This window comes from Natator depressus, chromosome 2 (genome assembly GCF_965152275.1).
Source record: "Natator depressus isolate rNatDep1 chromosome 2, rNatDep2.hap1, whole genome shotgun sequence".
Classification (NCBI taxonomy): Eukaryota; Metazoa; Chordata; order Testudines; family Cheloniidae; genus Natator; species Natator depressus.
Window position 1 is genome coordinate 45272961 of NC_134235.1, and position 110790 is coordinate 45383750.

Here is a 110790-nt window from a genome sequence, read left to right on the forward strand (position 1 = left end):
ATACAATATGCAAGCAAATGTGCGATGTAAGATGAGTAGTTATAATATTTTGGAGTTTAAATATATACATTTTACAAAATATGCTGTTACAATGGAGAACTCACCACACTATCTGCTACTAAATCGACTGAGAAGACCATTGTCTATGTGCATTTTAAAGTGTATAGTTTAGTGAAGTGTAAAACAGCAAAGTTCTATTGTACTTTAGAAAAAAAAGTTGTCTTCATTACCTTTATGGCTGACACTTCAATTATGTGCATTATAAATAAATTCCTTACTTACTGAATTGATCTAACTAATTAAAGCTAGGCAGTGCCAAAACACTCCTCAACCTTGGCCTACAACACATGATATTCACAACATGAGGTCCGTCAGGAATCTCCTAAACAGAAATTGTTAACAATGCACAATTGACATCTGTGACAAAGGACCACTACCCAGAGTAAAGAAAATCAAAGCTTTTCACGGGCAACCTAATAAGGATTTGAACATAGAGCTTGAAGTGAGAGATTTATGCATTCATTCACTGTTGCACATAGGCCTGACATGTTCTGTTTTGAGAGACAAGTTGGTTGAGGTAATATCTTTTATTGGATCAACTTCTGTTGGTGAGAAAGACAACTTTCAAGTTTACAACAGAGCTCTTCTGCAGGTGGAATAGATTGTTTAGCAGAAGTAGTTAACACATATTTCAAGGGCCCATTCAAGGTGAAGAGATCCATTAACACCTATCCAGTCAGAGAGGGAGAAAAAGGGCATCTGGGCAGGGAGGGGTTGTTAGTGGGTTATAGATTGTTGTAATAAGTAATAAAGCCAGTGTCTCCATTCACTGGATGATTTTTAGTGTCTAGCAAAGTTATGAATTTATGCTTTCAGGCCTAGGTGGTGGAATTAAGGGTGCTGGTGATGGGGCCACACCCCCGGCATGGGTGGCAGGTATCATAAGCCTCCCCTGACACAGGCCATGGCCCTGCCCATGTTGCACCCCGAGGCCCAGCCCTCACTCTTCACCTGAAGGCCACTGAAAATTTAAAAAATGTTTATAGCAGCAACTCTCACACTGTGCAAAGGTCAAATATAGATCAGTACGCTGTTTGCCAATGCTGCTTTCTTAGTAAGATGTGCTTAATATAACAAGACAAGTTTTTTCAAGATCCAATTTAACTGACAAAAACTTAAATAGTTTTTGTCAGTTAAAGGGTTGATTTCATTAGGCAAAACTAACTTTGTGTGATGAGAACTTATGCACTGCATTGTTACTAGAAATCAGTACATCTTCCATCCTAAGCATTTTTTAGTGATACACACTGAAATAACATTCTTCTTAGGTGCCTAAAAGGCGGCTCAGAAATACATAGTTAAGCATCTAAATATAAGTGGCCTGATTTTCAAAAGTGCTGAGCTCCTTCAAATCCTCCTGAAATCAACAATTGCTCTACACCTTGAAAATCAGGCCAATGTATTAAAACATCAAGAATGATTTTATTTTACTGGATTATGGTAGCACGGTAGTATTTTATTTAAGACAGTTTAACAGCATAAAAGCAGGGATACGAGTTACAGCACGTTGTTCAGCAAAACAGATACATGACCCAATTCTACAGGAAAGAGAAAACTCAATTCAGAATTAGAAACCATCTGTATGCAAAAATGCTAGTTAATACCAGCATGAGATGCAACCCGGGGTTAAAAAATCAGTTTACAAATTACCTTCCACTTCAACCTTTGTATTTATTAAAGTGCTGTCAGTGCGTATCGGGATGTAAAGAAGAAAGAGGAAGACAATCTCTGTCCAAAGAGTTTAGAATCTAAAATGAACAGACAGACCTCAAAAATAGAAATATCATACTAAAGCAAGGCAGATTCTCAGACTGGTACACCACCACCAATGGTCTTAGCAGAACTTGTGTTGTTCTAAAGGAGAGAATTCCTATATGCAACAAAAGGTAAACAGCAACTGTAATATCACAGTGAGGAACACTCCAGGTCAGCTCTATTCCATCTTCAATAGTAACTGCAAAATTATTCTGCACTCCCTGTTTCTCCACATAAAATATCTGAAATGGGTTTAATATATTGTATAGTCTTATTTATGTGCACGCTGAACAATGCAATACAATACATTTCACTTTTACAGAGCATCCTTAATGCACAGAATTATAAAAGGTTCATCAAGACAGCAAATCACCTACTAAACCAAAAAGGAAAAACTTCATGATACAGTTGAGGAGACCAGATTTAATTCTGGCTTGAAGAGGGATGATGAGTAGTCATTTGCATGGTCTCTCCAGGTTGAGGATGAGTTCATCCTGAGTTCACAGGATTGATCATACTATTCACTGATGTGATAGCTACTGTCCCCTAGAAATGTGATTTTACTTCAAGAAGTAGCTGTAACTGTAACTTCACATCCAAGGGAGCTTGTCCATCTCTGCAGCTCCCACTAGCTCCTTTCCTCTTCTCGAGTACTCCCAATGCTCGTTACCTTCCTTTCTTGCTTGTTTGCAGGGCTGGTTCAAGGAAATCTGGGGCCCCTAACAAAGTCGTTCAATTAGGTCCCCAGCTAAAAGGCCCAAGGTCTAGCATGTGACCTGATCAAAATTCCTATGCCATACTAGACATGGAGGGAGGGCTTCATCAGTCCCAGAGGAAGCAGGGAATAGGCACTGTATCCAGAACTGATGTGTACACTTGTGGAGAGAGTTAAAAACACAGCGGATAGAGATTTCTTGTTAAACAGGAAAAAAAAGTCTGGGGGCCTGTGATGTGCCTGAGCTCTAATATTGGAGAAAGCATCCTGCTTTTATGGGCATAAGCACTAGTTACAATCCCACAGAACACTTGGCAATAAGCGATTTGTGTTCCACACCATGTGGCACTGGAACATTGGCAGTAGATATCACACAAGCAGTGGTGCCCTCTCACTATACCCTCATCCCTTCACACCCCCTGAGGCTGTAGATTTGGCAGCACTGCCTGTATTAACCCTGCTTCCCTCCCACATACCACTGATCTTTCCTACCCCAGAACCCTCCATTACAGACTACTCAACATAGACCAGAAGAGCACCGGTTTGTGAAGGCAAGTGCTGTGCAAGCTTTCCAAAAAGCTTTGCCAATGCAGTCCTCAGTCCTGACTTACAAGTCTCCTTTTCTAGTTTTAATAAAGTTTCTCCTAAGCAGACATGCCTAGTCATGCAGAAAATGTGTCACTAGTACTCACAACAGCCCTTCCCTGGAGACTGCACCTTGATGCAGTGAGAAGGCTTGTATGTGCCAATGAGAACTCTAGCAGCATGAGTTTGGACTCCTCGTAGAGCCACCCAAGCCAGACAGGTGAAAGGCAGAGATCAGACAAAAAGCAATCCACTGAGCCTTCAGGTTGAGTGAAAGGCCAACAACCTATTCTCATAAAAAAGTTATAGAAATACAAGGTAGCCATTCCATCAAATAGCACGATAGACAGGAATGGCGGAGCCTTGTTCCTGCCCGAAGTGATATCAGACAATGAGTAAAGGATTCAGAATCACAATTGCACCGAAGGAGCTACTAGTCTCTCTCTTTTCAAGAGCATTTACTCAAAACTTTTGAGGGAGCAAAAATATATATAAAGAAAATATGTATGTATTCAGGAAGGCAAACCCAGTCTTCAATGCAATTTTTAACATCAATTACAACAGATGCAACACAGACTGAAAAATGTCAGCAAAATCAAGATTGTAACTAGTATTCAGTCTTTAACTTCTGTGTGAGATGTACCTTAGTACTCCCTACTCATTTACACTCTTCCTCCCAACAACAGTATTAGGCCCCAATTCTGCAAAGACTTATGTATGTTCCATTGACTCCTCAAGGTAGTAAAGCAAAGCACGTGTAAGTGTTTGCAGGATCAGGAACTAATACTGGAGTGCAAAGCTTACATCTTAATTTTGTAGTTTTCATCAGTTTATCTTCTATCTTTTCAATAAAATATTCCAGAAACATTATTGGAATTGAAATGATAATTAAAAAATATGCAAATATCTGAACTGAGAAAAAACGTTGAAATACAGGTTTGTCTACATGATGTTTTAATGTGTGCCAGCTGGGATGTAAATTCTAGCACACATCAGTATGTCATGTACTAACTGGCCTATATGGATCCTGCTAGCACCCACTAAAGCGGTGGCCCCCAACCTTTCTGTTGCAATAGCATATTCATGTTCCCAGAAGAGTGCTGCGGGTGCTGGTCAACCAGGCGCCGAAATGCCGCCGAGAAGCAGCGGCATTTCGGCGGCGACGCTTCTTGGCGTTGCCACTTTCAGCGGCATTTTGGCAGCTGGTTGTCCGGCGGCCGTGCTCCTCGGCAGCGGTTTGTACAGCGGAAGCGCTCCCTTATCAATAGGTGGGTGCACATAAATGCCCCGGCGGGCGCCATGGAGCCCGCAGGCACCGCGTTGGGGACCACTGCACTAAAGGCTCCCTACTCCCTGTAAACATAGTACTGTTTGAAATGGGACTATGTTAATGGAGACTGGGGAACTTTTAGTATGCGCCAGCCGGGTTCCACGTGGACCAGTTAGTGCTGGTGCACTCTGGACATGCTGGTGCACACTAGAATTTAAACCCCAACTGGTGCATGCTATCACATCATGTAAACCAGCCCACATTAAAACAAGAAGAGAAGTGGAACTAATTCTACAGCATGGCATAGATATTTTTACTCAAAGCTGTAGAATATTTTACGTACCTAATCAAAAGACTTCATTTGCCTATGGGAACAAAACAGTCAAATTAAGGGGTAAGTATAAATGACTCATTCAAAACATATTCCAATTTAAAAATATTTTATTAGAATTGCCAATAAAATGTTTAACAAGATTATTTCTTAATATGTGTGTGATTTACAGCTAACGGTACTTTTCCAGTGATACTTTCTGTAAGGAAGATAAGACGAGTATTTTAAGAGCCTTTTGTTTTCCTGATTAATGCTTCCATTATATCCCACTGCTCATTGGTAACCTACATAATATAAGAAGAAATAGCATTTCACTTATATACATTTTTAAGTATGTTTGTATGTAAATAGTATGCATGTAACTTATTACCTTTTTCAGGTCATTGAACTCTCCAGCCATAGAAACATATTCTCCACCATCCATTCTAATAACCTAGGGGAAAAGGAAGCAATACACTTAAGATTGGTGCTTTTTTATTCTCCTGTATCATTAGCATTCTCATATATCAGGGTTTGGAAACATCAACCTCAACTTGTACAAATTCAGACTAAACAATACACTCAGAATAAATGAATGCAACACTTCTTATAAGAAGCTCTGTGCTTTAAAACCATTAGCTAGAGTGAAGTATAATTAAGGCTAAGAGTTTGTCACGGATATTTAGGGTAACCAGATGTCCCGATTTTATAGGGACAGTCCTGATTTTTTGGGACTTTGTCTTATATAGGTACCTATTACCCTCCACCCCTGTCCCGATTTTTCATATTTGCTGGCTGGTCACCCTATGGATATTTTTAGTAAAAGTCACGGAGAGGTCACGAGCAATAAAAAAAATTCATGGAAGCTGTGACCTGTCCGTGACTTTTACTTAAAATATCCCTGACAAAATGGTGATCTGTGGGTCCCCACACCACTTGCAACAGGGCAGCTGCGCAGTGGCTAGGAGCTCCGGGGGCCCCCACTGCAGGTTGGGTGTTGGAGCTCCAGGATCCCCCGCACCCCACAGCTGGGAGCTGTGGGGCCCGAGCCGCCTGCAGCTTCGGGGGTCCCCTGCCATCTGCGGGGGCTGGGAGCTCTGGGGTACCCCCACAGCCCTGAGGGCCCGCTGCAGCTAGAAGCTTGGGGGTTCCCCTGCTACTCCTGGGGACCGGGAGCTGCAGGGTGTTCCCACTGCCAGCAGTTCCAGAGACCTCCACCGCCCGCCACGGCTTGGAGCTCAGGAGTTCTTCCACCGCCCGCCACGGCTTAGAGCTTGGGGGTGCCCCTGCCACCCACAGCTCCAGGGGCCCACACCGCAGCCAGGAGCTCGGGGTTCCCCCGCCGCCAGGGGTGGCTGGGAGTTGCAGGGTACCCCCGCCACCTGGGACGTCTTTTCTGGGGGCTGCCAGGGGCGGCAGGTGTGCACCGCTGCTCCCGGCCCCCATGGGCAGCTCCCGAGCGCCACAGGCTGAAGTCACGGAGGTCACTGGAAGTCACGGATTTGAGGCTTCGCGACCTCCACTACTAAATCGTAGCCTTAAATATAATCAACTGACTAGGTTAAAAATGAACCTAAAGTTTTCAGATTAGCAATTTCTTTTGCTAAGTTCTCAAATACGCTACAGCACCTAAAGCTTCTTTAAACACCACTCAGAACATCATCTATAAGCTTAATACTGGTGACAGCATGAACTAGAATAACGAAAACTTACTGCTCCAGTCACCCAACTTGCATATTCACTACAGAGGTATGTGGCAAGATTTGCAATTTCTTCTACAGTTCCCAGACGGCCACAGGGAATCCTCCCAATCATTTCTTTCTCAAATGTACCTGTTGGGTCAAGACGACTAAAAGCACCCTACAGAGTTAAAAAAAAAACAACAACAACATTCAGCAAAATGTTCTGAGTAACTAGAAAATAAATTCAAACTAAGATTTGATTTCTGGTATCAGACTTAATACAGAAGCTAACAGTTAGTAGGAGTGTTGTGACAATCCCATGCTTATTGGGGGCTGGGTTAAGAGAGAACAGGAGACAAAGGTCAAATTCTGGGGTAAATTCAGTCAACCAGTTACACCAGAATTTAACAAAGCAGTTCATGGTGTTCAGCAGTGACCCTTCTACACGATTAGAGAGCAGTAAAGAGAGGCTCTAGTAAACATCTTGTGCACTTTTTCTGAAAACGTGCAGGATAAAGCTTTGAGAAAAACGAAAATGCCTCAGAGCTACTAAAGAAATGTAGAGGAAACTTAAAATGAAACCAGAATCATACATAGCACAGAATAACGAAACTGAAAAGCAAGCATCCTTTAATCTGGTTGAATAGGAACAACGAACAGAATAAATCTAGATAGCCTTGGGCTTTAAAGTGCATTTGAATATCTGGGGACAGTGCAAGACATGGCTGAGCCTGGGGAGAAAAACCTCACTCAAATGGACTCTTACTAACAAGAATAAACTTTACTAAGCAAAATCAGAAACCTAAGAAAACATAATTGAAGTCAATGCAAGCACAGTGCTATTTAGTAAAACACATCAGTAAAATAGTAATATATAGTAACATAACTGCTTTATGATCTTATTTTTTAAAATACCAGGTTGTATATCTAATAACTTGGCACTGACAAAGGACTTTTCTTTTCCTCCTATGGTTACTTAAAACAGTGTTTCCCAAAGTGTGGGCCCCTTCCCCTAGGACAAGTGCGGGGAGAATAAAGATAGGCCTCTCAATTGTTCTCCAGCATATCAGCTTTCATTAAAAAAGTAAGTCTCCAGCTATTACAGCTGCAGAGAACCTTGAAAACTTGACTCACAAGCACCTGATGCAGCAATGCCTACCTTAGTTCGCAGAGAGCCTGAACAATACCCCTGAAGCATGAGCTGCCCCACTAACTCAGATACAATGATGATAGTTAATGTAAAGTATTTAATTATTCAAGGTTTATTATGAAGGTCTACACAATCTACTCTAAGTGACGACAGGGGTGGGTTTATTTCCCTTACTTCTGCTTGAGAAGCAAAGCCAAAATTGCCCATGAGAGTATCTAAGCCCACTTCAGAGGAAGCCAAGGCCAAGACCAAGACCTGTGCTTAACATAGTCAATGAGTGTGAAACCGTATTTTAGAGAAAAAAATTAATGTCAACACTTAGCACATGCAACTAGAACTAAAAACTGCTGTGAAGTGATACTGTAAACTTGACAATTAATGTTTTATTTCAGTTTTAAATAATAAAATAACTTGTATTCATTGATATAACATCCCGTATTGACTAGGGAGTTGCATGCGTTGTTGTATCTGTAGACCAAGCACACTGTATTCACCTGGGGCTCCTTGCATTGCTCCATTACCCCTACAAGCTCCCTGTTTGTCAACCTCCCATACCCCTCTAGTTCAGGGACTCCCTGCAAATCCCCCACTCCATCATTCATGCCAGGGGCTCTGTGTGCCCCCCATGTCTTCCTTCACCCATATCACTGTCTCCCATGCCAGGGGCTCTATGCCTCCCCTATTTTCTCCCTCTTCTATGCTTTCCCTTTCCCCCTTCCTTTCAATACCAGGGTTCCCCCTGTTCTCCCTGCCACCCAATCACCAGGACTTCTGTGAACCTCCCCATTTCCCCCACCACTCTTATTTCTTTTCTTTCTGTCTGGGACATAAGTCATTCAGGATGTCAACATTTTTAAACTGTACTGGGAGGATCAGCAGAGCTGAGATGGTGGGTATTATTATGCTGGAAGGCATTAAGGGTTGTCATAAACCAGTTTTTTGATATATACACAATTGTAAAGGAAGTTGAAGCTGCTGGGTCTGCTAACCAGATGCCAGGGGCCCGTGTGTCCTCCAATTTCCTCCTTCCACTTTTCCTATTTTCACCAAAATCAATAGGGTTCTACCCATTGATGCCTACAACATTCCCTGAAATTTTGGAATTGATTGGCTGTGGTATTCAAAAGAATTACAGACAAACAAATGCCAAGAATTTAATGTAAAGCCTTGCTTTCCTCAGACAAATATGTCATTTCTTAAAATAAAAAATGAAAGACCTGTTTAAAAATACCATTTAATTTCATTTAACAAAACTTCTAAAATGAGAGTAAACCTTAGACAACCCTCAGAGGAGTTGGAGAGGCATGAAGTTCCATTTTCCTTTATTGGGAGAAGGGAGGCTCAGCTTTTAAAAGTTTGGGAAAATACTATCCTGAAGAATTTACAATTACTCTCATTTCACAGATGGAGAAAATAAACTACTGAGAGTATTAGTGACTTGCTCAATGTTGCACAACACTGTTGGATCACTGGAGAAACCAAGTTTGGTCTTATCTATACCAAAAGGGTTATAGTAAGGGATATGCTATATTAAAGCATGTTTGCATGACATAACATATGTAGACTTGGAATCATTAGATTTTTATTGGTAAATGTCGATATGTGTCTGTGATGGGGTGGCCCAATCAGCTAATTAGGCTTCAAACAGGGGAGCTTTTGGCTGCAGGCAGCTAATTAGGAACAGGCTCAACTGTGTACGAACACGTGAGGCCTATAAAGCCAGGAAGCTGTCACAAGATAGGGACAGCTGCTGAGAAAGGGTAGTCACTCCCTGGGAAAAGGTTTTTTGGAGCTGGTACACCCAGAGAGAGAAAAGGGGAACCAGAGTGTAGGAAGCAGTCCAGAGATGGAACAGTAAGGACATAGAGAGGAAGCCCAGAACTGCTGAGCTGAAGGTCCCTGGACTGGAACCTGGAGTAGAGGGCAGGCCCGGTTCCCCTTCTAGCTACTGAGGGAGTGGCACCGGGGCAGTGAATGAGAACACTGCCAAGTGACCAGGAGGAGACGCTAGACTGGCGGTGAGTGGAGCACCTCATGACAATATCAATTTCACTGTACACACACAAACTGATTAAAATATATTTCCATCAAATATCAAAATTTACAGATAGGCAAAGTAAAAGAAATGCTGCTTGGTAACTCACTGGAGTTTGATTTAAGACTATTTATTTTGTATATTTTGATATGACGACAATTTGTGTTAACAGTTATAAAGCTTTAACTTTTTAAATCTCAACATCTAATGTCATTAAATAATTATTGTATGACTGCCATAAGTTCCCACAATTGTGAAAATTTGAGAAAAAAATAAGAAGCCGAAAAACCATAATTTTGTGCAACTGTGAAAATATAAATGAATACAAATATATAAACTGCTTTAAAATAAACATTAATATTTTCCATCAAAATTATAACAAAAATAAAAATCAATTTCTGCCAGGCCTAAGCACATGTAAAGTCATGTCTCACTTTTTAACAACAGAAGTGTACCTTTGTTCTTATTGGACCTGGTTGGATCACATTGAATCTCATGCCATATCTACCCCATTCAGCTGCAAGAGACCTAAAAATTCATTAATAGAATGCATAAATATTTCAAACAGCATGTTGTCTAATGTTATTCAGGACGTAATTTAGAATCAATTCTGGGAAGTATATGTGTCAAATTTATAAACACTTTTAACATTTGAATCCTGACCTAGGTTCTCAGATTTTTTTGAAATATTTTTACTTTTTTTTGTTATTGGATTTGAATCTTCTCACACATGGATCTCATGTTACATTTAATTAGCCAACTGACGAATACAGTAACACCAATTTGAAGTATATAAAGCATACATTAATGACAATCATTGGGACTTAGGTACCTATCTCACTTAGGCACTTTAGAAAATCCCACCAGTACACACTTGTGGCAGTCTTCAATATAATTCTCAAACCAAGTGTTTTAGGAAAAATAAGATAACCAAACCCCAACTTCTAATATGTTTTACAAAGCAGAGTAAGAAATGCAGTTTTCCTTTTATGAACAATATCGTCTTTGCACATGCTGTTTCTTTAAAGGTGCTAAAACATCTGTTGTGGTAAATGAATAAGGTGGCTAGTCTTTGAAATACACCCTTTTAAGTCATACTCAACTTCTATGAAAAAAGTGTAAAAGAACAAAGGAAAAAAGTGTCCCTTATTTGATTCTGGAGAAAATCATACCTGACCTACTTATATTTTCAAACATTTCCATTTGATTGTCTCTACTGAAGTGTACGGGCTGAACTGTCTGTTAGTATCATCTATTCCAGGGGTCTCAAACACGTGGCCTGTGGGCCGTATGTGGCCCACAAGGTTATTTCCTGCCGCCGCCAAGCTCCCCTCCCCCCCGCGTCCCTGCTCCTCTGTATACCTCCAGGCGCTTCCTGCTGCCAAACAGCTGTTTGGCAGCGCTTAGCACTTTCCAGGAGGGAGGGGGAGGAGCAGGGAGCCGTGCACTCAGGGGAGAAGGCGGCAGAGAAGAGGTGGGGCAGGGGTGGGGATTTGGGGTGGGGACTTTGGGGAAGGGGTGGGAAGAGGCGGGGCAGGGGGTTTGTACCTTTATATGAAAAGGTGTCAGTGATGTGACCCTCGGGCCAACGTACTAGTCCTCATGCTGATCTATTCCCATATAGCTGCTAATCACAGATGTCTTTGTTTGGGGAATAAATGTGGATATCTGTGTAATGCTATTAAAGGAATTATTGCAGATAGTCCTGATTAAAATCTAAGCAGCAGAATTCCATGGAATTGAGTAAACTTCTATTTATTGATCTTTTTGCTCTAGTAAGATGGCAAAAGTAATACAACTTAAATCTTCTTTCCATGAGAAGCTGTGATAGTAGCAACTGCTTTCTTGTTACATAAAATGGAAGCTAAGGAGTTCATTCATGATCCAGTCAAATAGCTTAATTTTGCCAGACTGACAAGATGTGGATAAAGAACCGATCAGCCCAGTCTGGGAAATGTGAAGATAAAGCACTGGTATGCTCAACTACTCACTTGCACATTGCATCTACCCCAGCTTTGGCAGAGGCACTTGGTGATACAAATCCAGACCCACTCTCCGCATAGATTGTTGTAATAGCCAAGAATGCTGCCCCTGTAAGATGCAAGAAGATAACATTTTTAAACATGTAGGATGAGCTACAAATCTTAAAATCAACATAAGTATCAGAACAGTACTGGTTTTCATCTCTGTTTTCAGGGATTTAACTTTCAGCTGTAAAAATGAACTCAAACAAGTTTGGCTCCAGCTGTTCTTTTCACTTTCGATTCTCCCTGTCCCTGAAATGAAAGAGTTTTTCCATATATAAAAATTCTTTTTCTTGGTGGTACTATAAACCCCAATACTGCATTTGGAATTGTGCAAGTAGGTCCTTGCACCCACAGAGTCCCTCTGACACTGAAATTATACCAATAAACTCCTTCTAGTGTACACAAGGCATGAGCCAGGTTACTATTCTCATGATACTTCTTGAGGCCCAGGCCTTTAGGATATTTCTATACTGCAATTAGAGCTGTAATTTCCAACTTGGGTAGATGTACACATGCTAGCTTTGCTTGTGGTAGCGTTCTACAACCAGTGATATAGCTGCGATGGCATAGGCAACTGCTTGGGCTAGCTGCCTGAGAACAATCCAATCCAAGATCCTAGAGACGTACTCTGGCGGCTAGCCCGAGCCACTGCTCGTGCTGCTGTGGCTGCACTGCTATTTTTAGCTTGATGAAAGCTAGCGTGGGTGTCTTCTCAAGATGGGAATTACACCTCCATCTGCAGTGCAGGCATACCCCCAGTTCTCAGGCAGCTATTTTTGCTCCAGCTTCCATCAGTTCCCCACACTTCCTGGCTGAAAGGGCAGGACATAAAACATCAATGTGAACAATTATTAATTTCAGCATAGTCTTAAATTATTACGAATTGCAGTAGGGGGCTTGAGGCTGAAATTGAAGTTTATTCTAGTGCTCAGAGATCTCTTTTCTTAGCAGGTTACAGTAACTCATACTACAGCAGAAAATATGCCCAAGTTAATCTTGACAATTGTACTAAATCTTGCTATTAGTGCCATAATGAGGTCTCCTAACAAAGACTGTTTTTATAAAATACATTCAGTTAGAATAGCAATTATCAACATAAATGAAGTACTTTTTGTGATGTAATATTTTTGTTTGTTCACTCACTTTCTTTTGTAATACTCAGTAACTCAAAATAGCTTGCCCAATCATTAGTGCGTACCTACTGTAGTTGGGGGAAGGGGGGGGGCGGATAAAACATTAGCTATAAGTCCCTGGTAAAGAGACCACTAGTTCCTTATGCTAGTGAATGTAAAACTAAAATATTAAAAAAAAAATACTATAGGTAGAATAATGATTTTAATTAGAACTGTTGCCCAATGGACATCACGAACATTTTATGTCTTGGGGATAGCCCACATACAAAGTCAAAGTAAAGTAACTCAATTAAACATTTATGTTGAGAAAAATTCACAGGAGAATTAAAATAAAAACAATTAGCCTTAAAGAAATCAAAGTCTCTGTATGGAGAATTTTAACAGAAAAACAGACCAAAAAAACCCCAAGCTAACTTTAAAATCTATTTTGATGTGGATATAAATTATTCGTAATTAGTAGACTTACAAGGGATAGGTTTATTAAATGCATGTTAAGTAAAACCAGGTGCCCCCAGCTTAGAAGCAGCAAAACTGATATTTACCAGGTATTGTTAAGGCTCATCAATGTTTTATTTATATGTATTTCAGTTCACTCTTACAAGGTGTATGTGTAAATGTATCAGTTCATTAAAAGGCATTATTTAATTGTTTTCACTATCTCGTGTTAAAATTTAAAATAATGTTTAAATAAAGAGGCAATGGACTGGCAGATTACTAATAGTAATTTGTATTACAGTAACACTTATATGCCCCAACAGAGATTGGGGCCCCCCACTCTGCTAGGAAGAATACAAATGCACAGTAAGACACTTCCTGTAACAAAGAGCTTAAAAGCTAAACAAACTGTGTACTATTTATAAAAATAGTTTTAATGTAGATCACATTTTGGACCTAAAATACATGTCAGTGTCTCTGTAACAACAGCTGTGATGTATGCTAGCATACTATTATTATTTGTTTATAGTAGCACTCACAATGTACTATGTGCATCCCAAACATTCAAGAAAGAATGGTCCCTGCTCCAAGGAGCTCATATCGTAAGGAGAGGCAAGTAGACATGGGTTAGGGGAAGGGAAACAACAAATAGGGAATTTTAAAAAATATAAATGAGATTCACTGAAGGCAGCATGGCAGAAGTGGGTCTCTTAAGAGGGCCTTAAATGTGAACAGGCCTTGCATGAGGGTGCCATGAAGAAGAAAGCACGACTGTGAAAGACGATAAACTGGTGGCCAAGGGTGTGGACACTATTAGAGTGGAGAGGGAAGGTAAAGGGATGCCATGAAACTTAATAAGGATATGTAGAAATGGAAAGAATTACATGGAGCTTTGAAGAAAGAGGCAAGAAGCTTAAATTTAATGGGATATGAGATGGGGAGCCAGGGAAGATAACTGAAAAGGACATTGACAAGTTCCTATTGTGAGACAAGGAAGCTGACTTTAATGGCTGCAATGTATGAGTATTGACTAAAGGGAAGCAAGGTATATGTTTGGAAGACCAGAAAAGACGCTACTGCAGTAAAATAGGCAGGACATTAAGAGGTCCCAACAAAGATTTGTCTGTTGGGATGGATCTTAGATGCTGAGTAGGAAGAAGATATTAGTACCTAAGTGTTATTGGACTGACTGTACATTTCCAGAATGCATTGCATGTGGCACATGAAAATACCATTTGACCAGAGACCATAACATACTCTAAAGTGTCTATACACAGCTTTGAAACTTTAAACTCTAGTCATCAACATACAGCAATGGCAAAGCAAATTCAAAGCATCGTGGACGCTTTTTGGAGTAAAGTTGTACTAAGTTGTCATAAAGACTGCAATCCCAATAAATATGACCATATTAGCATTTTTTGTAATTATGATAGTAACAGATTTTTGTTCAGGTAAAATATAGGAACAAGCCTATATGCATGCTATTACTTTTCATGCTCTAGATAGGACTTCTTGCACTTCTATATTTTTCCTATATCGTTCTGGAATAAATGTATGTTTTGGGTAATAGAGGAAGAGATTACATTACAGTTGCAAGATGAGATGGCTCACATATGTAAAGTGAACTACTCAATATTCATGTACAGTGAAGAGACTATGAATTTTCATTATAATTATCACAAAAACAACGGAAGATTATGTAACTCATTCTTGAATTAAGTCTATACTCTACTAGCAATTTACTATTTTAAATGTTCCCAAGGAAAAATCCCATAGAAATTAAAATACCTTATTCCCAAGGATTCCCTGAAGCACAAAGAGGCAGTTATATGCAGATTCATTAAAAAGATCATAATGAAGCTCATAATGATATACAGCAAAATATATGAAGAGATGATTTTAAAACTACAATCTAATGAGCAGTAAATATGGTTTCAGGTATGAAAGAGCCTGACACAGTGATTGTACAATAATTAAGAACATATTTGGGAAAGTTTATTATTAGAAAGGAAACACTTTTTGCTGCTTTTACATAATTGCAGACTGTGTTAAAGCAACAAAAATCTGAAACCTTAGAATGAACAAGTCCATCTGATCAGGCAGCTAGAGAAATGCAATACAAATAGGTTTTGCAGAATTCAATTTTTATTGTTTATATTTGACAGATAATATCAATGTTTATTTTCAAGCATTTTTTATTTTTATCAATTGAAATGTTCACCGTTGTGTGAAATCATGGGTTTAACGCTTTTTTTTCCAATTTTTATTTTTTAAATTTTCTCAGTTGTGGGAAATTATGGGGTGTGATCAGACAATTTTTTTAGTGACAGTACATACTGAGATTCAAAAAGTTAACACTTCATATAAGTCTTAACACAAATTGTCAACGTCACATGTCAAAATATACTAAGTAAATATAATTAAATCAAATTCTTAAGTTCTCAATCAGCATTTTTCTTACTTCGCCTATGCGTAAATTTCTGTCACCACTGATGGAACTACTTTTTGTTGTTTTGTGTGCGTACAGTGAAATCGACGTTTACCAAAATTTACCTATTAAAAAGCTAATCTTTCTAAATACAAGTCAGGACAATTCTAGGCTCTTATCTAGTGTGAGCTATTGACTCAATGTATGACCATGTGCCTTAATAAATCTGGAAAAGTAGTAATAAAAAAGGGACCATATGGAAAACCATACCCAAGAACTTGCATTGCTGCTAGCCAAAGAGCAGGAAAGGAAGATTTATCTTTTTTCATTTTATAAATTAGCAAAGCAGTGTGCCAGAATAAAAATAGAGCTTTCTACATACGTCTGCCAGTTATTATATACTGGCATATAACATTTTCCCCTAAAACAAATGAAAAAAATTGGTTACGTTGTCGCCTACTCAGGCACTATATATTTGAATGTCCACTGGAACAGAATTACCAATTAGTCCAATTTTCAGAGTTACCGTCAGACACTCTGTCAAGTACTTTAGGATCAAAATTTGAATTTAGGAAAAATGAGAAACAAAACCTAATCTTAAATATTTTCATAATTTAAAAATATTGCTTGAAGTTAAACATTAACCTCTAGTTAACATTAAACATCACAGCCTGGAACTTGAAAAATGACTGGAAACGGACTAGAAAGAAGACTGAAACCAATACGTCTACTTTTATTGGTGAAGTAGAGGGAAATTCAAAAAGTCTTCAAAAGTAGTGAAAAGCAAGTTAGATGTTTGCAGTTCTTTTACTTTAAATAAATCTAAGGTGCCGATAGTAACATTAATGGTATTTTTGGGAGGGAAAAAATAACCTAGCATGATTTTTAACCTAACTGAATCCATTTAAATGAATGCCACATAGTTCATTGCTTAATTAAAGGAAAATGGAGAAAGGACACAGGAGATGAGTTATAGCACTATTTTTAATAATTTACAGATAAGGTCCAAATCCTGCAATCAGATTTATGTAGGCAGCCTCATTCACTTTGGATCTGATTGCAGGATCAGGTCCTAAAATAAAATGATGGATTCTGCAAGGTAGTGCTGTGTTGTATAGAGGTTTGCACTATACAAAAGTTTCTTCTTTCAAACCTGTACAGCATTACAACTCATTTACCAAAATGTTCATTTAAAGCATCAAAACTTGCTATTGTACACAAGTTTTAAAGCAAGGACAGTAAATGGTAATGAGATGTCACAATCCTCAGGCACTGTTTAGCTTTAAGTGTAACTTACCTTTTTGTACTTTAATTAGTTCCTTTCCAATTTCTAGAGTTACAAAGGCAGTACCATTAAGAACAATATCAACTATTGTTTTCCACGCATTAGCAGAAAGACGTTCAGTAGGAGAAACAAAGTTTCCAGCTGCATTGTTTATCACAACCTAAAACAAGAGAAGACAAGCCTAAAAAGTTATACAGAAATTACCATATATACTCGTTCATAAGCTGAATTTTTTTGGTAAAAAAGTGACGCATCAAAGAGCGGGGGTCGGCTTATAAATGGGTCTACACCAAAATTTGCTGATTTTAAACTCCATGAAACCATTGAATTGAATATCTAATACACTGTCATTTTGTTTACCTGGAGCGCCTGTAGGCATGGAGGAACTGAGGGTTCCTCATGGCCGCGGTTTGCTGTTCCCAGCTACTTCCCGCAGCTCCCATTGGCTGGGAACGGCGAACCGTGGCCACAGGGAACTGAGGGTCTCCATGCCTGCAGGCGCTCCAGGTAAACAAAATGTCCCAACCCGCCAGCGGCTTACCTTGACAGGCCGGGAGCCAAAGTTTGCCGACCCATTTATTGATGTCAATACTGCAGCCTTTTAAAGTTGCAAAGGCTTTGTTTAGTGGACTAGATTGGCTTGAAAGGAATCCTAAAAGAGCAGTAATTTGATCTCTTCATGCATTTCTACCAAAGGACCTCATAAGTCTCGAGCCAATATGAAAATATAACATGCAGAATCGATGGAATCTCTAATAAAATTGAAACAGCCTGTTATCCCCACAGACATGCCAATCTATAGGGCTGCTTTGAAATAAAACAATAATAATAATTTGACAGTGATAAAGCAGGTGACATTCCTGTATAAAGTCCTACAAAATCTATAACTACTATAATAATAATCTATTTTCATACTAGTATTTAAAATGAACAACGGCGAAATCAAAAGAAAAAGCTCTGCTTATCACGCAGTGTTCAAACTTAAAGTTGTTGAATATGCAGAAGCAAACAATAATTGCGCCGCTGCTCGTGAATTCTGTATCAATGAGAAGTAAGAGAATGGCGAAAAAATAAAACACTAAAAGACATGCCAAGAAGCAAGAAAAAAATGTCCAAAGAGGTGCGCTTCATTTCCTGAGCTGGAGAAAGATCTCAATAATTGGGTTGTTGAATGTTGACAAAATGGGTACATTGTCACTAGAACTGGAATTCGTCTGCGTGCTCTGCAAATGTCGAAAGATGACAAATACAAGTCAAGTTTCAGAGTAGCAGCCGTGTTAGTCTGTATCCGCAAAAAGAAAAGGAGTACTTGTGGAACCTTAGAGACTAATAAATTTGTTAGTCTCTAAGGTTCCACAAGTACTCCTTTTCTTTTTGCAAATACAAGTCAGTAAAGCCATCAATGTTTGTCGCATCAGCGGGTTGGTGTACTCACTTCATGAACCACCATAGTGTCTGTCTTTGTCAGCTAACAAAGATAGCGCAAAAGCTGCTGAGAGATCTGGAAGAAAAAAAATCTAATCTTTCCAAAGGTTTATTATAAAATATCGAAAGAAATATGCATTTGAACTGTCACAAATAGGAAATATGGACGAAACACCGATGACATTCGATCTCCCGAGCAACAGAATGGTAATCGGTGTTGGTGAAAATACAGTTTTAATTAAAACCACTGGCCATGAAAAAATCCATTTTACGGTGGTTTTATTGTGTTTGGCAAATGGATCAAAGCTCCCTCCTGTTGTTTTTTAAAAAAAACCTTGCCTAAAAACATGAAATTTCCTGCTGGTGTCATTGTACGTGCACACGAAAAGGGATGGATGGATGAAAGTGGGACTATTGAATGGCTGGAAAAAAAGTGTGGAATAAGAGACCAGGAGCACTTTTCAAGAAACCTGCTATGCTCGTTTGGGACATGTTCAGGGCACACAAGACGGAGGAGGTGAAAAGTGTGGCCAAAAATATGAAAACTACTTTGGCTGTAATACCTGGAGGCTTAACTTCAACTACAACCGCTTGATGTCTGCCTGAACAAATCCTTTAAAGACAGGCCATGCAAAATATGGTCTGAATGGATGTGCTCAGGCATGGCGAAGCTGACAAAAGGCGGGACTCTTATGAAGCCCGAAATCAATCTGATCACCAAGTGGATCAAGGACGCGTGGGTGTCCATTCCCTCGGAAATGACAGAAAAATCATTTAGGAAATGCTGTATCAGCAACGCATTCAACGGGTCAGAAGATGATGCCATATTTGAAGATGACACAACAGAGGCTGATGATGAGAAGGAATCTGAGTCTGAAGATGACACTGCCGACATCTACGATGACAATGCAGGTGCAGCTGTGACTGAAGCAGAGTTTAATGAACTGTTTGGTGAATCAGAAACTGATTCAGACTTTGAAGGATTTTAAGACTTTTTAAAATCTCATTGTTCTAATTTACTTGTTACATATTTGTTCAGTTATTACATATTATTATAACAGCTTTTTCGTTGGATTACATTAAAATAATTCCAGCAAAACTTGAGTGTTTCTTGTGATGCCAGCTTTTAAAATATAGCAGGGGTTGTCAAACTTTGGCTCCCGGCCCATCAGGGTAAGCTGCTGGCGGGTCAGGACATTTTGTTTACTTGGGGCATCTGCAGGCACAGAGCTCCTCAGCATCCAGTGGCCGCAGTTTGCCGTTCCCAGCAAATTGGAGCTGCAGGAAGTGGCGCCACTGGGAGCTGAGGGCTCCATGCCTGTGAACATTTCAGGTAAACAAAACGTCCCAACCCTCCATCGGCTTACCCTGATGGGCCGGGAGCCAAAGTTTGATAACCCTTGAAATATAGGGTCTGCTTATGAAAGGGTCATACAGTTTTTACTATTTTTTACCTATCCATCTTCGGGGGTCGGCTTATAAACGAATGGGCTAATGAACAAGTATATACGGTAGTTCACCATAGCACTTAAGAGGTATAAGAAACCTTTTGGCATTGCTAGACACAGAAGTAAAAATCTTCCTATCAAATGAAGTACAGTTTAGACAGACAGGAAATAATCCATCATAAACTGCAGAGAAGGGCCACCATATAGACTCTGGCCATTAGGCTACGCAGCCCTGACTAAGGGGGGGCAGCCATATTGACCCTGGCCACTAGGCCATGCAGCCCTGCAGAAGGGGGCAGCCATTTTGACTCCAGTCATTAGGCCATACTGCTCTGAGTCTAGAGTGGTCATTTGGACTCCGCCACAGGGATATAACAGCTTTCCCCCGTCCCCAAAGTATGACGCGGTGTTCCAGCCCCACGACATTCTCCCATAGTGAATACTGGAAAGAAAGCTATTCTGGACAGGTAACTTGGTAGAATTTTAGGTGGTCAAACTCAGGGATCTTTACTAATAGTTCAAACAACCACCTACATATCTAATATTTTCTAAGTTGCTAATATCAGTGTTCAATGATCCTGACTGTTGTATCCCATTGAGGACAAGTGGGTATAAAAGAATAAATGTTTTAAACAGACTCACTGTCAAGTGGTTTTGTAACATACGGTACTGAAACAGGACACAGAACTCCAAGAAAGTGAAAAAAATGTATATATTCTCTTCACATGGCTTCTGGTGGGATTTTTTCCTGACTTCTAGCCCACGCTGTCTCCCTCCTCCACTTTATCCCATTTTTGTCCTCTGACCCCTCCTTTACATCCCCTACTCTGTTCTCTTGCCAAGTTATTTCCTTCCTTCCTTCCTTGGGCTTTTGTTATCTCTCTCCCCCAAGTTCTGCCCTCTGATGGCCCTACACACTGCATTAAGCTATACTGGCAAAAGCACAGTTTTGCCAGTTTAAGCTGTGTCCACACTTGAAGTGCTTTGATATGGAATACCACTACAGCTACACTGGCAAAGCCCTTCTAAGTGCCAGCCTGACATATGTGCCCTGTCTCCCAAAACTGAACAGGCTAGTTCTCCTACAACTCTAACCAGCTTGGGACCTGTCTACTTGAGACACTGCCCATCTCCCTCTTCCATAATGCGACAGCTGGATACCTCTGGACTTAAAAGAGAGGGACTGGGGGTAAAGAGTCCTATGTGAGAAGCCCTTCGCTTTGGAACCAGCTCCGTTAGCTTTGGTCCAAAATAGCCTTATTTGTTCACCTTCTGGGCACACGGAAAGGCTTATCTTTTTACTCTGGCTATATGGAAGTTGACATTTTGTGAGTAGAGTTCTGATTTGTTTAGCTGACAGTGAGTTGCTGAGGACTGTGTGCAGGTTATTGGAGAGTGTTTACCTGCTAGGTTTAATCGGTAATTTCTTTACATGTTAGTTTTCAAAATAGGTACCTTTTTTGTATATTTTGTGTACACCAAAAAAAAGGCAAGGAAGGAAGAGAGAGGAAGAGAGAGAGAGAGACTGTTATTTCTGCTTTTAATTTGGAAGACACTCTGATAGTAATGTGACAGTTGTCATAAATCCAGAGATAAATAAAATTCCTGTAGGGCTTCATTCTGCTCGCTTTACTCACACAAGTAATTCCACTCGAATAGCAATGGAACTTTTTGAATGGGTAAGGGGACAGGATTTGGTCCATTTGGCTACTGAATCATTCAATAGCTACACAAAACCGACTAGATACTATGGGGATAGGCACTGTAGAAAACGAAGATAAACAGATAAAACACTAGTTTTGTGCTGCACTACTGCTGTATTAGTAGCTGTCTTTTTTCTGCAGGTCTCTGTATGCAGAGCTGCTTTTCTACCATATATCACTTTTGTTCCCACATACTATTCAGGGTATTTTCACTGAAGATTGAAGTCCTTGCCTCATAACTATCATATACTTACATCAGGATGTCCTGCCACCTTGATTAATTCAGCAACAGCATTCTTAACTGAAGCTGGGTCTCTCACATCACACTGGATTGTATGAACCTATATATTAATGGAGAAAAAGGCAATTGTAAGACTTTATAAAAGTATCACTCATGAGATAAAGAATAAAAAAAATTCTTTAAAATTCATTAAAAAAATATAAAAATACAAACTTATCCATAAACTTACCTTGTTTCCTGTTTTAGAAGAAATCTCTTCTGCAGTTTGTTTCAAAACATCGATCTTCCTAGAAATAATTATAAATTTTAGCATGACTTGAGTTTCCACTAAATGCATCTATGTTATAAATCATTACACTTTGAAACATTAAAATCTTTCTATGAATGCCATTTGTGTGTTGGTGATTTTAGTGCAAAATTTACCTTTGAAATAAACATAATTTAGGGCCTTGGTATTTCAATTCAGTTTCTGAAAAAAGCTCTTTCAAGTAAAATGGAGCTTTAAAGAAATTCCAAGTTATGTCCAACAAAGTAATCTTCTCTCATATTTTCAGCTAAAAGCAACTCCGATGGGACTTAAAAAAAAAAAAGAGATACTTTTGATAGTAAAACACAGCAGGTGATATTTAACAAAAAATGCCTTCATCCTGGGCACAATGAAATTTAGCAAATGAAATTTAAGGTGCTACCCTTAGGGAAGAAAAACCAAATGCAAAAATACAGAACAGGGGATAACTGGCTTGGCAGTAGCACTGCTGAGAAGGATCTGGGAGTGGTGGTGGATCAGAGCAATGCAATGCTGCTGCAAAAAAAGCAAATGCAGTTTTAGGTTGCATTAACAGAGGCATAACATGCAAATCACGGGAGGTGATAGTAATGCTCTACTCAGCACTGGTTAGGCCTCAATTGGAGTGCTGTGTCCAATTTTGGTCATCAATGGATAGAAAGGATGTAGAGAAACTGGAAAGGATCCAGAGGCAAATGACAAAGATGATCGAAGGAATGGAATGTAAACCATATGAGCAAAGACTGAAGGAACTGGGTATGTATAGTTTGGAAAAGAGGAGATTAAGGAGGGACATGACAGTGATCTTCAAATACTCGAAAGGCTGCCATAAAAAAGATGGGAAAAGTTATTCTCTTGCCACAGAGGGCAGGACTAGAGGCAATAGGTTCAAACTACAGCAAAGCAGATTTAGATTAAATCTCAGGAAAAACTTCCTAACTGTAAGAACAGTAGGACAATGGAACAGACTGCCTAGGGAGGTTGTGGAAGCTCCTTCATTAGACTTTTCAAAAGGAGGCTGGATAGCCATCTGTCTTGGATGGTTTAGACAACACAAATCCTGCATAACACATTTGACACCTAAACAGCATATTGGCAGGGCATTAGAGTGGATGGTTCTATGATACTAAGTTTTTTATTTGGGGCTGTCAATTAACCACAGTTAACGCCGGAGATTAACTGAAAACAAAATTAACACATTAATCACATACCTTTGGGCAGGGAGGGAGGCATCAGCAGCGGCCCCAGCTCAGAGCATCGGGTGGGCTGAAGGGGAGTGGGCTCCAGTCCAGAGCTCTGAAGGGGAGGGGGCGGGTGTGGCGGTTGGGCGGGAGCCCCGTGCCCTGAGGCTGGAGCCCGGAGCCCCGACAGGGGACTCGAGCCTGGAGCCCTGCACCCAGGGGGGGGGGGGGGGGGCGAAGCCCAGAGCCCCCAAGCCTATTTTTGAAAATACAGAAAACCTAAAAAAATATTTAAATAAATGGTATTCTATTATTGTTTAGCAGTGCGATTAAAACTGCAATGAATCACAATTAATTTTTTTAATCTCACAAATAGTCACAATTTTTTTAATCGTTTGAGAGCCCTAATTTTATTACTTTTTATATATTCACTTATTTTTGGGGGGGAAAATATTAAGGAAAGGCCTACCAAGTGTTATAAGTACAGTATTTGATTTGTTATTTGGAAGAGCTTCACAGGTTATGTTAACTTGACGGATGAGATTAATTGCTCTTATGCTGGAAATCAGTAGAAATCCTGATGGTTAAAAGAAATATTGGCTATAGGAAATAATAAAAAAAACTTGATAAGAAAGATAATTCTAATGATAAAATCATAATGGCCATTGCTGTCCATTTAAAAAGAAATTTGTTGACTTATTTTGTAAGCATCTAGAGGATAATAGCCAACATGAATTTGTCAAGAACAAATCATGCCAAACCAACTACATTTCCTTTTTTGACAGGGTTATTGGCCTAATAGATAGGGGGGAAGCTGCAATGTGATATATCTTTAGTTTAATAAGAGTTTTGATAGTCCCACGTGACATTCTCCTAAACAAACTATGGAAATATAGTCAAATGAAATAAATACAAGGTAGATGCACAACTGGTTAAAAGACTATATTCAAAGCAGGGTGGATAAAAATCAATTATTTAAAAAAAAATTGTTTCTTAATTTAAATCAGATTTTTTTGATAAAATGCTTTTTGAGGAAAAACCTAAAGATAGTTTTAATTAAGATACATTATAGCTCAAAGATATCTCATCATAGAATAGGGATTATAAATTCTAATTCTATATTCATGTAATGTTTAAGAAAAGTTTGAGTTCCAATAGTTCATGGATTAAGAACCCAATCTTATGGGATTCCAGGGGCTTCTGTATAGATTATTTAGGTTAATCTTTCTATCTTCCCAATGGGATTCAGTGCTCAGTCTAGAAGATACAATCAGAGATGCTTAGTTTTGTAGTTCTCAAACTGTTGATTTGTGTCTCCAGAGATAACATGCTTGTTAACAGCAAATTTTTTTAAAATAAAGAAATCATATATAGAGGTGAGAAATAACAGACCTCAAACCTATTGTCCCTCAGCAAATTTGTGTACACTGTGTCAATTCCTTACCCCTCTCTAGAAGTGCAAAGTTTCAAAAAGTTCAATGAATTGTTGGGGGCGGAATAGATCTGGAGAAGAAGACTGGAGATAAATGGGAGAAGGGAGGGACAGGCAGTAGAAACAAAAGTGAAACTGTCTGAGCACCATATTCCAGAAGACTTGAGGTCTGAGTATAGCCTTCATTGATTTGAGATCTACCATACCATTCTCTCACTAGAAGGGAAAACCTATAATGGCAGCAGGCTGTAAGAGAGACACAGTTTGGGAATATTTTAATGAAGTTCCTCTACCAGTGGGTAAGACAGGCATGTGTGCAAAATGTGAACAGTGCAACAAAGAAATGCAAGGCCTGGTTGCCCGAATGAAACAATATCATGAGAAGTGTTCCTTCTCAGGAAGAAGCTGCGTTGAAGAGGATGCAGGAACTTCAGGTTGGTTAACTTTTTTATTTCATACTTCTTTCTTAAGGACTGCCTGTCTTCCTTCTGGACTATTCTTGAATTCTCATGTTTGAGCAAAAAAATATAGTTGTTACTCTATGGTACTATCACTTTAGATGCAGTTGTGATAAAAAAACAAATAGCTGAAATAGGCAGATCTTCCTTTTACAATTTCACCTTTAAACTAGTACTGAGTGTCAGTGAATGCAATGAGTAATACTAAATAAGCAGTATGGAAATAATAATTAAATAACTGCATTGACTTATTTTGTTTAGGAGAATCCATCCTCAACATACAGGATTCTGAAGACTATCCACCTTCAAGATCATTATCATTTCCTATCGTTTCAGAGTTATCTGCCAATGATAGCGTTTTAGTCACATCGTGTAGGTCACATAGCCACAGTATAGAGCCATAGCCTCTAGCAAAAAGAAAAAAAACATCTCCATCATCCAGCAACTACCACAGATAAATTTGTGATAAGAGCCAGCAGATTACAAAAAGAGGTAATTGATGAAAAAATTGCCCAGTCTGTTTATGCAACAAACTCTTCTTTCCGTATGATTGAGAACCCACACTTCAGTAACATGGTTCAGTCATTAAGACCAGGATACAGTCTACCCAACGGAGCAGATGTTGCAGGCAAATTGCTGGATAAAGTGTATGAAAGAGAAATTGAGAAATTCAATGCAAATGCAAAAGGTCTAGAGGGTGAAATTGTTAACCTGAGTCTTGATGGGAGCAACAATGTCCACAATGATCCTGTTGTATATGCTTGTGTGACAACTGAAGAAGGGAATGTCTTCCTTACAGAAACAATTGATACATCAGGAAATGCACACACAGCAGAATACTTACAAGAAGTAGCAGTAAAAGCTATAACAAACTGTGGGGAAAAAAATTCAAATGTCTAGTCCAGCTTGGTCACAGACAATGCTGCAAATGTGTCCAAGATGAGAAGAAATTATTCAGAAGAGAGTCCCAAGCTAATAACATACGGTTGCAGTTGTCATTTGATGCACCTCCAAGCCAAAGACGTCAGTGTTCCAGAAATAAAGGCTAATGTTGTTGAAATTGCAAAATACTTCCCTAACAACCACTTTGCAGCAGCTGCTCTGAAAAAAGTGGGAGAAACCAAGCTAACCTACCCACAAGACGTGCGATGGAACTCAGTAGTGGACTGGTTTGAGCACTATATCAAGAACTGGCCTAATCTGATGACAGTTTGTGAACAAAACTGTGAAAAAATAGATGGCACTGTCACAGCCAAAATTCTCAACATTGGGCTTAAGAGAAATGCTGAACACTTGCTGAGTATCCTGTAGCTTGTTTCTGTAGCCTTGAACAAAATGCAGGGAAATAGCTGTTTTATTGCTGATGCTGCTGAAATTTGGAAGGAACTGAGTGAGATCTTAAAAAGAGAAATACACAATGACAGAGTTAAATTACAAGCATTAAAAAAATGAATGGGACAAGCACTATCTCCAGCTCATTTTCTTTCAAATATTCTCAATACTCGGTACAAGGGTCAAACCTTAACTGCTGAAGAAGAGGAGTTGCCTATGACATGGACATCCAGCAATCATCCCTCCATAATGCCAACTATAATAAATTTCAAAGCTAAGGGTGAACCATTCAAGAAATATATGTTTGCTGATGACGTTTTAAAGAAAGTCACACAAGTGAATTGGTGGAAGTCACTTAAGCACTTGCATGCAGAGACTGTTGAAGTGATAATCTCACTTTTAACAGCAGTAGCTTCTTCTGCCGGTGCAGAAAGAGTATTTTCTTTCATTTGGACTAATTCATTCCAAATTGAGAAATCGTTTGGGACCTGAAAAAGCAGGAAAGCTTGTTTTTCTTTTCCAGATTATGAACAAACAGGACAATGAAGGTGAAGATGACTGAAATAGCTGCAGAAGCCAATATTTTAAGTTTCTCATGTTGGCCTGGCTGACATAGTCAATTTAATTTTTCTTCTTCTTCTTTTTAATATTTCATTCAACTATTTTAGTTAAAAACAATGTTAACAAAAACAAACCTGATTTTAAAGAACTTGAATGTTTAACTAAATTCAAAAATTCATATGCTTGTTTTGTTAAAATATTATGTTTTCTGTTGAAGGAAAAAAATCCAAAACGCGTAACACTGGTTTAGTTAAATAAAACAATTTAAATGTCTGTCTGGTGATGTTCTCCTCCTAATATAGCATGGCAAGAAAATCCTCCAAATATTAATGATTAACCTGTTGAATTGGAGACAGTTCACCTCCCAATGACTTCATAAATATCTGCTTCAATTACCTTTGGTAAATGAAATAACCAATCATTCATTTTCCGATATAGCTGTAAAACTAATCTGAAAAGTTTTCAAAATAAATCACTTTAAAAATGTATAGTGTGTACCTTCTAAAAATGAAACCTACATCTATCTTGGAGTTGTGAAGAATATGTATTAAGATTATAACAACCAACAAGAATGCATTTTTATGTAGAAATCCATGATTAAATCGAGTCTTCCTGACTAGTGATTTAAATCAAATACACCCTGATTCAAAGTGTAGTTATCAATAGTTTGCTGTCACACTGGGGGGACATATCGAGTGGAGGTCCTGAAAAGGTCTGTCCTGGGTCTGGTACTATTCAATATCATAGAATCATAGAATATCAGGGTTGGAAGGGACCTCAGGAGGTCATCTAGTCCAACCCCCTGCTCAAAGCAGGAGCTAACCCCGATTTTTGCCCCAGATCCCTAAATAGCCCCCTCAAGGATTGAACTCACAACCCTGGGTTTGGCAGGCTCAAACCACTGAGCTATCCCTGCCCCCATTAATTTTCATTAATGATTTGGATAATGGAGTAAAGAGTATGTTCATAAAATATGTAGATGATACCAGGTTGGGAGCATTGCTAGCAGTTTAGATGACGGGATTAGAATTCAAAATGACTGACAAATTGGAGAATTGGTCTCAAATCAACAAGAAGAAATTCAAAAGAGACAAGTGCAAAGTACTACACTTTGGAAAGACAAATCAAGTGCATAACTATAAAATGGAGAATAACTGGCTAGGCAGTAGTACAGATGTAAAAGATCTAGCATTTATAGTAGATCACAAATGTAATGATAGTTAATGTGATGCAGTTGCAAATGAGGCCAATGAGGAGAGCAACAAAACTGATAAAAGGCTTAGAAAACCTGACCTATGAAGAAAGGTTAAAAAAATTGGGCATATTTAGTCTTGAGTTAAGAAGACTGAGTAAGGACCTGATAACAGCCTTCAAGTATGCTAAGGGCTGTTTTAAAGAGGATGGTGATCAATTATTCTCCATGTCCACTGAAGGAATAGGCAAAATCTGCAGCAAGGGAGATTTATATTAGATATTAGGAAAAACTTTCTAACCATAAGGATACTTAAGCAATGGAGTAAGTTTCCAAGGGAAGATGTGGAATCCCTGTCATTGGAAAATTTTAAGAACAGGCTGGACAAACACCTGTCAGGGATGGACTAGGTATACTTGGTCCTGCCTTAGTGCAGGAGGCTGGACTAGATGACCTCTCGAGGTCCCTTCCTGTCTACATTTCTATTTTTTGCCTCTCTTCTCCCAACCCATTGAGTTTGCAATAGAGGTGAAGTATACCTGGCTTTTTTTTGTTTTACTATACTTCCTTGTTGTGGACCATCATGACTTTAACTTGTATTTCTTCTCACTGAAGGCTATGCAGCAGTCAAGCACAAGACATTACAGGTCTTACATAAATACTAACAATTTTAAATGTAATATTTATACTCTGCAATGTATTTGTGTATATTTCAGAACAGCTTTTTAAAATTTAGCACATCAGATTATAATTAAAATGGTACTGCAGGTTAAGAGCCAGATTTAAATTACATGTCTGTAGCTATGAATAAAAAAAATGTATCTTTATGTATTGTTTACGAAGGAACAGGGAAGCAGATCAATGCAGCTTTCAATACTAAATTTAAAAAGGTTTTTCAGATTTGATTATTAGTATTTACCTGCTTGATATAACACATTCGGCACCTAAACTGGACAGAGCTGTTGTCATTCCTTTGCCAAGTCCAGTACCTCCACCAGTAACAAAAGCCACTTTTCCTTGAAAGGCATTTGGTGGTAACATCATTTTTTGAAGAGGTGGAAAGAAGCTAGCTTGTGGTGCATTGTTACTTTGACTTAATATATTTGATCCATGACTGAAAAACTGAAACAAAAAAATAAAATTATTTATTACTGCTTACATACATGGATTCCCACAACAATCATAAGAAAATTAAGTTTTCAGTCTTGGAATTATAATAATAAATATTTTCACAATTGACAAAAATTCACTAAGCAATAATTGTATATTTATTGCATCACACTATACGTGAATACTTTTAAACAAATATGAATATTAAAGTAATTTTAATTGTTAGGGTAAGTTAATAGACTGCGGTAATTTCCTCTACATTTTCAAATGAAATAAATGTTTTTCAACAGTTAAGTGATTTTTGTTCTTTTGAACATTGTGCCCAGTCCTGCAATAATTACTCACGTATGCCCCAGTCCTACATTGGGATTAATTAGTGTGGACCCATCAGCTGTTTGTAGATCCCAAAGCAGGAGTGACGCTTTAGACCCTAATCCTGCTGCAAAGACTTCTGCATGTGCTTAACTATATGCGTTGTGAGTAGCTTCACTAAGTCAGCAGGACTACTCGTAGTATGTAAAGATAAGCACATGTATAAGTCTTTGCAAAATTGGGGCCTGCAGTAGTAGCTACGCAAGGCCTTGATCCTGCACCACTGAAGTAAATGGAATTTTCATTATTGGCTTCAACAGGAACAGGATCAAGCCCCATACAACTAATCCCACTGGTTAATGGAACTACTTGTATGGGTAAGGCATTTATGACTAGAACATTTATTATGGGTGAAGTAGGTATCACTGCCTATTATTAAAGTTGTCTGACACACACCATTATAACACCCTGTTTTGAGTTGCTTAAAATTTTGCCAGTTTTAACAGTTTGAGCTGAAAATTTCAATGCTGGGTGTCTGCTTCAAGCAGAAGGTTTTTGTAAAATTTCAGCCAAAACAGTTCAACCATTTCTGAGAATGAGACTAGGAGAAAATATGATTTTCAACATTAGAGCAGGGACTTGAAATTTTGCAGGGGAGTGGCCTTTGTGTCAGGGATGTGCTTTTTGCCACCCCTGTGCAAATTTGGCCAAGTTATAAGCCCACGAAAAATCACAGTTCACACGTGCTCAGTAGAGACTTGAAAGAGCTTAACTTAGGCCTGGTCTACACTCGGGGGGGAAATCGATCTAAGTTATGCAACTTCAGCTACGTGAATAACGTAGCTGAAGTCTACGTACTTAGATTGACTTACCGTGGTGTCTTCACAGCAGTGAGTCGACTGCTGCTGCTCCCCCGTCGACTCCGCCTGCGCCTCTCGCGGCAGTGGAGTACAGGAGTCGACAGGCGATTTATCGCGTCTAGACTAGATGCGATAAATCGACCTATGCTGGATTGATCGCTGGGTAGTGACCCGATCCGATGGATTGTGTAGACATACCCTAACATATCTGAAGATTCCATCCTCGCTAAGCATGCTCCCTCCCCTCACAGCTCCCACATTTGACTGGACTGTAAATGCACCAGCCCCACACAACAACTGAATATGCTCCATCCCCTCACAGATTCTGCATGTGACTGGACTGTGCATGAACCAATCCCCTGGAGTAACTGAGCATGCTTCAGCCTAGGCTGCAGGAGCAAAGCTGGACTTCCCCTGTAATGGCTGCTTCCAGCAGCTAGGGTGGGACTGCACGGCACCAAAACTGAGAGCAGGCAGCCTACTGGCACTCAAGTGGCATGGAGGAAGAAGCCATCTGATTCAAATGCAGAGGGGACAAGAACACATCTAAGGAATTATGGAGGAGAGCTGTGGGAATAGATTGAGAGAAGGAGCCTGAGTCAGGAGACTAGGACTGGAGGCTGCCCGCGGATGTAGGCTAGGACTGGTTGGGGAAGGAGGCAAGGAGCCAGGGAGAGAAATGGGGTTGGGAGAATACAGAGAACCAGTGTGTCGGGACGGAGGGGCACACGCAGAAACTGAGATCAGATGAAGAGCCAGTAGGGGGAGACTGGCAGGGAAAGGAGACAGGTGGAGACAGGGAATCGGGGGGAGGGAGAGTGGTGAGGAGGACGGGCAACCGGAGGCCATATCATAATTAAAGCTAAGATTTTGTCATGTGCATTTTTAGTGAAAGTCATGAACAGGACGCAGGCAATAAACAATAAGTCATGGAAGCCTGAGCCCCGACGCCTGGGGGCCGACAGCCTGAGCCCCGGCAGCCAAAGTTGCAGAGGTCATGTAAAATCAGAGAATCTGTGATGAACGTGACTGACTCATAGCCTTAATCATAATGCATATGCACAAGATTGCATAGGAAACCTTAATTCTGGCATTTCAAACTTTTGCAACCTTAATAATGTCCTTTTAACATATTTTTTTCAAGTAATTTGTATAACAAAGTATGTATTGTAAATACTTGTAGATTTTTAAAATTAATCATCACTAAGGCAATAAATGATGACTGACCGTCTTCTATGCGTGTAGATTTCCACAGTTTGAGCTGAAAATTAAAGAAATTAAATCCTTGTTCTTGTATAAATATCATGTTCATTATTAAATTACATTAAAACTGGTTAATTTTAATAGATGCATATTTTTTAAAACCCTCAAATACTCAGTTTTTTTAAATATAAAAATCAAAACAGTTTAAATTAGAAAATTAATTCTTGTGCTGAACCTCATGTTATCCATGGCAACGCTTAACGCTTCAGTAACCAACAAACACCAATTAAAATGGACTATGGTTATAACTGCGCTTCAGTAATATGAATCTACTTTACAGTGACACTCAGAAGTCCCAAATCAGGATTGGGGACCCTTTATGTGAGACCCTATACTATGCCCAATAATCTCCTGAATTTAAAGCCTCTGCATTGGAGTAGATAAGAGAAACATGGCCAGGGTTATGCCAGTCTTATGTAACCCAGATGGCAGGAAGACTATCAAGGGGAGGTTGAAATGGTGTAAGTTGCCTGCTATCTCCCTGTCACAGGGAGCATGAAGAACGTCAACTGGGGCTCAGGCTGCCGTCAAAATTGCATGGTGCTGGCCAGTGGGGACAGAACCACATTGGTTGCTCCTGGACCTACAAATGGAAACTAAAATTGCCCTCTCAATTGGTCCATGTCAGAGGTTAGATGACAGCTGTAACCTGCGTCAGCAGCAATGCTTTCAAGACTTTCTGTAAGACTGGTTCTGACCAGGGCGGTTAAAAATCAATTATTTTTTTTTATTTAAATCGGATTTTTGGATAAAATGCTTTTTGAGGAAAAAGCTTATCTAAAGATAGTTTTAATTAAGATACATTATAGCTCAAAGATCTCATCATGGAATAGGGATTATAAACTCTAATTCTATTCTATATTCATGTAATGTTTAAGAAAAGTTTTGTAAATGAGTTCCAATAGTTCATGGATTAGGGACCCAATCTTATGAGGTTCCAGGGGCTTCTGTGTAGATTATTTAGATTAATCTTTCTATCTACCCAATGGGACTCAGTGCTCAGTCTAGAAGATACCATCAAAGATGTTTAGTTTTGCAGTTTTCAAACTGTGGATTTGTGTCTCCAGAGATAACATGCTTGTAAACAGCAAAAATGTTTTTAAATAAATAATATATAGAGGTGAGAAATCGTTAAATAAAACAATTTAAATGTCTGTCTGGTGATGTTCTCCTCCTAATACAGCATGGCAAGAAAATCCTCCAAATATTAATATGATCAACCTGTTGAATTGGAGATAGGTTCACTCCCAATGACTTCATAAATATCTGCTTCAATTACCTTTGGTAAATGAAATAACCAAACAATCTTTCATTTTCCGATATAGCTGTAAAATTAATATGAAAAGTTTTCAAAATAAATCAATCACTTAAAAAATATATAGTGTGTACCTTCTAAAAGTGAAACCTACATCTATCTTTGAGTTGTGAAGAATATGTATGAAAGTTATAACAACCAGAAATCCATGATTAAATCGAGTCTTTTAAATCGAGGCACTTTAAATCATGATTTAAATCAAATCCACCTGGTTCTGACCAGAAGAAAAAGTGTCTTTACTTGGTTATAAGGTTGTTTTAAAGAAAAAGGAAATCTTACATTCCTGAAGTGAACCTGGTGATTGAAGTAACAAGTAAAAAAGAACATAGTGAGGCATAGAAAATAATTCAATACTATAAAGAGAGTCTGTGGCAGAAAATGTCTGCACACTTATCATGAAAATCTAGATTACATACTAAAGTAAATACTCTGGGACAGTTTGCAGTCTGCCTGGTAAATAATATCAAAATTTAGAATTCCTCCACAGCAGAGCTTGTGGAAATATTTTTGTAATTATATAAGTTAATGTTTTGCTTTTTCAGTTAGCTGTTTACTAGTTGTTTATTTTGGCATGGTATTTTTCTCTTTTCCCCCCCCCCATACACAATGAATTGACCAAACTACAATAATCTTTTCCCATATCAAAGACAGTTTTACTATCTGATTGCCATCCACCACCAGAACTTTTCATGAAGATAATAAAAGTCAAATACTTTTTTGCATAGAATGACATTTTCACCACTCACTTCTCAATCCGAAGAGTCTGCAACCTGCATCAGAGCCGAACACCAAAAAATCATCATCTTATCTCATTGGAAAGATCATGCACATTCAGGAAGCCTTCTCAAATGGCCTAGATCCACTCCACCTATCACCACCAACCCACCTGCATTCCTAGAGTTCAGTATACTTACTCATCGAGAAGTTCTGGACATTACATGAGTGTCAACCTGAAACTTGTGAATCCAACCCATGATCTTCCCGGCTTCTGAAAGAGCCAACAGCAACTAGTACCATCCCTGACTGAAATAAGCCAATGTCTCATTCAGAAAAGGAATCTTTCCTTCCTACTTCAAACACGCAACAGTCCAACCAACACTAAAGAAACCTACCCTGGACACATCAGTTCTAGCCAACTACTGCCCAGCGTTAAATCTCCCATCCCCCCAAGCAAACTCACAGAGAAGATAGCTAAAGGCCAACTACAACCTCATCTAATTGAAGCTAATATTCTAGACACAGCACAATCTGGATTCAGGCCAGGCCATGGAACTGAAATTGCTTTAGTGGCACTGATCTCCTGTCAATGGACAGGACAGAACATCTATTCTCATCCTATAGGACCTCTCTGCAGAATTCAACATTGTCGACAATAAGATACTCCTGTCTCACCTTAGAGACAGAAGGCAGAAGTCCAGGGTAATGCACTAAAACAGTTTAAATCCTTCTTGGAGGGACACATCCAATGAGTACAGATAGGAAACTGCACCTCCACTGAGCATGGCAGAGGTGATGCTAGTGGGCAAAAGAAAATATTTTCAAGAGTTTTCAGCCATGATAAAGTCTCCTTTGGTTGAAGGTACATACCCACCATTGCTCAATTCAGTCTGATGTTTAGGAGTACTTTTAGATTGCTTGCTGATACTAAATTTTCACATAGCAGCATCCACAAATAACATTTTCTTGCCGTCTCCAGTTGGTTGTGTCCCATTCTGGTGGACAATGACCTGGCCTCAGTTATTCATACTTTCATGACCTCTTGGCTGGATTACGGCAATGCATAATACCTGGGCATGAAACCTTCAGTGCTCAGGAAACTCCTGCTATAGAAAGCTGTAATACATCTGCTCAGTAATATAGGCTACTACAAATACATTAAAACCTATACTACCCTTAGAATCTCAAATCAAGTTCAAGGTTTCAGACCTTATCTTCAAGGCACTCCATGATTTGGGCCCAGGATATCTCCAAGATGAAGACTGTGGTCAACAACTTCACTCCTCTGACACAATGGAACTCTCTACAAAGAAGATAAAGCTTGTTTGTGTGAGACACATAACTTTCTTGGGGGCCAGACTGAGACTGTGGAATGAACTCCCCCCAGGAACTAAGGACCATCACAAACCTCACCACATTTCTTTGACCTTGCCTAAGCTAACATAAATACATAGCAACATGTATATTAAAAACATCCTAGTAAAATAAGACTCTCCACTGTATGCATTTCTCCCTCTGGGGAGCACACACAATACTTGGCAGATGGTAGTTACATCACTAAATGCACCACTGGAAAGTGATCAGATACTACTGTGATGAGGAGTGTGGCACACAAACCCATATATAATATAACGTTCTTGGAAAATCTTCATTTTCAGTGTATATTACAATGTAGCAAAGGGTTCATTGTAGCGGCACTCAAAGCAATATACTATGCATTACATTCGCGTTATCTCATCTGACTTTTGTGGTTTCTCAACCTCAGGAAGACCAATTACAGACCTGATTATTCTCTTGTCCATTCCACTCAACAACAAATGGTAAGCATATGCCCTCTTATTCCATAGACAAACGTACTTAATATTTATCCATTATCTCTAATATTACTCCTGGGGAATTCTGCGCGAAAAAATTAAAACTGCCCAGTCCATCACCCCCCCACCCCAATGGTGATTTACATCTCTACTGGCTGCTCTGGGGGCCCAAACTAACCTGCCTGCGCCTCCAGGGAGGGATGTGTGACCAGTCCTGTGTCTTCCCTTTGCTTCCCTGTCAGAAGTCATAATTTTCTGCGGGGAAGGAAAGAAATCTGCGGAGGACATTAATTCTGCGAACGAACTGTGACACAGAATTCCCCCAGGAGTATAATATGTAAGGGTTTTATTCACTTTTACACCAATGTTTAAAGGGAGAGGAGACAGATGGGTTTGTTTCACGATTTGTAGGTTTCATATAAAACAGGTTTTATGAAACCTAGTACTATAGGAATGTTTTAGAAATAGTGCTTAAAATATTACCAAAAATGGGTATGCTTGAATTTGAATATTCCACATTTTCCACCTACATATTTTTACAATCCAAAGAGTGCAGCATTGGGCTAATGTAAAATCATTAATAAGTGAAAATAACTGGTTTATTTCTATATTCTGAATATAGAACAAAAAAAAATCATGAATGATTAAAAGTATTTTATTTTTATAAAGACATTAATAACAATCTAAAATAATACTTTTTTGCTAATGTTACTAATTTTTTATTTGTAATAGATCCTTTTAAATATAAGCTCCCAATATGATTTTAAGAAGCCAGTTTGGGCCATTTTCACTATATAGAAGTTGTCAACTAAAATATATTAACTTTAGATACTTGGTGCTCCCACTATAAATCAGAGAGAGAAGATTATTTTTCTGGTTAATTACTGTTCTAAGTGTTTCCAGATCTCAAAGTCCTGTTTTCCAATTTCCAGAATTTGCAGGAAAAATTTCTTACTTGGTGGCATTAGCCCCAACATCTAAATATGGGTTCTAATCATCTTGTCAAAGAGTTTCATGATTGGTCTGAGAAAACATGCATGTGGAGCTCTGTATTGCATGTTTGTGCATCAGCACGGTGGAGTGAAATGGAGACCAGAAAGAAACTTTTATGTATTATAGGACACTAAGAAAAAATATATTGCCAATCCTATGTATCCTTGCCTCACAGAGCCTACATTCAGATGAAATGACTAACATCTGATGACAATCAAAGGGCCTTCTCCACAAATTTGTGAGTAACAATACATGCTATTCGTTCTTTCCCCAGGAGATATCCTATCACTCCAGTGGAGCTCTAGGCATGTAACCTAATATGGAGGAGCTCAATATTAGATTCAAACTAGATCTACTATGAAAGCAAAACAATATTTCGAAATTTACATTAAACTGCACATTTGAGATATTCCTGCTAAAACTCAGACATCTCTGTAATATACATGAAACAACACAGAACTCTTTAGAGAGGATTTTGAGAAATTCAAGAAACTCAGATCAAGATTTTGTTCAGAATCAATTGAGAATCAATAAAAATTTCCCAGACCATGTGTTTTCTGAAGCACCAAAATCCTGGTAATCAGAGCTGTAACAGAATAACCCGGTACACAGACTTATTTTTTATATTTTTTCTAATGAATACCAGATTTTCATCTGAGGCACTGTCAATTCTTAAACTTTTTCTGGAAGAAATTATTTAAAAAATAATGGTAGCAAAGGCTCTTTTTTTCTTTCCTTATGAACTCCACAGCTTTAAAACGCTCAAATTGTCTACCTCACAAACTACCTTCAATTACCACTTTTCTCATTTCCTTTTATAGATCTTGGTTACAAAAAGCTAAGTGAGATGCTCAAAACCTAACCTAATATATATACCCTAGGAATAGAACATAAGAAGTGACATTTTGACCATGAATCTTTTTCCGGGCTGAAGGAAAGAGAAATAAAACTAGACTAGTTGAATTTTAAAAAGGAATTTCAGAGAAAATGTGAAGATGGGAAAATGAAAGGCAAGTATACTGGGAGAAAACAAAACTGGGAGAGTGGGCACATTTAGAACACAGGTTTAATATACTTTGGCCACATCCAGGCTTGCCAGCCAAACAGAAAGCGTAACTGGTTTGATGGTTTCAGAATCTCAGCTCCCAACTAAATATATATGGGACTTTCAAGTCTTACTGGGCCCAATTTTTAGAACTGCTCCATGCAAGCACACATACAATTGCAGTAACTGCTTATGTCCAAACGGTCAGTTATACATCTATGTAGTTACTTATGAATGCTAGCACCAAGTGAAATCAGGAGCCCAGGATTTTTATTCCACGCCTGCTACTGACTCATTATATCACCATTAGCAAGTAACAATTTCTGTATCTCAGCTGTACAGTCTTTAAAATAGAAATAATCCACCTTGGTAAAGTGCATTGAAAGAGTAAAATTACTATTTGCTTGATAAATTGACAAATCATGTGTACACATTTGCCACAAAATAAAATAATAAATGTATTTTTCTTTCTTTACTTAAATGCAGTAATACATTTATGGTTTTAAAACTATGTGCAGAATTTTTAGGGGATACATAGACTCATAGGCACTTTTATATAACTGTTCTATAGAGATCTGATTGGTTCTTCAAGTGAGACTTGCAAGCAAGGCTGACAAAGAAAAAACAGCTAAATTAAAAAAGAGGGCAGGATGCATGAGCAGCTGTATATTTTCCTCAGCAGGCAGTGATCGATCTATCAGGGATCGATTTATCGTGTCTAGCGTAGACACAATAAATCGATCCCCGATCGCTCTGCCGTCAACTCCGGAACTCCACCATGACGAGAGGCAGAAGCGGAGTTGACCGGGGAGCGGCAGCCGTCGATCCCGCGCCGCAAGGATGTGAAGTAAGTGATTCTAAGTCGATCTAAGATACATCGACTTCAGCTACGCTATTCTCATAACTGAAGTTGCGAATCTTAGATCGATCCCCAGTGTAGACCAGGCCTTAGTCAAGAGCTGGCCTTACCTATTCTGATCTAGCAAGATACTTAGCACATTACAGAAGGGGCTGAGCAGTTACAGCAAGGACCCTCTGTGAATGGACAGCTGATCTGGACAGTCAAAGGATAACACAGCGTCCCAGGTACAACACTGGAATTCTAACTGTGGCACAGAAACAAAATTAGATTCAAAAGAGTAAAGGACTGAACACAGCAGCAAAAAATATGTATAAGTAAAAGTCAGACAAACATACAGCTGATTTCTAGGGGCAGGAGAACAGAATGGGCTCATTATAGGACAAGAGCAGCAAAGTTGTTCAGAGGAGTCACAGTAGTGGGAATTGTCACAAACCACAACGAAAAAATCTAATACTCAGTTCTATGTCGGGACACGGGTGCCAGCCACTGGCGTAGACGCGCTGCAATTGTATATACCATAATTTGCATGCAGATAGCCCATTTTCAAACTGAGGAAAACTGCACTGACACAAGTCACTTTTTACATGGGTGCATGCAATGTTGTCTACATTAAGTAGTTTCCACCAGCGTGCAACAACATCAGTACAAAAACAACCCACATGTAAACATGGGTTAGGGATCAAACTAAACTGAAAACATGCCCAGGAACAAACTAAAAATAAACTAGGTAACTGAAGGAGGAGGGGAGAGAAATCATAACATTACTCCCACTTGTAGGAATAACACAGCAAGTCTTTTCTGAACCGTAAGTGCTGTGTCTGGACAAAACTCTTCCAAAACATGGTCTGCAAAGGTACCATAAGTAAACAGACCAATTTATTTTGTTGCTCTGACTGTAAAATGTAAGCTATTTTAGTTAAACTGTATTGAACAGTACTGCTCCCAAGACCAAAGGTTGGTAAAAGGCTTGCTGTGCATCTGCAATATTTATCCAGCTAGAGAAGGGAAGGTTCCACTGAACGCCTGGGGGGAGGAGGATAGAAATTACACCATTATGTATGGTGAGGTGAAGGTGACTCTGCCTAAGGAAGTTATACTGGGTACGTAAATTTCAGAGTAGCAGCCGTGTTAGTCTGTATCCGCAAAAAGAAAAGGAGTATTTGTGGCACCTTAGAGACTAACCAATTCATTTGAGCATAAACTTTCGTGAGAAACAGCTCACTTCATTGGATGCATGGCTTTCACTGTGTTCCTGGAGGAGAGAGGGGAGAAATAGAGTGGGCTTCCAGTGTTGTTAACTCTCAAAATTTTATTACAAGTCTCATGATATCTGTTGGCATTTTTTCTAAAGCCCTAGCTACTGAAATCAAGACATTACATGAGAATCCCAACTTTAATTAAAAAGTAAATTTCTAGCCCTCAAGGTGACAGAGGAAAACTTGAAACAATTAAGCAAGTGCATCCTAAAGACTAAGAAATCAAAAGATAAATAAAAATAAACCACAACTGATTTAAAATGTCATTATTATAAGTAAATCTCATGATTATTTTAAACACTTGGTGGGGCAGGCAATGCTGAATGTCACTGTATTTTACAGGGAAAATGGAGCAAGGGTTAGCACTGCATCCAGAGAGAAGGGAGATGAGATGGGTTATGCTGGTTCCTGGGATAGTTACATTGTGAGCCCTGTGGGGAAGGAAACTGGAAGATGGGGATGGGTTACCTCATGCCTCAGCCATAATGGCAGCATGTGTGTGCCAGAAGACAGTAAGGGTACACTGTTCCCTAGCCATGGGGGTACCATGTGTGTGCCAGTGGAGGGGGTGTTACACGCTGTGCCCGGGCCAGGGGGGCAGCCTGGGGGTGCGGGAGGAGGGAGGGGGCGTTACACGCTGTGCCCGGGCCGGGGGGGCAACCTGGGGGTGCGGGAGGAAGGGAGGGACGGGACATGCTGTGCCCGGGCCGGGGGGGGCAGCCTAGGGGGTGCGGGAGGGAGGGAGGGACGGGGCGTTACACGCTGTGCCCGGGCCGGGGGGGGGGGGGCAGCCTGGGGGGTGCGGGAGGGACGGGGCGTTACACACTGTGCCCGGGCCGGGGGGGCAGCCTGGGGGGTGCGGGAGGGACGGGGCGTTACACGCTGTGCCCGGGCCGGGGGGGGGGCAGCCTGGGGGGTGCGGGCGGAGGGAGGGACGGGGCGTTACACGCTGTGCCCGGGCCGGGGGGGGGCAGCCTGGGGGGTGCGGGCGGAGGGAGGGACGGGACACGCTGTGCCCGGGCCATGGGGGCAGCCTGGGGGGTGCGGGAGGAGGAAGGGGGGACACGCTGTGCTGCGGCAGAGACGCGGGGTGATACGGGCCCGTCTGGGAGGGAGGGGCGGGACAGCGACTCCCCGGCCGGCCGGCAGCTCCGCAGGGGCTGGGGGGGGCGCCTTACCCGCGTCGTGGGAAGAAAACGCGCGGCCGCACCACCCCACAGGCCGCACCACCCCGCCCGGAGCGCCATGGCCACCGCGCTGCCGCTCCCCCGGCCTCCGCCAAACTACCAGACTTCGAACCCCCTCCTCGCTGGGACCGAGGGCGCATGTGGAAAAGGCGGGGCTTGAGCTCCGCCCTGGCCCCGCCCCCTCTGGTCTCTTGTCTCCTGTGGGGGCGGGGGCAAGGAGGGAGAGCCGCTTGCTTGCTCGCACCAGGGCGGAGCTTCCCCTTGCTGGGGCTGCGCGCGCCTCACTCACCTGAAGCCCCCGCCCCCAAGGGGCTTCGGGGTCGCGGGTACTGGCTGCGCGCGCCCGTTTTTACCCCTCACCCATAATTCTTATTCATTGGTTAAATGTCGTTATCCATTTAAGCGCCCGCGGTGCACAAGTAGCTGGCAGGAGCCTGAGCCAGTTGGATCAGCCTCGTTTTTGCCTGTCCGGCCACTCCCAACCCTGTCCACACACAGACACGATTCTCGGATATAGGCACAGGCTGAGCCTCAGCCTGCGGTGACCTGTTCTCCTTCCACCCCTGCAGCAGTGGATATTTGGTGGGGCAGCCAAAGTGGCTCCTTTTCCTCTGAATAGCTGATTTCTAGAGCCCAGTGCGGATACAAAATCAATATCCGTATCCAATCCGTGATCCGCAGCAACATGGTACTGTGCATGGATATAAAGTGGATATCCGCCGATTTGCAGGGCTCTATTGATTTCATCCAGACAGACTTAGTACCGTCTCTTGCTCCCACCCATTGTAAGGGACAGAATTTGCTGACAAGAAAGCCAATTGATTGTCCTGCAGGACTGGTGTGCAGTGTTGCAGCAGCCTTGTTGGTTCCAGGCTATGAGAGAGAGAGAGAGAAGATGAGGAAGGTAATATCTTTTATTGGACCTGTCAAGGTTCCTTCCCCACTCTGAACTCTAGGGTACAGATGTGGGGACCTGCATGAAAACCGCCTAAGCTTATTTTTACCAGTTTAGGTTAAAACTTCCCCAAGGTACAAACTCTTTTCCTTTTTCCCTTGGACTTTATTGCTGCCACCACCAAATGTCTAACAGATATATAACCGGGAAAGAGCCCGATTGGAAACATCTTTCCCCCCAAAATCCTCCCCAAACCCTACACCCCCTTTCCTGGGGAAGGCTTGATAAAAATCCTCAACAATTTGCATAGGTGAACACAGACCCAAACCCTTGGATCTTAAGAACAAAACAATCAGGAAAAAACAATCAGGTTCTTAAAGAAGAATTTTAATAGAAGAAAAAGTAAAAGAATCACCTCTGTAAATCAGGATGGTAAATACCTTACACGGTAATTAGATTCAAAACATAGAGAATCCCTCTAGGCAAAACCTTAAGTTACAAAAAGACACAAAAACAGGAATATTCATTCCATTCAGCACAGCTTATTTTCTCAGCCATTTAAACAAACAGAATCTAACGCATATCTAGCTAGAGTACTTACTAAGTTCTAAGACTCCATTCCTGTTGTGTTCCCGGCAAAAGCATCACACAGACAGAGAGAGACTTTGTTTCTCCCTCCCTCCAGCTTTTGAAAGTATCTTGTCTCCTCATTGGTCATTTTGGTCAGGTGCCAGCGAGGTTATCTTAGCTTCTTAACCCTTTACAATGAAAGGGTTTTTCCTCTGGCCAGGAGGGATTTTAAAGGTGTTTACCCTTCCCTTTATATTTATGAGAGGACCAACTTCTGTTAGTGAGAGAGAGACAACCTTTTGAGCTTACACATAGCTCATCTTCTTCCAGTAAAAAATATCTCACCTACCTTGTATCTCTCATATTAAACTTGAGTAGGCAGTAAGAAAACACTGAGTCAGTTCTCACAGGAGACTATCAGTGTCTCCCTGAGGGCATGCAAGTTGTCAGGGGTTCTCAATCTTGCCAACTTTTTACCTGTTTCACATCAGTTATTGAGAAAAATAACTGGGAAGGTTATGGCAAATCAATTTTTTTAGAATCTGGGATTCTCAAATCTCCTTGACCCTACTCAGTCTGGGTATGTTAAAGAAAGTGCATTTGCTGATCTAATCACAGAAAAAGATAAGGTATCCACACTTGTTCCTTTAAATATGTCACCTATATTTGATACCATTGACTATGATCTACACTAGAAAATTTGATCAACCCAACTACGTAACTCAGGGATGTGAAAAATACACTCCCCTGAACAATGTAGTTAAACCAACCTAAATCCCTGTGTAGATAGCACTAGATTGATAGAAGAATTCTTCCATTGACCTGGTTACCGCGCCTTGGAGAGATGGATTACCTATGCCGATGGCAGAATGTCAGCATAGGTAGTGTCTACACTGAAGTGCTACAGTGCCACTTTAGGGTTTCAAGGGTAGACAAGCCCTATATGTTGGAATAAGGGTTAATTGAATCATTCTTCAGTGGCTCTACTCCTTTCTTTCAAGTCAAATGCTGTAATTGTCCTTGCAAGAATCAAGGAGTCCCACCCTATTGTGAAGTATAGGTGAACTAGAATGCATTGCAATGGACAAAGACCTTGATATAATTAGCATTATGGAAACTTAGTGGCATGACAAAAAATAACAGGATACTGTAATACTTGGTTACAAACTATACATGAATGCCAGGCTAAGCCAAAGATGTGTGGGAGGAGTGCTCTATCTAAAGGATTCCATAAAATCTAGAGAATTAAAAAGAGAGGGCCACTCACTATGCATCCATTCTATATGGGTACAAATCCCAAGCTGTAAACATATTAGTACAGCTCTACAACTAGCCCCTAGATCAAGAAAAGGAAAAGCCTAGAGAAACAATTTCTTGACACTTCAGTGATTGTTTCTTGGAGCAGCTAGTTCTAGAGTTAATTCAAGAAGCGACAGTAGCTGAGCCACCAACAGTGATCACACAATAATTAGATCCAACATCCAAGGGGCAAATAGGGTACCCAAAAGTGACACAGTGACACCAAACTTCAGAAAGGCGATTTCAATAAAATGAAGTCAGTCAAAAAAGTCCCTGAAGTTAAAACTAAAGAAAGTAAAATACTTAAAAAACAAACAAAGAAACAAAAAATAGAGTCTCAGTACCCCAGGAGTAAACTAATATTACTAAGCGGGAAAGTTTAAGAGACTATTCAAGCCAAACAGATATCCTTCTAAATTTGGATATCTGAACCTAGTGAAGCCAATAAACAGCAGCATAAATCATAGCAAGCCACAAGTAAGAGGACAAGAAGGATTTTGAGGAGTAAACAGCTAAAGGTGTAAAAACAAACAACAAATGATTCTTTAAGTATAGCAAAAGTAGGAAGCCTCTGAAAGTGGATCACAATGGCTTAAAGGGAGCCATTGAGGAAGATAAGGACATTGCTGAGAAGCTAAATGCTTTCTTTGCATCAGTGTTCACTGAAGAGAATGTTGGAGAGCTTCCTAACCTGAACCTGCTCTTTTCTGGTAAAAGGTGAGTTACTCTCTGAGAATGATGTGTCAGAAGAGGAGGTGCTGAAATAAATGCATATTTTAAAAAGTAATAAATCATCAGGGCCAGATGAGTTACATCCAAGAGTTCTGAAAGAGTTAAGGGTGAAGTAAATGAGTTGTTAATACAAATATACATATTCTCATTTAAAACACCCACTGTTCTGGAGGATTAGAGGGTGGCAAATGCGCTAGGGGAATTGTAGACCAGTATGTCCTACATCTGTATCTGAAAAAGTGATTGAAATAATAATTAAAAATAAAAAATCACGTCTCACTAATCTATTAGAATTCTTTGACTGCGTCAAAGTAGTGGATAGAGAAGCAGTCAACATAATTTATTTACACTTACAAAAGGCCTTTGATAAGGTCCTATATGAGAGTCCACTAAAAAAGTAGTAGGAGAGGCAACATTTTAATTGATCAAAAACTGTGTAGGAGACAGAAAGCATAGAGTAGTTGGTTAATTTTCATCATGGCAAGAATATTAACCGTGGAGTGCCTCAAGGTTCTGTACTCAATCCTGTTTAATGTATTTATTAATTTCCTGGCAAGGGAAATGGGTTGTGAGGCAGCAAAAGTACTCGACTTTCATTTACTAAAGTTGCTGAGATTTCAGATAAGAACTATATTTCCTTCTTTATGTTATTTAATCCCCATATGTAATGGCTTTAAATGTGGTAAAGTGCTTTTTGGCCATGACATTTTAATTGTTTATTTAAAGCAAATACGATAATAAGAGTATAACAAAAGACTTTTCACAAGATAAAAAGCAGTAAGGACAAACAAAGACAAAAAATGAATTTTATTGCTGGTAAAATATGCTGAATGAACAATTCTGAAGTCTTCCATTTATCAACAGAAAAGATACAACACACTCTGACAAGCTGAGTGTGTTTTTGCCCTGACCTGAAGGATCTAGGGGTCAGAGGTCATACTCTACGCCTATTCAATCCTGGGTCTCTGCTGAGGCTGCCAAAAAGGTTGCAAAGTCAACGATGCACAGTATAGGCTGGTGGTGAGCAAGAGGATGAATGGGGCATGTCCCTTTCCCCAAGTTTTTTACTAAAGTGCACTCCATTTATCAGAATCACTGATATAAGAATCAACCATGTATAGTGATCAAAACCATTGGGATAAAATCATTCCAATACTAACCTATTCTCCGCTTGTAAGAATCAAATCATCTGGGACAGATGTGATTCTTATAAAAGGAGTGCACTGTACTTTGTTGATATTCCCCTGTAATGGCTGTCAGTCTGTCCTACCCCCAAGACTACATGTCTGTGCCTAGTAATGACAGTTGGCAGGATGTTCTTCCATAGGACCTCAGATCTGGGAAAACAACTTCCTCTTCAGCTCCCTGATAGTTGAGTTTGTTACTCAGAATGTGCTGCAAGGCTCATCTTTCTCCCCTGTAATGTTGCCTGTAAGGTGTTGGGTAGAGCTGGTAGAGATGGGACTCTGAGGATAGTCTCTGTGTGTGTTTGTGCACATGCAGGGTAGGTGGAGTTATTAATTTCTGTTATATTTATGTAGATATTGGGTTGATTTGGTTTGCGGAAACTGAAATGTCAGTTGTCATAAATATAAAGGGAAGGGTAAACCCCTTTAAAATCCCTCCTGGCCAGAGGAAAAATCCTCTCACCTGTAAAGGGTTAAGAAGCTAAAGGTAACCTCGCTGGCACCTGACCAAAATGACCAATGAGGAGACAAGATACTTTCAAAAGCTGGGAGGAGGGAGAAAAACAAAGGGTCTGTGTGTGTGTCTGTATGCTGCTTTTGCCGGGGATGGACCAGGAATGGAGTCTTAGAACTTTTAGAAGTAATCTAGCTAGGTATGTGTTAGATTAGGATTTCTTTAAATGGCTGAGAAAGGATCTGTGCTGAATAGAATGACTATTCCTGTCTGTGTGTCTTTTTTGTAACTTAAGGTTTTGCCTAGAGGGATTCTCTATGTTTTGAATCTAATTACCCTGTAAGGTATCTACCATCCTGATTTTACAGAGGGGATTTCTTTACTTCTATTAAAAGTCTTCTTGTAAGAAAACTGAATGCTTTTCCATTGTTCTCAGATCCAAGGGTTTGGGTCTGTGGTCACCTATGCAAATTGGTGAGGATTTTTACCAAACCCTTCCCAGGAAGTGGGGTGTAAGGGTTGGGAGGATTTTGGGGGGAAAGACGTGTCCAAACTACGTTTCCTAGTAAACCCAGTTAGAGTTTGGTGGTGGCAGTGGAGATCCAGGGACAAAGGATAAAATTAATTTGTACCTTGGGGAAGTTTTAACCTAAGCTGCTGAAAGTAAGCTTAGGAGGTTTTCCTGCAGGTCCCCACATCTGTACCCTAGAGTTCAGAGTGGGGGAGGAACCTTGACATCAATATATAAGGATTATCAAGGGTGCCCAATGCATTGGATGGAAGCTCTGGTATTGTTTATAAGCATTCACATTAAAAAAAATTGTTAAGCTGGTATTGTGATAAGGATGCCTCACTGCTAGGAACTAGACAAGAACTCCAACCTCATTGCATATGTGCTATCGGAGACCCAGTCAGACACTAGCTAATGGATGCAATTCAAACTAGCGTCCCAGAGCAGAGGAGAAAGGATCCATGCCCAGACCTCTGAGCCCCTCTCATAAGTGTTTTAATAGTAATAATCCTATTCGAAATTCCAATACTTAATTCAAAGAATCATTTATAGCAAGTCTCTTCATAACCCTGCATAAGGTAGGTGAGCTGGCAGCAGTGCAGCGCCCCTCGTTCCCCCCACGACTGTCCTGACCTTGAGCTGGCAACAGTGCAGTTGCTGACTGATGACATTACGTTATGTGTTCGTGTACCACCAACCACGCCCGGACTCCCAGGTGGCAACAGTGCAGCCTCCCCTACCCCCACCCATACTCTGGCTGACCGCAGTGCAACCTCTTCCGCCCCCACCTGCGTCCGTCCAGTCGCCGCGCCTGCGCGCAGTCAGCCGGCCGAAGTAGCTGTTATTCCCCTCCCAGGCGACAGGTGGCGCTGCACGCCCCGTGCCTCAGCGAGTCTTTGTTCTCTCCGCGCGGGAGCGCGTTCCGGGACACGGCCACGGATTGCGGACCGGACGGTGGCAGCTGAGGAGGTCGGAGGTCTCCCCCCCCCCCCCCCTTGCCCGGGGATGTGGAAGCTGGTGCCAGCGGCAGGGCTCGCGCCTGCCCCAGGTAAGGGCTGGCAGCAATGCCGTGTTCCCTATCCCCCAGCCGCGTGGCCTCTGGGCTCCTGTCCGCTCCCACCTGGCCCCGCTGCCCGGCGGGATCCGTACTGGGACCGAGGCCGGCGGGCACGTTGCCCTGAGGGTGGGGCAATGGGGTGGCGCCGATTCAGGGGTCCTGGGGCGGGGGGCAGTGCCGGGAACACCCCGCTCAGTCATAGGTGCCGGACCTAGGGGTGCAGCAGCACCCCTTGGATTGAAGTGGTTTCCATTATAGACAGGCTTTTCAGTTTGGTTCTGGGGCTTTCAGCACCCCCAGGATACAAATTGTTTCTCCCCCCACAGCGTGTGAGTTCATCAGGGTGAGCGGCCCGCGGGGCTTCCAGCTGCCAGCTTCTGGTGCACTGCAGAATCAGCGTCTGTGTCCCCTCTAAATAAGGATTTTAAATTGGGTCTAATCTGGATGGTCTCCTAACCGTACCAGCGCGTGATTTTGTAACCTGAACGATAGCATGTGGCCATGAGTTCGACAGGCTAAATGTGCCTCCTTTAAAAACATATTTTACTCATTTTAATGTGATTGCCTTTTCAGTTTTGTTCAGTGCTCCCTTTATTATGTGAAGGTGTGTATAGGAGTGAATGTAGAAACATACCTTTTACTTCTATTTGCTTTCTCTTTGCCATTTATTTTATGACCCCTCTTATGTCTCATCTTTAAATATGCAATGTAGTTATTACCTCACCCACCTTGTCTCTTTCATCCCTAAATAGTTACTCTTGAAGTTTTTTAATATGAAATTCTTTTTGTGCCTTTGATCATTTTCATCACTTCTTTGAAGCTTTTTTTTTTTGACGTGACGTGACGTGACCAGAACTGATCACAATATTCTAAATGGAGTTGTGCTATTGATTTATGTAATATTTCCAGTTATTTTCTGTCATTCTTTATGCAGGTTAGCAGTTTGTTTGTATTTATGATTGCTGCTGTGCATTTGGGGGAGGTTTTCCTTGAGTTGTCCACAATATGTCTTTTTGTTGGGGTTTGTAAAGTTAATTTAGAACCCTGTGTTTTGTATGAGTGGTTCAAATTTATTCCTTCCAATATGTGTTACTTTGTATGTGTCAACAATAAACTTTCTCTGCCATCCACCTTTGTCAGGGCCCTCTGGACTTCCTTAATCATCTATATACTTGCCCATCCAAAATAACTTCTTAGTTACTTTGACCATCTTAAATTTTGCCACCTTGCACTTCTTCCACTTTTCCACTTCATTAATATATTAAATAACATCAGCAACATATAGCTAGTGTATGCCAACTGCCAGAATTATTCTTTTTAACCACTGTGTCATTTGAGTCTGCTCTGAGCAGGAACTTTACCTGGGCTACAACGACAGTGCAAGAATTTGATTAAAACTTTTGTAGATCACAGTCTTGTGGCCTCAGTTATACTGCTTAGTTAGCTGATAGTTTAACTGAGGGCAGCAATTGTATTTACAAGAAAGAAGTTTTACTTCATGTTATACAGTGAAATAGGCTGGGTAAATTTCTTCAGTTGAATTAAAATATGAAAAGGTTTTGGGGAGAAAAAATACTTTACATTTTTAAATAAATTCTTGAAGAAAATAGTCCATCCTCTTTCCTCACTATGATCTGACTTTGATTGCTTGAAAAAGATATCAAGTAGATGGAGGAATGTAGGCTCCAGAAACGTCAAGTTGCAGAACACATGCAGCCTGGGTAGCTGCAGTGCCTGTGTGTAGTGGAACTGTCTTTCTTGCATGCCTCATCCCTGACCTGGCTAGGGTATTTTTCAGGGGATCATTTATTCTTCATGCCTGTTCATTCTTTGATTTCTTGACTAAGGTCTGGTTTGCACTAGAAAGTTTTGCTGGCATATTTATGTCAGTTAGAAGTCTGGAAAAAGAATCATGCCCTTAACCCTTAACTGACCTAGCCATGCTAGTAAAAACTATTGTAGATTTTATTCAGGGAACAGGTATAAACCATACTGGCAAAAGAACTCCTCTAGAGTTATTTGCTATACCAACAAGTGTAGATGAGGACTAAAATTGCCAGTGAAGGAGACAATTAGAATCTGCTTTGGTGATGGTACATGTGTTGTGAAAACTTGCCACTAGGAATGAGACTGAAACCAAATTAATTTAATTTAGGTTCCCCAGAAAATTGTTAAACTTCAAGTCCTTGGTAATTCACTGATGTAATTAAAACTTGGCATTCTAACTTTGATTATGGAAGAATGTAATGATATTAGGAAACTTAAAATTGCAGAGGAAAGAAAGACTTGTCTTTAATTTGGACAAATTCTGACTCAAATCCTATAGGATTGATCCTTGGAACTATATGGCCTTGAGGTCAGGTATGTTCTTTAACCCTATCAATTGAGTCCTTAGCAGTTCAGATCTTACATTTCATTGCACTGAAGGGTTTTGGATGTGAGATGCCCTGCAGTCTTCCCGAAACCAATAAAATACATTTATAAGGTACTGTCGTTCCCAAATTGGCAGTCTTAAAAGTATATAGGGAATAAATATAGGGGTCTCTCATTGTCTCAGTTGCACCTGTGCAACTTCAATATGAATTGCATACATGCAAGTGTTGGGCTGATTAGGTGCAGTTTTGGCACTGGCAAGTCACTTCACTTCTTTTCCTTAGTTTCATTGTCTGTACAATTTGGGCTTCATCTTTTCTGTCAGGCTCCAGACTGACATGATGGAGGTCCTCATTCTTGAAGGAAGAATCTTCATTTTCTTGGCTATTATCACATATAGAAGGGAGAGTTTCTACTCTCTCAATCTCTTTTTTGGGGTCCTCCTTCCCTATGAACAATGTCAGTGCCTACAACTGAAATATTCTTTTTCTCTTAAGTGCCTGTTAGTAATCCTGTTTATTTAAATGTCACTATAATAAGTCTCATTTTTAGGATCTTGTAACTTGACCATAAAAAATTGTTCCCCATTGAAATGTGACACAATGTCAGACTACGAGTGAACATTTAAAATAATAATGAAGACCATACTTCTGTATATCCTGGCTCATGTGAGTAATCAGTGGTTCACAGTCATGCTGGAAAGGCATAACGAGTGGGGTCCCGCACAGATCAGTTCTGGGTCCGGTTCTGTTCAATATCTTCATCAGTGATTTAGATAATGGCATAGAGAGTACACTTATAAAGTTTGTGGATGATACGAAGCTGGGAGGGGTTGCAAGTGCTTTGGAGGATAGGATTAAAATTCAAAATGATCTGGACAAACTGGAGAAATGGTCTGAAGTAATTAGGATGAAATTCAATAAGGACAAATGCAAATTACTCTACTTAGGAAGGAACAGTCAGTTGCACACATACAAAATGGGAAATGACTGCCTAGGGAGGAGTACCGCAGAAAGGGATCTGGGAGTCATAGTGGATCACAAGCTAAATATGAGTCAACAGTGTAACGCTGTTGGGGGAAAAAAAGCGAACATCATTCTGGGATGTATTATCAGGAGTATTGTAAGCAAGACACGAGAAGTACTTCTTCCACCCTACTCCGTGCTGATTAGGCCTCAACTGGATTATTGTGTCCAGTTCTGGGCACCACATTTCAGCAAAGATGTGGACAAATTGCAGAAAGTCCAGAGAAGAGCAACAAAAATTATTAAAGATCTAGAAAACATGACCTATGAGGGAAGATTGAAAAAACTGGGTTTGTTTAGTCTGGAGAAGAGAAGACTGAGAGGGGACATAACAGTTTTCAAGGATATAAAAGGTTGTTACGAGGAGGAGGGAGAAAAATTGTTCTTCTTAACCTCTGAGGATAGGACAAGAAGCTTAAATTGCAGCAAGGGCGGTTTAGGTTTGACATTAGGAAAAACTTCCTAACTGTCAGAGTGGTTAAGCACTGGAATAAAGTGCCCAAGGAGGTTGTGAAATCTCCATCATTGGGGATTTTTAAGAGCAGGTTGGACAAACACCTATCGGGGATGGTCTAGATAATATTTAATCCTGCCACAAGTGCAGGGGACTGGACTAGATGACCTCTCAAGGTCCCTTCCAGTTCTATAATTCTGTGATTCTAAGTGCTGCTGCTTTTAGTTTCCCAAACCACCCCAGAGTAAGTGTGTTTGAGTTAATTTTAATACTGGCAACAGGGTTCTAAGTAGTGCAGTGAAACTGAGTAGAATCTTTTAGTAATTCTGCTGCTTAGGGAAGTGATAAGCAGCAGCAGAGGCACTGTTATTGTTGTTATATTCAGAAAGACAGCATTGCATAACTATTCATATTTGAAAGTTACCGGCTCAGGGCTATAAAGTGACTCTTTCCTTAAATGAAAGCTTGTGTTCTGTAGAAATTGGTGCTTTACCCCTTTACTCACCCACCTTGATCAGGAAAAGTTTCTTTCTACTGGCAAATAGGTGAACATGTTTTTCATGTTCACTCAAAATGTATGCGATTGTGCCATCATGTTGTCTAGATTACAAATGCCAAGAGTGGAATAGAACAGTCAGTCAAAGTGGAGTGGATATTTACCAGCTATGATCTGATTTCTCTTGTAGATCATCCAGCATTCAATTAAAAAGTTGTAGGATTTTTTCATCTGAATCTCTTTTGTAAGTTGTCTTTGTGAGTAATATTCTGGAATAACAGTATGTTATACTTTTTCCTTCACATAAAACTTAATGGTTCCCAAAAGTGGTACTGTACATTTCCTGTAAGCAGTACTGCAAGTTGTTTTTTGTTAGCACTGTGATGCACTTCATTCTCTGGAAGATTGCCGTAGAACTATTAACTACTTTTTCCCTCACAACAGTGAGTCTAGCTCAAGTGTGCAGAAGCCAGTGAGAGAGAAAAAAAATGTAGCTGTAAAATAGAATTGCACTTCCAGTCATGCCCAATACATCTAGGATTACAGGTCTGAGTTTGGTATATCTTGGCAAAAGCTTTTAAATGGCTCACAAGTACTTATGTTTTTCTGCTGTTAAATATTTGTAAATTTTGTTGTTCTCAGGAGAGCCATATCGACTTTTGGTTGGTACTGAGTATGTTGTTGGACGCAAGAACTGTGCAATTTTAATTCAGGATGATCAGTCAATAAGTCGAAGTCATGCAGTTCTGACTGTCGCCCACCCTGAAACTAACCTTGTAAGTATCCACTTTACTACGTTATGGCTATATGACCTAAAACTGACTGGGTTTAGGGATACTCCCCCACCTTTAATATATGCTCTTCAATCTGAAATCAGTTCCAGTCTTATTCCAACAAACCTACATTTTACGGTGGCAGTAGACTCATGCTGTCTTTTTCTTGAATATTTCTAAGGGCTTGTCTACACAGGGAAATTGACCGACAAAATTATACTGCTGTAATAATATCGGTATAATTCCCCCGTGGATATTCTTATGCCCACATGGGGAGTTATACTGGTGTAATTATGTCAGTAAATTTCCCCATATAGACAGGCCTCATAAGGTTTGGTATTGATTGTGACTCACTTCGCTTTCTGTGTTCCAAGCTTGTGTCTTTGGATATGTCTGCACAGCAACTAGCCACCTGTGGCTGGCACATGGCAGCCAGCTCGGGCTGTGGGGCTTCCAGGCTTGGGCTGGAGCCCGAGCTCTAGGACCCTGCAAGGTGGGAGCCCAAGCCTGGAAGTGTACACAGCAAACAAACAGCCCTGCAGCCCGAGCCCCATGAGCCCGAGTCAGCTGGACAGGCCAGCCATGGGTTTTTGTTTGCTATGTAGACATAACCTTTATGGCCACACAGGTTTAACTTCCGGTGACTTCTTGAGGTAGTTGAGTCTCACTTATGTAACTGAGCAAAATTTGATACGGTTTGTTTCACACAGAAACATTTTTCTTGTTATTTCCCGTGATTAATATAATCCGTATGTAAATTACATACCAACATTACAATGTCCGGGGGGGATTGTAAAGAGTAAAAATGATCAATTAAGGTATTTGAATGTGAATATTCAATTAACTTTATGGTTTGTGTATTTGGTGACTATCACATTGGTGCCATATCACATATGTAAAACATTGCACAGCAACCTTAGAATGGCGTTCTGTAATTTGACGCACAATAGTGGACCCTAGCTGTAGCACAGAGGCCCACTAAAGTCAGCAGGGCTCTGTATGTATGCAGGGTCCACCTGCATGCATTGAGTTGCAGAACTAGGGCTTTAATTCTGACCCACAACAAATACTTATGAATATCTACAAACTCTAAAGGTAATAGAATAGCTATATAAATTTCTCCATAGCTTCTAGACTGGTCACAGAGAAGGCAAAAAATGAGCAATGTTACACAAAGATTTACTAAAAAGGAAATCTGTAGTGGTAGGAAATGCACCCCAACATCACTCTGAGCTATAATAGCACATCCTGATATTGGTACATGGGTACAGATACATTGGTATCATGACTACCATATAACAAAAGGTAGAGGTAGTGAATTATAGTAAAACAAAGTTGAATGCAAAAATACTACTTCTCTTAAGTAGTTATGGAGATTTTTTTTCTCAATTATTTGTATTGGAAAGGAGATGATAAACTTTGAACTGCCTAGCTAACATATTTGTCTCAATATACTGTATATTTTTAAGACAGAAATATGAATATCTCATAAGTGCTTTCATTTTATACATCTGCTGCTGCTTGTTCTGTAACAATATAAGATAATTTTCTGAGTACCTATTTATAATCATTTTCAGAGTCAAGCTCTCTCAGTCCCTGAATTGATAATAAAAGACACCTCTAAGTATGGCACCTCTGTTAATGGAGAAAAAGTTTTGAATGGTACTTCCAGAACTCTGAAGTCTGGTGATAGAGTCAATTTTGGAGTCTTTGAAAGCAAGTTCAGGTGAGAACTAGTTGGATTTATTCTGAAATGCTGAAATAAAATTGCAGCTGTCAGGGTGTACTTAAGGAGGTAAAAGAATAGAGAAAATAGTGATAAATTTCTGTAAAGAAGGAAAATAAAGTGATATATTTGTTCAACCTTCAAGTAGAAGGTTCTTCCTGTGAATTGACATTGAAACCTTTTGTGGTAAAAGATTAGCCCATAAGTGACTCTGCATCATAAGCATTAAGTGTCCTAAAATTAGCCTAAACAAAGAATAAAAACCCTGTTTAAGAAAACTGTTCCTAAAACATCCATGACCATTTACAAGAGGAATAAGATTTGGGGGTTGAGATGAAATTTGGCAGAGTCTCCTTCCGCTGTCAGTGATGTGGAGAGAAAGGAACTAAGGAAGCTGCAGAGCTGCACTCTTACACAGCCTTTGATTTAAGAGGTAAGGCAGTGATTTTCCTCATAAATATACAGTGATACTCAAGGAAGAAATAAAGTAACTGATAACTTTTTTTTTTAATGACTGTTAAATCAGTGTTAAAGGAGGTTGGAAGCTGGCTTTGTCTCTTAAATTGGGCTCCTACTCCGACTCATTGCTACCAGTGTCATTAGTTTGTAGCAAAACAGCACTCTTTAGTTCTTATAACAATAAGCTATTTTAGTGTATCGCATTTAGCAAATATATTTGAAACATGTTTCAGAAACTAATATCACAGAACCATATACAGTCATGACTTTAGCACCAAAAAGCGGAACAATTTTAAGCCAAAGAACAATGTACAATACACTCTTGGAAAATAGAATCATAGGACTAGAGGGGACCTCGAGAGATCATCTAGTCCAGTCCCCTGCACTCAAGGCAGAACTATGTAATAACTAGACCATCCTTGACAGGTGTTTGTCTAACCTGCTATTAAAAATCTCCAATGATGGAAATTCAACAACCTCCCAAAGCAGGGGCGAGCAAACTTTTTGGCTCGAGGGCCACATCGGGGTTGCGAAACTGTATGGAGGGCCGGGTAGGGAAGGCTGTGCCTCCGCAAACAACGTGGCCCTCTTCCCCTATCCTCCCCCTCCCACTTACTGCCCCCTTCAGAACTCCCGACCCATCCAACCCCCCATGCTCCTTGTCCCCTGACTGCCCCCCCCCCCGGGACCCCCGCCCCTAATGCCCCCAGGATCCCACCCCCATCCAACCTCCCCTGCTCCCAGTCCTCTGACTGCCCCGACTCCTATCTACACCTCCACCCTGACAGGCCCCCTGGGACTCCCACGCTTATCCAACCCCCCCTGCATTCCCTGACTACCTCCCCCAGAACCTCTGCCCCATCCATCCAATCTCTGCTCCCTGTCCCCTGACAGCCCCCCCCCCAGGACCCCTTGCCCCTTATCCAACCCCCCCGCTCCCCACCCCCTTACCATGCTGCTCAGAGCAGCAGGGCTAGCAGCTGCACCGCACGGCAGCGTAGCTGCAGTGGAGGGGGGATGGTGGGGGAGGGGCTGGGGGCTAGCCTCCCTGGCCGGGAGCTCAGGGGCTGGACAGGACGGTGCGCGGACCGTAGTTTGCCTGTCTCTGTCCCAGAGCAATTTATTCCAGTGCTTAACCACCCTGACAGTTAAGAAGTTTTTCCTAATGGCCAACCTAAACCTCCCTTGCTGCAATTTAAGACCCTTACTTGTCCTATCCTCAGAGGTTGAGGAGAATAATTTTTAAGAAAATAACTTACTGTAGAGTAAGCATAAGTTAGTAGCAGTAATCAACACCTCAGTATTCAAAATATAAAACTTTCAAGAGATGTCTTAGCACAAAGGTTCCCAAGCACTTTTTTGCTGTGACCCCCATGGGTGTCACACAACAGCCTTGCCAACTCCCATTTATCTGAGGCAGCAAGTGACTCAGGAAAGAGGGCGGCTCATGCCCAGGTTGAAAGTAGGACCCAGCTGGCTCCGTCTTTGGAGGAGTCCATGGCAGCATGTCACAGAGAGGGTGAGGAGGCCTGGTCCTATCTCCCCCCTGCCCTCAGTCCTTCAAGCTCCAGAGGGTTTAACATACGTGGGGCTGCGGCTGCCCAGGTGTCCAAGACAGGGTAGCAGGGAGGAGAGCGCTCAGGGAGTCCTCAGTAATCTGTAAGGGGAGGAGGGGGAGAGCAGTAAGCTGCTGCCAGGGCTGCAAGTCCTGCCCCTGAGGACTCCGTGTGCTCTCCCAGCTACTGTCCTGTCCTTGCCTAGACACCCGGCTGGCCATGATCCTATACCCCAGCTTGTTTCCCCCTCCCCCCAATAATCTTTTTGTGCTCTTCACCCCCCTTCCAGTTTGAAAACCAATGACTTAGCATACAGGGCCCTGTTGGTTTTATCTCAGTTTATAAAGATTTGGAAGAGCTCTTTTCATATGCCATAGCCCTGTACTATGGATTGTGCCACATGTGTAGTAGTGCATCATTCTGCATAATTCCCAGCACAATATCCAATAGTTTGACCTCTCCAGTTTCTAATGATAACCATTGCTGGCTATCGATAATATTTTTTCTCATGACTGGAAGTCATTGTTCCGTTAATGTATGCAACTAAGCTACATAAGAAATTCGTGCAGCTTGACATATCTGCCCTTTTTTGCTACAAAGGACAGAGGGAACAAGAAACTAGGAACATCTTCATGCAAAAATTTGCTAATTCATTCTCCCTCTCTTGCCATAGAAGGAGGAGGAAGATTAGCCCTTAAACTAGCTAATATATCAAGATATTCAGAGAGACAAGGTAGGTAAGGTAGTACCTTTTATTGGACCAACTTCTGGTGATGGAAGGGACAAGCTTATATTACTTCATCTACCTTGTCTTTCTTATATCCTGGGACCAACAAAGCTGCAACACTGCAAACGACATTCAGAGGCACAGCCACATTTGTGTAACAATCTTGTATCTCTCTAATACAGCGGTGGGCAAGCTATGGCCCGCGGGCCAGATCCGGCCCCTCAGGGCTTTGGATCCGGCCAGCGGGATCGCCACCCTGTGGCGCCATGGGCCCTGCTCCACTCCGGGAAGCAGCCGGCACCATGTCCCTGAGGCCCATGGGGGAAGGGGGACAGAGGGCTGATTGCGCTGCCCTTGCCTGTGGGTACCTTCCCCGAAGCTCCCATTCCTGGCCAATGGGAGCTTCGGGGGAGGTACCCACAGGCAAGGGGAGCACACTCAGCCCTCTGTCCCCCGCTCCCCCAGGGGCCTCAAGGATGTGGTGACGGCCGCTTCCTGGAGCGGCATGGGGCTGGGGCCTGGGCAGGCAGGGAGTCTGCCCTGGCCCCGGTGTGCACCGCTGCCACCCCGGAGCCGGTCCAGGTTAGTGGTGCTGGGCTGGTGCCCGCACCCTAAACCCCTCCTTCACCCTGCACCCCAGCCCCCTGCTGCACCCCGCATGCCTCCTGCACCCCAACCCCCTGCCCTGAGCCCCTCCTGCACTCCCTCCCTGCACCACTGCCCCCTCCCACACCCCGCACTCCCTCCCGCACCCCAACTCCCTGCCCTAGCCCTACATTCATGGCCCTGCGTGCAAATCCCCCACCCAGATGTGGCCCTCGGGCTGAAGAGTTTGCCCACCCCTGCTCTAATAGCTATTAACCTTCCAGCTGTCAGGAGCAGACATACTAAGAATTCCTCTCCCCACACTGCAGAACTCTACTGCTTTCTTCCCTCCCTCAGGAAAGTTAATGCTGACAGGATCCACAATAATTTGCCTGCAAAAATCATAGCATTTTGAAGATGGAGATGTATTTCTTGTGGAGTTGGGACTTCCTTTCTACCTGCCTTCCAATCCTCCTCCCAGTCCCAGGGTTTTATCTTCCTACTGTCGAGGCATTGGTGCTGGAATAATTTTTGTAGTCGGGGTGCTGAGAGCCATTGAACGAAACTGTAAACCCTTTATATAATGGAAACCACTTCAAGCCGGGGTGCTGCAGCACCCCTAGTGCCAGCACCAATGAGGGGATAAAGCCCTTACAGTACTATATGATTCTTTAATAGAGCAGCAGAGGGGGAAATTAAGAGTCAAAGCCAAAGAAGAAAGTGTGGGTTTCTCAGGCAAGATTTAAGGGATGGGAGACTTGAGGAGGAAGAGAGGTGCAGATTCAGATTAGAGGAGCTGTATAGAAGGATTTTTTACACTAACAGGAGAGAGAGGAAGCGGTGCTGGAAATATAAAGGGAATGGACAGAAAATTGAACTTGTAACAAATTTAAAAAAAATATATTTCACACTTAATGGGAATGAAGGGTTCTTAACCAGTGTAAATTTAAATTTAGGGTGAACAAAATTAGTACATTCTTTAAAACAGTGACTTTCAACCTTTCCAGACCACTGTACCTCTTTCAGGAGTCTGATTTGTCTTGCGAACCCCTAAATTTCACCTCACTTAAAAACTACTTGCTTACAAAATCAGACACAAAAATATAAGTGACACAGCACACTATTACTGCAAATGTGCTTACTTTCTCATTTTTACCATATTATAAAATAAATCAATTGGGATATAAATATTGTACTTATTTCAGTGTCTAGTATATAGAGCAGTATAAACAAGTAATTGTATGAAATTTTAATTTGTACTGACTGCTAGTGCATTTTATGTAGCCTGTTGTAAAACTAGGCAAATATCTAGATGAGTTGATATACCCCCTGGAAGACTTCTGTGTACCCCCGGGGTACAAGTACCCTGGTTGAGAACCACTGCTTTAAAAGAAGCAACATCTATTCTAACTTGAATTTTACTTTGACATTTGTTAGTTATGTATGTATTTTCTTTAATCAACTGTCCTATTCAGTATACTTGGCATATTTTGTTGATGCTATTAGACCTTAAAAGATCCACATAAATTTCCTTCCTGAACTTCCAGTCTCCTTGTCTTCAGGGTAGCCAATTAGGAGGGCTGCCTTGGAGTAAGGATTCCCAGGGCTTTCAGGCTCCCCCAGCTCCTTGGCAGTGGGAACCTTTGGAGTTTCTGCTCCCTGAACTGCCTGGCTTCCAGACTCCCTGAGCTGCCCAGCTTGCTGCCTGCGGGGGCTCCATGCAGCTCAGAGAGCCCTGGAAATGTTTGACAGGAATTCCAGGTTTCAGACAGCTCTGTCTGCCTATAATGTTTCACTTTAACTATTTAGACTAGGACTGTTGATTAATCGCAGTTAACTTACATGATTAACTCAAAACAATTTATTGCAGTTTAAAAAATTGCAGTTAATCACAGTTTTAATCGCACCATTAAATAGAATACCAATTGAAATTTATTATAAATATTTTTGTATGTTTTTCTACATTTTCAACTATATTGATTTCAATTCTAACAGAGAATACAAAGTATACAGTGCTCACTTTATATTATTTTTATTACAAATATACTGTAAGAATGATAAACAAAAGAAATAGTATTTTTCAATTCACCTCACACAAGTACAGGAATGCAGTGCAATCTCTATCGTGAAAGTGCAATTTTACAAATGTAAATTTTTTTTTGTTATGTAACTGCACTCAAAAACAAAACCATGTAAAACTTCAGAGCCTACAAGTCCATTTGGTCCTACTTCTTGTTCAGCCAATTGCAGAGACAAACAAGTTTGTTTACATTTACAGGAGACAATGCTGCCCTCTTCTTATTTACAATGTCACCTAAAAGTGAGAGCAGGCGTTTGCATGGCACTTTTGTCGCTGGCCTTGCAAGATGTTTGCTTGCCAGATATGCTAAACATTCGTATGCCCCTGCATGCTTTGGACACCATTCCAGAGGACATGCTTCCATGCTGGTGATGCTTGTTTAAAAAAAAAAAAAAAAAAAAACGTTTTAATTAAATTTGGGACTAAACTCCTTAGGGGAGAGTTTTGTCTCCTGCTCTGTTTTACCCACATTCTGCCAGATATTTCATGTTAGAGCAGTCTCGGATAATGACCGAGCACTTTCGTTTTAATAACACTTTTACTGCAGATTTGACAAAGTGCAAAGAAGGTACCAATGTGAGCTTTCTAAAAATAGCTACAGCTCTGGATCCAAGGTTTAAGAATCTGAAGTGCCTTCCAAAATCTGAGAGGGACAATGTGTGGAGCGTGCTTTTAGAAGTCTTAAAAGAGCAACACTCCATTGCGGAAACTACCAAACCACCAAAAAAGAAAATCAACCCTCTGCTGGTGGCATCTGACTCAGATGATGAAAATGAACATGCATGGGTCTGTACTGCTTTGGATCGTTATCGAGCAGACATGGACACATGTCTTCTGATATGGTGGTTGAAGCATGAAGGGACATAGGAATCTTTATTACATCTGGCACGTAAATATCTTGTAACGCAGGCTACAACAGTACCATGCGAATGCCTGTTCTCACTTTCAGGTGACATTGTAAACAAGATGCAGGCAGCATTATCACCTGCAAATGTAAACAAATTTGTTTGTCTGAGCAATTGGCTGAACAAGAAGTAGGAGTGAGTGGACTTGTAGACTCTAAAGTTTTACATGGTTTTATTTTTGAATGCAGTTATTTTTTGTACATAATTCTACATTTGTAAGTTCAACTTTCATGATAAAGAGATTGCACTACAGTACTTATAATGGGGGAATTGAAAAATGCTATTTCTTTTGTTTTTTAACAGTGCAAATATTTTGTAATAAAAAATAAATATACAGTGATCACTGTACACTTTGTATTCTGTGTTCTACTTGAAATCAGTATATTTGAAAATGTAGAAGACATCCAAAAAGATTTACATAAATGGTATTCTATTATTGTTTAACAGCATGATTAATTTTTTTAATCGCATGATTAATCACAATTTTTTTAATCGCTTGACAGCCCTAATTTAGACAATTCTCTTCTGTAACTTGTTCCTTGCAGAGTAGAATATGAACCTTTGATTGTCTGCTCCTCGTGTTTAGAGGTTTCTGGGAAAACTGCTTTAAATCAAGCTATTCTGCAGCTTGGAGGCCTTGTTGTGAATGATTGGTCAGAAGAATGTACTCATCTTGTCATGATATCAGTGAAAGTTACTGTTAAGGTAGGTTGAATTTCTGTATGTTAATACATTTTGTGACTTCAGTATGAAAACGTATGGGGTGAAATTTTAGCACACTATTGAAGTCAGTGGCAAAACTCTCCTTGACTTTAGTGAGGCCAGGTTTACACCCAGGAAAATGATTGTTTTCAAGTAAAGAGTCCTTAAAAACAAACTCAATATGAACATTTAACTAAAATCAGAAGAGTGCTGCATTGGGCTGGAGGGCGAGTATTTCAGACTGGAGAAGGAAAGAGCGGACAGGAGACAGACCCAGGAGGCCCACCAGGAAATGTAGAGGGAGATGCACCAGGACATAATGGGGCTTCACTGTCAGCAAATACAGATGCTGCAGACTCTTGTGGGCCTAGAGGTTCAACAATAGGCTCTCCTCCCTTTGCACTCCATGGATAATTCCAGTATAGCAACTGCATATATCCCCCTCAACATTCCAAATGGCCGCAGCAGCTCCCACTACCACTCCACACCAGGGGACCCTCAGTACAACCACAGCTTCACATACACTGACCTCTGAGAGCCACAGTTCCTGTATGTGTAACTAAAATGAACATAAATGTTCTTTCCCCTTGTTAAGTTCTGCTCCATTCATTTATTAAGTTTTTATGTATTTGCTTTTAAATTGCAGAGATTTTTCTATGCGCTGGTTCTGTTACTCAAAATTCTATTCCTCGGGAAATAATTCATCTTTATTAATTCATAATATATGCTGCAGAATGTCTAGCAGCACTGAAAGTACCCACTTACTTGTTCTTGTACAGTGTGACAGAACTCATAGGATCACAGATAAACATAGTGCAATAGTTATAAATGTAGTTGAATCTTTGCCTTGGTGCTGTTGAGATGGCTGGTACATTGCTTCATGAGCCATGGGAGCAAGGAGTAGGCTGAATCCCTCAGGATCACTACTCATCAATATCACCACTGGTAATCCGCCAGCCATGAAAGAGAGTCCCTGATTGCAGCTTTCTGAACAGTCCTGTGTTCTTAAAGAGACAAGCATCATGTCCTTCCTTTACCAGCCAAGACTGATGTCAGTGAAGTGTCCCCAATAATCCAACAATGCTTGCATAACCATGGCTTGGCGTTGAATTGACCGTTGGGTTCCCTGGCTGTCTTTTTTTGAAACTGGCAAATTGCCGGCACTACTATGATGGATCTCGTGCTTTCTCTTCTGTGGGGGGGGGGGGCACCGTTTCTTGCCCCTGAACTGGGGTATTAACTGCCCCACTAGTGTCCTAGAGGAGGGGAGTGGAGAGGGAGGGACCTGGGCCCGCCCTCTAGTCCAGGTCCCAGCCCAGGGACCCTAGGGATAGTAGTAAACCACTTGAACTAGCGGTTCCTTCCCCTGGGCTACTTCCCTCTCCTGCCCTTCAGCTTGTGGGGCTTCCTATCCTCCCTCTGCACAAATCAGGTGTCCTTTTACCTAGGGTCTTGGTCTTATTAGCCCACTGCAGCGCTTCCCTCCAAACTGCTTTCTGCTTCAACACCAATCCACTCTGCTTCAGCTCCTCCTCTTGTCTGATTGAAGCAGGGGGGTTTTATCATGTGACTGGCTTCAGTTGCTCTAATTGGCTTCAGGTGCTTTAATTAATCTATAGCAAACTTTCTTCCCTCTACAGGGAATAAAGCTCCCTTCTAACACTCTTCTGCTGCCCTCTGGCCATGTTATATCACAAAACTCAACAAGTCCTTGGCCTCGATAACCTGTGATTATAGTCAGTTGCGTAGGCTACTTATTAGAGCTGGCTAAACATTCACCATATTGTTTTTCCACCGCTTTTTGTCCTTCTAGCCAGTGAGTGTGCTAGAATGAATGATTTCCAGGATCTGTATGGCATGGTTATCTGGTTTTTGTTTTCCAGTCTCAACTTTTCAAAACTTCCCCAACTGTGGAAAATAAAGTCACAGTCTTCTATTTTCCTTGTACAAATTTCTAACCATACAAAAACAAATATTTGGTAACCACATGGAGGATATTTTAAATGGTTATCTTTTAAAGTTGATTGGACAGTGGACTTCTACTTCTACAATTAAAATTCATTGGGTATCTCACTGAGGGTGTTTGAATGGGTTGATAGCTACTTAACTTCAGTTAAAACTATTTGGATGAGAGTTGTACAGTGAATACCCTTTAGAACTCTGACACTTTCCACATACTGAGCAGATGTAGCACTGATAAGAGGCAGAGTTTAGTAAACTATTTTTTTTTCTTTTTTTGACAAGAGGGTACAGTTCTTCACTTGATCTATGTTAATAACTTCCTATTAGTTTCACCTCTACATCAAGAAGAGAATAAAAGATAGGTTAGTTTTCTTTTCTAAAACTAGCACAATCAACTTAGGTCATGTGTACACTACAGCGTTAAGTCAACTTCCATTGACTGTCATAAACCACTGTAATTACATTGCTTGTGCAGGTTCACACAATGCTCCTTGTGTCAATGGAGCATGTCCTCTGTTGGTGCTCTAGCACCAACAGAGAGAGCAGTGCACTCTGGGTAGCTATCCCACTGTGCAAATCACCACCGTCTCCTTCTAGGAATTCTGGGATTGCAGTACATTACGGGGGTGGGCTCACTGTCCCATGATGCAGTTTTCTCCGTCCTATAATTCCAAGGGCCTTCGACTACGTTTCACGCCATTTTTTAAACTGCCCTTGTAAACTTTTCACCCACCATCTCTGCCTGAAAGCATGGATCCTACACTTCTCACCAGTCTTGTGATAAACATTACGAACACAATGCGGCTGATTCTTCAGTATGTCATGAGCTGGGAAACTGAACTGGAATCCATGGTGCCTGTCCCGCTGTGTTCTGTGGAAAGAAACAATTCAAGATTGATGTTGGCATTCACGGAACAGCTGCACATGGTGGAGCGTTGCTGCTGGGCTCTGGAAACAAGCACCAAGTGGTGGGTTCAGATTGTGAAGACGTGAAATTGACCAATTTTAAAGCTGTCTGGCCGTGAAATTGATAAAAATAGACGTGAATTTGTTATGGCCTTATCCATAAGCTTTATCATCGCTCCCAACCCTCTATTATCCGCTCCTGCCCCATTGTCTTTCTGGCTATCCATTTCTGGTTTTTCATTTATTGTCTCTGTTCTCACTATTTGCCTGATCTGACGATTGCAGCACTTCACAAACATGTCCTCCTTTCTCCTCGTTTGCCTCCGTATCTGACGGAGGCACTCCGCTGGTGTGTAGAAGCTGGCCCTCAAGGGCACATCTGCAGAAGCAAAAGAAACAATACACAGAGTCATTATTGTTTGTGCACTCAGAGTCTTCAATTAAAAGTTACATATATGTCTTTCTCACTTTCCTTTGGCAAGCATGCAGCACAGTCAAACATTAACCATGGGGAGTTCGGACCGTGGGTGGTGGTGCAAGATGGGACAAGGGGTCTGGGTAGTTTCAGAAGGGGATCAGTACGAGTGCCTAGGGACAATATTTTGAATACTAAAAAGAACGAGGAGTACTTGTCACCTTAGAGACTAACAAAACTGAAATCACACTACTGAGGGTAACCGAAGATGCAAGGGTGCATCTCCTGCATTCATACGGCTTCAGACCAGGTCTGTATGCTTCTTGCCTGTGTGCTGTTTTACTTACTCCAGAAGTAATTGCTGATTGGCATTGCAAAGTTTCCTATAATGGGGAAAGAAACAAAGCAGCTCTGCTAAGGAACCGTTGGCAGAGAATTGCAGAGTATCTGCAGGAAAGTTTCCTAGAGATCTCTACGGAGGATTCCTGGGAGATCTCAGTGTGCATTAACCAACTTTTCTGCAGGGCCCACTGCGTAGCCACACAAGGGAATGTGAAGCAGATGCAAACAGTATCTAGTGTTGTTAATTTCGATCCCTTCTCCCACATGCACCATGTAACAAAATAAAGAACATCTCTACCTCATGTGACCGTGCACTATCAAAAAACAAAGACTACTTACCAATTCAGGCATGCCACAGCTGGACTGCTGGGACAGGCCACACCCTTCCAGAGTCGAAAAGAGGTATTGGCTCGCCTTGCCAACAGATGAGCCTGTTGCCTGTCCAACCTCCTCATCCACTACTTTGTCCTTGGGGTTGACTCTGCTGGCCACTGCCTCCATTCCCCCCAAAGTATCCATGGGGCTCCTGGCAATAAAGGATAGGTTGCTGCGAGGATGGTGTGCAGCTTCTTGTAGAAATAGCATGTTTTCAGTGCTGCACAAGAACAACGGTTGGCCTCTCTTGCCCTCTGGTACGCCTGCCTGAGCTCCTTGATTTTAGCACGGCCCTGCTGTTTGTCCCTTTTATGCCCCTTCTCATCCATGCCACAAGCAACCTGCTTGTAGGTGTCAGAGTTCCTACAGCTGGATTGGAGCTGTGATTGCACAGCCTTCCCTCCCCACAGACCTAACAGATTCAACAACTTTGGTATACTCCAGGTGGGAGCGCATTTGCTGCAGAAAGCCATCATGGTCAGCTGGGAAGATGCGATGTGAGCTGTCCATGCTGAGCAAACAGGAAGTGGAATTTCAAATATTCTCAGAGCTTTAAAGGCGGAGGGGTGTATGCCTGTGCACCTGACTGCAGGGCAGCAGAGTAGAAACTGCTACCAGAGTGAGCATGATGGGCATTGTGGGACACCTCCTGGAGGCCACTTAGAATGACTTAAGCCAGCGCAGTGTCTACAGCGTTGTTGCAAAAAGCTGTATGCTGCTTGTCGGGGTGGTTTTATTAAATCGGCATAGCAGGAGAGTTAAATCGGTGGGAAGACCATTGTTGTGTTTACACCTCCACTGCTTTGAAAGTGAAACCTAACTTTTGTCTATAAGACTGTAGTGTAGACAAGGCCTTAGAAATTTCAAACAACTACATAGAAAAGAGATGTTAGCAGTCATTTTACCTGCCATTTGATATCTAAATATTCTATTTTGTAAATTTGCATGTATGGCTCTTTTGTGGCGAAATAAGTCTGTTTGTATAGCATCACTGATATTCCTTTTTCTAATTTTTTTTAAAGATTGCTTGCTGGTAGGTTAGTAATAAAAAGGGTATTCCATTTAATGGCTTTTGTCAACATAATTCCAATTATAAAGAATAAGTGATGGGTGTAAGAACAAAACTTTGGTTTTTTGTTTTGTTTACATTAGCCCGAGTAGAATGATCATGCACTTAGGTAACACACATTCCACATTTGAGACCTTATATAAATATTATATTTCAATACTGTTTTTTGTGTGACAGCATATTGTGCTTGAATTGTTAAGAGTGGTAATGAATCTTCCTTCTTTTCAGACTATATGCGCTTTGATTTGCAATCGACCAATTATAAAGCCAGAGTACTTTGTGGAATGTATCAGAGCCATTCAATCCAAGCAGCAGTTGCCAAAACTGGAAAGGTAAATGACATGTTTTCAGTACAACAAAGTTGCATTTAACTGGGTTTTTGTTTAATTTAATACTTACATTACTTGCGGGCTAGATAATCATCTTTTCACATTTTGTTTTTCAGCACCTATTTTCTGAAGTTATACCATTATATTACAGATAAATACTTATTTACTCCTAAAATGAGAAGTCCCATAAGCTTGTCCTGTTTAGCTGTAACTGCCATGTCTTATTGCATATGCAATAGTCTGTATTATTCAGCACCTCAGGATATTCTGACATCTACTTGTTGTAACATGTGCATTTATATGGCACATAGCTACCCGATAAAAGAGCTAAATTAATGTATAATAGCATTGTTCTAGTTATGTCTTCCAGAGTATAGAGAGGTTTTTACCTTTTTTTATTAAAAGTCCTAATTCCAACTAATATAAAGATGCTGTGATCAATTCAGTATTTTTTTTGTAATTCACCTTCTTGCCCTGTGGAAAGAAGTAAAGTGTAGCACCAAAAAAAGTTTTGATTGCAATAATCTGAGTTGCAGCAGACTGCTTAATTTGAAACATTTTACATTCTGGTAATATTCTTGCCTGGATCCCGGAGGAGTTAAAAATCTTTATATAAATGTGAGTTCTTGGTGTTCATTAGCTGCTTAGAGATGCTACTAGCTCTACCTAGGCCTCATTTTCAGAGGTTGCCATAGAGATCTCTATGGTAATATAGTCAAAGCAGCATGTATACTCTTTTGGGAATAGATACATGAAAAATCTAATTGTCTTGTTTTAAAATAATTATATAAAGCTTATCTCAATTTGAAAACTTATTCTTTCACCATTTTTTCAATTTGTAAGACTAGGTTCATTTTAAGCTTTGGTCATTAACAGAAATAGCCCAAATATGTTCAGTTGCCTGAAATATCAAATTTTTGTGCTTTTGTCTGAAGTTAAAATAAGATTAATACACCACTAGATAACAAGGGCTAGGTCATGATCTCATATGGAAGAATCACTTTTTATCTTATGTAACCAGATGATGTGCCTGTGGAATACCTCATTTTACAAGATCAACAGGGTGCATACTTGGCTGTATCACATGACTACCCAATGCAAATTACACTTAGTTCATGCCTGTGCATCTGAGATTGTCATTTGGTCATGTATATTTCACGTTGTTAGAAATTTAAGAACATAGTGTCAGACTAGAAAAGACTAATGGTCCATTTTAGTCTGCTCTCGTACCTCTGCCTTCAGCTAATATCAAATGCTTCAGACAAAAAGCATTATGCACTTCATGGCTTATTTACACAGAAGTTATTCTGGAATAAGGTAGGGTATGAATTTAAAGTGCTGTAGTTATTCTAGAACAGTTCCACATATGGATGCTCTTATAAACCTTTTTTCCTTGTTAAGTTTAATCTTAAATGGGCAATAACTCTGAATCATGAAGATGAATAGATCTTGTAATTTTATGCTAGCTAGTGTAACTGTAGGTGCTGTTCTTCTATTACTAATTTTTACCTAATACGTTTGCCTCATTAATAGTCTGACATTAAATGTCATAAGTGGAAGGGGTGTTAGTTACCTTTGATATGCTCTGAAATTAAAGATAATATAAAATAAAGTCAAAACAATACATGGAAGTGGTTAGGATTTATGATATAAGAAAAATAAGGTATGCTGAGTTCTAACATACTTATTGGAAGAAGATCCTTGAGAAGCCATCTTTCATTTTCTATAGTTAAGCAATCCTGTTTTTCCTTCATATATTCTTTTAAATTTGTGAGTAATGGACTCAAGATTAAATCACTGGGAGGGTAAGGTGGGGGTGGAGGGATTGGGGTTTTTGTTTGGGGTTTTCTTTGGTTGTCTCAGATAAATGGAGACTGTTTTAGATGTTGAAGGGCTGCTGGAAAGCCAGGAAGAGAGGTTTAATTTTTGTCTTAATATGTCTGAAGCTAATCATTAATGTAATGTTTTAAAGAAAAACTGCTGTTAAATCAAACAATTCTCAATGGAGTATAGCATCATTGAAGAAGCATTACAGTAAGCTTATGTGAACTTGCAGTTTGTATGTAAGAACTGTGTGTTTTGAAAATTGCTAAGAATACTTTGTCAGAGTAATACAAGTATTTCTGGACCAGTAAACTTTTCAAAGTATTAGTTCTGGACTGGTGGCCAGAGAAGAATTTATTGCAGTAGTTACTGGCCATTCCTATCTTTTTAAAATTTAATGGCACATCAAGCCCAGTCATTATTCAGAATAATTAGTTCATTTCCTTTTAAGTTACAAAAGATTTAAAAACAAAGATACTTGATACCTGAGAATTTTTCCTTCTCACTCCTACAACTGAATAGCTATGAAAGCTTAAGAGAGCTAGATTATGACCAAGATACTGTAGTACCCTGACCTAGAGCAGAACTTTTCTTCTTTTTAAAAACAGTGGTGACAGATCTGCATGCTACAGACCTTCCAGGAGATCTGGTGATGTTGTCCAAGATCACTAAGTTGCTACATGAGAAGAAATCCATTGATAGTGTAAACTGTGATTAGTGTATCGTAGAATATCAGGGTTGGAAGGGACCTCAGGAGGTCATCTAGTCCAACCCCCTGCTCAAAGCAGGAGCTATCCCCAGTTTTTGCCCCAGATCCCTAAATGGCCCCCTCAAGGATTGAGCTCTCAACCATGGGTTTAGCAGGCCAATGCTCAAACCACTGAGCTGTCCCTCCCCTGTACATTTGGTGTACATTAATGGTACTCCATTATCTAGCTGTAAAGCTACTGTTAATGTGTGTTGCCACTGCATCTGCTTCTGAAAATCAGGGTGCATAATGACCATTCTAACTACAGATGTGCTAAAAGGTGACAATATAATTGAACATTAAATGCTTCCTAAAATAGAATTTGATGGATATTTTCTCTTCCTAACATTTTTGTTAACTGTTAAAGCCCCCCAGTGGAATTGAACTTCACTAAACATGATTGACACTGAAGTGTATCTATCATTTAGCTTTCAAAGAGCTACCTATGCATCAAGCAGATGAGACAGCTCATATAATAAACAGATCTATATTTAAAATAATTACAGTATCTCAGAATGCATGATCCTTAAGATGTAATTTTCAGGGAGCTATTATAAACTTACTTAGCAGCTGCTTGTGTTAAATCTCCAAAAACTTCTTTTAATTTTCACAAATATCATATCTGCTTCCTTCCTACACCTCAAAAAAGGCGGAGGAGGGGGATTTGGCTGTATATATTAATTAATGTTCTTAGGCAGTGCCAAAGGCCCTGTGGGAGAAACACTTTTCCACTGATCATTAGGCTAGGAAAAATCATAATGTTCAGAAGCCGGAGTCTATCAGAAAGCCAGCATGAGTGAAATTACATCAGGTACTCCTGAGGAAATTCTGCTCCAAAAAATTAAAAAATTCTGTGCACAATATTTTAAAATTCTTCAAAATTCTGCAAATTTTGTCAGCAAATATAGAGGCTCCTGCATGGCAGTGGGGAGCACCCTGCAGTCATTTCCCCCACCCTCTAATGACACGGATTTGGTGTTGAGGCTACACTTTACCCTGACACAGTGCAAGGGCCGGGTGTGCCTCAGAAACACCCCGGGGCCCTGCCCCTCTATACCAGGTGTGGGCAGGCAGGCTCAGCCTGGCAGGATCCAAAGGTGGAGGAGCTTAGGGTGGAGGGACGCAGGTGGGAGTGAGAGGGTTCTGTGTGGGGCAATCTGGGTGTGGGTGGCTCAGTTGGGGGTCTGGGTGGGGGGGGGAATCTGTGGGGGTCCAGGTGAGGCTGGTTGGGGCTCAGCAGGGGAAGTTCGGGGAGAAATCAGCGGGGCGGGGGGGCTGGGGGAGTGGGGCATGCTGGATTGGGGAGTCCAGGTTCAGCTGGTTCGGGCTCTGTGGCGTGGGTTCTGGGTGCAGGGTTGGTGTGGTCCAGATGTAGTGGGATGGGACTCGTTGGGGTGGGGAGTTGAGTGTGGGGAGCTCAGCGAGGAGTGGTCTGAGTATAGGGGTAGGGTGTGATGGGTTCCCCTGTGGTGCCACCTGGAACTGGGGTACCACTGAGCCCTCTGACCCACCAGCCTGGGCTCCCTCTCATACTGTGCTGTTGTGGCAAGTTGAAAAGCCCTCCAAGCTTGCACTTTCACCAGCATTCACACAGGTAGGGACACACCCAGCTGCAGTCACATGCAGGCTCTCTAACCACCAGCCTCCCAGCCGAGGACCCCAGAGCAGTACTGGCCTTCCCTGGTCATATCTGGCGAGTATATGAATTTAACACCCGATCTGCCTCTCCCTCAATGTGAAGAGGACCGTGCACACTTGTGGTAACCAAGCTGAGGTTTTCCCCAGACACCTTAGTCAAACACACTCTGGTTTGGATTAAAACATAAAATGAGTTTATTAACTACAAAAGGATAGATTTTTTTAAGTGATTATAAGTGATAGCAAACAGATCAAAGCAGATTACCTAGTAAATAAACAAAACCTCAAACTGAGTTTAACACACTAGATAAGTAGGATATGAATTAGCAAATTCTCACCTTGAGTGATAAACAGGATGTCAGATTCTTAAGGCACAAGCTGCCTTGGCTTTGCAGCTTGGGTTTCCCAGGTTGTCATACACAGGCTAGAAATCCCTTTAGCCTGGGACATCACTTCCCTCTCAGGTGTTTCCAGGTGTGTTGTTGTAGGGAGAGTGAAGTACCATCATGATGTCATTTCCCCCTTTTATATCTTCTTCCCACTTGCTGGAAAGCTCTTTTGCTGTGACCTGGGTCAAACAGTTCCCATTGTGTAGTACTATCTCTGTGAGGTTTCTGTTCTTCACAGTTCCTGGGGTAATCCTTGTGCTTGTGTGCATTTCCTCAATAAGCCATTAACATTGTTTGGCCTTTTTACTGTTGTACCTAAAAGGCAACTTGTGAGTGTTTTCAACCTCACAACATGTTTCAGTAACACATACATAGCCAAACTTCATAACTTCACATATGATGATAACACATACAATCCAATGAGATATTACTGTCTAGCAGATCAAGACTTTTAGAATGATACCTCACAAGGCATACTTTGTACAAAATATATCCTAATTACATGAGAGTGGTGAGTATTGGGGTGCCAGGGTGTCACATGGGGGTCCAGATGCATGGGGAGTCAGTGGGGGAGCAGCTCCCATACAGTGACCCCTCCCCATGTGGCTGAGGAACAATGGGGGCAGGAAGTATGGGGGGGGAGGGGTGTGGAGCTTTCTGCATCCAGCGAAGGTTTCTGGGAGTGGATCTGACCTGACCTTGGCTGCTCCATTCAGGGGAAGAATAAGTCCCATTTTCCCCAGCCCAGCTGGAACTAATTACTGAGTCTGGTAGTAGGTAGGAGCCACCTGCCGGGGCATCGCACACCCCCCTCCCCCCAGCAGTGATTTACCTCTTGCCAGCTGCTCTGGGTGCCCAAAACAACACCCCTGTGGTGCTGGGGAGGGGCGTGTGACCGCTCTTGCAGCTTCCCTTTGCTTCCCTGTCAGAGAGTTATTTTTCTGTGGAGAAGCAAAGAAATCTGCAGGGAACATGGATTCTGCATGCATGCAGTGGTGCAGAATTCCCCCAGGAGTAATTTAGGCTAAAAGGGAAGGGGAAAAAACCAGAACTGACTTGTAATTAAAAATCCCAGTTCATTAGTCAACTCGTGTCTTACCTGAAGATGAAAATGAAAATTTGCCACTTACCTCACTTTCTTTGTAAATTCCAGCCAATGGCAGGAAAACAGGAAAGTACCCACACGAAGTCCATTACTCTACTAAATTCTGTTTCTGTTCAGTTAGTTGTGTTCTGTGCTACACTCGGCAATTTGTTCTGCAAACCTACTGCTCCTGATTTATATAAGTTCTAAACTCTCTCTTCTAATACAGGGCTCTCAAGAAGTGACATTTGAGTAGAATATAAACCCAAATCTACTTCACTATGCTGTGCACATGCATGTGTGGAATAACTGTTATTGATTAATCTGAGCTTTGTTCTGTCATTCTCTGATATGAGGCCCTGATGCTGCAAATTCCTACATTTTGGTGCTTAAACTATAAGCATGTGAGTAGTCCTACTGAGGACAATGGGACCACCTGTGCGTAAAGTTGAGCACAAGCTAAAATGTTTTCAGGATTAGGGCCTAAATTGTAGATTTTTGGGGGCAGTAGTCATGTGTCTATCTGTACTAGCATTCCACTGGACTCTGTAAAATAAATATGCTGAATCCAGTTTATCCATTGGGCCACTGAAAAACTGTTTTTCTGCTCTACATGTTAATGTGAGAAGCATCTTTTATCACCGGCCAGAACAGGGGAAATGGGTAGTTCTTCGAGATGTGCCCCTGTGGGTGCTCCGCGTTAGGTGAATCTGCGCCCCTGCGCTTGTAATCTAAGATTTTCAGTAGCAGTGTCTGGTTGCATCACACATGTACCGTCTCCGTCTCGTGCCAACTCTGGTGATTACATGGTGGTTACATAGTGTTTTGCGTACCCCCGCCCCAGTTCCTTTCTCTACCACCCTTGGCTTGAGATGGAGCATTTGGCAGCGCCTCTGAGATTTATCTTTAGCCTATCTTAACTTTTGAATACTAGTTAGTTAATTAGTAGTTAGTTTACTACCCTAAATCTTCCCTGTTTGTTCTTAAAATTTCTTGTAACTTAGGAATTTAAGTTTCAGTTACTAGGAGATCCCTTAGTATAGTATAGTTACCCTCCCTCACGGGAGAAACACTATTCTAAAGGAGCCCCCCCCCACCCTCAGGCATCGGTTCCCAAAGGCAGCATCTGACAGTTTCCCTGCCACCCTCTCAGAGGAAGGAACACTTTGCCAAAAAGGTAACAAAGAAATGGGCTTCGACCTCCCCTCCTCAGGAATCAGACAAAAAGAGATGTTCCCCGACCTGTCAGACCCCATCGTTGCTGACCACACCAAGACCATCCACCTCTGAGATAGCGGGACCATCTGGTACCATGTGAGCCAAAGACCCTAAGCAGGCTGGCTTGGAAAAAGGCACTAAAGGGAAACCTACCATCCCTGCCTCAGTACTGCTGGAGCCACTCTCACATGTGGCACTGAGCAGCTCCACAGTGCTTCAGTCTGTGGCGCCACCTTCTGCCTCCACTGCACATAAAGCACAACCTCAGCACCAACAACCACGATAAAGACATCGGTACTGCCGACAATACCCTCCTCAGTACCGCCGCAGTTTCTCCACCATAAAGATCTTTTGGCATCCTTGGCACCAGAATCTCCTCTCTTCGGTATTGACCTTACTCCAGCATGCTCGGTACCATGCCAACTTACTGCATTACTCAGATCGGCTCCTCCTTTATCCAGTGATGAAGATGATGAAGGGAAAAAGTACTCCTCCCATCATTCCTTGCCTATCCACACAGCTACCAAACTGGGTCCACCAGAACATCATGAATACCACCCCAGACTGAAACTCAAGGATGGTACAGACACCCAGGGATGCCACCACTAATGCCATTCCCACACCACAGTGGCCTCATTGGGACCCATGGGCAGCATACCACCAACACTGTATGAAGCCTCCCAGTTCATACAGAGAGAGGGTGAGACATTCCCCATCACCCTCTGTACCTGGAGCCGCTGAACCTTCAGAAGAGGCAGTTGAAGAACTGGAGGAGAGTTTGGACCAAGACTTCACCCCAGCAACCAATTTTTCATCCTCCTCTCCAGATGAAGCCATTATGCCTCCGCCACCCACGATGGGGGACAACTTGAAACAGTTCCAGGAACTGTTTAAGAGGATTGAGGATTCATTAGAGATTCTGTTGGAGGAAGTTGTGGACATCCTCCAGACTTCAACTTCTTCCAAGATTTCCCTACCAATAAACAAGGCTCTCATGGACCCAGCCAAGACAGGGGCAACAATTCCACCAACCTATAAAAGGGCGGATAAAACATATTATGTTCCTTCCAAGGGAATGGAATTTTGTTCTCACATCCCACACCAAACACTCTGGTGGTAGTGGGTGTGAATGAAAGGGGCAGACAACATCACTCGAGAACCATCCCGTATCATAGGGACTGTAAGCAGTTAAACTTTTTTGGATGTAAAGCCTGCTCGTCAGCAACCCTACAAATTTAGGATTGCCAATTATGAGGCATTGGTGGCCAAACAAAACTACACAAATTATTCAAAAATGTCTGAATTTATTCATTTGCTACTTGAGGACAACAAAGAGCAATTCAAAGCAACCACCTCGGAAGGCCACCTTCTTGCTCGAACAGCCTTACAAGCCGCACTGGACTCAGAAGACACGGCAGCACATTCCATCGCAATGACCATAGTCATGTGATGAGCTTCCTGGCACCACCTCTCCGGGTTCCCCAAAGAGATACAATATACCATCGAGGATCTTTCATTGGAGGGCTTAAAGCTGTTCTCAGCCAAGACAGATGACTCGTTCCACACATTAAAGGACTCCAGGGCAACCTTCAGATCCTTGGGCATTTACACACCTACTCAAAAGAAAAAACGGGATGTATTACTTAGTGCAAAGAGCAAGATTCGTGCCCTACACCCAACTTCAGAGGCAATATGACCTGCAAAGGTGGAGGCAGAGACCTACTAGATGGAGACTACTCCCTTCTCAGCCTTCGACATCCCAACAACCTCCCTCCTAAACAACAGTTTTGAGGGTTTGGTCGAGGACCTCCCATATCTTCTGTCGCTGGAACCATCTGACACCATTCACCCATTCAGAGACCATCTGACTCTATTCCACCCAGTGTAGCAAAACATCACGTCAGACAAATAGCTGCTAGAGATGATCAAGACTGGTTATTACATTCAATTTACCTCTATCCCCCTATCCATCCTCCTTCCCCATCTCTCTTCAGGGACGCTTCTCACAAACATCTACTACAACAGGAGGTAAACGTCTCATATGCCTGGGGGATGTGGAACCGGTACCAGCACAACACAGAGGGAAGAGTTTCTGTTCCCATTACTTTCTAACCCAGAAAATAACCAGAGGATGGAGGCCCATTCTTAACTTAAGAAGACTCATCAAATTAGTGAAGACCCAGCGATTCAGGATGGTCATGCTAGCAGTGATAATTGCAGCACTAGAAACGGGACTAGTTCTCAGCTCTCGACCTCCAGGATGCACATTTCCACATAACGATGCATCCCTCACATAGGAGGTTTTGGTAGATTTGTTTTGGGCAAAGATCACTACCAATACAAAGTACTTCCTTCCGGCTTGTCTATGGCTTTATGGGTACTGAAAGTCCTCACAGTGGTGGCGGCTCACCTCTGCAGACAATGGATCATAATATTCCCCTATTTGGATGACTGCTTTTTCAAAGCCTCGACTCAAGAAGAGAGCCTAGAAGCTACCCAAAGCACAGCAGCTCTCTTTCACACAGCTGGATCTACAGATAGACCAATAAAAATCAACATTCACACCTGTGCAGAGATTGGAATTCATTAGGGCCTACCTCCACTCTCTGGAAGCTATAGCCTGTCTGCCCCAGCACAGATTTACCACTAGTCAACCTAATTGCTATAATGCAAGCCATCACACAGACATTGGCCAGGACCTGCCTCTGACTATGAGGCCATATGTCAGAAAACACATTTGTTGTCAAGCATGCCAGACTACACGTGATGCCTGCCAGGCTGTCTCAGGACAGTATATATTCCACACACAAACACGCGTCTTACAATGCCAAGCAAAGTGAAAAACTGTCTACATTGGTGGACTCAACCATACAATATCTGTACAGGAGTTCCCTTCGCACCCCCTTCGTCCCCCGCACACATCAATGATCCTTACAACAGATGCCTCTCTGCTAGGTTGGGGGGCACACCTGTGCAACCGTACGATTAAAGGGCATTGATCCTCATTGGAAGCAACATTACACATAAATCTACTTGCGCTTCGGGCAGTCTGCAATGCATGCTCACGCTTCCTACCCATGATCAGAGACAAAGCCATAAAGGTGCTGATGGATAGCATCGCTTGTATGTTTTCTATAAAGTGCCAAGGAGGGGCACGGTCACACTTCCTATGCACAGAAGTTATGCAATGTATTGGTGCATCTGCCACAACGTCGACATCTCAGCCACCTACCTACCAGAATGCCAAAACACCATAGCAGATGTACTGAGCAGAACCTTTTCACAAGACCATGAGAGGGAAATGAACACTGCTGAACATATTCAGATGCTGGAGGTTCCCAACTATAGACCTCTTTGCAACAACCCAGAACACGAAGTGCCCATACTTCTGCTCCAGAGCAGGACTGGGACCCGTTCTCTTGGCAATGCCTATTGCTGCAAATGGGATACACATCTACTGTATGCTTTTCCCCTGATCTCTCTCCTAGCCAGGATCATACACACAATAAGGACCGACAACTCCAGAGTCCTCTTGATAGCTCCCACATAGTCCAGACAAATAAATGTGGTTTCCTTACTGCTTAAAGATTGTTTCGTGCCCACCACGCACTCCACTTCATCTCCTGTCTCAGGATGCAGGCTGGTCTACGACCTGAACCTAGCAAGACTCCACCTGAAGGCATGGCTACCCCATGGTTCCAAGACAGTGAAATGACCTATTTAGAGGGGTAAGGGACTTTCTTTTAAACAGCAGAAGGTCTACTACTTAATATACCTACCTTCACAAATGGAAAAGATTTCATACATTGTGCCAGAATAGCAAACAATGGCAACCACTTTTCCTCTACCAATGGTATTGGATTACATACAGGAACTCAAGAAATCAGGTCTTTCAATGAGCTGGATCAGAGTATACCTTGTGGCAATCACGGCATTCCACCATCAAGTGGACGAGTTCTAATCTTCGTTCACCCTACCACCAAAGGTTTCCTCAACAGTCTCTGCCACCTCTACCCTAAAATGTGATCCCCCATTCCATCATGGGACCTCAGTCTGGTGCTGTGGTGCCTTATGGGGCCCCCTTTTGAATGACTGGTGACAGGCTTACTTCTCCATACCTTCCTTGTCATTATCACATCCACCCGAAGAGTGGGAGAACTGGGACCCTCATGGTACACCCCCCATACACAATATTTTTCACAAATTTTACCCTATGATCACACCCCAAGTTTCTACCTAAAATATTTTAGTCATTCCATTTGAATCAACCCATCCATCTCCCATCATTCTTCCCAAAACCTCATGGGAACAAACAAGAAGCAATGCTTCATACCCTGGACGTCCAAAGGACACTAGCATTTTACATTGAAAGGACAGAGTCTTTTAGAAAGTCACCAAAGTTATTTCTTTCCATCATGGAACAATCTAAGGGAGACACCATATCCAAAGGCTGTCAAAATGGATCTCCACCTGCATTGGCTTTTGCTATCGCTAACAACAGATACAAACTCTGTGGCAGACCCACACACACTCCACCAGAGCTTTGTCTACATTGATAGCCTTCTTCAACAATGAGCCCATTGTGGACATCTGCAGAGTAGCAACTTGGGCCTCTGCCCATACATTCACACAGCACTATGTCATATAGCTGGACTCGACATCAGACGCTATACTGGGACTTTTATCATCTGCCCAGGCTGCAACTCTGAAGCCCCTCCCTTCCAGAGAGGGGCACTGCTCTACAGTCACTTAAAGTGGAGCACCCACATGGACACTCCTCAAAAGAGAGAAGGTTACTCACGCTGTGCAGTAACTGAGGTACAGGGACAACCATCTCGAAGAACCTCACCTTTCTCCCCTCTACCCACCTTTCTCCCATCTACTTTGGAGTTTTTATGTTAGAAACTGTGATTGAGAAGGGGGGGTTGGTCGCACAATTCTTTGTAACTCCCGGAGGTGGCACGAGATGGGGACAGCACATGTGTGACCCAACCAGGTGTTGCTACTAAAAATATCTGATTACAAGTGCGAGGGCGCAGATTCACCTAAAGTGGAGCACCGTCGTGGACACCCATCTCAAAGAACCTCAGTTACTGCACAGGGTGAATAACCTTTTTGTTTTGCTTAATGAAAGTGTGTGTGTGTGTGTGTGTGTGTGTGTGTGTATGTATGCACATATTGCTGTTTAAAGATATGTAGCACAGTCAGTGTTAGTACGTGCTTTTCATCTCTTCAAATACATGTACCTTATCCCTGTTTAGAAGGACCACTTGTAGTAGTGAGTAGGTTGTGCAGGAATCCTTGAGACATGGGCTTCTGCTGAGATTGCTGCTGCCTCAAACTACTGATCCAGAATTGAGAGGTTCCATATACAGTTACAAATCCTTTGAAAGATCCAGTCCCTCCTTTCCCCATTTTATAAGTAGTTATAACAGTAGTAAAGAATTACAATATATTTTGATGTCCTGCTTCAAAGATTTCTTTTGAAATAAACAAAGTAGAAATAAATTGCAGTAAAAGCTGCATAAAACATATAAATCTGAATTTTGTAACTTTGTTTCCCCTCTCATTGTAGCTTTTATCCTCCAGTTGATGAGCCTGCTATTGGCCCTGAAAAATTGGATCTGTCTATGCGTCATGAAAGAAAAATGATCTTCAGAGGCAAAACCTTTCTGTTCCTAAGTGCTAAACAGGTAACTGGTCTCTAGGTTGCAAAGATGTACAAGAAGACAATATTGATCAAAGTATTTAAAAGATACTTTGAAACAGAAAATGTATGAAATTAGTTTTGTTTGTAATAATGCACCAATTAGAACTGAAATGTAACACCTTGTATGTTGATAGTGTATTTAAACTCCACTCATTCAGAAGGTATGTAATAGGGAGTGAAACTTTTGTGGGGGCCTGCCAGAGATGTTCAAGCATCTGTGAAACCTGATCTTGATTCTGAGACGTTGTCCTACCCCATCAACCGAAATTGGACCTCAGCCTTTCAATCTGTCTATTTTACTCACTTTCATTTAAAACATTGAGTCATCTCCCTCACCTATGGAAACTATCCACGAATGTATGATTCCAACTGGCATGCTCCGAAAGTCCACAGACCTCTGAGAATAGAAAAACAATTGTGCTCGCCAGTTTTATATCAAGTTGATCTGCTGTGGAGTATCCTAAAACTATAGCAACTTTACCCACATGAACTACTGGACAGTCTCTGTTTAAAGAGAGGGATCTCTGCTTGCAGAAGCCTGGATAAAAAGCTGCATTTTGTAACCTTTTTAGTTGAATACACACACAGCTGAAATCTGTACTTGAAGAGTAGGATTAACCTATTCCATTTAGGTTGGTCACTAAAAATGCCTTCTGTTAGGTGTGAAAAACTAATTTTTTGGTGTTGTATCGCAAACTTGGGTGAGTGAGTTTAAAGGCTAATATCTTAATTGCTCCCAGATGTTGCCTACCTGTGCTATTGTATATGTGTGCCTCTTACTTTTTTAAACAAATGAGAAATATAAATGTTCATGGCACTTTACAGACATAAGACCCTACCTTTTCCCTCAGGATCTTAGAGTCAGAGACCCTAGTCCTGCAAAGGAATCTGCAAGTGTAGATCATTACCCCATGTGGATTCCCACTGAGATAACTGAATTCTGCACAGGAAAGAAAAGTCTGCATTTGCAGATCTCTTTACAGGATCAGGGCCCAGTTTGAGACAAGGTCTAATGAGAGAAATACTGATGAACACATGATGGCAGCTGGCGGGGAGGTGGGCAGGAATCGGAAAACTTGCAATGGTCTCTTTTGATATTGTCTCTATGATGCCAAACATACTTAATGGAGATTTGAATAATCACTTGCACTGGTAGCATAAGCTCGTGTACATAAGCACATTACTCCTGGGGGAATTCTGTGCCACTGCCCAGTGCAGAATTTTGCAGAAATTAACATGCGCACAGAATTTCCTTTCCCCCGCAGAAATGGGCTGCAGTTTTGCTGGCCGCCATTAGGGGCTGCTGGACCCAGCAGAGCCCAGCTCGCACACACAAGACGCTGCCGGAGGGGAGGGGGAGAGAGTTAGAGGGTTCCTGGCAGCTGCAGTTCCCAGCATGCCCTGAGGGAAGGAGATGGGGTGTGCAGGAAACTCCATGCGAGCCTGGGACCAAGCCTCAGGCTGTTTCTCCCTCTGGATCCCTGGCCGGGAGGAGGCCGCTGTCTCGCCTGGGAGGGCCACAGCTGGGCTCGGGGTGTCTGGAGGGGGTTTGGGTGTATTGGCTGGAGGAGGCACTGTGGCTGGGCTCGCGGGGGAGGGGTTGTGGGTGTCTGGGATCCCGACGAGGCTCGGGGATGGGGTGGAGGCGCAGAGAAACAGGAATTGTGTTGTCATAGGGGATTCCTTAACTCTCTAGTCCTGGGGGAATTTTTGTGTGTGTCTGTATTGTTACAGTCATACTTGCTGACAGGTATTTTTAAATAAATTACCAAAATAATATAAACTGGTGTGATTATGTAAAGTTATTTTGACAAATACAATTTACAGAATTTTCCAGAATTTTAAAATGTGGGCAGAATTTTTAATTTTTTGGTGCAGAATACCCCCAGGAGTAGCACATGTGCATTTTACTTAAAGCTGGCTGAAACTCAGGATTTCCAATTTGCGAGAAATTGCAGATTTTGAAATTTGGTTTTGTTCTCTCACTAACAGAAGATCCAGAAGAAAATTCATTTTGGGAACACTGTCACATGGTATGTTCCTTGGGGCCTGGCAGCTGCTGACTGAAACGAACGTTCTTGACAGTTGCAACACTGCTGTTGGGTACTATTCACTAGCAATCGTGAAACTGACATGAGTGTCCATTTCAGTCAATAGCTGCCAGGTCTCCCAGAGTATGTCTACAAGGGGATAAAAAACTTGCAGCTGACCTGGGTCAGCTGACTTGGGCTTGGGCTCCGGGGCTAAAAAATCGCTGTGTAGATGTTGGCAGTCCAAACCCAAATGTCTACACATCAATTTTTAGCCCCATGAGCCTGAGTCAGATGACCTGGGCAGCTTCAGCTGTGCCATGGGTCTCTTATCTCTGTGTAGACGTACCCTCAGGGTCTGCAACTCCAGGGCAGACTGACCATGCCCACTGCCTCGGGACTGGGTACCCCAGTGCTTCAGGGTTCCCAGGCCAATTTGCTCCCAGGGCTGATGGTTTGTCAAACTGAACCATTTTCTCGAAACAAATTTGGGTTTGACGAACAGGCATTTTCCACCAAATTCTTCATCAGAAAATTTCCAACTGGGTCTAGATTTACTCAAATTAATATAGTTCTGATTCTAGAATAGGTTCTGATATATTCAATATTATTGTGGTTTCAGTAAAAAAGAAAACTAATGGATCTGACTAAATTTAATCTGTTCATTAAATTGCATTTTCTTTCTTGATTTTTAGCATAAGAAACTGAGTCCAGCAATTATTCTTGGAGGGGGAGAAGCAAAAGTGTTGCAAGAAAGAAGAAAAGAAACTGCTTTACTGGTAGCTCCTGAAGTCTGTGTCATTGATGCAGAATTAACTAACTCGCAGGTCCCAGTATCTGACTCAGTGAGAAATTGGATTAATTCCATTATGACTGTGTTACAAAGGTGAAATATATTCTTTTACTTCAATAGATATTTCAGAATTTTAGTATAGTAATTTGGGTTAGTTCTTTGTGTACGGATTAAAGATAGGATTTTTTTTTGGAGAGTGTGTTTGTTTATATTGCTCAAGAGTCTTACAATAATTTGATGAAATATTGACTAAAACTTTTTGGGGAGGAAAGGATTGTGGTCTTCATAGAGAATTTTGTGTAAGAACATCCAAGTGTACCACAGTTAATTGGACTTTGTTCAGTTAAAATGTCTGTTTACTTTTTTCCTTGACCAACTGTTTTCTGTCTACAATATAAAAAGGAAAGTCAAGTCCTTTCTTGGTTCTACCATTTAAAAAAAAAAAAGCTATGAATAAAAGGATTGTGAAAAATGAGAGAGAGAATCTATTGGTTAAAGAAACACAAGTGCATTTCTCAACAGATGAATAGGAACTACTTTCCAAATAAACTCTTACCGAATACAAATAAGATCCCAGGAGCAGAGGCTGTGTCATATGTTTTATAGAGGATAACATTGGTAATAATTATGATTAAAAAAAAACTTTAACTGAACCTAATAGGTTACTAGTATTTAGGCCCACAGATCACCCACGTAGGAAAGAAAACTAGAGAACCTGTCTTGTTTCACGGGAGGCTGTGTGCATGGAAGAGAGGTGCCTCCATAGAAGTCGCATCTTGTCAGAAGCACTGTCTTTCATATTATTTTTCTACTCTCCTCCTCCCCAGTGAATTAGAGGACACTTTATGGGAAGCACGTTAGTTTGGCGAAGTGTCCAAATCTGAACTGATTGAGGTAAGGAAGGGAAAGGCGCACTGTCAAGATTACTAGGACTAAAAATGGACCTGCAGTGGCTGTGGGACATTGAAGTTCTCACCTACAAGGCTCATACATTAACATTTTTTCCCTTAAGCCTGCTGTTGGTGCATGAAGCATTTTGTATTGTATGATGGGATTTCTGCCATTTGCCACTCCATCTTTGAACATGTTTTTGAGAAGCACATGTTTGGATAAAAGAACAGAGTATTTGGATATAAAAGCTGATGCTCTTTGGTACTTAATTTTCTAAAACTGTTTTATTTTTAATAGCAATAATCTCAGAGCCATTCCAGAAGCAGAAATTGGATTAGCAGTTATCTTCATGTCTATGGAAAGATATTGCAACCCTCAAAACCAGCCTGGCATAGGTAATTTTATAAACTTTGTTACTCTGCTGGGGGGAGGGGAAGAAGGAAGGTATTTTATTTTTTGTTAGTAGTATTTATTATTTGTATTACCGTAGAACCTAGGAGTCCTAGTCATGGCTGATTATCTTAGTTTAAGCAAAGGAGGCAACATATGTCTTTGTATACAAAAGGGTCAAGTAATAGCTAGTGGCCATTCTCTTTTCAGGCCTATATATGTTTTTAAAATAAATGTTCTTTTCTTTTTTCCATATAGTATTTTTTGCTTTAATGTTTTTATAATTCTTGCACCGAAGATAATCATATTTATAGATGTAAAGAAAAAAGCAGAGACTGACTTAAAATCAGATATATTGTGCAGTGAATATACAAAAATGTATTAAAAGAATGTTTTGAAATCCACATTTTTAAATGGCACACAGGAACAACATGCATGTAAATCTGCTTATTCCATGCTATCCTGCACCCTTGGAATGAGAACAGTACTGCAAGCAGATAAAGGATGAACAGTAGAAAGTAAAAATAATAAAAAGAATAAGAAATGAATGGATTTATAATGCAGTTCCTTATTTGCACTTAAAGGCATTAATCTTTTTAAAAAACTAAAATAAAAATTCAGAACAGTAATAGTTTAGTTGGCCTGAAAATGTAATAGGGAAAGGTCTAGACTTCACAGGTTTGGTTTTTGGTGTTTTGTTTCCAAGCATTAGCATAAGAACAGCCATGCTGGGTTAGATCAATGGTCCATCTAGCCCAGTATCCTGTCTCTGACAGTCGCCAGTGTCGCATGCTTTTGGCGATTGGAGGTTTAGGAACACCCAGAGCATGAGGTTTCATCCCTAACCATCTTAGCTAATAGCCATTGAGGGACCTATCCTTAATGAATTTACCTGATTATTTTTTGAACCAATTTATACTCTCGTATATTGCATTGTATTCACCAATGCAATAAGACTCTAAATCTATGTGAACAGATCTTAAGTTTTTCCTGTTTTCCAAACGTGTTTGTTTTTTTGGGAGGGGTGGGGGGCAGGGCATCAAGTCTGGGACATGGTTTAAGGGATTAAAATAGTATGTGCTTTGTATCATGTTAATAACCTAAGTTGTATTTACAGGTTTAAATTACATGCTTTTCTATGTAGTTTTTAAATTAAGCAATAAGTCCTAAAATGATGGGTATTTCTGGTTCATTGGTGTATATTTTGAGTGCATTCAGGCAACGAGACTGAAGGGTGAGGGTGAAATCCTGTCCCCACTGAAAACAGTATGATTTTTGTCATTTGCTTCAGTGGGGCCAAAGATTTCATCCCACGTGCCTTGCACCAGATAGTGCATCAGTAACCCCTGCTGATGAGGCTTGTTGATTCTTACATGTGTTGAAAAATGCACAAAAGTCAGTTTAAAGAAATAAGCTAGTTTTGGAAAAAAACAAACAAACCAATATTCCTTGACGATGAAACAGGAAGTTCATGAGGGAAAGTGGGGTACATAGAACTGGCACAGCCCAATAGGATTTGTTGGTTGATTGTAATGTTTCTTTAAAAACAACAACCACCTGTCTCTGGACATATGTGCATAAATTATATTAAAAACCATACAAAATAAGTTGACTAGTATTAAAAAAAACCTAATGAGACTTGTCCCATAGTCAATTATGTAAGTAGAGAGAGACAGTCTTCATCCCATCAAGCAAATGCTTGAATAAATGGACTTTGTTCCAGGCCATGAAGGTCATCACACTCACAATCTAATGGAGGAAGCAATTACAGAGTTCAAACGTCACTAAAAGCTGTCTTACCCAAACATTCAGTACCATGCACTGTAAGTAAGCATGAGTCAACTTGTCTTTCGCAGCAGTGCAAAGCAAAACAAAGTGTAGCCATTCACTAAAGAGACCTGTGCGTGATTATAAACAGCTCAGTGTGCAATGGCAGCAAATCACCACTCTCTCTTCCACCTCCCCCCTCAGCCGACACCCCCCACACACAAAAAGAGGATATAGAAGAAAAAATACTGAAAATATAATACCATTATATAAAATTGAAGATATACTCCCACCTTGAGTACTGTGTTTAATTCTGGTTATCTCATCAGATAAAAGGTACAGCAGAAATGTGGGGAACAAAAATGATTTAGAGACTTGGAAGACTGCATATGTGAAAAGATTATAAAGATTAGTACTGTTTCATTCACCGAAGAGGTGATTAAGTGAGGACACGATAGAGTGAAGTAACAAATGAGATTCACTATGTAAACTGCGTGCTCCTTATTACTGTCTCATGTGAAACAATAAAGGGACATCTGATCAAAACGAGAAGCAAAAAATGTAAAACTGAATAAAGGCAAACAATTAGTAGGATTCAAAAAAGGATTTAATATTTATATGGATAAGGTAAACATCCACATTTACGTTTGCATAAAAATGTTTAAGGGTTATAAACCATCCTGCTTCATGGTGTAAGTCAATCAATGATCAACGGGGGTTAGGAATAAATTTCTCCTTTAGCCGGTGTATTCCGTCATAGGATCCCTTCTTGCACTTTAGATGAAAGTTAAATAGTAGTAATCCTGAGTTCCATAAATACCCTGAAAAAATAACTACCATATAATCAGTTTAGATTTCTTGTTTTTTGAATGTTGTGTTTTATGATATGCACTGCTGGGTCTTGTGCTTTACCAATGAGAGTTTAATATTAAAGTATTTATTATATTGATGAGAATACTGTGGACCAGAATCCTACAGTCCATCATTACTCAAACAAAACTTTCATTGACTTTCATTTCAGTGGGATTTTTGACCAAGAAAGAGTCCTAGGATTTCGTTCTTGAAGTTCATTGAATCATAGAAGATTAGGGTTGGAAGAGACCTCAGGATGTCACCTAGTCCAACCCCCTGCTCAAAGTAGGACCAACCCCAACTAAATCATCCCAGCCACGGCTTTGTCAGCCAGGCCTTAAAAACCTCTAAGGATGAGATTCCACCACCTCTCTAGGTAACCCATTCCAGTGCTTCACCACCCTCCTAGTGAGCTAGTTTTTCCTAATATCCAACCTAGACCTCCCGCATTGCAACTTGAGACCATTGCTTCTTGTTTTGTCATCTGCCACCACTGAGAACAACCTAACTCCATCCTCTTTGGAACCCCTATTCAGGTAGTTGAAGGCTGCTATCAAATCCCCCCTCATTCTTCTCTTCTGCAGACTAAATAACCCCAATTCCTTCAGCCTCTCCTCGTAAGTCATGTGCCCCAACCTTCTAATCATTTTCATTTCCCTCCGCTGGACTCTCTCTAATTTTTCCACATCCTTTCTGTATTGGGGTGCCCAAAACTGGATGCAATACTCCAGATGTGGCCTCACCAGTGCTGAATAGAGGGGAATAATCACTTCCCTCCATCTGCTGGCAATGCTCCTACTAATGCAGCCCAATATGCCATTAACCTTCTTGGCAGCTAGGGCACACTGCTGACTCATATCCAGCTTCTCGTTCACTGTAATCCCCAGGTCCTTTTCTGCAGAACTGCTGCTTAGCCAGTCGGTCCCCAGCCTGTAGTGCTTGGGATTCTTCTGTCCTAAGTGCAGACTCTGCACTTGTCCTTGTTGAACTTCATCAGATTTCTTTTGGCCCAATCAGTCTAGGTCACGCTGGACCCTATCCCTACCCTCCAGTGTATCTACTTCTCCCCACCAGCTTAGTGTAATCCACGATCTTGCTGAGGGTGCAGTTCATCCCATCATCCAGATCATTAATGAAGAGGTTAAACAAAACCGGCCCCAGGACCAACCCCTGGGAAACTCCACTTGATACTGGCTGCCAAGTAGACATTGAGCCGTTGATCACTACCCGTTGAGCCTGATGATCTAGCCAGCTTTCCATCTACCTTATAGTCCATTCATCCAATCCATACGTTTTTTAACTTGCTGGCAAGAAAACTGTTGGAGACTGTATCAAAAGCTTTGCTAAAGTCAAGATCTATCACGTCCACCGCTTTCCGCATATCCACAGAGTCCGTTATCTCATCATAGAAGGCAATCAGGTATGACTTGCCGTTGGTGAATCCATGTTGACTGTTCCTGATCATCTTCCTCTCCTCCAAGTGCTTCAAAATGGATTCCTTGAGGATTCCTCCATGATTTTTCCAGGGACTGAGGTGAGGTGAGGTGAGGCTGACCAGTCTGTAGTTCCCCGGATTCTCCATCTTCCTTTTTTAAAAGATGGGCCCTATATTTGCCTTTTTCCAGTCGTCCAGAACCTGCCCCAATTGCCATGAGTTTTCAAAGATAATGGCCAATGGCTTTGCAATCTCATCAGTTGACTCCTTCAGCACCCTCAGATGCATTAGATCTAGACCCATGGACTTGTGCATGTCCATCTTTTCTAAATAGTTCTTAACCTGTTCTTTCACCCATGAGGGCTGCTCACCTCCTCCCCATACTGTGGTGCCCAGTGCAGCAGTCTGGGACCTGACCTTGTCTGTGAAGACCGAGGCAAAAAAAGCATTGAGTACTTCAGCTTTTTCCACATCATCTGTCACTAGGTTGCCTCCCCCATTCAGTAAGGGTCCCACACTTTCCCTGACCACCACCTTGTTGCTAACATACCTGTAGAAACCCTTCTTGTTACCCTTCACATCCCTTGCTAGCTGCAACTCCAATTGTGCTTTGGCCTTCCTGATTACACCCTGCATCCTCGAGCAGTATTTTTATACTCCTCCCTAGTCATCTGTCCAAGTTTCCTCTTCTTGTAAGCTTCCTTTTTGTGTTTAAGCTCACCGAAGATTTCTCTGTTAAGCCAAGCTGGTTGCCTGCCATGTCATGTTTGCTATTCTTTCTGCACATCAGGATGGTTTGTTCCTGCACCCTCAATAAGGCTTCTGTAAAATACAGCAAGCTCTCCTGGACTCCTTTTCCCCCTCATATTAGCCTCCGGGGACATCCTGCCCATCAGTTACCTGCGGGAGTCAAAGTCTGCTTTTTTGAAGTCCAGGGTCTGTATTCTGCTGCTCTCCTTTCTTCCTTTTGTCAGGAACCTGAACTCGACCATCTCATGGTCACTGTTGCCCAGGTTGCCACCCAATTCTACTTCCCCTACCAACTCTTCCCTGTTTGTGAGCAGCAGGTCAAGAGGAGCACGGCCCCTAGTTGGTTCCTCCAGCACTTGCACCAGGAAGTTGTCCCCAACAGTCTCCCAAAACTTCCTGGATTGTCTGTGCACTGCTGTATTGCTCTCCCAGCAGATGTCAGGGTGATTGAAGTCCCCCATGAGAACTAGGGCCTGTGATCTGGAAACTTCTGTTAGTTGTCCGAAGAAAGCCTCGTCTGCCTCATCCTCCTGGTCTGATGGTCTATTGCAGACGCCTACCATGACATCACCCTTGCTGCTCTCTCCTCTAAACTTAATCCAAAGACTCTCAACAGGCTTTTCTGCAGTTTCATACTGGAGCTCTGAGCAATTGTACTGCTCTCTTACATACAGTGAAAAGAAAAGGAGTACTTGTGGCACCTTAGAGACTAACCAATTTCTAAGGTGCCACAAGTACTCCTTTTCTTTTTGCGAATACAGACTAACACGGCTGTTACTCTGAAACCTTACATACAGTGCAACTGCTCCACCTTTTCTCCCCTGCCTGTCCTTCCTGAACAGTTTATACCCATCCGTGACAGTGCTCCAGTAATGTGAGTTACCCCACCAAGTCTCTGTTATTCAACCACATCATAGTTCCTTGACTGTGCCAGGACATCCATTCTTCCTGCTTGTTTCCCAGGCTTCTTGCGTTCATGTACAGGCACCTAAGATAGCTAGCCGATTGTTCTGTTTTCTCAGTGTGAATCAGGAGGCCTCCCCTGTTGCACCCTCCTCCTTGTGTTTCCTCGCAGTATCCCACTTCTCCACTTACCTCTGGGCTTAAGTCACCATCCCCTGGTGAGCCTAGTTTAAAGCCCTCCTCACTAGGTTAGCAAGTCTGCCTGCGAAGATGCTCTTCCCTCTCTTTGTTAGGTAGATCACATCTCTTCCTAGCAATCCTTCTTTCTGGAACAACATCCCATGGTTGGAGAATCCAGAGCCCTCTCTCCAACACCACCTGCGTAACCATGTATTTACTTCCACAATTCGATGGTCCCTAGCTGGGCCTTTTCCTTCAATAGGGAGGATGGACGAGAACATGACTTGTGCCTGAAACTCATTTATCCTTCTTCCCAGAGCCACGTAGTCTGAACCACTGAAGGTCATCCTTGGCAGTATCATTGGGCCCACGTGGAGAAGTAGGAAGGGGTAATGGTGCGAGGCTTGATCAGTCTCCTCAGACACTCGGTCACATCCTGAATTCTAGCTCCAGGCAAGCAGCACGCTGCCTGGAGTTGTATGTTAACTATTGAATCTCTGTGAATTTATAATTAAAATCAGTTAACAGTAATAGTACTGTAATAATGGCTTATACGTACACAGAGCCACAGGAAGACTGCTAACTTTTTAATTGTTCCGTATGTTCAACTTGCAGCTAAACAGCTGGTTAGTCCAGGATCAGCTCTTCCGCATCCAACCCTTTCTCAGAGTTCAACTGTAGATGAGACCATAATGCCTGTTACTACAAGTGATAACACAGCATATGTAGCTGACACAGAACCAGAAGAACTGATGGACACATGGTAAAGTAGACATTGAAATAGTGTCCTAAGTTGATGTCTATAAATAAGGCTATTACCGTGTCAGAGGAAATTTGAGCCAGTTATAGACTTGGCATAGTCAGTGGGGCTCAACATTTGATGTGGCACTCCCTAACTTGCAATAGTAAACTGTGGTCACTATCCCGGTGGTCCATCTTCTGCCTTGAAGTGATAGGGTATAGCAAGAAAGCCAGCTGGGGCATCAGGTCTGACACTAGAAGATGCAATTGGTGATGCAGCCGATCTGATTGGCTCTTTCAACCATGTTCAGAATTATAAAGCAATTTCATAATTATCTAGATAATTTACTCATAGCAGGTATTAATATTAATTTATATAGCTTCCATAAGTGTTCATTGTGTACCACAGGTACAGCTGTATTACTGTGGTGCTCTGTAATGTGTATGCTGTTTCTGCAATGACTGCCTGTATGTTTACTGTGTATTTTTTCTCCCTTTTGTGTAGTATGGAGATAAGCGGAGAGAAGAGAGAGAAAACTCCCAAAATGGATCGAAGAGACAAAATGTATTCACAGAATATAACCACTGTAAAGGAGACTCCCAGCACTAGTGGCAAAGTAAATACAGGGACAGTGTTACCCAAGATGCATAAAACACCTGGGGTTGACCAAAAAACTCAACCCCTCTCACCCTCTAAAATTTTAGGAGTTAATAGAAATAGAGAGAGAGCTTCACAGCAAGAGTCTAACTCCATTAAAAATTATTTCCAGGCAGCTCCAAAGAAAAGGTATGTTCATGGAAATTCTTTTTTTCTGGGTATTTTTCATATTGTCAGATGGTGCTATTTTTGTTTTAGAAAGTAATTTGTTTTAGTTCAAGGGGCATACATTTTATTCCCAATGTATATTTTACTACCTCCCTAAGAAATTGAATTCCTCTGTTCATTTTTTTTTTATTTTAAACTGGCCATTTCTAGGTATCTGTTTCTCCAAACAGAAAAGTGTATGCTAAGGTTGCTCAGATTCAAATCCCAACACAATAATGAAAAATGCAGAAAATCATAAGTTGAGGCATATAAATAAAGATTGCCTTAACTCCCACTTGTATTATGCAACGCTCATGCAGGTGGTTCATCTCTGTAACAAACTCCCACAGACACCCAACATATAGCCAAGCACAGTGCACACAACCAAGTACTCTAAACACTTAAGCAACGTTACAAAATCAAAATGAAGAAAATCATCACTTGTGGATTTTTGGATTCATATTCAGTCATTGTGCATTGTTCACTTACTGAGTTTATCATGTTGAAAAATTCTTTGTTTCTTTCTGGCTAAGGGAAAGGATTGAAGAGGGAGAAACATCTGTACCTAAACTGGCAAAGATGGAGGAAACGTCATCTCATCTTTCCAGTCAAACGCAACCCACAACTTCCTTGATGTGGAAAAGTAAAGTGGAACACACTCAAAAGGAACAATATACCTTGGACCTGAAAACAAACCTTTCACTTGTAGACACAAGCCTAAAGCTTGCAATAGAAAGTAGCAAATCAGAGAAAGATAAAACTGTTACTAAAAATGTTTCCAGTGAAAAGCCTGCATCAAAGAAAAGAAAAGAGTTAGGTGGTTTAGCTGAGGATGCAGCTACACTAGAGCTTGTGTTTGGGAGCAAAGAGCTGGATTGGGAAGCTGAAATGGGGGATCATGATGAGGAGCATGGAGCCAATATGCAGAAAAAAAGACGTTTGGAAACCAAGGGGAAAAGGATTGAAGAAGAAAATGTAATTCAAGAAGAAGCCAATAGGATATTGGTAAGTAACGTTCTTTATTAATCACTTGTTATGGACCTGATTCTGCAAGTTGCAGTGTCATTGGAGGAGCCTGTGCAGCAGCATCTTGCAAGATTAGACTGTTAGCACAGAGACAAATACAGCTTAAGAACAGATACCAGCTTTGAGCAATTTGAATGCATTGTATTAGCTCTTATGCCATTATAAACGAGCAGTAGGTGTAGTTTGGGGATTTTATGTAAACGTTGTGATGGATGAGTTAAAATACAGACTTCCTGGCTCTCCAGAAGTCACTATCCTGTAGCGTTTTTAGAGTTTATTTCCCCAGATGAAGGCACTTTGTAACTTTAAACCGGCATCAGTTATTTACGCTTCATGCTTGCTTTCTGAAGCTGTCAATTTGCTCTTGTTAAAGAAATATAGCCTTTATAAGCAGAACAGCCAAACCTTTTCCTGTCCTGAAGAGAAGGTTTTTTAGTACAGTGTGCAGTTGTTATTGTTAACTGTTATGCTCCTGAATTCCCAGGAGAAACTGTGTCAAGCTCCTTTCCAGCTGCAGAATTTCTGTACCTGTGTGTTGGACGTCAGCAAGATGATATATTGTCAGATCATTATGTGTTCTTAGCCTTCTCACCTAATATCTCTCAAATAGCTAAGCGTCATATGTGAAACTGAGACACTAAGCTGCATAGACAGAAGTCTGGTCTGATATGGGGTTAATTTCTTAAATATTTTTCTTAAACTATAAGTATATTGCAGCTTAAATATTTTAGCCAACCTTATGGGTTTAGAAAGGTTTATGAACTGTGATGAGTATCTGAAACATTTTGGTTGAATGTAAACGGCTATTGTGACTTCTCTCTTTTTCCCCCTTTGGAAATATTCCTCTGTTTGCCACAGAGATTCTTTCCTAAAATAAAGCACTGTCCCATTTTTTTTTCCAAACATGCTCTTCTGTATGCTGACTCCATATATCAGTCTTTGTTGGGCTGCCACAGTAAATCAGCCACACTTTTATTCACAATAGTAAATTAACTAATGTTGCTCGCCAATGAAAACTCCTTTTCTAGAGGTACATTCTGAAGTTTTGAAAGCATGCCACTTGGAAAAGCCAAGAATGTGTCAACAAAACTGGTCCCAGATTAGCATGCTGTGACCGTTAGCTAAACAACAGATATTGGACACACGGGTTATACAACTTTTTTTATCTTCAGATTGCAGAAAGAAACCAGAGTTTTAAATGTTCTTATTTCACATTTATACAGCACCATAAATTTACACAAAACTTGTAGAAATGTAAAACTGTTCTTTCTTGGGTGACCAGATAGCAAGTGTGAAAAATCGTGACATTTTTTTTTCCTCCGGGGGAAGGAGAAGGAAATATAGTTGCATATATAAGACAGCCCCTAATATCGGAAAACTGGTCGCCCTAGTTTTTACCCCAAAGAGTGTATAATCAAAGTTAGACAATGTGAGTGATGACAGCAGGCAAACGGAGGAATAAGGGTTATAACAAATAAGGGCTCACATGATTGATTGTGTGATTATGAGCTTGTGATTACTGACTCATTAAAATTTGAGAATGAAGTAAAGTCCTAGAGGAAGACTAGAAGGCACTGGCTGTTTGGTCTAATTAAAAATAAGTTACTTGGAGGAGGACAGGAGAAGATGCTTGGGAGAAGGATATTATTACAAGCATAGGGGACAAGTGTGTGTATGTGGAGGTGTTAAGGGAGCAAGGATTAGGTTTAATTGACATGGTGGTAAAAACACCACAAATTGCTGAAGCTTAATCTACACTGGTGGGAAAATTACCTAGTGTAGACCTGGCCTAAGTGCGGTAAAAATAATAATGGGATTTTTTCTTTGCATCAGATAACTTTCCACATTATACAGTAAAGAATCCCCTCACTTCACCTATATTGTGGAACCGAAAATTACTTGTTTGTTGAAATAAAGGTAGTTGATGACATTCACCTGAAAGAGAGCACTTCTCAAGACTCTTTAGACATATGCACTTATAGTAACTAAAGAATTTATTATAAGCTTATTCTTCATGTGGTAGACAAGTTCTTGCCTGATAACTGTGGCCTGGAATCCTTCTTTGTTTGTGTCCCTTTTCAGAGGTCAGATAAATGTTTTTGCACACGTTCTGGAATCTGAGGTTGCAAATCTGGAATCTGAGGTCTGATTTGTACTGAGATTCTGGTCATGTGGCTGAGGTAAAAGTGTAGACAAGACTTTAGTTTTCTGGTGTGAAAGAACATATTTGGTATTGAGCCAAAAATGACAGGGGACTTCTGATAAAAGACAAAATTTTAATCTAATCTGACCACTTGGGCCACTGCAAGTAAACAATTTAGAAAACACTGAGTTGATACTAGCACCTTCCCCACCGGATTTTTTCATAACAAACACCACTTGTGACGTCAACACACCTTTATAGAAAAGCCTTAGAGGAAGTTATTAGCTATTGAGCAAAATTGTGATGTGTAGTAGTCTGCTTTCCCTTCTTTAACTACAGGCTGTGAGGAGACTAGCCTTGATCCTAATCAAGATTGCTCCCAAATTGACACTTACATTTAGTTATTTCCTGACCATGAACTCTGGGATATAATTTAAAATAGAAAACTAATAGTTTAATTCATACCTGAAAACTTACAGTGATTTTCATAATCCTTACTGGTAGGATTTTAGGAATTATGAATTTTTAAGGAAAAACACTTTGTTTTCTTATACTAAAAAAAGTATGAACAAACGAGGGACAGTGGTTTTATGAGAACAATGCATTGTTAAAGTATATGTCCAGGGTATTTTTTTTTTTTAAACATATGATCATAATTTACATTTACAATGACTGCTCTTTAAAATTGTTTGGTCAAACAGCAAGAAAACGAACTTGGCACTGTTCCAACTTCAAAGAAGAAAATTGAGATGAAGCAGGAATCATCAGTTTTGGTAAGAAACTAGTCAATGTAAGGAATACCTAGCATTAGTTAATACTGAGAAATGTGAAGGAAATGTACCAGTTTTTTGCTTTTAAAACTAAGTTCATATGTGTGCAGTAGACATAGGAGGGTTTGATGAATGAGGGCTTATTTAAACATAAAAATTGTACCGCTTTAACTATATCAGTATATAGTCAAAGATGTACAGGTACACCACCAACTTCTCTTGTGTGGATTCAGTTACATTGGTATAAAAGTGCTTATCCCATATAGATTATTACCATAGGGGAAGGGAGATAAATACACCAATAGAAGTCATCTTTATATTGGTGTAACTGTGTCCATAATAGGGCTTTCACTGGCATAAAATTATTACAGTAGAATAAATCACACCCTTAACTAAAATATTATTATTAATCGTGTTTATTATGGTAATCATATGCCAAGAATAGGCCCTCCTTGTGCTAGGCACTGTACAAATAGTAGTAGAGTTCCTGTCCCAAAGAGTTTGTAATCTGAATAGACCAGACAGACACAGGGTGGGGGAAGGGGTATAACACACAAGCAAAGTAAAAATATGATGGCAGCAAATGTCATATTGGTTCCATAATTCTGAGGGGTTCGAAGATCAGCTAAATGGGGGTGTGGGGGAATGAAGGAAGAAAGGGCACTGAAAGAAAGAGGGGGTAAGGGGGACAGGGCAGGTGAGAAGAAGTTAAGAGAGCAGGTGTGGAGTGAAGATGACATGAAGAGATTGAGAGGGTTGAAGCAAACAGCCAATCAGCACAGGGCAGAGAAAGTCCAGTCCAAACCGTAGAAAGTTCTCTGAATGTCCAAAGGTCCCTGATTTGGCTGCTTCTGCAGCTGCTCCTATGGGCTGGAGTCTCTGGGTACATCTACACAGCAGCTGGAGATTAATTTCAAACTCGGGTAGATGTACACATGATAGCTGTGATCAAGCTAGTTTGCTAAAAATATCAGTGCAGCCAGCATCACAAACTACGTGCCAGAATACAGTCCCATCTGAGACCCCAAGTACATATTCAGTTGACTAGTCCAGTGGTGTGCAAACTTTTCCAGTCGCCCACCCCCTTACCATTAGAGGAATCTGTTTGTCCCCGTCTCCTCACAAGGTGGGTGGCCCGCTGAGGTGAGTCTGGGTGGAGGTGGCTCTCTCTCCCCACCTCCCTCCATGGGGGCTGGCCCAGGCCCCACTGCATGGAGCTGGCACAAGCTGCCTGGCATTGCCACTTGCCCTCCGAATGTTCCTCTGGGTGTGCCCCACAGTTTGCCTAGCCCATGATGTTGTCCACACTGCAGTGGTTACACTGCTATTTTTAGCATGCTAGCTTGATCAAAGCTAGTGCTTGTACATCTACCTGAGCTGGGAACTGCATCTCCAGCTGCAGTGTAGACTCAAGCCCAAACCTGGTTCCTTCCTGCAGTTTCCCCCCCAAAACCACACGGCAAGGAGAGGAACCACCTGGGTCTGAGTTTCCCCAGAGTGGGGATAACACTTAAGTTTAGACCAGGCCTTACTTTACTAGAAATCTAGTTTTAAATTTTAAGCTTTATCTAGACTGTTCTGAGCTAATATCTGCCTTCCATTTCTAACCCGTCAAGTGTACATTCTCTGATCTCTTAAAATAGGCTCTTAGTTTACTGAACAACTTGAAGTTCTCCTTTCCCCTTTTTCCTCTCACAAGAACACTGACAGACTTCAAGATGTCTCCAGCAATCTGCCCAGCAGACTCTTGTTGACTGAATTTAGATCACTGGTTGTTAGCCATCCAAGGCCAAATAGTCTTGTTGCTGCACAAATCGATTACGAGCAACTGAACAACTTTAAGAAATTCAAAAAGGTGAGTGCATATTTTAAACTGCCACAAGATGGCACTGTTTGAAATAGCTATATAAGTGCTGCCATAATACAATAGAAATGTTATTAGATGAAAGGCATTCTTAGAGATTCTACTTCCACTTATATTTTATTAACTTGCTGTCACCATTGTGGTGAAGAGCAAAATCCTGTGGCTATTTTTGTATTAATTTATCAGACAGATACCAGAGAAGGTTACCTTCCACCCAGAGGCAACCCATGGGGGGGACATGCGGAGTCACATGCTCCCCAGATTTGCTCCTTGGCTTGTACTGAGCACCTTCACATGGACTGAGCATGTTCAGTAGCAGTACTGAAGCTGGCTGCCCTCACTTGCGTCCCTGTCCCCCCATCAGCAGGCACAGGCCATCTCTGCTCCCACCACATGATTACCTAGAGAGCTGTGTTCTTTTTGGAGGCTTGTGCAGTTCTTACTCAGGCTGATTCATTAAATGATACTGTGATCTTGAACAGTATTATAACGTCAGGTTGTATCTCTTCTTAGGCTTACTGTGTCACTTTCAAATAACATATTGAGAACATATATTGACTTGAAGTTTTACATTTTGAAAATTTGGATTTCTAAAACATACTACTAAAATGCATGTCTTATAAAACTAAAATCAATTGGGTTCTGAGAGTGACTTTTACAAAACTTTGTGTTCATTGTAGGAATATAGCTTCAGCCCAGAATTTAAAGAGAAAGTGGAGCGTAATCTAAGATATGCAATACATTACATTTAAGTAAAAAATTTAAATGCCTTTAAATGGACTTGGTCATCTTGAAAATCACATTTGTATGAAAATATTGTACCTACCATAGTTCCAAGTGGCATTTTAAAATTGTTTAATAGGACATGCAGTATCTTTGAAAGTATCATCCTTTCTGTTTTGCTGGGTTCTGCATTACAAATTCTTCTCTACATCAGACTGGATTAGAAACTTAAAATATCAGTTTCTCTTGTTTTCAAAATGCATTTTAAATGTATTAGCTTATTAATTTAACAAATGAAAATATAACTAGTCTTTCTTTTGGGGGAGAGTTGGCAGTTTGCAGGTGGTGTGCTATTTAAGTAGAACTGTTCATTGCATAGATACTGTTAGACAAATTGGATGAAAGGTGTTCTGCCACTGTGAATTTACTAGAGGTGGCTACTCTCGTCTTGCAAGGTTGTCAGCCTGCACTATAACAGCAAAAGTTTATTGTCCAACAGGTACCTTATCCTGGAGCAGGACAACTTCCACATATTATTGGAGGATCAGATCTAATAGGTCACCATGCCAAAAAGAATTCACATTTGGAAGAATGGTTAAGGCAGGAAATGGAGGTAAGGAATTCTTTCCAGGCAACAAAACAACTGTGGTCCTTCCCAAGAATAGGGCAACTCTGTACTAAAAGTTGAGCCTATGTGCTGAATGAATCTGCCACTTAACACATCCAAAAAGATGTTAGGGATGTGACCCAAATAAACGAAAGGGGTTCATTGACAAGGCTGACACTCTACTGATTCTTTTGGATAAATTTGATATGTAATATTAATAAAATGTTTAATAACATTTTAAAATCTGTTCAGACTGTTAGTACAGAGGAGACTGCTGTAAAGCAAAAGGCACTGACCTAGGAGAAAGTGATTTTCATGACTGAGTGAAATAAACATTTTATTGAAGCTCAGCCCTGCATGAATTCTGAGTATGGCAGTGAAAATATTTACATAAACAAGCTCAGCGACCTCAGCTTTCAAGGCGCTCAGTGCAGCACTGCTGATGGTCTGCTCACAGACTAGAATGCAGTTGATATTCAGATGAAAAATATGTATGAGATGTGAATGTTGTAATCAGGAGACTGAAGGTTGTGTTTTTCACTATAGAACATCCTGCCGTTTGTATGTAATTTATATGTTGCTGTAGCAGTTCTCAACTTTTTAATTTTGTGTGCTGCTTCTTAAAAAAAGCTCCTCTCATGGGCCACATCCCATCCCAATCTCCCACTCCAGGTTCCATATCTTTCCTGTGGTATCAGTATTACTTGGTTAATTGGAAAGGTAATAAGACAGTACTAAGGAGAGAACGTGATAGGTGGGACTTCTTGAGTTTTTTACTCCATTCCTACTTTTGTATTTGCTGTTTATTTCCTCTGCCTGATTTTACCAGTTGATTTCAGCACTAGATCTTATCTTGCAGTATAGCACTGCATAATCTCTCCTGGCCACTTTGCAATTTTCATCTTGTGTGCTTGTTATCCTAATTTGGCATCCACCACAAATTTACTCATTGTTGAATTTCTATGAGAAGGACATGAGCCGCAGAGCAGGGAAGTTCTGACTCTTTTTTCCCTCTCACCCTCTAGCTCATGATTAATTTTAGCCTTTGGAAGCCCTAAAATTAATCATAACCCAGATTCCAATTAACAAAGTATCGCCGCTTGAAAACAGACATAGATGCTTTACTCCCATGACAGAAGCAACTCCGGTTAGAAGAGTTGAGAGTGTGCTGTTATGCAAATTTTTCAAAGTAGTTTAGAATATTGTTTGCGTAAAAAGGTACCATGCAGGATGTTGGCCTAACCCTGAGAGATGCTAAAGATCTGCAGCTTGTATTGTCTTTAGTTGTGAATGTTCAGCACTTCTCTGGCTCAACTTTTAAATTTTATAGCAACACAAGGAATCAAACTCAGAGGACAGTTTAAAATGGTGAAATTTGCAGCTTCTTTTGCCCCTTCCTTTGTCGCCACCAAAGCGTACATGTTACGCTTACACAGTATAGATTTTAACGTAGACTCACAACATACCACTTACACACCCCTATAACTCATCACCTGTATTAGACTAGACTTAATTACTCAAATTCAAAGTTGGTGCAGTACAAACTCAGTTGCTGAAGGATGATAGCACTGCATGAAAAAGCTCTGTAGTAGGAAGGTATAGGTAGTTGTAAACTGAAGTAGGTCATCCATTACTTTAACTTGCATCTCCTTGGCATAAGTGATGTTAACTCACAGCTACTTGACAGCGTGTAAAGGAGTCTGCCTTCACACCACCGCTGAACTAGTTCCTGAGTTTAAAACTAATTGTGACAAAACTCAAAATTTTGACCAACTAATAGGTTTCTGCTTGTTGCAGTTTTAGTTAGACATTCCTGCTTTTGAAAGTTCCGTCATGACAAGTAATGTAAAGCCCTGGGTATTTTCCCCTCCCCTTCATTTTTGTCTGACACACAGGACAGCTACACTGTGCAGTTAGCTGGGGTAATTGCCACCTGGGTCTGAGCATTTGAGTTAGCCTAGCCTGAGTATGAGCATTCCCACAACAAAACTGTTCCTCTGTTACTGTGTCCTCATTATTTCTGCTCTCATCCATGTGAGGATGTCTGGGGGCATAGCCAATGGTTTTTTGATGCAGAAACTCTCTAATATTCTTTCCCAGTAAATTGTGGGAGAACGTCTCGGTCCTTTGGAGGAAATTGTGGGAAATGGTTTTGTAGGACTTTCAGCCCTCAACTGATCTTGCCTGCACCTTCAGTGCAAAGTAGGCAAGTTCTAGCTTGAGCTAAACAACCGATCTGGCTTTAATCCATACCTCTACCCATGCACGCAAGCATAAATTCAAAGTCCAAATAAGCACTTGCTTGAGGGTTTTGTGTGTGGATGAGTGGTTTGGGCAAAAACATGTAATAGCAAGGGCTAAAACTACAGTGAAGACATACCCACAAGTGTCCGATCATTTTTCAGATTGGTTTCTGTAACTGTGGCTTACTTTAAGAATTGAAAACCCTATCTGACATTCCTGTAAAACGCATTGTATGTGAGGTATTCACAGAAAGATGTCTCAGTACAGGACTATTGTGTTAGTATGAACAATATTGAAGAGATTTACTTTATTTTGTCAGGAACAGAATCGGCATGCAAGAGAGGAATCACTGGCTGATGATCTCTTTAGGTAAGGAATTTTTTTGTTAGTGCTTTTAAAAGATCTGATATGTTATACATCACCTGACTTCTTTTCTGGACAAATTTCAGTTTTCTAATTAAACTATGATGGGTAATGCTCCATTGGCTGTCTCCTTTCTTGATACCACTTCTGAGTAGAACGTGTCCAAATTGACATCCTCTTCTGCTCTTTCCTAACTCTCTTTATACCTTAAACTTCATCAGTTCCTGGGCCATACATAACTCCTTTTAATGTAACATTCAAAACTACTAGTCTTATTGGTAATTAGAGCCTTCTCAGGTAGAATTGTTGCCGCTTCATCTCCCTCTTATAAACACCACTTTAGCCTCTAATTCCAGGAACCGGGGCATTAAGTTTGAATCAAGGATCACTTTCCTATTTGTGAGGATGCAGCTTTCCTTCCTGCCATCAGAGTTTGCCAGTGCCTGTCTCCCTATTGGTTGGAAGGTTTTGCTCTGGCTGAACCAGAGACTCCCCTTTCCTGCATAAACAAAACTCGTCCAAAATAAAAACAGATTGCTTGGGTTATTGTGCTGTAAGCAGAGTATGGGGGGGACCCTCTCCACTTTTCACAGAGGGGCTCTCACCTTTACACACAGGGATCCTAAATGGGCCTTTGCCCCATTCATCTCCAGGCTTCAGCCCTTTCTCCATGAAAAGATCAGTACTGCGCTTCCCTTGTTTCCTTTTTGGTAGAAGACTCTCAGCAGGTCCTTCCATCTTCCCGCTCTCTCTCTCTCTCTCTCTCTCCAGAATAAAGCAGGCCTTTTTATACCCAGCATGCTGTTAGAAGCCTACAGTTCCCATGGTTCTGTGGCTCCTGACAGGACTACAAGTCACAGAATCCCTCTGTTTGGGGCAGGGCCCAAGCCACAGGAGTGAGATGACACCTCTTATCCTGGCTCAAGACATTGATATGCTGCTGTATCTTGTACACTTGTAAATTTACCCTGTGTAAAACACCTTCTCTTTCATAAACCTTCTTTACCAGTTTTCTGCTGATAACCTCATTTTACTTTTACTCCTCCTTCCCTGTCTGCCCTCTTTAGCGAGGACATTAGATTCTTCTTCCACACCATTCCTTGACCAGTTCGTTCTTTGCCTCTCTACATCCTCTTTTCCTAGGCATGTGACTCCTAACCCAATCTCTAATAATAAACAAAAATGGAAGCCCACCCTGAGGCAGTTTTTCTCTTTAAAAGTCACTGTATTGTTCTGCACCGTTCCAACCTTTGCAAATTGTATGATATGTATTGTAAACTATATAGTTTACTTGTATGTGTATGTATAGATTGTAACGTGGAATGAAGTGTTTTGTAATTATTGCTAGAGCTCTTTTTTTCAGTAATCACAAGAGTCACTCTAACAAGTTGATTGTTTAGAAAGAATTAATTTTTCATTGCTTGTTAAACCTGCTACTCTTGGAACTTTTAACTAGGGATGGAAGAACCCAGAAAAATTCCAGCTCTGATTGTTTAATTGTACAGTTGAAAAAATTATGCAAAAATCACAGTTTGCAGAATCCAAACTCCTCTGTAAAAAAGAATAGAAATGCCAGGGCAGTAGAATATGATATGAGTAGGGCCCTAACAAATTCACAGCCATGAAAAACAGACCGTGAAATCTGGTCTTTTGTGAGCTTTTACCCTATACTATACAGATTTCATGGGGAAAATCAGTGTTTCTCAAATTGAGGTCCTGACGCAAAAGGGAGTTGTGGGGGGGCGGGTCACAAAATTATTTTAGGGGGGTTGCGGTATTGCTGCCTTACTTCTGCACTGCCTTTAGAGCTCGGTGGCCAGAGAAAGGCAGCTGTTGGACGGACACCAAGCTCCGAAGGCAGCGCCTCACCAGAAGCAGCGCAGAAGTAAGGGTGGCAATACCATACCATGCCGTCCTTACTTCTGCGCTGCTGATGATGGTGGCTCTGCCTTCAGAGCTGGGCTCCCAGCCAGCAGCCGCCAGTCTCCAGATGCCCAGCTCTGAAGGCAGCACTGCCACCAGCAGCAGCGCAGAGGTAAGGGTAGCAGTACTGCGACCCCCGCTCCCCCTCCTTTTTGGGTCAGGACCCCTACAATTACAACACGGTGAAATTTCAGTTTTAAATAGCTGAAATCATGAAATTTACGATTTTTTAAATCCTTTGTCTGTGAAATTGACCAAAATGGACCCTGAATTTGGTAGGGCCCTGGATATGAGATTAAATCTTGTGCTTAGTCTACAAGTATTATTGCAAAACTGAATTAAAGAATGCTGCTTACCATAGAATGTTTGTTGTGAAGTGGTAGTAATAAGAGCACAGATATCAAAGAATGCCACCATTTTTATCATCAAACATGTTGGAATACATTTGTTGTTGCCTTTATAAAACACCCTTCACCATAGACTTCTACCTAGGCTCCAATTTATTTTCATGCTGCTTTTGATATTTAGTTTTAATATTTACTGTATTTATGTAAATCTTTTGTGTGGTGGAAACTTGTAACACAAACATTTCAATTTTAGACACGCTGCAACCTGCTGCTGCTGGACATATCCTGATCATGGCCTTGATCCTGCATGACTTCAGTGGGAGCAGGTTCAGTGTCATGTAGTATTAGCAGCTGCAGGTTTCTGTGAGAATAGCATCTGAAGATGTTCAGAAGAATCAGGCAAGCAGCACTCAAAGATCAAGGCTAGCTAGAAAGAAAAGCTCCACTCCACAGAGCACGCCAGGTCTTGTCTCACCCTTCGTAGTTTCTGTGGTCTGAATTCATTGCACATGCCCAGGGCTCCTTGCATCTCTCCATTCCATCCCAGGAGCTTGCTGTGTTCCATCTCTTTCTTTCAGGGACTCCCTGTAATCCTCTCCCTCATTTTGTGGCCTCTGCGTGCTCCTCCCACCCCAATACCATATGCTAGCGTTTCTGTGTACTCTCTAGCTACCACATCTGGTCCCCCTGTCAAAGACTCTGCACCTTCTTCCCACTCACCCTTTTTTTTTTTTTTTTTCTGTCTGGGAGTTAATAGTTTGTAGTGTTGTACCCATCTTAGGAGATAATAGATCATTCACAATGTCAACATGTTAAACTCTCTTGGGAGGATGGGCAGAGATGAGGGGTGCAATTGATGTTATGCTGAACGGTGGCTGCAGTCAGCCAGTTTGATCTCTAGAGAATTACAGAAGTGGTTGAAGTTGCTGGGTCTAATAACCATATGCAAGGGCCTCTGAGTGTCACCCATTTTTCCTTCCCAATTTTCACCACGCTCAATAGGCCCATTGCTGCCTAGAACATTCCCTGGGAGTTTGGAATTGATCGGATGCAGCAGTCAAACAATTACAGCATTATATTCATGAGGACCTCATCAGGAGCACTAAATTCCCCAATAGCAACTATGTAGTATTGCCAACTTCCAGAGATGAAACATCGAGTCAGACCTTCAAAAATCATGACTTTCTTTTTTAAAAAAATTATATTGCATTTTTTAGGTCAGTCTCCTGATCCCCAGGGTGTGTGCATGTGACAATTAGTGTTGTCCACTCTCCCACATGTACTGGATAAGGTGATTTTGGCCCTGCTGCAGGAGCTCTCACCACCACATCTGCCTGTCTCCTGCCCAGCAGTTAATCCTGTCCTCCAGTCCCCAATCAGTTCTCTCCCCACCCAATCCCCCCAATTCAGTCCTCCAGTCCCCATCAACACCACCTCTGTCAGTTCAGCGCCTGTACCCCAGCGACCCCCCCCCCCACCCTCAGTTCACCCTCCCAGCACTCACCCCATCTGCTCAGAACCCACCATCAATACAGCATCCCCACCCTCCTCACCTCTGCTCTTCAGGGTTCTTCACCCTCCCCAGGCCTGGGAGGCTGCAGTGGGATCCCTTCTCCCCTGGTAGGGGAGCAGCTGCCCAGGGCTGACAACTGCCCTGGCCGTGGCTGACAGGATTTCTAAGTAAAATTAAGCCTCACTTTTAGAATTCCCAAATGGCAGGAGGTTTTTTGTTTTTTTCCAGTTGATTCAATTCCTTATTTGAGGGTTGGCCCTCCCCCTTCTTTATGTCCCAGCGTACAGCTACACTAGAACAGAGGTTCTCAAATTTCATTGCACTGTAACTGCCTTCTGACAACAAAAATTACACAACCCCAAGAAGGGGGACTGAAGCCTGAGCCCTGCCACCGGTGGGGGTTGAAGCCAAAGCCAGAGGGCTTTCAGCCCTGGATGGTGGGAGCTGTAACCTGAGCCCTGCCACACAGGGCCGAAGCTGAAGCCTGATCCCCGCTACCCAGGGCTGAAGCAGTCCTGGGCAGTGGGGCTTGGGCTTCAGCTGGGGTCTGAGCAAGTCTAATGCCAGCCCTGGTGACCCTATTAAAATGAGGTCCTGACCCATAGTTTGAGAACCGCTGCACTAGACAGTTTGTACTCTCTACTAGTGTAGCCATTCTTAAGCTGACAGGCGATAGGTCTCCTGTCAGCTTTACTACTCCAGCCGAGCGACGGTAGTTATGTCAGCAGGAGAAGCTCTTCCATTGACATAGCATTATCCACACCAGCGCTTGTCAGTGTAACTTATGTTGCTCAGGGGGGTGATTTATTCACCCCCTCGAGTGACATAAATCATGCCAACGTTAGCTGTAGTGTAAATAAAAGATATTATGTCACCCACCTTCTCTCTCTAACATCCTGGGACCAACACAGCTACAACACTACTGCATACAGCATTATAGCCAGCCAGCCAAGCAGAGAAATGCCATCTAGTTGAGCATAGCCCTATGTCTTCCCTGGCAACTGAATACAAAACTTGTCTTTCAGAGGTATTAAACCCCTCTTCAACCCTCCCCCCCCCGCCCCCAAGACAAAAGTTTTGTCGACGACAAATGCTGGTGTGAACAGTGCTTTGGTGGCAGGGGAGCCGACAAACAGCGGCTACACTGCGGGCCTTTAGGCAACATGGCTGTAGCGACAGCCCTGTAGCTAAAAGTGGCGTAGTGCAGAAATAGTCAAACATCCTGCTTCACTCGGCCAGAAGGTATCTTTAGTTTCCCTATCTGAGGGAACTAGAAGTAGCTGTGGGACTTGAATTGCCATGTTATGTCTAATTTAAACAAAATGTGATTTCTTTTTTTTAAAAAAAGCCTGTACACTATTACAGAACACATTTGTAATTCACCAGCTGAACTAGTGATTTGCAGTATAAAGAATTATAGCATATTCAAATATGTAAGGAGCCTTTCCAAATTTTTAGTGTATTAACAGGATGCATTCTGTGATAGTTATTCACAGTTCATTGTTTCCCCAAAAAGGATAAATGAGTTGCCAAGAAACAGCAATGACCTGTAATACATTTCAAGTTAAGTGGTGATGTAAATTGGGTCGCAAGTTGTGACATTTTCCTGTCTGAGAGAGAAAAGAAAGCGGAGTAAATAGAATCCGATTTAAGGGAAGTAAAACTGTCTGATCATTTGGTTGTGGCTGTAACCTATTTATCTGTGAAAACAAAGCAGGTTAGAAGCAAAGAAGGGGTTTTTGTGTGTGTTTTGGGCTGGGGGTGGGAGGCTGGCCTGGAGAGAAAAAAGGACAGGGTTTGAATTCAAAGTATAAACACATTCCTGGGCACTAGTTAATCATTTTATATCCTATCAAAAGAGTTCATTAAAAGATCAAGTGGTAGGAAGGAGCTGGAGAAGAATCAAGTGTGGGAGAAGTGGAAGGGATTGGTAAATGCTTCCCTGAACTGAGCTGTAGCATATGACATGGTCACTGTCGGTAACTTCATTGTTATTGAGAGGAAGTCCTTTCAGTATTAGCCTATGAAAATTCTTGCAGCAAGAAATAGCTTTCATGGTGAAATGTGTCTGCAGATTTTCATTTAGATGCTTTAATATTGCAATCAAAAATCCCAGAAGGTAGTAAGTTACCTTTAACAAAAACTACTCAGAAATTCTAGAAATGGCACACAGTCCAGGTGTAACTCTCTTTATTTTACTGGCAATAAAAAACAGTGCTGCAAGAGGCTGAACGCCCTCAACATCTGTTGACTTAGGTGGGAGTAGAGGGTACTCCTGACCCTATCAGAAAAGGAAATGTCAACTTTTAACTGTTTAAATCAAACATTTTAGCTTTGAATATCTGAAATAAATAGTTGGTATCTGTTTACTTATAACATTTTTTCCCCCTCTTACTGCAGATATGATCCTAATGTGAAAAGGAGAAGATAAATTCAAGAGAATTTACAATGAACCTACAGCAAAATCTTGATACCCTGGTTGCTGGTTGCAGTGTACAATATATATGGGAAGTCTAAATTATCTGTAAGAGTTGTTTTAAGTCCTGCTTTTATTAAAGGAAAACAGAACCAGTTTTACATTGTTTTGGTATTTAGAGAGTCCACATTTCTGGTTTCAAGACTTTAAACTCATTTGCTTTAAAGCAGTGCTATAGTACAACTTTCTAGATATTTACGGCTTCACTTCAAGCTTTCTTCTGTTGGTTTGAGATACACTTCTGCTATTACTCTATTGTTCTGAAAAAAGACCCGGTTAATTTGTTTAGCTTTTTGTATAACCGTAATAATTTGCTGTACAATAGGGCTCAAAGCACAAATACATAAACTACATAAAACAGACCTGGTGGGGGCAGTAACCTCATTTTCTGACTCTGAATAAGTTGGGCAGTCGTCTTTAACAGTAATCAAAAAAGAAATCACAAGTGTGAACGCTGCTGCCATCCACAGACCTCTTAAGTTTCTTTGAATACATCTAATGCTGTGCACCATGTGAATAAAAAGTTAACCAGACCTGTTAACCACAAGTCAAATCATGGCTAGCAGGTTCTAGATGAGCTTTCCTTCACCTGGTGTGGAGAGAGATTTTATTCTGAGCATACTAACAACAATGCTGTTTACCAGTTGGATAACATAGGTGTCAGAATAAAATCCCTGTCTATAGTGGGCAGGAAAGTTTTAGAATTCTGCCCTCCACAATCATACTTACTGGTGTGGCTACTATTTCAAACCTAATATGGGCAGAGTCATAGGTAACATTTAAAATAAAACCTTGCATCACGTTAAAAGAGGCTTATAAAATTTCACTTTAAATAACAGAGCCAGTTCTGTTGCAGAAATGCATACAGGTGCTGAAGTTAAGTCACCTTAAGGTTAAGGGGAATTTGTTTGTTTGTTTTAAATCACTGTAGGTAGTTTACAGTGCTGTTGTAGCCATGAAAGGTGGGGGTGAGGTAATCTCTTTCACCAACAGAAATTGGTCCAATAAAAGACAAGCTTTTGAGCTACACAGAGTTTTGCTTCTTTCCCAGAGTTCTGTGTAGCTCAAAACCTTGTCTCTCACCAACAGACATTGGTCCAATAAGAGAGATTCCATGTGTTAGCAAGATGGTTACTGCCACCTTGAAATGATCAATGTAGGTTACAGCTGTCGTATGTAGCCAGCTATCAAACATACATTTATTTTTACATGCCAAGTAGTCAGAGGTTTTTTTAAACACCCAGATACTGCTTTTTCGTAACAGGCTTGATCTAGATTCCAATATATAACTTTGTCAGCAATAGTCAGTGCTCTCACAAGAGTGGCAGTTATGTGATGAGCCATTATGAATACATTATACCCTACGAGTCTGGCTCTTAGATCTCTCATTCACTGGTTGGGGTGAAGGCCTAACATAAATCCTTGACTTCTCAAATTGTTAAACAGTCTGCTGCTATTTTCAAAGTTGGTGTCTTCAAAGCTGAGGAGAGCCTGAGCTTTTCAGTATTGGCATGTACCAAATTCATAAGTGAAGTTTCTGTACTGTTTTATAATGAAAATATTCATTTTAAACAAAACTTCAATGAAATCAGATCACCTCAAATATCCATTTTTAAACTTTCATCATTTGTTCTGTTCCAGTAGGAATAAGAGTTAGAATCAAAACCTGCTTACCTATTTATTGGGACCATTTGTGCTAAGTCATCATAGGCACTAGGAATCTTTTCAAAACCCACTTCACCTCTATTTCTATAATCTCAGTAAGCACTACTAACAAATTAAAAGTATATATGTATAGGCCCTAGTGCTTCAAGTTAAAGCACTTGTTAAGGGAACTATTCCCATGTGTAAATGTACTCATGTGTGGCCGCAGTATTTGGCTTATAAAGAAGACAACTCTTTCACATGGTGTGGAAAAAGGCACGAGATGAAATTGAGAAGGCTTTTTTTTTTTTTAAACACACATCTCCATCATTGTTCACAAATGGCTTGCACACGTCTTCCTCGGGACAGATACAGCTCAAGCACATTGAAGAGAATGCTAAGAATTGCTCAACCTGCCAGTAGCTCTGCATGTTCAGGGAGCCTGATTTTACTGATTTATTTTGTGGCTGTAATGAGCATTCATCCCTTTTTCTATTCCTCTTGTGGGAAAGTTTCCTTCTGCACAGGTTAACTTATCTTCGAATGAGGAGAAATGCCATTTCTTGACTCCTTGTCCAAACAGAAAGGGGCTCTGTCCAAGAAAAATAAGCAGAAGTCCTCCAAAAGCCACAAGACGACAACTTCATTCTCTGTATGGGAAGGGGGATGCTTGTGAACCAAAGCAGAGAGAGAATAATTATTCTTGACAAAGTTGAGGTGATGAAGAAAAGGTTATCAGTGGGAGCAGTGGTAGTCAGGAGATCTCAGCTCTGCCCCTGACCTGCTAGGGGACCTTGGTCAAGTCCATTCATTGCTCTGTGCCTCAGTTTCCCTACCTGTGAAACAGGGCTAATGGCCCAGATTCACAAAGGCATTTAGATACCTAAGTCCAACATTTTAGGGACCATTGGTATTCTGCAAAGCCCCCAGTCAGCTGCCATCTAACCTAATAGGAGCCTAGGGGACTCAAGTGCCTAAATGCTGACATCACATTGTGGATTGGACTCCTAACTCAAGTTGAGCTCCAAAGCAGGATTCTCAAAGCTATCTTGCTACCAGGGCCTGATCCCATAGGCTCTGAGCACACTAAAGACACCTGGAAGCATGCATAATTCAGAGCAGGAACTTGAAGCCAGGTGAATGCCCTAACCACCAGGCTATAGGGTATTCTGAAGTGAGTCTCAATTTCTCATGTCAAGAGCTGTTCTTGTATAAATAAATATTCATTAGGTCACAGAGAGAGACTGACTATAGCCCATTGGTAAGGGCACTCACTTGGGATGTGGGAGACTCAGATTCAAGTCCCTGCTCCAATGAATATTTAATTATGTATACAGTAGAACTGCTCCAATAGGAGAGAGAGTCCTAGCCCAGCAGTTACTCACCTGGGAAGCGGGATGTGCTCTGGAGCAGGTTTTTGAACCCAGTTCTCCCACATCCTAGGTGAGTGCTTTGATGACCAGCACAGTGCGTCATCAAAAAATTTCAAAGCTGTGCTCTCCCCCATCCCTCCTCAGGCAGTCTAGTGCTTGTGCTGCGCTTCCCCTCCACCTCTCCATGCGGTCTGGCAGGTATCTCAGATCTTAGACATGATCACCAGCAGGCCCTTATCACCCACTTGCTACCACTAAGGTTTCTTGGCTGTTCTCTAGCCTTTTCATCTGCTCCCGGGACCCCATCCCATCCCACTTCTCACCCTCTTTGGCTCCATTCTCACTTTTCTTCCCTGCACAATATAAGCATCCTTTAGTCTCCATCTTAAACACCCCAACCTTGACCTCACTTGCCTTTCCAATTATTGCCCAAACTCCCAAACTGAGTCAACCACATTTTCAATCATTTCCTGAAATACCCATCTTCTGTCCTCTTCCTGGACAAAGCTAAGGGCTTCTGCTCCATCTTCACTCTCATTTTGACACTTTATGACCATCTAGTATTTGAAATCCTGTTAGCCATTGGCTTCCATGGCTGTCCTTTGCTACTATGTTTATTCCCTTCAGCATGTTGTTTGCTGGGTCTTTCTTCTCCTTCCCCTCTCTTTCAGTAGCTGTTTCCCCACATATCTGTCCTTTGTGCTCCACAGCCTGGATGAAATGTCTAGGCAATCTTACCCACTTTCATAGGCTCTGACCACCATCTTTGTGCTTATGACTCAAATATGTGCCTCACTAC

At 41.4% G+C, this 110790-nt stretch overlaps 2 protein-coding genes across 5 annotated transcripts; one reads left to right on the forward strand and one right to left on the reverse strand.

Moving 5' to 3' along the window:
* Positions 1–4808: 4808 nt before the first annotated feature.
* On the reverse strand, positions 4809–41010 carry DECR1 (2,4-dienoyl-CoA reductase 1). Of its 3 annotated transcripts, none has more exons than XM_074944128.1 (11): positions 38528–38571; positions 34916–35009; positions 29049–29251; positions 21917–21974; positions 21701–21787; positions 16883–17030; positions 11554–11653; positions 10018–10090; positions 6409–6555; positions 5087–5149; positions 4809–5000 (listed from the first exon to the last, which is right to left on the reverse strand). In XM_074944128.1, the coding sequence occupies exons 2-11, from the start codon at positions 34934–34936 to the stop codon at positions 4941–4943; spliced, it is 960 nt and encodes a 319-aa protein (XP_074800229.1). In that variant the 5' UTR covers positions 34937–35009; positions 38528–38571; the 3' UTR covers positions 4809–4940. The 3 variants fall into 3 exon arrangements, with proteins under 3 accessions (XP_074800229.1, XP_074800227.1, XP_074800228.1); XM_074944126.1 differs by lacking the exon at positions 38528–38571 and adding an exon at positions 35699–35784; XM_074944127.1 differs by lacking the exons at positions 34916–35009; positions 38528–38571 and adding an exon at positions 40855–41010.
* A 6472-nt stretch (positions 41011–47482) lies between these two features.
* Positions 47483–107080, forward strand: NBN (nibrin). 2 transcript variants are annotated; one of them, XM_074944129.1, is made up of 16 exons: positions 47483–47559; positions 52559–52692; positions 54267–54415; positions 61273–61432; positions 66727–66830; positions 79304–79421; positions 82164–82354; positions 83450–83547; positions 90045–90192; positions 90676–90957; positions 91509–91980; positions 94846–94917; positions 96614–96769; positions 98001–98114; positions 100672–100721; positions 103239–103410. In XM_074944129.1, exons 1-16 carry the CDS (start codon positions 47517–47519, stop codon positions 103294–103296), a joined length of 2349 nt encoding a protein of 782 aa, XP_074800230.1. In that variant the 5' UTR covers positions 47483–47516; the 3' UTR covers positions 103297–103410. The 2 variants fall into 2 exon arrangements, with proteins under 2 accessions (XP_074800230.1, XP_074800231.1); XM_074944130.1 differs by lacking the exon at positions 103239–103410 and adding an exon at positions 106899–107080 and having other exon boundaries at positions 47484–47559.
* Positions 107081–110790: the final 3710 nt, after the last annotated feature.

Coding starts and splice junctions, on each gene's coding strand:
- DECR1 (XM_074944126.1), bottom strand. CDS start 35,769: ATGACTTCTGACAGGGAAGCAAAGGGAAGACACAGGACTGGTCACACA. Junction 21,788..21,916: donor CTTCTAAAACAGGAAACAAG/GTAAGTTTATGG, acceptor ATTAATATATAG/GTTCATACAATCCAGTGTGA. Junction 6,556..10,017: donor CAGGTCCAATAAGAACAAAG/GTACACTTCTGT, acceptor TTAACTCTGTAG/GGTGCTTTTAGTCGTCTTGA.
- NBN (XM_074944129.1), top strand. CDS start 47,517: ATGTGGAAGCTGGTGCCAGCGGCAGGGCTCGCGCCTGCCCCAG. Junction 52,693..54,266: donor CCCACCCTGAAACTAACCTT/GTAAGTATCCAC, acceptor AATCATTTTCAG/AGTCAAGCTCTCTCAGTCCC. Junction 83,548..90,044: donor TCAAAACCAGCCTGGCATAG/GTAATTTTATAA, acceptor TTCAACTTGCAG/CTAAACAGCTGGTTAGTCCA.